We start from the raw sequence: 102,604 nt of genomic DNA, 5'->3' as shown, positions 1-102,604 counted from the left end.
TCAGAAAAAACAGAGAAAGTACATAGAATTTGAGTTAGGACACTCTCCCTCCCTTACACCTCCAAGATTAGCTTAACAGAAGCTCCATTCTAAGTGGATATGGCCAAGAATATGGGGGCTCCTCTTTCCTAAGTTCCCAGTCAAAGGTTAACTTATCTTACCGGGAGGACAGACCTCTAGCATTTCTCATCTCCTCCAACTCCAAGTCCAAGAGGAAAACTTCCTGGAGAGTGCAGCCAAGAGGCTGGGGCCTCCATTCCACCACTCAGCACACATCTATAGCAGAGAGACTCTACCCCAGATATGGCAAGCCAAGAACACTGGGACGCCAATTACCCTTGTTCCAGCTCACTCAAAAGGCAGTGATTCCATGCCAGGACAGGCAAGTCAAGATCACAGGTCACTGCCCCACTCAGCACTCAGAGTAATGCTTCAGAGATTTTCTTCTAGGGAGAGAAGTAATTCATATGGAAAGAGAGCTCCAAAGTTTTACCCAAAGTAACTGACTTTATTTGAAAAAAGTGTGCAGGAAAGTTCAAGCCTAGGTGCTCTAGGAAACAACAGCTCTCTTAATTAAGAGCAATAGTTAAACCACTGGCCAGCTAGTTCATCAGAGAGAATTAAGGAAAATGATGGCTAAGAAGGGTAGCCCTGGGGTCAGGAAAAAAAATCTGGCCTCAAAAACTGCTCCTGCCCGAATTTAAGTGGATCAGACTGAAGAACGATTGATACCCAGGGCATTGTTGAAAACAATAGAGGAATTATGCAGTAACTCATGGAGCCTAACAGTTGGATGTGATATCAAGTAAGGCTGACAGCTTAACAGAGACCAGGGAAAAGACAGTCAAAGAAAGCCCTGTTAAAACCACTGTCATCCCAACGTGACCGTGTGCACGTCGAGGCAGTGCCTTCCAAGAATTGATACCACACAGTGGGAGAAAACAGACTTCACTAAAGTAATTTAGCCAAGTTTCACACACACACCCAAATAACAACAAAAATAAGCCCCAGAGGAAGGGGAAGAGAATCGGTATTCATAGTACAACGTTCAAAATTCTTCAGGATAAAAGCAAATAAACCCAGATGAAAATTTGCATGCACATGAGAAAAACAAAGAGTGTATTGCAGTAAAAATGCATGTTTCTTCTTCTTTTTTCTCTGATTTGCAAAGCAATTATATAAAACAGTATGCAGGTATGTAATTGTGTTTGGCTTATCACATACAGAAATGTAATATATTTTGCAATAACAGTACAAATGAGGTGGGTTGGATCATAGTATTGGAGTAAAGAAATGACACCAGATGGTAAATCAAACCAACAGGAACTAATGAAGAATACCAAAATGGTAAACAAAAAGTTAAAAGTAACAAATGCTACACATAGATACTTTCTCTCCTTCCTTTTCTCAGCTTCTTTAATAGACATACAATTATAAATAATAATAATTATAACAATGTATTCTTGGGTTTGTAGCATATAAAGATTTAGTATGTATAACAATAATAGTACAAAAGAAGGGGGAAGGAGGAATGAAGTCACATTTCTATATCTCAATGGAATTAAGTTGGTATAAATCTGAAACTGATTTTGATATGTTAATATGTACACAGTGAGTTCTGGAGCAACCACTCAGAAAAACTCAAAGCCTATAGTGAAAAAAATAAGTAAGTAAGTTAAAATATTATGCTGGAAATGTTCACTTAATGGAAAAGAAAGCAGCAAAGGAGGAACAGAGAAATAAAAAAAGTCATGAGACATGGAAAACAAAAAATAAAATGACAAATCCAACTATATCACTAATAACATTAATGTGAATGATTAAACAACCTAGTCAAAAGGCAGAGATTGTCAGACTGGATAAAGTACAAGATTCAACTATATATCACCTACAGGATACACACTTTAGATTCAAAGACACGAGTAGGTTAAAGGTTAAAGTATGAGAAAATGTGTATCTTGTAGATAGCAACCATAAGAAAGCTGAAGTGGCTACATTAATATCAGATAAAACAGACTTTAAAACAAACAAAAAATACTAGAGAGACTTCCGGGAAGATGGCGGAAGTGTAAGACACGGAGATCACCTTCCTCCCCACAGATACACCAGAAATACATCTACAGGTGGAACAACTCCTACAGAACACTTACTGAACGCTGGCAGAAGACCTCAGACCTCCCAAAAGGCAAGAAACCCCCCACGTACCTGGTTAGGGCAAAAGAAAAAAATAAACAGAGACAACAGGATAGGGACGGGTCCTGCACCAGCGGGAGGGAGCTGTGAAGGAGGAAAAGTGTCCACACATTAGGAAGCCCCTCCGCGGGCGGAGACTGCGGGTGGAGGAGGGGGGAAGCTTCGGAGCCCCGGAGGAGAGCACAGCAACAGGGGTGCGGAGGGCAAAGTGGAGAGATTCCAGCACAGAGGATCAGGGCCGACCGGCACTCACCAGCCGAGACGCTTGTCTGCTCACCCGCCGGGGCGGGCGGGACTGGGAGCTGAGGCTCCGGCTTCAGTCGGAGCGCCGGGAGAGGACTGGGGTTGGCTGCGTGAACACAGCCTGCAGGGCGTTAGTGCACCGCGGCTAGCCGGGAGGGAGTCCGGGGAAAAGTCTGGACCTGCCAAAGAGGCAAGAGACTTTTTCTTCCCTCTTTATTTCCTGGTGCGCGAGGAGAGGGGATTAAGAACGCCGCTTAAAGGAGCTCTAGAGACGGGCGCGAGCCGCGGCTAAAAGTGCGGACCCCAGAGACAGACATGAGACGCTAAGGCCGCTGCTGCCGCCACCAAGAAGCCTGTGTGCGAACACAGGTCACTATCCACACCCCCCTTCCGGGGAACCTGTGCAGCCCGCCACTGCCAGGGTCCCGGGATCCAGGGACAACCCCCCCAGGAGAACTCACGGCGCGCGCCTCAAGCTGGTGCTACGTCATGCTGGCCTCTGCCGCCGCAGGCTCGCCCTGCACTCCATGTCCCTCCCTCCCTCCTCCCGGGCTGAGTAGCCAGAGCCTCCGAATCAGCGGCTCCTTTAACCCCGTCCTGTCTGAGCAAAGAACAGACGCCCTCCAGCGACCTACACGCACAGGCGGGGCCAAATCCAAAGCTGAGCCCCTGGGAGCTGTGAGAACAAAGAAGAGAAAGGGGAATCTCTCCCAGCAGCCTCAGAAGCAGCGGATTAAAGCTCCACAATCAACTTGATGAACCTGCATCTGTGGAATACATGAATAGACAATGAATCATCCCAAATTAAGGAGCCGTGTGGATGAAAGGCTCTTGGTGCTGCAGCCAGGAGTTAGTGCTGTGCCTCTGAGGTGCGAGAGCCAACTTCAGGACACTGGTCCACAAGAGGCCTCCCAGTTGCACATAATATCAAACGGCTAAAATCTCCCAGAGATCTCCATCTCAACGCCAGCACCCAGCTTCACTCAACGACCAGCAAGCTACAGTGCTGGACATCCTATGCTAAACAACTAGCAAGACAGGAACACAACCCCACCCATTAGCAGAGAGGCTGCCCAAAATCATAATAAGTCGACAGACACCCCAAAACACCACCAGACGTGGACCTGCCCACCAGAAAGACAAGATCCAGCCTCATCCACCAGAACACAGGCACTAGTCCCCTCCACCAGGAAGCCTACACAACCCACTGAACCAAACTTAGCCACTGGGGACAGACACTAAAAGCCAACAGAAACTACGAACCTTCAGCCTGCAAAAAGGAGACCCCAAACACAGTAAGATAAGCAAAATGAAAAGACAGAAAAACACACAGCAGATGAAGGAGCAAGATAAAAACCCACCAGACCTAACAAATGAAGAGGAAATAGGCAGTCTACCTGAAAAAGAATTCAGAATAATGATAGTAAAGATGATCCAAAATCGTGGAAATAGAATAGACAAAATGCAAGAAACATTTAACAAGGACCTAGAAGAACTAAAGATGAAACAAACAATGATGAACAACACAATAAATGAAATGAAAAATACTCTAGATGGGATCAATAGCAGAATAACTGAGGCAGAAGAACGGATAAGTGACCTGGAAGATAAAATAGTGGAAATAACTAATGCAGAGCAGAATAAAGAAAAAAGAATGAAAAGAACTGAGAACAGTCTCAGAGACCTCTGGGACAACATTAAACGCACCAACATTTGAATTATAGGGGTTCCAGAAGAAGAAGAGAAAAAGAAAGGGACTGAGAAAATATTTGAAGAGATTATAGTTGAAAACTTCCCTAATATGGGAAATGAAATAGTTAATCAAGTCCAGGAAGCACAGAGAGTCCCATACAGGATAAATCCAAGGAGAAATACGCCAAGACACATATTAATCAAACTGTCAAATACAAAGAAAGCATATTAAAAGCAGCAAGGGAAAAACAACAAATAACACACAAGGGAATCCCCATAAGGTTAACAGCTGATCTTTCAGCAGAAACTCTGCAAGCCAGAAGGGAGTGGCAGGACATATTTCAAGTGATGAAGGAGAAGAACCTGCAACCAAGATTACTCTACCCAGCAAGGATCTCATTCAGATTTGATGGAGAAATTAAAACCTTTACAGACAAGCAAAAGCTGAGAGAGTTCAGCACCACCAAACCAGCTCTACAACAACTGCTAAAGGAACTTCTCTAGGCAAGAAACACAAAAGAAGGAAAAGACCTACAATAACGAACCCAAAACAATTAAGAAAATGGGAATGGAAACATACATATCGATAATTACCTTAAATGTAAATGGACTAAATGCTCCCACCAAAAGACACAGATTGGCTGAATGGATACAAAAACAAGACACATATATTTGCTGTCTACAAGAGACTCACTTCAGACCTAGAGACACATACAGACTGAAAGTAAGGGGATGGAAAAAGGTATTTCATGCAAATGGAAACCAAAACAAAGCTGGAGTAGCAATTCTTGTATCAGACAAAATAGACTTTAAAATAAAGACTATTAGAAGAGACAAAGAAGGACACTACATCATGATCAAGGGATCGATCCAAGAAGAGATATAACAATTGTAAATATTTATGCACCCAACATAGGAGCATCTCAATACATAAGGCAAATACTAACAGCCATAAAAGGGGAAATCGACAGTAACATATTCATAGTAGGGGACTTTAACACCCCACTTTCACCAATGGACAGATCATCCAAAATGAAAATAAATAAGGAAACACAAGCTTTAAATGATACATTAAACAAGATGGACTTAATTGATATTTATAGGACATTCCATCCAAAAACAACAGAATACACATTTTTCTCAAGTGCTCATGGAACATTCTCCAGGATAGATCATATCTTGGGTCACAAATCAAGCCTTGGTAAATTTAAGAAAATTGAAATTGTATCAAGTATCTTTTCCGACCACAACGCTATGAGACTAGATAGCAATTACAGGAAAAGATCTGTAAAAAATACAAACACATGGAGGCTAAACAATACACTACTTAATAAGGAAGTGATCACTGAAGAAATCAAAGAGGAAATCAAAAAATACCTAGAAACAAATGACAATGGAGACACGACGACTCAAAATCTATGGGATGCAGCAAAAGCAGTTCTAAGAGGGAAGTTTATAGCAAAACAATCCTACCTTAAGAAACAGGAAACATCTCGAATAAACAACCTAACCTTGCACCTAAAGCAATTAGAGAAAGAAGAACAAAAGAACCCCAAAGTTAGCAAAAGGAAAGAAATCATAAAAATCAGATCAGAAATAAATGAAAAAGAAATGAAGGAAACAATAGCAAAGATCAATAAAACTAAAAGCTGGTTCTTTGAAAGGATAAACAAAATTGATAAACCATTAGCCAGACTCATCAAGAAAAAAAGGGAGAAGACTGAAATCAATAGAATTAGAAATGAAAAAGGAGAAGTAACAACTGACACTGCAGAAATACAAAAGATCATGAGAGATTACTACAAGCAACTCTATGCCAGTAAAATGGACAACCTGGAAGAAATGGACAAATTCTTAGAAAGGCACAACCTGCCAAGACTGAATCAGGAAGAAATAGAAAATATGAACAGACCAATCACAAGCACTGAAATTGAAACTGTGATTAAAAATCTTCCAACAAGCAAAAGCCCAGGACCAGATGGCTTCACAGGCGAATTCTATCAAACATTTAGAGAAGAGCTATCACCTATATTTCTCAAACTCTTCCAAAATATAGCAGAGGGAGGAACATTCCCCAGCTCATTCTACGAGGCTACCATCACCCTGATACCAAAACCAGACAAGGATGTCACAAAGAAAGAAAACTACAGGCCAATATCACTGATGAACATAGATGCAAAAATCCTCAAAAAAATACTAGCAAACAGAATCCAACAACACATTAAACGGATCATACACCATGATCAAGTGGGGTTTATTCCAGGAATGCAAGGATTCTTCAATATACGCAAATCAATCAACGTGATACACCATATTAACAAATTGAAGGAGAAAAACCATATGATCATCTCAATAGATGCAGAGAAAGCTTTTGACAAAATTCAACACCCATTTATGATAAAAACCCTGCAGAAAGTAGGCATAGAGGGAACTTTCCTCAACATAATAAAGGCCATATATGACAAACCCACAGCCAACATCGTCCTCAATGGTGAAAAACTGAAAGCATTTCCACTAAGATCAGGAACAAGACAAGGTTGCCCACTCTCACCACTCTTATTCAACATAGTTTTGGAAGTTTTAGCCACAGCAATCAGAGAAGAAAAGGAAATAAAAGGAATCCAAATCAGAAAAGAAGAAGTAAAGCTGTCACTCTTTGCAGATGACGTGATACTATACATAGAGAATCCTGAAGATGCTACCAGAAAACTACTAGAGCTAATCAATGAATTTGGTAAAGTAGCAGGATACAAAATTAATGCACAGAAATCTCTGGCATTCCTATACACTAAGGATGAAAAATCTGAAAGTGAAATCAAGAAAACACTCCCATTTACCATTGCAACAAAAAGAATAAAATATCTAGGAATCAACCTACCTAAGGAGACAAAAGACCTGTATGCAGACAATTATAAGACACTGATGAAAGAAATTAAAGATGATACAAATAGATGGAGAGATATACCATGTTCTTGGATTGGAAGAATCAACATTGTGAAAATGACTCTACTACCCAAAGCAATCTACAGATTCAACGCAATCCCTATCAAACTACCACTGGCATTTTTCACAGAACTAGAACAAAAAATTTCACAATTTGTATGGAAACACAAAAGACCCCGAATAGCCAAAGCAATCTTGAGAACGAAAAACAGAGCTGGAGGAATCAGGTTTCCTGACTTCAGACTATACTACAAAGCTACAGTAATCAAGACAGCATGGTACTGGCACAAAAACAGAAATATAGATCAATGGAACAGGATAGAAAGCCCAGAGATAAACCCACGCACATATGGTCACCTTATCTTTGATAAAGGAGGCAGGAATGTACAGTGGAGAAAGGACAGCCTCTTCCATAAGTGGTGCTGGGAAAACTGGACAGTTACATGTAAAAGTATGAGATTAGATCACTCCCTAACACCATACACAAAAATAAGCTCAAAATGGATTAAAGACCTAAATGTAAGGCCAGAAACTATCAAACTCTTAGAGGAAAACATAGGCAGGACACTCTATGACATAAATCACAGCAAGGTCCTTTTTGACCTACCTCCTAGAGAAATGGAAATAAAAACAAAAATAAACAAATGGGACCTAATGAAACTTAAAAGTTTTTGCGCAGCAAAGGAAACCATAAACAAGACCAAAAGACAACCCTCAGAATGGGAGAAAATATTTGCAAATGAAGCAACTGACAAAGGATTAATCTCCAAAATTTATAAGCAGCTCATGCAGCTTAATAACAAAAAAACAAACAACCCAATCCAAAAATGGGCAGAAGACCTAAATAGACATTTCTCCAAAGAAGATATACAGACTGCCAACAATCACATGAAAGAATGCTCAACATCACTAATCATTAGAGAAATGCAAATCAGAACTACAATGAGATGTCATCTCACACCGCTCAGAATGGCCATCATCAAAAAAATCTGGAAACAATAAATGCTGGAGAGGGTGTGGAGAAAAGGGAACCCTCTTACACTGTTGGTGGGAATGTAAATTGATACAGCCACTGTGGAGAACAGTATGGAGGTTCCTTAAAAAACTACAAACAGAACTACCATATGACCCAGCAATCCCACTACTGGGCATATACCCTGAGAAAACCATAATTCAAAAAGAGTCATGTACCAAAATGTTCATTGCAGCTCTGTTTACAATAGCACGGAGATGGAAACAACCTAAGTGTCCATCATCAGATGAATGGATAAAGAATATGTGGCACATATATACAATGGAATATTACTCAGCCATAAAAAGAAATGAAATTGAGCTATTTGTAATGAGGTGGATAGACCTAGAGTCTGTCATACAGAGTGAAGTAAGTCAGAAAGAGAGAGACAAATACCGTATGCTAACACATATATATGGAATTTAAGAAAAAAAATGTCATGAAAAACCTAGGGGTGAAACAGGAATAAAGACACAGACTTACTAGAGAATGGACTTGAGGCTATGGGGAGGGGGAAGGGTAAACTGTGACAAAGCGAGAGAGAGGCATGGACATATATACACTACCAAACGTAAGGTAGATAGCTAGTGGGAAGCAGCCGCATAGCACAGGAAGATCAGCTCGGTGCTTTGTGACCGCCTGGAGGGGTAGGATAGGGAGGGTAGGAGGGAGGGAGACGCAAGCGGGAAGAGATATGGGAACATATATATATATATAACTGATTCATTTTGTTGTGAAGCTGAAACTAACATACCATTGTATAGCAATTATACTCCAATAAAGATGTAAAAAAAAATACTAGAGATAAACAGGGACACTTTATAATAATAAGAGGATCAACCCATCAGGAAGCTATAACAATTATAAACATATATGCACATGATAACAGAACTCCCAAAATAGGTGAAGCAAAAACTAACAGAATTGAAAGAAGAAATATACAGTTCAACAATAATAGTTGAAGACTTCAACATCCCACTTTCAATAATGGATGGAACAGCTGGCAGCAGATCAACAAAAAAGTAGAAGACTTACACAATACTACACTTAAATTTGACTTAACACATATCTGTAAAATACTTCACCCAACAACAGTAGAAAATGCTTTCTTCTCAGGTGCACATGGAATAATCTCAAGGATAGGTCTTATGTTAGTGCATAAAACAAGCATAACATATTTGTTAATAACATAACAAATCCTATAGAAAGAATACTAGAGCTTTAACAAGTGGGCTTTACTCCAGGAACGCAATGTTGTTTTAACATTCAAAAATAAATTAATGTAATACACCATATTAATAGAATAAAGGACAAAAACTACATAATCATCTCATTAAATGTAGAAAAAGCATTTGACAGGGTGAAGGGGAATGGAGGAGATGTTGGTCGAAACACACATAATTTCACTTAAGCAAGATAAACAAGTCCTCAAGATCTACTGTACAGCATTGTGCATACAGTTGACAGTATTGTATACTTAAAAATTCATTAATAGGGTTGATCTTATGTGAAACATTCTTATATTTTAGAAAAAGACGGAGGAAGGAAACTTTTAGAAGTGATGGTTACGTTTTTGGCATTGTATATGGTGTCAGTTTCATGAGTATACATTTAACTTCAAAATCATCAAGATGTATACATTAAATATGTACAGGAGTTTTGTATGTTAATCATACCTCAGTAAATAAATAAGAAAGAATGTCCATGTCCCCCTCAGAAAAAGATAGAAAAAGCATTCGATAAAACCCAGTACATTTTCATGATAAAAAACACTCAACAAACTATGAATATTCTCAATCTGATAAAGAGTATGTATTAAAATCCCACAACTAGCATCAAAATAATGAAATACTGAAATTCAGAATGTGACCTTATTTACAAATAGGGTCTTTGCAGATGTAGTTAGTTAAGATGTCATATTGGATCAGGGTGGGCCCTAAATCTAATGTCCTTAAAAGAAGGTCATATGGGACTTCCCTGGTGGCGCAGTGGTTGGGAATCCGCCTGCCAATGCAGGGGACACGGGTTCGAGCCCTGGTCCGGGAAGATCCTACATGCCGCAGAGCAGCTAGGCCCGTGCGCCACAACTACTGAAGCCCCCCGCACGCCTAGAGCCCGTGCTCCGCAGCAAGAGAGGCCACCGCGGTGAGAAGCCCGCATACCCCGACAAAGAGCAGCCCCTGCTCGCCGCAGCTAGAGAAAGCCCGCGTGCCGCGATGAAGACCCAACGCAGCCAAAAATAAATAAATAAATTTTAAAAAAAGGTCATATGAAGATACACAGGGAAGAAGACTATATGATGACAGAGCCAGAGATTGAAGTAATGCAGCTAGAAGACAAGAAATGCCAAGGACTGCTTAGAGCCACCAGAAGTTTGGTGGAAGCAAGGAATGAGTCTCCTCTAGAGCATTCAAAGAGAGCATGGCCCTCCCAACATCTTAATTTCAGAACTTCATCCTCCAGAACTGTGAAAGAATAAACTTCTGCTGTTTTAAGCCACGCAATTTGTGATAATTTGTTAGAGTAGCCCTGAGGAACTAAAACAGATTTTGGTACCAGAAAGTGGGGTGCTGTCACAACAAATATCTAAAATTGTGGAAATGGCTTTGGAATTAAGTAATAGGTAGAGGCTGGAACAGTCTTGATGTACATGATTTTAAAAAAGCCTAGATTACCCAATCAAAAAGTGGGCAGAAGACCTAAATAGACATTTCTACAAAGAAGACATACAGATGGCCAATAGGAACATGAAAAGATGCTCAACACTGCTAATTATTAGAGAAATGCATATCAAAACTACAATGAAGTATCACTTCACACCAGTCAGAATGGCCATCATCAAAAAGTCTATAAATAATAAATGCTGGAGAGGGTGTAAAGAAAAGGGAACCCTCCTACGCTGTTGGTGGGGACGTAAATTGGGGCAGCCACTATGGAGAACAGTATGGCGGTTCCTTAAAAAATTAAAAATAGAATTACCACATGACCCAGCAATCCCACTCCTGGGCATATATCCGGAAAAGTCGAAAACTCTAATTCGAAAAGATACATGCATCCCAATGTTCATAGCAGCACTATTTACAATAGCCATGACAGGGAAGTGATCGAAGTGTCCATCAACAGAGGAATGGATAAAGAAGATGTGGTATACAAATTACTCAGCCATAAAAAAGAGTGAAATAATGCCATCTGCGGCAACACGGATGGACCTAGAGATTATCATACTAAGTGAAGTAAGTCAGACAAAGACAAATATCATATGATATCACTTATATGTGGAATCCAAAAAGTGATACAAATGAACTTATTTACAAAACAGAAAGAGATTCACAGAAATAGAAAACAAATTTATATTTACCAAAGGGGAAAGCGGGGGGAGGGATAAATTAGTAATTTGGGATTAACACACTACGATATATAAAATAGATAAACAACAAGGACCTACTCTGTAGCACAGGAAACTATATTCAATATCTTGTAATAACCTATAATAGAAAAGAATCTGAAAAAGAATATATATGTGTGTGTATATATATACACACATATATATAAAACTGAATCACTTTGCTGTACACCTGAAACATTGTAAATCAACTATACTTCAATTTTAAAAATTATTTTTTAAAAAAGAAAAGCCTAGATTGCCATCAGAGGGAATGCAATCCTGCTGACACGTTCATTTTGAACTCCAGAACTGTAAGACAATAAATTTCTATTGTTGTAAACCATATAATTGTGGTAATTTGTTACAGCAGCTCTATGAAATTAATACAACCTTGAATTGCTAGGATAAATTCTTGTTGATCTGCCTCATGGCTATATCCATTATCAAAAATGGGGTATTGAAGGCTCCAAGTATTATTGAGCTATCCATTTCTCCCTTCGATTCTGACAATTTTTGCTTCATATATTTTGGGGCTCTGTTGTTAGTGTGTGTTTATAATTGTTATATCTTCATGATGGATTGACCCTTCTATCATTATAAAATGCCTCTCTTTATCTCTAGTTACATTTTTTGTTTGTTTTAAAGTCTAATGATTTGATATTAGTATAACCATTCTGGCTGTCTTATGGTTGCTCTTTGCATAGTGCATCTTGGATCCTTTTATTTTTGATGTATGTGTGTCTGAATCTAAAGCATTTCTGATCTTTTTAACAAATCCAGTCTAACAATCTCTTTTTGATTGTTTAATCCATTCTCTAATCTGCTTAAATACATATACTGAGTTCTTAATTTCAGGTTTTGCATTTTTCAGTTCTAGAATTTTGAATAAAAAAGATTCTAGTTCTTATTAAATTCTCAATCTCGATTCATTAATCAGAGCTTTTTTTTTTTTTTTTTTTTTTTTTTTTTTTTTTTTTTGCGGTACGCGGGCCTCTCACTGTTGTGGCCTTTCCCGTTGCAGAGCACAGGCTCCGGACGCGCAGGCTCAGCGGCCATGGCTCATGGGCCCAGCTGCTCCACGGCATGTGGGATCTTCCCGGACCGGGGCACGAACCCGTGTTCCCTGCATCGGCAGGCGGACTCTCAACCACTGTGCCACCAGGGAAGCCCAATCAGGGCTGTTTTTAAATCCATATCAGATAACACTAATAACTGGGTCATCTGTGGATCTGCTTTTAATGTCTTTTTCCTCATGGTTCTACTCTTTGGTATTCTTCATAATTTTTGACTTAATGCTAGATATTGTATATGATACACCGTGCTGTCTCTGGAATGTTATTTTCATACAGGGAGGGATCACCCCATTCCCTGGTAGGAAGATAAGAGTGGTGGCAAGCAAATCACATTAATCCAATCTATAATTCAGTGGATGTGAAACTAGGTTATAATTTTTATAAGCTTTACTTTCTCCTGTTCCAATTTTTGTTTCTTACCTACAATGATGACATAGATAGATAGATAGATAGATAGATAGATAGATAGATAGATAGATAGATAGAAAAGACAGACAAATAGATATCTTTGCTTTGGCTTTCAGGTTTCTGCCTTTTTTTTTTTTTTTTTAATCTTTCAGTTCTGATCAGTCCCAGAATTCAGCAAATACTCAAGGGGAAAAGCAGCAGAGTATCAGGCTCACTTCTCTGAAACTTTCTGCCTTATTGGGACCTTAGGTCTTTCAAGTGTTGGATGGCTTGATGAACCTAAGCTTTTTGTCTTTCTAGTTCCTTGGAGTTGCTATAATTTGTTTGCTTCTCTGATTCTTAGCAGAAATTCTCTTCCTGGGCCTTCTACCCAGATTTGTGTCCCAAACTGGCAAATTCTATAAAGGAAAAAGTAGCTGCACAAGATTTGCTCACAAGTTCTCTGGTTACCTTCTGTGTTGAGAGTCCACAAGAAAACCCTCAAATTCAGTGATTTAGTAGAACGACTCACAGGACTCAGCATACAGTCATACTCATGGCTATGATGTATTACAGCAAAACAACGCAAAGCAATATCAACCAAGGGAAAAAGTGCATGGGGTGAAATCCATAGGAAACCAGGCACAAGCTTCCAAAAATTTTCCCCTGTGGAATCACACAAGATGTGCTTAATTCCACCAGTATTGAATTGTGACAACTTATGTGATATGTTATCTGCCAGGGACACTCTTTAGAGATCTACTGCCCAGGGTTTGTATTAGAAGCTGTTCATATAGGCACCTTCTGCCTAGCATGTATCATAATTACAGACGCCCAGAGGAAAGCAGATGTTCAGCATAAACCATGTTGTTTGTATAATCAGTTTATATATAGTAAACTACCTTATCAATTGGGAAATGGTGGGAACATTCCTGTAATCCAAATTCCCAGGTGCCAGCCAAAGGCCAACATTGCAAGCAGGGCTTTCTAAGGATAGTATGTCAGGCCTGCTCTGTAAACTCTTCTCTGCACACCTTCTTTCTGGGATTTTGGCTCTTGGAGTCCTGTTTGCTTAAAAGTTCTTCAATGGTTCCAAACAGAGGTTTTAAATTATTTTATCCAATGTCACTAGTTGTCCTCAGTGAGGGCTGCTCTGCTGTAGTAGTGTCTGGTTATTTCTTCTTCTCTGCTGAACATTTAATTTGAAAAATTATGGAACGTGGAACTTGAGATGTTTTTTCTTTCCTCAACAGAGTATTTGTTTGTTTGTTACCAGGCACCTAAGGGATTACTTCAATTCAATTTCAGGAATTGAGATGATTTGATGCTGCACTAAATTCCCCATGAATTTGGAGGGTGGGGGAGTGTACGTTCAACTCACTTTTCCTTCACTGGTGGAGCTTTTTGGGACCCCAAACGAAAGCATGGGAGTTTTCTAAGTCCCTCCCCATGAGATGGCATGCACTAGTATCCAATTTTTGTCCTCCTAGCCTTCTGGGGGTAGTAAAAGCACTGCTAATCCCCTTAAGCACTTCTTCTAGAATCAGCCGATACCTCCAGGTAAGAAGTGGCCGCAATGCTGGGCTTGCCTCTCTAGATTTTCGTATTTTAAAAAGAATTCGTTCAGATTATCTAGATGTCCATGGAAATCTTGATGTTATTACCCAGTCTGCCATTAATGGAAGTGGAATTCCCCCTCTACCTTGCTTCTTACACTATAAAGCAAGTTCCTTAGATGCAATATTTTGAGGAAAATCATGATGGTCAATAGGGCACTTAGTGTTGCACACAGAAGCATGACAGACAGGGAAGGCAAATCTAAATCCAGATTAACAGTGTCTACTCTATGAACAAATAGCTGCTTCTCCATGACAAAAGAGATTTGATATAATTGGTCTGCCACTAGGCAACTATTTGGTTGCCCTAGGGCATGAAATCTTAGGGTTTGTCACTCCTGCCGGCAGACTGAGCTCTTAGCAGTGGCAGTAATAAGGGTAGCCTTGACAAAAGGAGGGCCATATTGTTTGTCTGTTATTTTATACGTTTTAAAAAAAATAAATTTTTTCATTTTTGGCTGCACTGGGTCTTCGTTGCTGCGCACAGGCTTTCTCTAGTTACAGCGAGTGAGGGGTACTCTTTGTTGCGGTGTGCGGGCTTCTCATTGCGGTGGCTTCTCTTGTTGCGGAGCACAGGTTCTCAGCATGTGGGTTTCAGTAGTTGTGGCACGTGGGCTCAGTAGTTGCGGCTCACGGGCTTAGTTGCTCCGCGGCATGTGGGATCTTACCAGACCAGGGATTGAACCCGTGTCCCCTGCATTGGCAGGTGGATTCTTTTTTTTTTTTAACATCTTTATTGAAGTGTAATTGCTTTACAATTGTGTGTTAGTTTCTGCTTTATAACAAAGTGAATCAGCTATACATATATCTCCATATCTCCTCTCTCTTGCGTCTCCCTCCCACCCTCCCTATCCCACCCCTCTAGGTGGCCACAAAACACTAAGCTGATCTCCCTGTGCTATATGGCTGGCAGGCGGGTTCTTAACCACTGCGCCACCAGGGAAGTCCCAGGAGCGCCACATTGTTGAAGTCCATGTATAGCCCTTCTGCTTCCAGTATTGCCACTTTGTTCATTAGCTGATTGAACAAGGACTGGGATATGAAAGAAAGATCTACTGACATCCTCAGAATCACCCTGACCATCTGAGTACTTAGCATCTCCTTCAAATGGGGTCTTTATTTAGTATTTATGTAGAGAACAATTATTCTTACAATCTGAGCCCATTTTGAGAAGTCCAACCATATATTTAGTGCCTGAATTTTATCACTCATCCTCCAACCTTGTTACTTCCATGTCCTCTACCACCTGGCCAACTATGACTCATAAAATGGGGCAGATCTGTACCTTGGGATATCTTTACCTTCTGTGCAGAGCAGACAAGAAATACTGCTCAGATTTATTCTCACTGTAAAGAGTTCCTCTCCTAAGTGTCCTCCACCACCACTGCTGAGTGGGGTTGTAGTGCTACAGTTTACCTCTAACCACTTGCTTGTATAACACAGCTCAATTTTTTCCTGCTTGGCAAACTGTAATATTCTCTCCTATTATAAGTATAGTTCATGGGTTTGCTTGCTTGCTTGTTTTCTCCTTTCAAACATACCTTGCCTCATTAAATTCAACTTGGTGGATGTAAATGAATATTGAAATGAGATTCCACACTAGAGTAGAATTAGAATAGAAGAGGAAGTGGTGACATGTTGTTCCAGAGGGTTATATTTCAAGCAATTTGGAGAAGAAAATGTTAGTAAAAATTATATAGCACAGGGGGCAAGACAGAAGTAGAAGCATCTTGGCTAAGTGAAGAGAACACAAGTTTTAAGATAAATGCACTATAGGCCTTCACTAGGTAGTAATGGACCTGGGATACAAAAGTTAAACATACTTGTAGCTTCTATAAAAGGAAACAAGTGAAGCAAGAAGTGAAAATTTGTAGTGTTTAAGTCTTTCCTACTTTATTTGCTAAAGAGTCTAGATATCACTTATGTGCGCCACAGAAATATTGAAGAGAATATGATAGAAAAAGAAAGTCAAACATAAGCCCAGAAAAATCTTCATGTTATTCATTAAAGTAAAAAGAAACATGATGTATCATAATTTACTTCTCAAAAAACTTTTATGTTGATACTCGTTAAAGAACCAAAGTGGTAAAGTTTTACAACCTTCACCTTCATCTCTGTACTGATGTACATTAGAGAATCAAATGAGTTTCACAGATTTCTTTTGAATGGAAGAGGAGCAACACAGTGTTCCTAGTTGCCACTCATTTCCTGGATTGGATTTACATTCTATCTAGTAAAACAAATCTTTATTCACTATCATGTATTAGGTATTATACTAAACTCCCACAGGGCAATGGTCTAGTGCGGGAGACAGACATGTGAAAAGATAATCACAGTACAATGTGATGAGGATTATTATATTACAGCACTTTACAAGTATAAATCCAGTGTGATAAGGGTCAAGAAGCTTCAGAAGAAATCTCTGAGACCTTCTGTAGAACCCTAAGAAGTCATTAATGATGTATCAATATGCTGTATTTATAGTATTGACTTACAATCTTTGAATGCGGAGAGATAAACAGACTTGAAACTATCAAGTTTCAAACTATCAAGTTTGAAACTATCAAACTATGGCTTAGATAAAACTGTAGGCCCTCTATGTCAATATGAGATAGTTGTTCATTCCAGTAAACCTTTGCCCAGGAAAGATAAGATGGTAAACAAAACAAAACAAAACAAAAGACAAACAGGAACAATCTCTAATTTTTTGTTTGCATAAGGAAGTTCCTATAGGATGGAAACAATGACCTGCTGACCTGGGCAAACAGCTAGCTTATCAAACAACAGTTTACTTATCAAGATTCTTCAAGGTCCTTATTTGCTGTGTCCACCAATCCTAAACCATTTCTTAACTTTGCCAAATCCAATCAGTTCCCTGTCTTGACAGACATGTCTTAAACCATTTGGGCACAGGTCTCAAAACTCAACAAATAGCTAATTTTCTAGTTCTGAGAGACAGGTAAGCATATCAAGGTGGTGCACTGTCTTACTGTAGTTAACTTTTAGTACTTAATTTTGCTTTATTAGCAGGTCATCAGATGATATTTGAGAGAGTTAAACAACAGCAAAGGTTTTTTTTTAAGGATTGCTTATTTAATTGGCATATACTATAGAGTAGAATCATTTTTGTGTGTCAGGTCAATTTACCTTTCACCAACAGGTCTATGTTGATGATGTTAGTCAATGTTAATTGGCTTTATCTTAGGGAGAGCCTCATTTAGAACACAAGATCTGGTCAAGAAATTTGTCCTTTCTGAAACAATGTTAAGTGTCCATCAATAGATGAATGGATAAAGAAAATGTGGTACCACACACACACGAATATTATACAGCCATAAAAAAGAAGAAAATCTTGCCGTTTGTGATAACATGGATGGACGTTGGGGGGCATTATGCTAAGTGAAATAAGTCAGAGGCAGGGGTGGAAAGGTGAGCAAAATAGGTGAAGGGAGTCAAAAGGTACAAACTTTCAGTCATAAAATACGTAAGTCATGAGGATGTAATGTACAGCATGATCACTACAGTTAATAATACTGTATTGCTTATCTGAAAATGGCTAAGAGAGTAAATCTTAAAAGTTCTCATCACAAAAGAAAAAACATTTTGTAACTCTGTATGGTGATGGATATTAACTAGACTTACTGTGGTGATCATTTTGCAATATATGCAAATATTGAACCATTATGTTGTACATCTGAAACTAATATAACGTTATGTGTCAACTATACCTCAATTTAACAATTAATTTTAAAACACATTTGTCTTTCCTAACTACAAACCACTACCAGAGACATAAAGATAACCAATTCATTGCTGTCAGCTACTAAACCAAATGTTAAGTTTGTATAAGAATCAAATGAGAAACTTGTTAGAAATAAAGGTTTCCATGCTTCACTCAGTGATTCTGATTTAGAGGGATCAGCACAAGGCCTAGGAATCTCTATTTTAAAAAGCACCATTTTTTCCCTAATGCAGGCTGTCTTTAGATCATACTTAGAGAAATAATGCTTTCCTCCCCGCATACCAGCAAATATACATGTGCTGAACATACGTACATATATGAATATGTAAACATATATAAACACATATACACCCGTATTAAATGTTCTACCCAAGTCTTATAAAAATGGGATTGCTCTATGACATGTTTTTTTCAGGGAACATTCTATTAAATAATCTCTCTGAATCACCACATACACATCTGCGTTGTTTTCCACAGCTACATCATATTCCACTATATGTGTGCACCATAACTTATCCAGTCCTCTATTAACGGTCATTTAGATTGTTGCTTTTTTTTTTTTTTTTTTTTGCTATTGCAAGCAATGCTGCAATGAATACCTTTATACCTTATGCTAAAATTTCTGTAAAATATAGAGAGTGGAATAAACATGGAAGAGCAGGATTCTGCTAGGTCAGAAGGTGTATGCACTTTAAAGTTTGATAGATCCTGCTGAACTGCTCATCAATTTAGTTGTACCAATTTAAGTCCTGCCAATGGCCTCTTAAACTAATGATTTCCCCACACCTGTACTAATACTAGTATCAATCTTTTTAATCCTTATCTATCTGACAGGTAAAAAAATAAACAAAATCTTAATTATATTTTACTATGCTTTTAATATCAGAATAACTAGCATTCAGTTTACCACTGAAACACAATTACCTAAAGCTCTACAAAACGTATCATAATTTATTTTTGGAAAAATTTTATTTTGACCTTAAAACTTAACTCTGTCACCTATAAGACAGATGGAATGAGTGAATATCAAACACATGTCTGTTATGTAGTATTCACTTAGTATCTTCTTTTACCAAGTGATAGAAAAGTGAGAGTCACAGGACCTATGTTTAAGCTCTAGCTTTCCACCCAGCAGCTAAGTGACCTTGGGCAAGTCACCTGCCCTTTTGAGAGCTTCAGTTTCCTCTTTTGTAAAATGGAAATTCTAATCATTTTATAGGACTCTTTTGAAGATTAAATGAGATCATAATTTTAACTACAAATATTAGCTATCTACCACCACAATAACAATGCAAGGGAAATTACCAAGTGACTAGAATTATTTGTAAAAGCCTTTCTTAATAATTATAAAATAATTATATGCTGGTATTACAGATTCTATGAACTGAATCAACTATTTATTGGGATTGCTAAAGTCACTAGAAGAGTTTGTATTCCATAGGGCTAACATACTGCCTACAAAATCGCTTCTCTTGTTTTCTATGATTGCTCCTCTAATAGCAGTCAGAAAATATTTCCTAAATTACTTACTTCCTTAGATGAAATGGAATTATCCAAATATATAATCAACTATACAACAGGATTTTTTTCAAGCTTCTAAGAGGGTTTTGTTTCTAAGCACACACAGTAATCCTATTCAAGTAATGTCATGGAAATTTCCTAGAGTCAGTAAATGAAATTTTAAAATTTTACCGTAATACAATATGTTGGAGACCTTATCCTTGATTCTTTCCCCAAACTAACGTCAACCTAACTCACACATTCATTGAATGTCTCAATACCTACCATGTACAAAATCCTATACTAGGAACTAGGGGCATATAGTCTCTGCACTCAAGAGATAAAGACCCATATGAAAGATAAAAGGGCAAAGCACTGTTATCTAAATTTGTCTGTACTTCTGGTATGACAAATAATCAGTCACTGGTACATGACCCATGGAGCTCATCTTCTTTTGGATGGATACTAATGAACTTGTCACACTTCTCATCCATAGCCATGTAAAATGTAAAGCCAGGAATGAGATGTCACTGTCCTATGGCTTACTCCCCAAAGCTCTCAATGGCTCAACTCACCTAAGTCTTCCTCCTTTAATTTCTTCCTTCACATCATGACTTTTGCAAAATTTTATGACGATTTTTTAATTAGTAAAGTGATCTGGAAAAAGTATTTTTTCAGTTTTTATTTCATTAAAACAAGAGGCAACACTGCTCTATAAAGTATTGCATATGGAGAACATTTACACAAATATACAAAACTTCAAAAAACTAAACTCCAGTTTATTTCCATAGCCTTAAAAAGGTAGAGAGCACATAAAAATATCCAAAGTCGTAATTTATTCTTTAGGAATGTAAACTCTGGGAACACGATTAGAAACAAGTCAATTTACTATGAAAAGATTAGTATCACTACGTGATTAGAAATAAAGATAAGAGGTACACAATAAACTCCACATAAGAGAAAATAACAGTATGTGAAATAGGACCTTCAGTTTACTAGTAGAAACTTCATATCAAGACATAAGTACTCTAGAACTCTACTATTAAAAAACACAAAAGCATCTTCTAAAACGTTCACTGGTAATCTCTGTAGGTATGCACAAGTTACAAAATACAGAAGACAACATATTTCTGTTCTCTGATGAAGAATTTAACAATATTAAATATAAATGTGAATAACTCAAAGTATTGAGTATAATTTTACTAAGCAATTAATCTAAAAGTATAAATTCATGCTAATTAAAGGACTAGAGAGTTTATTTTTTATCCAAAGATTGGGAAGACACTATTATACATTAACTTCTATCTACAATGATTAATTTAAGTACCCATCAAATTATTCTTTTTTTAAATGGCTTTTTAAAAAATATTTTTTCAGGGGCTTCCCTAGTGGCTCAGTGGTTGAGAGTCCACCTGCCGACGCAGGGGACACGGGTTCGTGCCCCAGTCCGGGAGGATCCCACATGTCACGGAGCAGCTGGGCCCGTGGGCCATGGCCGCTGAGCCTGCGTGTCCGGAGCCTGTGCTCCACAACAGGAGAGGCCACAACAGTGAGAGGCCCGCATACCACAAAAAAAAAAAAAAAAATTTCAGTTACCTTATTTAACAGATATATTTCCTTGATGTGCTTCCCTTTAATAAAGTGTAGACTTATTGTGCCTATAGACTCAAACGTTAAATAGCCTTACTTTAATATCTGCTGAAAATTAGGTCTCAGGGTGTATTTTTCTTTACAATTTAAAGGTTTCAACACTTTAATTTTATTCTTCCAAAACAGACAAAATCCCTTAAAAATGGGATCATTTTTCATCCATTTTGGTTTAAAAATTTTATTTCCCTTTATTTTAACTTTTTATCTTTAAAAGTTAATAACTTTTATAATTATTATTGAATAATGTTTGCTAAGTAGTTACTTCATAATTGAAAAGAGCAATGAAATATTGCTTTTTCTAAACACACTGAAATCATTTAAGCACTGAGAATTTCTACTCTTCAAATCTACAGAGCTGCCTTTAAAAGTTCCATGGTGGTATAATAAGGGATTCCAGGGTGCTCACCTGCCCTGGGACACTCCCCTGAAGTCTTTGTCTCTCTCTCCACTTGGATTCTAAAACGGAAAAGCTGGCACCCAGCTTCACTAGAATATCCCAGGTAGTCGGATATCTGAAGAGTGAGAGGTTGGGTAATTTCAAGAATCTTTTAGAGGTTTAAAATGTGGAATGGGACTACAATGTCTGCACAGATCCTCTGAGCTATGAGGTGCGAGGCCCCAGTTTTGTGCAGAATCCTTCTTGTGGTAAAAGGTATTACTCTGGATATACACAAGGTCTGTGACCAAATGGTCACATCAGCATCTTCATAAGAAAATGACCTACAAAAGCCACTCCAACTTTCAAATTTGGAAAAGTGAGTGGGATAAGAAGAGCAGCGATAATTATCATTGTTACCACAGTTAGCATTACCCAGTATTAATAACTGCTATAAAAATTTTCAAATGTATAATCTTTATTTGAAATAGTATCAAAGGTACTACTAAAGAATTTGACTGTTACCATAACTCCACATTCTAGAAAATCAACTGGGACAAATTACTTGGAGCAAAAATTCAGAACCACTCCTTTGAGTAAGCCTTCAGGGTTTTTAAAAGAAAAAACACATGCAGATTTGTTGTGCATTGTGTAAAAGGGTGGTACCCCTTTCATACTTAAAATTGTAGGCATCTACAGCTCTGATTCCATTTTCAAATAACAGAAGAATATAAAATGTTAACATTTTTATTGTAAAAATAAATGAGATTCATTAAAAATTTAGAATTAGGGGACTTAAGTCAGTTGACACTTAAAAAATTAATTAGCTTTAAAAACAATGAAGATTATAATGATCTAGTATCCAACATATTTGATCTAGGGTTGTGAGAACACTGAGAATTCTAAATATTAGATAAGTGATTTGTTTGCACTTTGATACTGTCTTCTCAAACTTTAATGTACATAATAATCACCTGAGATCTTATTAAAAGGCAGATTATGATTCAGTAGATCTAAGGTGGCTCTGAAATTCTGCATTTTTAACAAGATGGCAGGTAATGCCAATGTTCCCTACTGGTCCTCAGACCACAATGATTTATAATAGCAATGATCTAGAATAGTAACAAAATGAGGTTCCATTACAACAGCTGAACATTAAAATCTGATCTCTTATTTGTGCCAGCTAATGTTTCCTCAAACTTATTCTATAATGTTTCCTAAGCACCTTAACTTGCCTCCAATGCCAATCTTTTAAATTAGTTCTTAAGACTATTATTAATATTGTTAGTAGCTATGCCTAGGGGAAATTCTTTGTTAAAGAATTACAAAAAAAAATAGGAAATTCACAGTAATTGTACACAGGATTTAAATTGTAGACAGGATTTCTATTAAATTAATACTTTATCAACTTTCACTGTCTGGTTGCTTTGCTTTTTTTTGTTTTTTCCTACAATGTATGCCAATAGATCTTATTCCATTTCTATCAGTGGTACTAAAAAAATCAAATTCACTTACATTAAAAACCATATTTTATTCAGGGTTACTGAATAAAAACTAGTTCATGCTTTTTGAAGAATTGGATTTAAAACGATAGCCAAAGCAGTTATGGTCAAAACTGCATTCATAGTGAAAATGCTTTAGCAGTCTTCAAGACATAACAAATTTTTCACATATTTGAGCTCTGCATAAGCAGGTACAAGAGGAAAACTAGCATTTTCTCTGTGTGACCACAGCTAAAGACTGTGAATAAGGAAACTACTGTGTACTAACCATTAACAAGGGGACAGCTCCCTACATCTTCCTCCCCAGTCAACTTAGTCTCTCATCCTCAACCCTGCTTTCTCTCTCTTACCCTAGATTATTACTTAAGTATACTTGATTTATAAGGAACCTCAACCATAGCTGAAATGACCACCACTAGCAAACATCAAATTTTTACATCCATCTGGATGTCACCTGACTCTCTATAGCTACATACAAGTTTGTTTAGCTTCTGCCATATTGCCTTTTTATTTTTATTTTTTGGTTGGGAGCAACTACATTCATTATTCTATCATAACAAGAACATTTCAAATAGGCCTGTTCACAAAACAAGAAACACATTTAATATTTTTCATACTTAAAATTTTAAATTTAAGAACACAAACATATATAACCCTAAATTAGTTAATATATAAATGTCCTTTGTCCATATTTCACTATTTTTATTTTCTTTCAATGATATTTTATAGATGAAAAATTTACCTAATTTCCTTCATTTGTAGACAAACAATTCAATATGGTAAACACTGGTATCTTGAGAGATGGGTTGCAAAATTCAGTCATTTCCAGGAAGTCTTCAATGATGTGTGCTCTGAATTGTGGGAATCCAAGCTAAGTAGGTTTTCCGAAGTCCAGCAGCAGGGTAAGTCAGTTTTATGGCCTATTACATCTTAGGAACTGAAAGGGATCTTCACCTGCTAAATCCAGATCAAACACTTCAAAGCAACACATCTACTAGCAATCTGATTTCTGATATAAAAATGTTCCAAAGATAACAATGGAAACCCCTCTTCCCATCCCCTGGAATCATATCATATTTTAGGTTACGGAGTTACCAGGCATTTTCCAGTGCTTTATATAAACTGTTCTACTAATCTTAAAGACGATCTGGTTACAAACATTTTTAGCAGGCACTTTTCATACACGTCATTTTTGTTTTTCACATGCCTGTTTTTCAGACTGGCTCGCTAAACAGCCAGCTGTAGAATTCCTGGAGTTGTACAGCAGCCTCATCCTTGAAAACACTGTTCTCATGCAAGGAGATTCCCTTTTACACTGAAGGCCAAACACACAGCTACCAAAATAGGAGTTATTAAAGAAAAAGACTCATAACCTCTCATGAGCTGTGACCAATCTGATCAGACAACCTGCCAAAATGTATTGTCACACTGACAATCTTACGGCAACAGAAACAAATAAGAAGGTAAGAAAAGAAAAAAAAGACTCAAGCCAAGGGGAAAACACACAACCAAGAAATAACAAAACCATATTTCAACTTACTGCAACCTAGACATTATTCCCTTCATAAAGTCAAGGTAGCCTTCAGAATTTAAGATATCAGGGCTCCTGTCAGGAACAGGGATGAAAGACGACCCTGGGAACTTTCATGAAGAAGCAAAGTCGTATTTTCTGATTCACTGGTTACGTGAGAAAACTCTTACAAATTAATCTGTGGACAAAGTAATGCTAATACTAGGAGGTCTCTGCTGACCTGTTTGATGCTTCATTGGAAGTTCAGTCCTTTCAGAAACGTAAATAAGCGTTTCTTCTTGCAGACTACAAGCAGAAAACCTATTGGTATCTGTCCCAGTCCCACAGCCAACAGCAGATGATGGGTTATATGGGACTGTGACACCACTAACTTGTTCAAAGGATTTACTGAATACGGTCGCAGCGGTCTTAGCCAAACCATGACTATTAGGTTTAGGCAGAGATTGGCTGGTTGTTAATGTAAGTCTCTTCAAGGAGAGAAGCTCGAGATTCTCACTTTGGGCTCTCTGGGTTTGTTTTCGAGCAAAGTGATCTTTGCAAGACTCCCCTGCAGTTTCTTTTTCTTTTCCTCCAGTTTTGTTTCCTCCTGACCGTCTCTGAGTCTTTCCTACACTTCCCTTGTTACTACAATTTTGACTATTGTTTGATAAACCCAACTGGCTAGTACTAGACGCAGCCCTGGAATAAAATCCCTCGTCAACTTCAGATATCTCCATCAGTTCTTCTTGACCTGTTAATTCTGTATTTCCTAAACAAAGAAATAACAAATATTAATTAACATTAAGCATTTTAAGTAATTGTTTTTTCATGATTCATACCAAATCAAGTATACTTTAAATACATTAAATTTTAGCAAAATATGTAAAGCAACAGATTATAGACCAAAATCAAAGGATAATCAAAACATTCTATAAAATGTCAACAATAGTTCATTATAATTAAATAAGAGTAATTTAGAGTGTATTAAACGAAAAGCATGCCATAAACCACACCCCACTGTGTTTTTAGAAAAAGTTCTCTTACTATTCATGCAAAAGATCAGAAACAATTAGGAAAAATACCACACAGTAAAACTAGAGGTAAACTCTCCCCCAGTAGCAAAGCAGTGTAAAATCAAAGACCATACCAAGGAACTTTTTAAAAAATAGTATTAAAATATTTCAAAGATTTTTTTAAAGGTTGCACTACACATTCTAGATTATTTTACTAAGAGAAAAATATACAGACCATAAGTATCACAAGCTCAAACTTGTTAAAATTCTTTATACATTCTCCTTCATATCAAAGATGGCAAAAATACAAAGATAAAAAAGTAATTTTAGATCTCAAAACATAAGCAGAAAATTATTTTGGAAGCAATTTTCTGCCTCATTTTCATAACTGTTTACTCAGAGAGCAGAGCTACGACCATTCCAAAGAGCATTAAGAGTCATTGAGAAACTGTGGTACATAATTCATGCATTTTGATTAGGTGACATGCAAAATTTTTGTGACTGTGCAACTGTTGCTTAAAACATGCAGCAGTGACCCTTTGCCATGAGATACCTTGGAGTGCAGCTATAAAGTGCTCTGCTAAAACTGCACTCTGCCAGGTGAGTTTATTCCATCCTCCATCATTTTTCTTACAGATTTTTGCCTCCTGATCTCTGGCAAGCCTTTGCTCTCAGTTCTAGGATCTGTGGTTGTTTCCTGTACACCCTGTATATGCTGAGCATCAATCTCTCCTAGTGTTCTGCCTTTTTCCCCATTCCCGGTCCTCTCTCCGGCCACATTTGTGACACTAATCTCAGGAATGACAAGGATGCCCAATTCAGTAGTATCATTATTGTTGTCAGGTTGCTCTAGAATTGAAGATGATAAGACAAAATGATGGCTGAAAACAAAACAAAATAAAAATGCAAAACAAGAAAAGCGAAAAGATCCAAAACAAAAATTGAACGAGTGAATGTTAGGTGTTAAGCCAAATATTTGCACTGTAGAAATTACCATAATTCACCATACTCTGACAGCACTGGAGACAATGGGGTCATGTTCTTTAATTTCAAATGACAATGACAAAACTCAGAGCATCAATTAATGTTCTGTATTTTTTCACACACATATTTGATGTGGACTATGAAACAGAAATTTTTTTATAGTTTAAAATAGAATTTCTATTATTTTTAAGATAATATTGTGACCACTTGAACTTATGTCAAGCTTTAGGCAAATTTTCAAGGATTTATAGCCAAAACTTTAGCTCTTCTTAACATGAGGAACCAAGCCACTTAGGAATTCCCCTTGCACAATTTTTTTATTAGATTACACTGAGACTGCCTTAATAAACCATGATACTGGAAAAATGCTTATGCACTTATATCATGATTAGTAATGCTACAGGTATAGTTTTTGTTTCACACACCAATCATCTTGTATATTAGTAAATATTAATGTGGCTGTGACATAATTAAACAGTCTATTCCTTCAGACTCATACTAATTCCATAAATTTAGGCTAATTTGTAACCGTTCATTACTAAACTGGAGAAAAATAAAAATGGATTTGGAAAAACAAATTGGCTATTGGTCCTTTATTCTGAAAATGGTCATTTGGAATCGAAACAAAGGAATGAAACTCCTAACGAGTTAACACTTGTAGACATTTTATTGTGTCTCAAATCACAAAGCCATGGTTTATTTAAAGTTGTCAAGGAAATATCCATAACAGATGGGAAAAAATAACATGAATATGTCTACCATGGACCAGTAATGAAAGTGAAAGTTCAAAACACCATAAGACTATGTAAAACAGTATATACTCTTTTAAAATGTAGAACACAAATCTGTGTGAGGGACATTACCCACTATTTTCAAATATTTTTCATTTCAAGGTCTCCTGAATGGTGCTACAACATGTGAACAGGCAAAACACTGGCGGCCAGAACCATATATTCCTGTGGGCGCCCACTTTGCTGTGCATCTTTAAGTACTACGAATGCCTGGCTCTCACCCTAGACATTCTGATTTAAATAGTATGAGGTATGACCTGGGCACTGGGATTTTTAAAACTTCCCACATGACCAATGTGCAGCAAAGTTTAGAACCACTGCTCTATTCTGATTCTTTCAAATTTTGAAAACTGAAAATGAAAGTTATTATGGATGCCCTGGGTACTCCACACCCAGCAGCAATATGCACCTCCAAAGGTCCTCAAAGCTTCATATTGCCCTGCGCTGGTAGGCCAATGCGCTGGTTAATTAATTTCCCAATTAGCTAGCGCTTCATAAACTTTTTTTTTTTTAATTGGGGTATAGTTGCTTTACAATGTTGTGTTAGTTTCTGCTGTACAACAAAGTGAATCAGCTCTATGTATACATATATTCCTTCTCTCTTGTACCTCCCCCCCACCACACACCCCCCATCCCACCCACCTAGGTCAAAACAGAGCACTGAGCGGAGCTCCCTGCACTATACATCAGGTTCCCAGTAGCTATCTGTTTTACACATGGCAGTGTGTATATGTCAATCTCAATCCCCCAGTTCATCCCATACCCTCTCCCCCACCGCATGTCCACACGTCCATTCTCTACATCTGTGTCTCTATTCCTGCCTTGCAAATAGGTTCATCTGTACCATTTTTCTAGATTCCACATATATGCATTAATATACAATATTTGTTTTTCTCTGACTTACTTCACTCTGTATGACAGACTCTAGGTCCATCCACGTCTTTTGACTGAATACACTCTAAATGAAATTTTTATTTCCTAGACAGACCAAAGCACGTTGGTGAGGTAGTATGACATTGCTACTTCTGCTTCCCTAATAGACGTTTAATGAGACTAAGAAGTTCCAAACAAGCCCATTCCCCATTGCTAATAGTTGTCTTCAATGTGAGGGCAAGTGACACAACATTGTAAAGCAACTATACTCCAACAAAAATTAATTTAAAAAAAACAAAATCAAAGTAAGGGCAAGTAAAATCTAACTGAGGTAAATGCCAGAGGCCACTGCAACTGAGAGTAAAATCAGCATGTCACTGTTGGTGACAACCAAGAATTGTCCATTTACGCTGTAGAAGCAGTTTCACAAAAGATCTATTAATGGGATCATTAGTGCAAAATCGTTATAAACTGTTGAAATTATCCAGACATAACAAAGCCAATGATTACTAAAATTTAACAAAATTTTAAAAGATAAGCATAAGTAGCCTAACAGAATAGAAAACAATCTACTACATTGATTGGCACTAAATAGTTTTCTTGAGAGTGTTCACATATATTATTCAATTATATTCTTAGAATAATGTGTTGGTGCACCTCTGAAGCAGGCAATTTGACTCCCATTTACAGACAAGGAAACTGAAGTTCAGAAAGAGTTAAAACAACTCTTGTATGGGGGATCTAAACAGTATAACATACTATAAATTCTAACTCTTCAATTCATTAAAGTCAATTTGAGTTAAATATTCTCTGATAGAGATTTTTCCATTATATTTAACTTACTTGCTTAGATTCCTGGCCATTTTCATAGAAAGCAAATAAATTACTTGGCTGAACACAGAGCAAGAGCAAATAAATCTCTAAGAAAACCTAAGTAAGTCATAACTCTCAAGGTTAATTTATTTTTTTAATTGGGTTTATTTTTTAAAAGATGTCAGTGAAAATTAAAATGGTGCTGCAACGTGAAAATTTAGAATTTTGCAGGAAAAACTAGAAAATGACAAGAATATTATATAAAATAGCAATAGGCAATTGGATTGCTAATCACATTCACTGGGATAATGGTAAAGATCTGCAACCCAAGAAAAAATAACATTAATTTTTTTAATCATGAAATTAACTGGCATGTGGAAAAACAAGATATGTTTTCCACAAGCAAAAATCTTTAATTCATTTATGTATGTTATCACTCAAAAATGGTAAAAATCACAAAACTTTTAAACTGCTTATTAAAGTAAATTCATAGAAAGAAAAACATGTAATTCTGCACAGAGCTAGAAAGAAAAGAAATATAATTCTCAGGAAAATTACAGGATAAAGAAAGATAATTACATAGCAAACATCTGTTATGTTATCTTGCTCCCTATTATTTCTCCAACTTCTTCCCCTATATAATTCTGTGACCCAATCCCCCTACACACAACTTCTTATTGGTCTTACTATTCTCTAGGCCTGGAATGCCCTTCCCCACATAGCTACGTGGCTCACCTCCTTACTTCCTTCAGGTCTTTTCTCAAAACCTTCTCAGTGAAGTCTTCCCTGATCATCCCATCAAGTTTCAATATTCCCCATATTTCATATGCCCTCTTCCCTACTTTGTTTCTTTTTCTTCTTAGCACTTCATTACTTTCTAACCTACAATTATTTATCTTGTCTACCAGATGTAAGTTCCATGAGGCCAGGGATTTTTATCTGGTTACTGCTATATACCTAGTTCCTAGGAAAGTAGATTGCATTAAGTACGTGCCTGATAAACATTTGTTTGATAAATTGAACGAATCTCCAGTTATGAGGTGAAATTATTAAAATAAATAACGTTGAAAGACCATAAAGAAGGAATGAGAAAGGTAAGCTGGGAATGTGTTACTTGACTTGATAAAATGAAAAAATAATGTATAGCATAAAAGAATTTTTAGGGACTTCCCTGGTGGTCGAGTGGTTAAAACTCTGCACTTTCAGTGCAGGGGGTGCAGGTTCAACCCCTGGTCGGGAAACTAAGATCCTACATGACGGGTTGCGTGGCCAAAATAAAAAGAATTTTTAGATGGCAAAGAAAAGCAAAGGATTTTTGTTTTAGAAAAGTGTAGTAGCTACCTCTAAATGTACGTTTAGTAAAATGCTTATTAACATCAGAAAGACTTTTTATTTTTAAATCTATAGTTCTTTTATTATGTTATCCAGAGGATAAGAAGAGAAAGTTATTCTTTCTTTAAAAAGACCATAAAGGAGATGTTTTAAGGGAATATAAATGCATAAGAAAATAGAATCTGCTTAAAAGCCCAGAACTTAAAATTTTATGCAAAATGTGTCATGATTGTTCTATACCTATAAAAAAACAGAACTTACATTTGACTTCAAATAATTTGAAAAGTTCAAAAAAGATCCAAAGAGAAACTTCTCAGAATATTTTATTTGTATAACCTCTATAAATACGTAATATTCTCTCCATGTACAGATATGAGGAGAGTTAAAGAATACTTTTAATAGACATTTCCAAATTGGTTCTCAAAGCCACTCAAATCATTTCTCCCTACAAAATTTCTTCTGGCTTTGAGGGAGAAAAAAAAAAAAAAGGTGAAACAAATTGCAAATATCATTAAAACTGATCATGAAAAGTTGTGATTTCTCTCATATGTAACTTTATAATCCCAAATATCTATTCCATTATGTCACTCATGAAACTCTTTATCCTAGCTTTAGCTTCTATTTTTTCACAGCTGCCCTACTTACTAAAAGTGACAATTTAAATAAAGGAGCAATTTATTATTCACAGAATTTACACAACTCTGTACTCTGACTGATTCATAAGTCTAAAGGAATCTGGAAAAAAAAAAAAAGACAATCAAGGTGAATCCAAAAAAACAACAAAAAAAGAAAGGAACCTGGTTATGACCTAAGACACTTGCAAATTCATTTGCAAAATCAATAAAATAAGCTGACATTAAAAAAAATTAATCTGTATCATACAATTTTGACATTAATTATGAAAAGTATTTTAGAGTAGACCCCAGAAGAAAGTCATACGTATTCCTTTACAATTTATAAGATATATTTTAAATGTCATAAAATACCTGAACAATTTCATATTACCCAGTTTGATGTTTACAATTCATTCTATTCAACGGAAGACAAATGTTTTCTATATTCATTAAGCTATTCATTGCAGTGTTATCCATAATAGCAAAAAGTTAGAAACAAATTATTTAGCATATTAAGGAAATGGTTAAGTAAATGCTGGAATATAAACTCAATGTGGTGTTATGTAGCCATTAAAATAATGGGACTTACTAGAAGAACTTGGGAAAATGTTTGACAGTGTTAACTCAACAAAAGCACAGTATGTAAAAAAAAATTAATTAGAGCGTAACTATGAAAAATACATATACGTATGGAAAAAAAACTGTAAAATGGTAATTGTTTAAGTACCGGGATTATAAGTGAATATTCCTCTACCCAGTTTACTATCATGTTGTTGCACTGCTTTTCAATAAAATAAGGAAAAAAGAAGCAAATTGCTCAGTCTATATTATAAATTTATCATTTATTCACTTATTCATGCATTCAACTATTTCTTGAGCACCTATTACGTGCTAGACATTGTTTTAGACTCTGGGGATACAATGGCCAACCAGACAGACAAAGACACTGCCCTCACAGAACTTACATTGTAGTATGGGAATTAAGTAAACAAGGGAATTTTAGATAGTGGAAAATGCAATGAAGAAAAGAATAATGGGAAAGAGTAAGCAGGGTAGTGGGGAGAAAGTCTACTTTCGATGGGTGGTCTGGGAAGACCTCTTTGAGGAAAGGATATTTGAACTGAGATCTGAATGATGAAAAAGCACTGGCTACACAACAATGTGGAGGAAGAGAGTTCAAGCTGGCACTTATTAATAATTCAAATCTCAGCTCAAATATCCCCAATTCCTAGTACAAAGATCCTAAGGCAGAAATGGCTTAGAACGTTGAAGGGTTAGAAGGAAAGATGAGAGTGGTCTTCAAATGAGGTCACAGTGGTAGGTAAGACATCACCAGGGCCACCTATGCCATAGTACAGAGCTCAGACTTTGTTCTGATTGCAATGGGCAGCCATTGACAAGTACACAGATAAATTATTTGGGTACTTTATTAGCATTCTTTATCAACAGAAGTCATATCTGTATAACACAAAATATTGAGCACGAAGTATGTCCTGGGTTAGAAAGAACAGCACTGTAACAGTCCACAGCCTGGGCCAGTAATTTGCAAGGCAGATTAGAGTGAAGTAAAGCTGCCATAGAAACACAGAATAAGGTCCTGGCAGTTAAGGGGCTGCACTCTGAGCAAGAACATGAATTACTAAGATTTAGTAATATTAATCCTGAAGCCAGAAGCAGAATTTCCAGGTAAGAAAAGAGCAGCCTGGGTCACAAAGAAAAAACACAGTCTGGACAAGAACAATTTATTTACGGACACACTGGTTAGGAAATATTACCAGATTCCTTAAGTAAGAACAGGCAAGTCTTTAACTTGTGTATATACTAAATGACACAATGCCCCTTAGCGAGGTAAATTCAATTACTTGCAATAACTTTTCATCTTTATTAATCTCAAGTATAAAAAAAATCTCTTTGAGAACTGCCAACACTGCTGCTGGATCAGGTGAATCCTCCATGATTAAAGATCCTCATGACCAGAGAGTCCAAAAACTGGTAAGCAACATCTACTAAAAAACTATCTATAAAAGCTTATTTCTTCCTCCGTGTGCATTGTACAACAAATGCTCCTTAAAAGGTTGGGGGAAGGGTAAAGCTCAATAATAAATAACAATAAATAATAAGTTCCTTAACTACAGCCAGAATTATATAAGGCATCCTTAGTAAAAAAAAAAAAAAAATGTAGAACACGGTCATTTACAAACAACCGTTTTTGCCTCATAAAACGAATAATTTTAACTATCTTGCTTCTCTGTAAAGAAAATTACTTTATTTTATCTAGAAATAAACTAAGATTTTTTGTTTGCTTCTAAAGTTGGCCAGAATTCTTAAGACTACTGTCTTCCTCTTTAAGCCTTATGTTCACATGTGTCAATTGTATTTTAGCTCTCTGGTCAATATGTCCTTTTTCTTTGTGTCACCCAATATTTTCTAATATATTATTTTGTCTTCCATGAGTAAAAGGTCAATATCAAAAATGTCAGTTAAAATTCATGCAATGCTAAGTTTGGTCAGAAGGAAATGCTTATTTTTGGTTCTAATGTTTTTTTATCATCTATATTGGGAAAAGAAAATTTGTTCCTCTAACAGCATTTTAGAATCTAAAAATAATGGAGCTTCTCAAAATGATTTTTTCTAAATTTCTTTAAAAAGTTTAAACAACTTTTAAAATAAAAACATAAGCATTATAAATTTCTAATTGTACATGTAGAATTCCAATAGCCAATTCTTTAAAGTTTGCTACTTTTGAGTTTAAAATTACCATTTCTTCATTTTTCAAAATGCTTTTATAACTATCAGCAATTTTGTTTTTCCTCAAATGCTTTACTTATAAAGTCATAAAATCTGATTAACAAAATAAATGTTCCGCGTCAAGATTTATGGCATTTACCTTCTGCAGTATCTAGAAAGACTAGCTTAAATGTTTTGAAATTTTTACAAATAATCTTTTTTTAATATTTAACTAAAATATACCTCTTATAATTATTCCAATTTGCTCAACAGTTAGAAAGTTATTAATGTTCTATTTATCAGTATATTATATGATAGAAATTATTAACATTTTCTAAATCAATATCCATTTTTTTAAATAATCAGTTTTAAATAAACTATTTTCCAACATGAATTGCATCTTTTTATTGTTCCATTTCTTATCTCATCTAATCAGTTAGTCCTAGATCACTGGGCAAACTGAAACAAGTCACATTTTTTGTCATTTTTTAAAAATATAATCACAGGTATCTTTGAATTTTATTATAATCGTTTAAATTTATTTAACTACCTTGGCATCCTTTAAATAGGAACTTAATGCTGAAAATGCAACAAACAGCTGTAACAACATGAAACTTCACTTTCTTTAGATTCACTCTATGTAAACTATATTTTGTTTCATTTTTCACTTAAACATTCCATATAATTAATTAAATACTCTAAAATTCTCAGGGTACTGATTTGGTAGTACTAAGTTAGAAGACTTAACAATATATATAGTACTTATTTTCCATTCTTTTTCACTGCTTAAAACTCTGTACTCTTGGATCTCCTAAGTCAAAATAATGATATGCAATATTATAAAAATAAACCATTTAACATATTCCAGGACCAAAAGCAGGGCAAAATTCAAAGAATCTAGATTACAAATATTGCTTTTATTGTTACACCTACCTGTTGCAAACAGTTGTAACCGTACATAAATGAGAATGTAAGTTCAATCTATTCTATTTACCTGTCAATTTGGGATTGAGACAACAAGTATTAAAACAACTTTCTAAAAAATCCTGACTGTAATGGTGTTATACATGTCAGATAATAAAGTACTATACCTCAGGGCTTTAGAAATGACAAAAAAATCATTAAACTGATCATTACTATTATATCACATATGTATACTTTTTTGTTTGATATAACACTCCAACTAAACATGTTTGTCTCAAATTGAGGAAAGCCAATGAAAGGGTTGATCAATCACAGGATGATCTGAATAGCAAGCTGGCTAAAAAAAGCTTATCAAGAATACAATTATTGAGCAGTTAATAAAACAAAGTAAATAGTTTTAAATTAATAAAAGTCAGCCTTTACAGAGTGCTTTAAAGCATACCAAAATGCTTTTCACTGACTTGTCTCATTATCTCACAAATACACAAGTGGAAAAAAGGTGGGCAGTAATAAAGAATTAGGATTTCACTAGATAAGACTTTTATCAGATAACTAGTTGGCAAAAATTATAAGCACTCATTATTTGCAACAATAACTTAATTAGAGGACTTTCATGGAATGGGTATTTCAACAACCATTTTAAAAGAAAGGAGGAAAGTTGTTACATTATTCCAAGTATAGATAATTTTTTAAAAAGTGGAAGAGTGAGTCATAATGGTGGCGGTGGTGAGGAAAGAGACAAAGAAAAAAAATAGCAATTAAATTTGCTCTGGGAGAGGAGAAGGAATGGAAAAGTATAAGGAAATAAATAAGTATAGATTGTATAATAGAATCTTGTAGAGAATCATTCAGGGATTTAAGAAAAAGGGCTCTCATAGCTGAAATGGTAGATAATGAAAATAGCTTTAGAAGCAACATTTAAGAATAACTATAGAACAGAAGCATAATTATAAAGAAATACCTTCTGTTTTCCTTTTAGTTCTGTTTATTTTTTAAACGTAATAAATATTTAAGAAAATAAAACTGCATTTTTATTATTAATTTAAAAAATTGATTATTTCACGTTTTATCTTATTTTTCTTATTGGAATTTTCATTTTGATTCTTGTGACGGTCATAATCTACTCACATTCTTCTCTTACCTTACTTAATGATTTTTAAAATCTTTATTCAATTATTATCTTTCTCTAATTGCATTTTACTTTCAAATTATGACTTCTAAATAGCCCTCAATCTGTAGGTGGCTCAAAAATCTAGATTTAAAAAATACACACTAAGTGAAACACAATATGCTTAAAATAATTAACAAATCTATATAAACAAATCTATATAAATATATATAAAGTTATTAATTCTGAAACTATGACCCTTGAAAGTCAAAAGCAGCAACTCTACATTGTAATTTTACTTTCCAAACATATGTATTGACATGGAATTATGAATTCATTAAACCTTTCTCAAAAATTTATACACAAAGTTTAAAAAGTCTGAAAACACAACATTAAGTTAAGCCATGCCAGTACAATATTAAAATAATTAAGTGAAAAGTGGGGAAAATCAGGCAAACACACTAGTTCTCAAACATGTCTCTCCAAAACAATACTTCAGCTGAAACCAACCTTTCTTTAAAAATCACCCTATTTAGTCACTGTCTGATCAGAATTAAAATTACAGGGCCTTGCGACATCTCCCTGGCTTGGGATGTTGATAGTCAGGGCGGATAAAGCATGCTGACAGAGGGCAGTGGTCAGAGGGTATATGGGAACTCTGTACTTTCCACTCAATTTTGTTGTGAGCCTAAAACTGCTCTTAAAAATAAAGTCTATTAATAATAATAATTTAAAAATTGAACCGTCCAAAATATAATTCTAGAAATTTGGGTTGGTATTTAACAATAATAAGATGATGGCAAGGGATATATGTTCTGAAATGTGTGGAAATGCTAAAGCTAAAGTAATTTTTTACCTTCCAAAAGGACATTTTCCATTAAAATATAAACTATAGATAAATTCTTAACTTTAAGAAAAGAATGGCAGATCTGTGAAGCTTCAGAGAATCCTGAAATATTGATACATTCTAAAAGAGGTCAGAAAAAAATGTTTGAATGCAAATGATTAAAATTGTTCCAAATTAATTTTCAAAAGACTAAACCATGAATTGGTTTTGGCTGTAAAGACAAAGAGATTTTTTCTGTTACAAATAATAAAAAGAATACATGTGATTAACTGCTCCAATTTAATGTATTTGTTTGCGTGTGCAATTTCTGGTGACTCAGATGTGCAAACACACTAATGGCTTAATTATCTACATTCCTTAATGAAAAAGGGAGATGGAAAGAAAAAAAGAAAGTTCTGCTTGGCTGCTTCTGTGGGACAACCTCATTTACTCCTGCCCCTCTTCTCCCCAGCTAGGATGGAAAATGGAGAAAAAAGTAGAGAGGCAATAAATAAAGACATAAATATGGAAGCAACCTAAATGTCCATCGACAAATGAATGAACAAGGAAAATGTGGTATATATACAATGGAATATTATTTATCCATAAAAGAAGGAACTCCTGTCACTTGTAGCAACATGGATGGACCTTGAGGGCATTATGCTAAGAAATAAGTCAGACAGAGAAAGACAAATACCATATGAGATTCCTTATATGTGGAATCTAAAAAAACTCCTAGATACAGATATCAGAGGTGGGAAGTGGGAGTGGGTGAAATGGGTGAAAGTGATTAACAGGTACAAACTTCCAGTTATAAAAACATAAGTCTTGGGGATGTAATGTACAGCATGGTGACTATAGTTAATAATAAGACTGTATGGTGTATTTGAAAGTTGCTTAGAGAGAAGATCTTACAAGTTTTCATCATGAGGGGAAAAAAGGGTAACTATGTGTGGAAATGCATGTTAACTAGACTTATTGTGATCACATTTCACAATATATCCATATATTGAATCATTATGTTGTAGACCTGAAACTAATGTTATATGTCAATTATACCTCAATTTTTTAAAAAGACACAAATAAAAGAAAAAGAGAAGAAAAAGGGAAGAGATCCAAGAAAAGAAAAAAAAAAAGGGCCAATTGCTTTCTTCTTTCCCAGCACTAGCAATAACAAGGAAAAAGACAAGGAGTAGAAAAAAAAAGAGTATTCCTTAAAGTTCATGTTTCTTGTCCCTTCTCCTTCCCCAACCCTCATCATCACTGCCTTAAAGTTGCATATTCCATATTCCTACCGTATGATACAGTTCAGGGTCTGGGAAGAAATCCCTCCTCCTGGGAGGGTTGGTGTGGGAAGGGAATGGTAGGGATAGAGGTGGAACACGAAACACATTTAGCATTCCATGAAACAAAGAAACTCTAAATGTGTTTTCACACAGTCATAAACTAAGCTTACATGCTACAGTGCTGTGCTTCAGAAACATTATAAGATCATAAGGTTTTTGTGGATCACCCTGGAATCCACATGCCCTTTAACATAGTTTCCGCAAAAATTAATGTATAAATAAAATTGTTATAATATATATATAATTCACATGTGAATGTAATATAATAAACATAATTTATATAAACAAATATAATTTAAAAATCCATTTACAACTTGAGAATGATCTATATATTTAAAAACTATAGTAAAGATACCTATCTTCCCCACAAGAAGCCAGTGTCAGCTAGAGTCCAGGACAATGATAAGGTGTTCAAATAGGAATCAGGACCATGGAGATGAAAAACAGAAAAGCTTTCAATTCAGCAAAACAGGGTAACAATGAAAAATACTGCTCTAGGAAGGAAAGCCAAGACTACTCTAAAAAGGGAGAATGCAACCTACCTGTAGAGATAAATAAGGACCCTGGACTAGGAATATTTTAGAGTCCACTGGATAAAGAGAATTCACACTGCAGAAGAGTGGTAAACAAGACTTAGCTACATTCTACATGCGCCTGACTTGCTTTTCACAATTCGTTCTCTTTAAATCCTCATCCTTGACTTTTTTTTTGTCATAAACAGGAGTTGCCCAAGTGCCAAGAGTTGTTAAGATTGAATAAGTGTAGGGAGACAGGTGACAAGTAAGGTTAAGGCTGTAGCCTTAAGACACTGTGCCAACCCTTCAAGTGGTAGCCAATATAAAATCTGGAAGATATGTAAGAATCTAGTATATACAATATATTGAAGTAGTCTTTTCTTGCTTTGGTAATTTACTGCTATACAATATTTCTGGAAAATTATTTCTATTTTATTGCACAGTACACATCTTATTCCATTAAATGCACTTATGGACACATACACAAATCTTCTTTCACACATACATATGTGCAAATACAATTAAACTTCAATATTTCACATTTTTAACTGCAGGACCTATATTTTTCCCCTAGTTCCCAATATGTCCACCTAAATAGAAAGAAGGGTAAGTGAAAAAGGAATTAAAATTCATTCTTGCATTTCCTGTAGTGGTAATTTTGGAGCAATTATGGCCACAACAGAGGCATACGATCTGGGTCATTGCCTCTGTGTATATTTTCACTTGCTAATGCTTAAACAGAAAACGGATCTCTAGGGGAACATGGTGATATCTAATTAAATGACTTTCTACCTGTAATCTAATCCCAAACTGTAGCATAATTTTCACTGAAGAAACTGATGTATGTTTAGACGCTGACTATATGTCTTAAACAGTAGCATAATTTGCCTTGATAATGGCCAATATTTACCACCTCTTTTGTGCCTTCCTAAAGGACTTTCGAGAATTGGTCACATTACTTTAAAAAAGGAAAAGATTGAAAATGATCATTGGTTAAGCTGGAAAATTTCATCATCATTTTTTTTTGGACATACTGTCTCCTAGATTCCCTGAGTAGAAACAATGGCAGCTGTTCTCATCATCAACTTTCTATTTCGTAGTGAATAATCTCACTCTTCTCACTTTTGCATTTTTACTATAGATATCATAGAGACAACTGGAACTATCAAATATACCAAAAGGAGCTACCATTTTCATTGCAGTTTGTAGCAAGGAGAAAACAGACAATCGATTTTGTTTTACTCCAATATATATGTTTGCTTGGAGCAAAGAAATGGCTTTTTGCTTCCCATTCTATGGTTAACTTCTAGGAAAGTGATAGTAATCTCCTTACACTGATTCTTGCCGACTACAACAACTTCTAGGTAGGAGGCGAGTTATAAAAAGAATAAGAAATTAAATAAAAAATAATAAGTTATAAGAGAACGGAGAGAGATGGAAAGCATTAAGAAGGTCATGGTAAATAAAATTCACTTCCAGTAGAATTTTTAAATAATAAAATGAAGCAGTCAAGAAGGGATACTAAAACAAACAATCTTACAAGAAAATTAACTTCTAGAAAATACAAATGCCTAGAGTTGTATCAATACCATGGGATTCTTTACCAAGATGTCCAAAAGAAAATGTTAAAGTCCCTATTGGTTGTTCCATTTCAATATGCAAGTTTACCTGCTAAAAAGTTGAAAAATCAGAAACATTAAGGAATATTTGCAAATAGTTGTGAATAGAAACCCAAAATGTATTAATAATTGAAAAATGCATTTCCTACTCTCCTACTGTGTTGAAATAAAATTTAAGAGCCAATACAATGTTTAAATAAATTTTCATCCGTATATGTAACACAAGGGGCTCTGTATTCTTATTGCCTGCCATTCATGGATAAGAAATGAAAAGTTAAAGGTGATCCAACAGCTCTTTATTCCATGCCACTATGATATTATTTACCAAATTTAGAAGTTACAGCACCTTAAGTACAGAGAAGAAGGGGACAGCAATAACAATCCTCTAATTTGAGGAGTGTTTTATTTCTTACCATGTCTTTTCCACCTATGACCTCTTATTGACATGCTGGTTACTGCATTTCTCGATATTCTAGAGGAAGTTGGTGTGATTTCAACTTGAATACACCTTGTACCCTCCTTACTAGATTTCATGGCACCATGAGGCAATGAAGCCTGTATTGCATTGGCAACCTAAAAAGGAAAAATATAGTTCAAGATTGGCATTAAACAGATGTATTATTATACCCTTAGATAAAACAAGATGTTAAATTCTTTTTTCAATTTGTTTATTGAAGTAGAGCTGATTGACAATGTTGTGCCAACCTCTGCTGTGCAGCAAACTCGCTCAGTTATCCACAGACAGATACATTCTTTATTTATAGTCTCTTCCATTATGGTTTATCCCAGGATATTGAGTATAGTTCCCTGTGTAAGACATTAGGACCATGTTGTTTATCCCAAGATGCTAAATTTTAACAGATTTTTAAAAAGAATAATTCCTTCAAGATCTTTCATAAGATCCTCTAAAATGAGGAGTAAGAACGCAGAAGGAAACATGGTTAAAAATATATGTGATGAAATTTAAAATTCCAAAATACTAAACTATATTTCCAAATGCCTAATGCTAATTAATAAATGCAGCTTGAGCATGTTAATGAGAATATTCTTAGAAGTGAAAATGACTATTCATATCAGGCTAAGACATTAGCCTAATGAAATTTTCAAATTATATATACCTTTTTCGAGTAACAAATTTTTCCACTATAACAGGAACATGAATCACTGAGTACTGATAATGTATTAATGCACTACAAATGGCTACTTCTCAATTTATAGTTCTAAATTGAGAAATTTTAAATTACAAAATTTACATAAATAAGTGAGACACCTACCAGCAATGGCTCTGGATATAATTCTAGCTGGGCTCTGTATATAATATCATCCAATGCTTTTTGAGCTAGATCCCATTCTCCATTATAACTATAAAATTAAATGAAGTATAATTACTTTAAATTAATTCTATATAACTGAACAAGATATAATGAGAAATTGTTTATCTTTAATAAAGAAAATAATAGATCGTATTAGCACATTGCTTAGCATTCCACCCTCATTAAATATATATTTCTAAATCTTTGAATTCCTTTCAACTGTATCTGAAAGCCTATTAATAGCAAAGAAAATTTTACAGATGTAATTTCTTCTCTAAAGAACATGTCTATTTATAGAACAGATAGCCAAAAAGCTAGGTAATCTCAAAGCACTTTACGCTTTCAAAACAAGTCAGAGCATAATAAATTATATACCTTAGAATAATGTTCAGAACACTGTATGGTCAAACTACTCTGTAACTCCCATGGTTTTTAACGAAAATCTACAACTACTGTGGCTTGCAGCATCCTAAGTAGTTACTTCTTTGCATTCACATAGTCATTTAGAAGTGTACGTGACATATGCTGCAAATATCACAGAGATATTGGGAAAAAAGTGCATGTGTATATTAGTTTTCAAAGACATGGCCAAACTCTTCCTAAAAATTGGCTAAATGATGGAACGGACAGAGAAATAACCACTTGCTCATCTGACAACAAAATAAAGAAGTGTGAATTACATCAAGCGTGCAAGTGAGGCCTAAAAAATGGAAGCAGCATTGCTCTCACCCTAAAAACAAGATAAAGCCAGGTAATCTACAAAATCATAACTTCTCATGAATCCAACAAGGAGCTAAGGTCACAGGGCAACCAAGTAGCCCGAAACCCAATGGCAGCCAGGTGCCCCTGAAGAGAGTGAGGCCACAATGCAGGTGGGTAAAAAGAACTCAGCTAAACTTTTCAACAAATTTCTAAAAGCCAGGTGTGGGCCAGTACAAAAACTCTGGAAGCAGATACAAGGGGACGTCACACCCACTCATAAGCTCTTCTCCACAAACCACCTTTAGGCACTCATAAGAAAAACTAAGCACAGGGCGGGGGACCAGAGAAAGCTGCTCTTGGTAGTGCAGGCCTGAAGGAGAAGAGTGGCCACCAGAGCAGGAAAGACACCAGACAGATCCAGCCAGACACTTTCAGTGGAATAAAAGTTTAAAGCCTTTGGGGAAAGAGCAGAAAAACCCTTTCACCCCGAGGGCGGAGGTGAAGACCAACTCACTCTCGCTGTGAGGGAGAGAAAAAGAAAAAAAGCCTCTGCATGTAGGGGAGGATCAGGAAATCATCCTATGCTGAGAAGAAGGAAGGCCAGAGGTCTCCTACCACTGGAGGAGGGGCAGGACCACTGAGGAACTCCCACCCAGATAAGCAGGGACATAGGGCCTGCTTAGAACTGAGGCTAGACCTAGACGAGGACAACAGAAAACACCACTTCTCCTCCCTCCCACCCCCAACCAGGCTAGTACACATCTAGAAACATGGAGCAGCACTCTACTGCTGGAGGAGGGGCAAGAACACGGAGAGAGACCCTCTCTGAGGTACAGACACACCCGGAAAGCTAAAAGCTGAGGACGGAGCAAGAGTATTGAGGAAAAACCCTCCAGCAATAAGTAGCAGGTAACATAAAAGGAATTTGGAGTAGGTGGTGCAATATAGGTAATCATAGCAGCAACGAATCCAGTCCCAGCTCACTCCTGCCTACAAAAACTCTACTAGCATCCTAGAAAAGAGGCATATCCATTTCCAGGCATAAATAATATTTATCTCAATCTTTACTGTCCTACCCATGAACAAAATAATGATCAATCAAATATTACAAAGCACACAAAAAGCAAGAAGAAAACAACCCACTATCAAGAGACAAAAACCAACCGAACCAAATTCAGAGATGACTCAGATGTTGTACTTACCTGGGAAATTAAAATAACTGAGATTAATATATTAAATGCTCTAGTGGAAAAGAGGGACAACATGTATGAACTGACGGGTAGTTTAGCAGAGAGATAGAAACTATAAGAAAAAGCCAAATGAAAAGGCTAGAAATAAACACAGTAACAGAGATGAAGAACCCCCTCAGTGGGCTCATTATTAGACTCAACATAGTCAAGGAAAGAATCAATGAACATGAAGATAGATCAACAGAACTTAAACAGAAACACAAAGCAAAAAGGAGAGAAAATAAAATAGATCAGAGCATCTAACAGCTGTGAGACAATACTAATGGTCTAACACAGGGGTCAAGAAACTGTTTTTTAAAGAGCCAGATAGTAAATATTTTGGGCTCGTGGGCCATACAGTCTCCTCTGCAACTAGTCAACTCTGTCACTGTAGCACAAAAGCAACCATAGACAATACATAAACAAACAGATATCACTGCTTTTCAATAAAACTTTTTAAAAACCAGGGAGCATGCCAGATTTGGCCCAAAGATCATAAATTCTGCCTTCAGTTATGAAGCTTATAATCTACCGGGGAAAATTAAGGTTATCAAGTGAATATAATATAACGTATAGTAAGATATGTGTAGTAAGAGAAGTACAAAGTAGTAAAAGAGTGCAAAGAAAAATACTAATATCTCAAGTATCAAGTAAGACTGAGCATCAATATTAGAAATTAATAGCAAATTCATAATAAACTTTGATGAAAGAGGCTCTAAGATGTTTCTCAAGAATTAAAATTTCTGGGGCTTCCCTGTGGCACAGTGGTTGGGAGTCCGCCTGCCGACGCAGGGGACGCGGGTTTGTGCCCCGGTCCGGGAAGATCCCACATGCCGCGGAGCGGCTGGGCCCGTAAGGCATAGCCGCTGAGCCTGCGCGTCTGGATGACTGTGCTCTGCAACTGGAGAGGCCACAACAGTGAAAGGCCCGCATACCGCAAAAAAAAAAAAAAAAAAAAAAAAAAAAAAAGAATTAAAATTTCTGGAAATGGAAAAGAGAAATTCATTAGGGAAAAAATGCTACTTGGAAATTACAGCAAAAAAAAAATTGAGTAATGAAGAAAGAAACTGTAAGTGTATTTAGGTGTCACTAATTTTCATTCTGTCCCTGAATTAAAGAAAGACGATGAAGTGTTTTAGTTGGTTACAAATTCTTTGGAATATTAAAAGATATGTTTTAAATAATAAAACTATTATCAAGATATTGATTCATATTTTTTTCACAAAAATATGCTGATTGTTTATTGAGATTATAATATAGCAACAATAAAATAACAGACTATAATTTTCCAAAGAGATCAAAGATTAACTTTGTATATGAAATAAACTTACAAGGCAAAATAAATTCCTGTTAACATTTGCACCATGAATCCTGAAGAAACCGGTACCCTGCTACTTATACCTTTGTATTTTCTTACATGTTGTCGAGGATATCCACAAACACAGATTCTAGAAAGACCAAAATAAATATATTTGTAAAATTAGTAAAAATTAAGGTAATTTATTTTTTAACATTTATAAGCCAACAATGTACGAGGTATGCTCTCATAACAAACCAAACAGCAATGAAACAAAGAATCTTTCAAAACAGAACGTTTGTCTGTAACATTTTACTGAGTAAGTTAGACTGGGAAAAAATGTAGAAAGCTGGGGGTATGTTAATATAAAGTAAGTGAACCAGATTATCAGAGTTGGTTCACTAATTTTGATCAATCATTATTACTGACCAAATTATTAATGATTTTTGGTTACCATAAAACCATAAAACATGAAGCTCAGCACTATTCATCATGAATAGATCAGTGGTATGATCCTCTATTCCCGATAAAGTTCTTGACACAAACTGCAGGCTCCAAAAAAGTATTCTAAAATTAGACTCAAACTTCATACAGTATATCTTAATAAATTTCAGATAGATTGAAAATTTTTATGTTAAAATACCATAAGAGGGGACTTCCCTGGTGGCGCAGTGGTTAAGAATCCGCCTGCCAATGCAGGGGATGTGGGTTCGATCCCTCGTCCAGGAAGATCCCACATGCTGCGGAGCAACTAAGCCCATGCGCCACAACTACTCAGCCTGCGCTCTAGAGCGCATGATCCACAACTACTGAGCCCGCGTGCCACAACCACTGAAGCCCGCGCGCCTGGAGCCCGTACTCTGCAATGAGAAGCCCACGCGCTGCAACAAAGTGTAGCCCCCGCTCACCACAACTAGAGAAAGCCCACGTGCAGCAACGAAGACCCAATGCAGCCAAAAAAAAAAAAAAAAAAGTAACATACTATCATTAGGGAGTGAAAAGGAAAGAATAAGAGGAATGTATAATTATCCCCACATTTATTGGGGGGTTTGGATAGCTGGCTGGCTGGTAGTGCCACTAAATCAATTAGGACAAGTAACACATACTGTTTTGGAAGGTGCTAAGTTTCAGATATGTTTATTTTTAGGTATACAATATAGGTATCAGTTTTGTCTGTCATGTCCTCTCTCCCACCCCCAACGTCTTCCATTAATAGTACCTCTATCCCTCTTACCTTTAGGAAGTAGTCACCCCCTATAAAATTAAGTATAACCATGTGATTATGGTGAGGCTGACAATAAAACTGCCTGTGACAAGAGATCGCTACTCTGAGATCTATTTTTCCCTTCTTCCTTTTAATAACATATATAAAGGCACACTCCCCTCCACACTCCCCAACCAATTTTAACTAGAACTATGGCCACCTGCTAGAGACCATATTTCCTAGGCTTCCTTGCATCTAAGTGTGACCATGTGACTAGTTCTAGACAGTGGTCTGTTAACTGAAGTCGTATGACTTCTAGGCTGTACCCTTAAAAGGCAGCTGCTTGCCTTCCACTCTCTCTTTCTCCCTGCTTTCAGGATACAAGGCAGATGTAATAGTAGTGATCCATCACCATACAGACAAGAGTAACACCAGGAATGGTAGAATCCCAAGAAAGAAGGAGCCTGAATACTTTAGAAACAGAGCCAATCTGCCCTCAGACCATCTATCAGCTTGGACTTTTATGTGAAAGAAAAATAACCACTTTATTTAAGTTACCATTATTTCTGTTAAAACAGCCAAACCAAAATTTAACCTGATACAGTACTCTTCCAATACTACTACTATGCAACTTGGCCCTATAGGGGTTTGTATAAGCTTCAGACGGCACAATCGAAACTTTTGCTGGATTGTTTTTCATAGTGAACCTGGGAGAGATGTTCTTTTTCCTGCGTTCACTAAAGGAAGACAATGTAAGCTTTTAGCTGCCTGTGGTCACTGCTCTTACCACATAGAAGAAGCCTATCTTCAGTAAAAAAAAAAAAGTACAATGCCAACAGATGAAAATGAGGTAAGAGAGAGAGAGGAGAGAATAGCCTGATAACAGTTGAGCCTCTGCATCTAGTTGACCCTGAGGCCAGTTCCATTCCTACTCTTCCCAAGTACTAACAGCCAAAAACTTTCCCTTTGATATTAGGTAGTTTTACGTAGGTATCAGTCAGTTGCAAGAGAAAGAGTTCTAACTCTTACAAGGTATCTATGGGACATCTGATGAAGATGTTTACTGAACTGGATACACAGGTTTAGAAATCAGGAAAGAAGTATAGGGTTTAAGAAAGAGAATATGGTCAGAAAAATAAGTTATTGCTGTTATTACACAACTTTTAAAAAACAACATTGCCATAGCTCTAGGATGGTCAATCAACTTTTAAATTTACTTTAGGTAAGAACTAGAGAGATAGTTCTCTCAATTCACAAAAGAAATAGGATTCCAGGTTCTCTTGTTTTCTCTGCTAACTACCTATAAGGAAATAAGCAGTTATCTGTTAGAGGCTGTATTTACTTCTTTATTCAGAAGTGCAAAGGGTTAGTGTCTTAGTCCGTCTGGGCTGTTATAACAAAATACAACAGACGGAGTAGTTTATAAACAACAAAAATTTATTTCTCATAGTTCTAGAGGCTGGAATCACAAGATCAGGGTATCAGCATGGTCGGGCGAGGGCCCTCTTCAAGGTTGGAGAGTTCTTGTTATATCTTCACATGGCAGAAGGGGAGAGGGAGATCTGGCTAAGAACACTAATCCCATTCTCAAAGGCCCCACCTCCTAATACCATCACATTGCGCATTAAGATTTCAACATAAGAATCTGGGGATGGGGGGAACACAAACATTCAGATCATAGCAGTTAGGGGGTTTTGTTTGTTTGTTTTTTTAGCAGTTAGTTTTTAATAACTACTAAAACTACCCAAACTGTAGCAAGTGACTTCAGGAATTTTTCATTTATCAATGAAAACTTTTTAAAAAATAAAAACTGAATTATTTCCTTTAATCATAATTTTACTTAATGGATCACAAATCTGAAGTGGAAGAGATCATCTATCATTCGTTCATTGAACAAACAGTTACTAAGTTTTTACTGTATGCCAGGCATTTCTCTTGAACTCTAAGGAGACAGCAGTGAAAAAAACACCAAAGTTCCTGACCTCATGATATTCCAGCAGTTGACAGGCTATACCAAGTGAACAAACAAGGTAATAACAGTGTTATAAGTGCTAAAAGGAAATAAACTGGGGTGGGAAGGTGCTACTATAGAAAAGATGATAATGGAAGATCTCTCCAAGGAGGTAACATTGAGCTGAGACCCAAAATAATCTAGTGCTAGCCAGCTGCAGCATAACTCATAATGGCAACTCTTTACCCTCTTTTCTCCAGTCCTTTTTTTTTTTTTTTAAATAATTAATTTTTGGCTGCTTTGGTTCTTCGTTGCTGTGCGCAGCTTTCTCTAGTTGCGGTGAGCGGGGGCTACTCTTCGTTGCGGTGCACGGGCTTCTCGTTGCGGTGGTTTCCCTTGTTGTGGAGCACGGGCTCTAGGTGCACGGGCTTCAATAGTTGCGGCACGTGAGCTCAGTAGTTATGGCTCGCGGGCTCTAGAGCACAGGCTCAGTAGTTGTGGTGCACGGGCTTAGTTGCTCCGCGGCATGTGGGATCTTCCCGCACCAGGGATCGAACCCGTGTTCCCTGCACTGGCAGGCAGATTCTTAACCACTGCGCCACAAGGGAAGCCCTCTCCAGTCCTTGCTTTTAATAATTAAGAATTCTGATTTACTCATCAGTACTCTGAATGCTCTCTTCAAAGATATTCTTTTCGCATAGATCCTTCACTGAATTTACATAAAACGCAGAACAAAGCAAAAACAATCAACAAAGCTACATGTCACATGAATGCCTGACTCCTCTGTTCATCAGAGGGTATCCTGAAGTTGCCTGACTTCCCTTTACAAATCCAAAACATAAGGACTCGACCTTACGAAAGAGCAGCTGAGTGGCCTAACCTCCACTGCTATATTAAACTTACTCTGCAGTCACATATAGGTATCTCCCAAATTCACAAACCATGATAAAATAAAATTCCTTTTAGAAGGCATATTTGTCAATACATTTCTGGAAGAAGTTCTAAGTATCAATTTGTAAGTGAGGGAAACTACTGCCATGATTCTCATTCTCTGTTGAGAGATACTATCTCTTTCTTAGACTGAGAGAAAACCTGTGAGATTGTTCTCAATATACTGAATTACAAACCACAAAATGATTAGAAAGCCCAATTCCAGTGGGGCTGACTTGAGGGAGTATTTATTTAGAACTTAAAGTAGAAAAGTAAATAGATTAACTACTATCATTAGATCATCAGACCAGTGAGTAGAAACTAGCTAGAAAAAAAGGGAAACAATGATTTTTCTATTTTTTAACTTGAGAAATATTTAAAATTTGGTCCAGTTCTATTTCGTATCCGTCTGGATAAAATACATAGACTATGAAATAAAACTAACCAATTTCAAAACCTCTTCCTTTTCTGCTCTGCTTTTTAAATAGTGAGGAGAGGGGAGGTGAGGAGAAGGCCAGGAGAGCAGAAAAAGTGGGGGAATAAGGGAGAAAAGAGAAAATGGAAGAAATTCCTACACAGTAATGAGCACTTTTCTGTTCTTATGCTTCTGCTCTTTGAAATTAGGAGCCTAATAAAGGCTGCATCTTCTATCACTTTCCTCAAGAGAATACCATATACAAAAATAGTGCTCAAGTTGCTGGAGAAGAGATTATCTCAGATGGGTTGTAAAGGAAGGATGGAGAAGATTTACAATGGTGGAAAGGTGTACAAAGTAAATAATAAGCAATGAAAAGTCAACTGTAGGTTCTTTCAACAAGGAATTTCCTAGTATAAGATATGCTCTAGAACAGCTGGCAACTGCAAACAGGTGGGAAAAAAGAAAGAGCAGCTGTGTATCTAGAGTGAACATGTGTGTTCATCATTGGGGTGCTAGCTGTCATTTATTGAATGATAACAAAGTGACATACACTGTGCTAAGAGCTTGTTCTCTCTCTCTCTCTCTCTCTCTCTCTCTCATTTTATCAGGCAGGAAAATTAATCCACAAGATGGTTTATTTGCACAAAGCTGTCCCTAATAGACAGAAAACAAGAAGAAATCTGTTCAGTGGTCAGGAAGGCTGATTTAGGAATCAAGAGTGGGTCAGTGTTTCATTACAGGTTCACAGGAACAAATACACTGATCAAGAATCCCTAGCAGTACATATTCAAGTCAGTCACCGAGGTGACTCACCAAGTGAACAAAATCAGGACAGTCCCTTAGACAATGGGGGAAAATTTAATTTACAGCTTAGTACAGTTTCATCTGTAATATTTATATTCTACATCAAAAGGCAAGATAAGCCATTTCTTAAACACAATTGTATTAAAAGAGATGCTCAAAAAAGAAAAAAAAAGAAAAAACTATTTCCCCAAATTTAGAGGACTTAGGAATATACTAATAAAACTTATTTGTAGTATTGTTGGGTATGTTGCTTTTAGGAGGGCCATATGTAATATTTAGTACTAGCAGAAAATAAAAACTTGTTGACTAAAACTCAGTCTACCTCTTGCCTCCTTTCAGATCTCTCTTCTAGTGGTCCATGCACATATGCAGGAGGAAAACACAGGCTATCAAGCTGGCCATCAGTCTGCTTACAGTTAACTGAAGCAAAGCTTATAGTTAACTGAACAGATTTTTGACCAGCAGAATAGATTTGTATGTATGCGTGGAGGGTGGGAAGTGTCCAGGATTGTTTTAATTCCACGATTCATTACAATCAGAAGGTTAAAAAAAGAACAGAACACATTTGTCACTGAACCTAGCTCAGGTATTCCACGAAATTTTTCTGGTTGTATTTATGTGTCCTTCCTCCTAGATAACCCAGTCTATCATTTTGGTATAATTATCATCAACAACCAAACTAATCAGCAATCTGAAACAACTGCCACATGGCCAAAACAACTTGATTAGCCATAACACAGTGTGATCACTTTATTTTATTCTTCAGGAAAACCTGCACCAGGACTAAGATCATGAGGAATCTCTTGTACTTTAACTATCATAATCATTTATAACTTACTTATCACCATAGTTCTATAACTAATTTTCCTTCCATAGCTCTGGACTAGGCTTTGCTTGATTAGATACTAGTGCTTTCTAGTTCTTTGCCATACATCTTTAAAGTGTACACCTTAATTAGAATATTTGATAAATGATTAAGGGAATCCAGAGTTAAGAGAAATAAATAACTAGATTTTAAACTATTGAGAATACAGTAATAGGGAATCTAAAACAAAAACAAAAGCAAACTAAAAAAGATGGAAACAATGAATTTGATGGAGTTCCTATTACATCATGGTTCTGTGGCTTAAGAGTTAGCATTATTAAATAGTTTAAGTCTTTTGAATTACATAGATCTCTTTCCTCCCTCATTTTCTTATAGCTAGTGAGTATACAAGAGTTTTTCTTGTGGCATAGAATTAATGTAATATGTTTCTACTAAAACCTTCCTCGGCCAAAATCCTATAGCTAGTTTTCAAGTAATCGGTGTTTCTATTTGTTTTCAAAACCAGCTCTTACTTGTGTTCTTAAAGGATAATCTAAGTCCCTGGTTAGTTAAATTGATATATTAGCAATTTTCTACCCAGAACATAAAAGTAATTATACTGAAGATAGTGCATTCGAGTTACACAGGACAGAAACCAGTGACACATGTTCTTTCCTAACTTTGCCATCAGTCATTTCAGGAAAACATCAACAGTGGTCCTTATTTAGGAAGTTGTGTTAGAACATTTGTATGTATTAGAACGTTAGAGCTTCAAGCATATTAGAATATTCCTGGGTCCTACCATCTAAAATACTGCTTTAAAGTAGTGTGTTTTAAGCTCTACAGGTGAAAAGTTCCTGCATCTAACTACTCCTTAAGCCAATGTTTCTGAAGTGTTGGTTCTTACACTCATTTGAGTGCATAACAACATTTTCACTGGACCATAATGAAATGAGAAACAAGGAATGCTAAACATCTCACTTTTGGCTTATAAACTGTTGTCCTTCCCTTCCATTCTACCCCTTTTGGGTGTTAAAATACTCTCCCCTTTCATTAAATAATGTTGATGGTAGATATTTATAATACAATGACTTGACAGAAGACAAAGTCGGCAACACCATGTAAATACCCACTTCAGCTTTCTTGAAATTTTACAGATCTGTGAAATTCAAAAACTCTGGGCACCTCTAAATTTAAAATATTTAAAACAAGAAACATATTAGAAAGAGTAAGTGAGAGAGATGGCACACTGGTACCATCTTCTAAGGTGCAGCAAATGTACTTGTGCTCCAATTCAGGAAATATCTGAATGACTCTCCACTTCTCTATCTTCTCTAATAAGCCCCCTGCCTTGTTACCTCCCTCTCCCTCTCCCTGGTCCTATGTGGTTTTCTATCTTATTCAATAGAATCAATTTAGGTTTTTTGTTTGTTTTGTTTTGACTTCATTTCTAAGTATTGCTCTATGCACCCTCCCTCTTACTAACTTTCCAAAGCTACATTTTCTAAATAAGTTTCCCAAATCTAAATTATTTTACAAGTTCCTTAATTCTATATTTTCCCTTATTTACTTGAATTACCAAAGGCATTTTCTCTGCCTTGTTTTTTTTGTTTTCTTTTGTTTTTGTTTTTTTAAAAAAAGGTAACAGGGACTTCCCTGGTGGTCCAGAGGTTAGGACTCCTTGTTTTCACTGCTGAGGGTGCAGTCCCTGGTTGGGGAACTAAGATCCCGCAAGCCATGCAGTGCGGACAAAAAAAAAAAAAGTAACATCTTCAACACAGAAAATGTAGAGAATGACAGAAAAATCACACAGGAAAAAAATTAAAATAAACTATAATTCCACCAAGTAGATATAACTATTGTTAATATTCTGGTCATCTTCAGTCAACGCTGGAATCACACCATATATACTATCATTAAGTACTCTTTTAAATCAGAATTCTTAAATATTTGCATAGTATACACAAGGATTACCATAATTTACTTAACCAAGCTCTTGGCTAAATTTTTTTTAACACGAAAAGTTTAAAAACCAGTATCTCTTACTTCCTTCTTGGTACCAAATTAGAGCACAAAGAAAATAACTACCTAGATAGATAGATAGATAGATAAACAGACAGATAAAAAAGCAAACAAAACAGAAGCCAACCACATGCCAAAAACTGAAAGGTCATAATAGTTCCATTCTTTTAATTATACAGTATGATCCTTTTCTAATTAAATATTCTATTGAAATGTTATTCAGCTTTACCCGCTTCACTGTGTTTTTTGTGACTTCATTGTGTTTTTAGGGAGCTTTCTGTATGTCAACTACGTGGAGCTTTATATTAACCTATTTAGTGTTTCAAGCAAATGATTAAACAAAACAAAAATAACTTAGATATGTAACAAACTAGCAATCCTAGATTCACATATTTCAATACTAAAAACATTTGAATTTTAATTTACCTTGAACAAATTTGACACAGTGATTGAAGAGAAACACTGGGCATATAAGTTAGGGCAGCATTGTAACACAACAAAAGGAATGTCAACACTTCAAACCTAAAGATAAACCAAAAGAATATTTACAAATCTTGAGAATTCTTAGAAGTCAACTGTAATTAAGCAAGCATTGGGGAGGGATATTATGTTACAAAACAGACCTGTACAGTATAATCACACCAATAAGAATACAAAACTGAAAGAAAAAAGTAACAGTCATATGAAAATTATCTTAAAAATTCAATGTTCCAGATGACATCTGAAGCAAAGTGTAAGTGACAAATCGGGAAGATGTGTTTTTCTCTTGTATAAAATGACTCAACATTTTAAAAATTGTTACATACAACTTATTAAACATTATTTATAAATCTACTGAAATAATTTCTTAAAAAATTAGCATGGTACAATAGCAGGTTATGTCTCCACAGTATACCTATTCTGTGCTGTCAGCATCTCCCTTTGGGGGTGAGGTCCGCTGTACACAACTTTTGACAAGCCATGCTGGGATAGGGCGCTCTCGGTCAGAGCCATGGACCCAATGCTGGAAGGCTAAAGAAAAGACATGTGAATAAAGAAAAAACCATTCTGTTGAAGATGTGGTATTTAGAATATATACACCAGTAAGAATGACTGCCATGAACATCATACATCTTGGAAATATTCAGACTGTCTACTAAGTATTCTGCTCAAAGATTTAACAAATAATTAAAAACAAACTACAAATAGAAATACAAAATAGTTTAACTTTAAAAATTCTACCCCAGAAATACATAATTGCCACACATAAAAAATCTAATCTTATCTGTCAGGAGAAGGGGAGAACATTTCAAAATGAACACTTTTAATAGATCTTTTAAAATCAGGTTTTAGTTTAATGATTTTGATTGCCCATTTTTACTTTGGGAATAGCCAATACTTTGTGTGGTGTTTTATACTTTTTAAGGCACTAATAAACTGATAAAATTTTTTGTCTCAATAACCAGACCCTAATTTATAGCAACTTCAAATCTTAGGACCAATAAACTTACTTTGATAAAAATGTCACTTACCTCATGATATACAGATGGTTTGGATAAAGATGGAATCGTAAAACTCAATACTTTGCTATGTCCCTGTTTGTCAACTATTTCCTACAAAAATGAAAGAAAATATCTTACAATATTTATTTTTTACACATAAATTTAAAAGCTGAATTTAAACTGTTAGTCTAAAAAAAAAAAAGACCCGAGAAGAAAGGAATTTTAAATTCAGCTAAAATCTTAAACTATGATAATCGATTATTCACAAATACTAGGAGTTAACCTTCTCCTTAAAATGTAAGTAACATAGTTTTAAGGATGAAATACAGACGCAGTGTGGTAATAATCATTGATTTTTTTCTCATGTAAGAAGTTCTACTTTCTAAATCAATTAACATAGTTATGAAATACATTATGAAATGACCCTTAAATTTTTTTTTCCACTTTAAAAAGTACAAACCTTAAGTATGTATCTAGAATATTGTACTATTTAATATACAAACACTATTAGTAATGCAAACTATATATTTTAAATGAATGGTGTGAAGTCTGGAGACAGTCCAGATTTTACAGAATTATTATTGGTAGATATTAGACTAGATCTTTTCTCCCAAACTGTCTGTGAAGGTCACAATAGACAATTTATAGACAGTGGATTTTAAGTTTAAAAAATTTAAAACTCAACACTGGTATTTTCGGATACCTCCATAAAATCATCTAAATGGACTGATTCTTAGTCTCCAATCAATCAAAAAATGTATATTTACATAATTGTATGTATGCCCATATAGTCTTCAACCTCCAGAAAGTTATTTTTGGGAGAATGAGCTACGAGTCATTTGATGTATTAAAAATAAATATTAGCTTTACTAAAATGAAAAATAGTTGCCATTATGCATTCATTTTTGTTGAAAGGGTTATATGCTTGGCTTTTGTCAGAAAACATTTTAACTATATTAAATACAAACCAAATTGTAAACCCCTAGGAGAAGAGCTTCAATGCATCCACTGCTATGCACATTTCTGCTGGCTGAGACGGCAAGGTAGCACCAAATCAGTTCTGGAAGAAACTGCAGTGTAAATCGAAGCAACTGCTCCTCTCCGCTGCGATAGAATTCAAAGAGCTGGTGACAGACAGGTTCTAGCAACTGCAAGAAAGACAAAATATTCATTCACGGACTGGACTGTATTTGAATGACACTGATGTATTAAATATAAAAGGTTTTCCCTGATTGGTAATTACTGAAATATACAAATGTTTCCATTTTTTGGAAACACAAAACTATTCACAGCTAAGTTATTTAGTAATGAACTCTAGTGGAAGGCCAAACTGCAAACTAAGTGTATACTGAAGCACTTTATAAACTCTAAAACATTCTGTAACTCGAAGGTAGTATTGTTATTAAAACCGTATCTTTTAAAATTCCTAAAATAGATAGGTTGTGAGAAGTTCCTTCCTGAATGTCCTTGCTTCCAGATAAAACATGTCAATATAAATGATTGGCTACAGGGTTGGAGAAATTGAAATGGGAGTCCTAGGGAGTTACTGTCTCATTGCCCTCCTGAGTTATAACTAGGCAGCATGGGACAGCAATGACCAGTATGTGGAGGGAGAAGCTGAATAATATAAAGCCCCTAGGTCTAGTTTCTTACTGTAACCATGGTTAATTCCCCTGGATGATCTAAACGTTGCTATCATTTTATTTTAAACTTGATTTGGACTTACTGATAGCCTTTTTTTCCCCCCACCACACTCCCCCAGCTACCCAGTTAACAGAGCTGACTGTATCTTTATAACAGACATTTTTTTAAAAAATCAGAAAGTCAAGATAAGAGACTCTTATAGGTAAGTATTATCTTAAAGCATATATAATCACACACGTCATTAACGAATATGTCAGGGCTACTTTTCAAACAAGCAGGCTACTATTATATTTTAAGCGAATGGGAGTTCATTCACTTTACTAACTTAGGCAATAGATTGACGTCAATTTACGAAACAGATTTTCTACTGCCAATAATTGGAATGAACAGGAACTAAAGTGGATGTTTCGATTTCAAAAAAGTTCAATATGTAAAGCAAACCGGGTATAATTAAAGTCAGTATTACAGAAAAAGTTATACTTTAATAAATATTGATTAAATCAAACTGGTCTTTCCTATTGAAAAACTATCTTCTGACAGTTAAGGAACATTTTTCCACTCTCAGAATGGTCATCAGAGTGCAACAGGTGTCCACTGTGGCATGGCAAAGGCAAAAGGAAACTGCAGGGTCAGAGGCAAAGTAACCCCATTCACAGATAGCAAGGAAAGTTTTTAGGGTAGGAATTTGGAAGAATGGAGAGGGGGATGGTGGAAGAAAGACTGGTAGGGGAATGTTTAGCTTTCAGGATGGAGTTTTAAAATTTCTTTGTGGACCAGGGTCGATAATCTTGTACTGTGGTGTAATATCGGTCTTCTCTAAATACCACGGAAAGCTTTGATTAAATTAATTAATATAGTCTAAAAATTATCTGCAAGCTTGTGAAACTTTATGCTGAAAATTTATTCAATAGGCTGCATGAACACACAATCAATTTTAATCAAAACACTCCAAAAGGCCTTTTAAACTGGTTTAAAATCTAAAATTAAATGGAGTTTTGGTTTATGAAAGCAGAACCAAATGAAGACAGATTCAAAAGGGATGCAGAAGTTATATATTGCAATGAGATTAGATGAAATTATGCATATCAAAACACTAGAGGTAAATACCAGTATCTGTGCAGGATTTTACAGCTTGCAAAGTACGTTCACATATATGAACCCATTTAATTCCCACAATATTATATGGTACAATGTCATTACCCTCATGTATACTTTCTACATAAGGAAATTGAGACAAAGAAGCTATCAACTGAAATCAAAAACATCACACAGCCCATGTCTGACTGAAGGCAAGGCTTTCTAACTCCTTTATAAACATACCTGAAAAATGTCGGAAAAGAATAAAACAATATACAATGTGGGAAACACAAGCAGTGTCTGACTTATCTAACCTGAATATATATATATATATATATTTTTTTTTTTTTCGATATGCGGCCTCTCACTGTTGCGGCCTCTCCCACTGCAAAGCACAGGCTGCGGACGCGCAGGCTCAGCGGCCATGGCTCACGGGCCCAGCCGCTCCGCGGCACGTGGGATCCTCCCGGACTGGGGCACGAACCCGCGTCCCCTGCATTGGCAGGCGGACTCTCAACCACTGCGCCACCAGGGAAGCCCTAACCTGAATATATTTGAGACAAGCAATGGAGCATTAGAACATGCTGTATTCCTAGTGTCTTGCTTGAACTTTTGAATTATTTTCTCATGAAAACATTGTTATACTCGGTGGGTAGGTTTCATAATACTGTTAAGAGAGAACTGCACCTCAAGTATATTTTGATGTGCTAAATGGCCTTTTTATGGTCTAAACATCATGTACCTTCTTTCCATTCTAAAATACATTCTGAATTCTGAAACAACTGAGTTACAAATGAACTTTTACAACAATCTATTCATAAGTAAGAAGCTGTATCTTAAGAGAGAATTTTAATGGTAACAGAAATGTATCATAAAAATGCCTTTAAATGACTAAAGCAGGGATAGAAGATGGAAAAGAGCTAAGTTTGGGTAAATTCACAAGAGAATCTTCCAAACTTTTCTTGAATTGAACAGTTACTGAGAATACAGGTAGGAAACAGACACAGAAAAGTTGGAGGGCACTACTCTTCATGTGCCAGTAGCCAATGAACTGACCTCCTCTCACTCTGGGATTGCTATGCCTAGAAGATTTTATGCGTTTTTTTCAAAAAAAACAGCTGGTTTCATAACAGACTTGAGCATTGTTAGCCTCTAATCCTATGCCTATCTTAGTCAATTAAAAGCACTGGTTAAGGAAATTTCATTGTATCCATAAACTGCCTCTTTACAGTTTCTTGAGCCTGCCACACATACCTGCCTCAGGGCCTTTGCACTTACTATTCCCTCTCTGGAAAGCTCTTGCCCCAGTTTAGTTTTCTTCCTCTAATTCATTCAGACCTTAATTCAACCATCACCTCCTCAGTCCCAACACATACTTCCCCTACTCTGCTTTATTTATCTTCACAGTTTTATCACTGACATTTTATTATACATTTAGGTATTTGTTTAATGTTTCTTTCACCTACCAGAATACAAGTTCTAATCTATAAGAAAAAGAATTTGTTCTGTTTTGTTCACTGCTACATTTCTAAGTGATTTCTGGCACACTATATGTCTTCAATAAATATTTATCAAATCAATTTAACTGAATAATGAAAAAGTACTACTTGTAAAATCCAAATACCAAATTTCCCAGACTTCAAATAACCGCAGAATCAACGTTCCAAATTTCAAAAATGCCAAAAGACAATGACGGCAACTTTTTGGGAATATCTCCACTTTAAGACACAAAATGTTCTAAAGAGCAAAAGGAAGGTTATGATGTTAAAGTAGACACTGCTATATTTTAGAAGCACTTCTAAGTACATTTTTAAAGACTGAGTTGTCTTTTTAAGAATACAGAATACACACTGTCTTTACCACATTCATCAGGCTAAAAACATAAAACAAACTTACATGCAAAACCTCCTAAACCAGTGCTTCTGAAAGTGTGGTCCATGGACTGAAGACCATCTACAAACTGTTACCAGTCCTCAACAACATAAATACAGAAATTGAGAGGAAATATTTAAAAACTTTTATAGCAACTTGATATGGCTGCAATAACCAAGAGGGTGATCAGCAGACTTATTGAACAGAGTATGGATCAGTTAGGGGTTATCAAATTTATGTGGCACCTCGCATGTGATGTGAGTTGCATACTTGTCATACACATTAGGTACACATATTGGTCTGTGAGAGACTGGAAAAAAAATATTAAACTGATACTTCACCACAAATAGTTTGAGCTATACTGCTCTGAGCCATCAGAGCTCACTGTCATCTGAATGAAAGAAATGTTATGAACCAAACTAGCCTACCAGAAATTTACCTCTATCCAAAGCAGCCTGGTTAAAACACACTTCATTAGAGAAATAATTTTTAAGTCTTTCAAAATACTGATCAGTAAATGATAAATAAGACTTAATTTGTTAAAAAAATAATAATAAAGCACACAGCTATACTTGATCCATTTGGTAAAATAATTCTCAAATAAACATGGAAAACTGTAAGACAGCTTCTACCCAAATACTTCAAAAACTAAAACCCTTCAAGAAAACAAGCTACTATACAAATTAAGTAGCTTTGGGAAGGAGGAAGGTTGCTCTATTTAGTTATTCCAGTTAAAGTTTTTGTCTTGTCAATATAAACCCTAGTCTTTTTTTCAGCACCTAAAATTCATAATCTTTATAATCTTCTTTATGGAATAATCAGTAGAAGCTGGGTTATTCTAGACACCCTCCAAAAGAGGTTACCTACTCAAATAACAAAAGACTCTAGTTTTGATAGTTTCATCCCAAAGGCATATAGGTCCACATAGGACTAGACGCCAGCGTGTAAGTTGTTTTACCCCTAGATAATAGGACTAGTGGTCTTAGAGCCTATCGTTTCACCTACCAAACTCAAGTATAAAAAGAAGGCATACCTCATACTCCTCCTCTCTACTCCACCTCTTTCCATTCCCACTGACACTGCCCTAGTTCAGGTTCTCAACAGCCCTCCTACACTGTTGTCATAGCCTCCTAGTCTTCTTGCTTTCATTTTTTCCATTCTCCAATCTGTCCTCCACATAGCCACCTTCCTAAAACAATCAACTGGTCAAGTCATCAGCACAAAAAAAGTCTAACCTGCTTATGATGGAATTCTAGGCCCGCCATGGTTACAACCTAAACCTACCTTTCCAGCTTCAGTTCCCAACAGTCTTTCATCTCTTGTTAACTACTGCATTAGCCTATTTGCTTTTATCTGAATGCCAAGCCTTTTGATTTTCCTCACTATTTCCAATCCTTACCTATTATATTTCTACTATGAATGGTGGGATTTATAAGCACCAGAATCTGGAGTATAGATCATTTTGTCACCTTCAAAGTAAACTTGCTATCTAAAAAAGAAAAGGAAATGTGGGGTGGGGTGGAGGGGCACGCAGAGAAAAGAAGAAAGGACTGGGAAAAACACCAGCAGGACCAAACTACTTGCTACTCTTCAAATTCCGCATATTTTCTCAGGCCTCCATATACTATCCCTACAGCTTGGAATGTCCTTTTACTTTCCACACCTGGAAAACATGTGCAAATCCATCTAGACTCAGTTAGGCATTGCCTTGAAAGCATGTATTTACACATTTCCTCCCTTTCCTCTTACGGGATAAAGACCATGTGCTACTCATCTTTGATTTTCTGTTGCCTAGCACTGCAGCTGGCTCATAATGGGCACACAAATATTTGCTGAATGAATAAATGAATGCAGTGACCCAGACTTTCCAAGGCTATCTCCAGCAAGATAGATATATAGATAGATAGACAGACAGATACCTACATACATAATGCATAGGTAGATGAGCAGGAACATGTTCAGAGGTGGCTTTGGAATATGGTAATAATTCTATTTCTTGGTCTGGGTGATGGTACACTGGAGCTCATTTTATTATAATTTTTTTTATTCTGCCATTTTTCTGCACATAAAGTATTCTTCTCTTATCCCTCTATCCACTTCTCAAAAGTAATCAGCTAAACACTCCAGAATATATATTACAAATCTTTAAACTATACTTTTCTTACCCTTTTTAATATATGTGTTATTTTTCACAGTAACAAATTAAAAAATCAATCAAATGAATACTACTAGCACAATAAACTGTTAGAGTACTTACCTCACTTTGTGGCTCCTGGATAACTTTATAGAGAGATGAAACTAAAGAACTCTTGTCTTTCAAATTTGTAGCATAATTTGGTAAAGATGTTTCTGGTAGTGTCTAAACAAATTTTAAAAAATACATTTTATTTTTATGAAATGTCCAGAACAGACAAATCCAAATACAGAAAGCAGACTAGTTGTTGCCAGAGATTGGGGGACAGGGAATTGGGAGAAGGAAGAATTCTTTTGGAGGTGATGGAAATGTCCTAGGATTAGATGCTTGTGTTATTGGCACAACACTGTAAAACCACTAAAAACCACTGTATTTTCATCTTAAAATAGTGAATTTTTCATTATGTGAATTATATCTCAACAAAAAAGTTGTAAAAATAAAATAAAAGATATATTTAATCCTCAACATCAACAGGGACATAAGTTAACATTCAGCACTTCATCTTTGATCACAGTTTGGGGTTAGAAATAAGAATACAAATCATTTGTAAAGCCAGAGATACATTTTTTGTAGCATTATACAGGTTATCAATCTTATTAGCAGTATTTTATCCTGTTTCTTAATAAACATGTTATATAAGGATCTAATGTTTCAAACCTTAAAGCCACAGCTCATCTATCAAAGTAACTCCTGAGTTACATGTTGTGACTGTTAAGTAAGACTGTTTTACTTTACAGAATTGGGGGGAAATTTTTTACTTCTCAGAACTGGAGAAAAAGATAGTCATACTACCAACAAACTAGTGTTCTTAATTCCATTTAAAATAGCAGCAACTAATCACAGAGCCACCCTTTCAGAAAGGACACTATGACCAGAGAGGAATGGGAAGAGATAAAACTCCAGTAGTAAGTCAGACGGTTTAGGATAAAAGTAGTAGGGAAATCTGAAGAAAAACAAAAAAACAAAAACCCACTTCATCATAACAAATGATAAAAACCTATCCTTCTAGAGTATACCCCTTCCTTAACAACTTCTGTCTCCCAAGTCATTATTTTTTCCCATGAAAATTATTTCTATCAATCAACCAATTAATCAACAATGTTAATCCTGCAGTAGATATAATGTCTCAAGATACTGCTAACAGTCATGCCAAGATATACACTATTTCTTACATGTCCCACATCCTAGTATTTCATGATTTAAAATGGGTTATGGTTAGTGTATATAGGTGGGTGTGTGCATAAATAGACACAGAAAATTAAACAGCATTAATTTTTATAATAAGGACATTTGGTTCATTTTTACCCTACTGTGTACTCCTGGAGGGCAAGAACTATCTTATCTCTCCATCTACAGCATACAGCACAAAGCCTCGTACTCAAATCTTTGCTGAAGACATTTATATAGATGAACAAAATAAGAAATAAATACTGTCACTGTTTACTCTTCAGTAGATTCTTTAAAAATAGGTCACATTTCACCTTAGGATATATGAGTGAATAGCTTCTTTTTTTAATTTATTAAGATAGTTTTGTTTACCAGAATGGTAAGTAAATGTGAACTATCTGGGAACCTTCCACAATTCTTCCAGGGTTGGGGGGGACGGAAGCTGGGAGTTTCACTGCAGCTGCTTACACAAAGAGGAGATTAGGGCTTTCTTCAGTATTTCAAAAGCATGTAGCAAAAGATCTCCAGGCAACATTCCATTTCCGTTATTTGATCAAGAGTAAACCTAATATTGATGGAATTTATATAAAAGGGAATAATAGTCAAATAAACAACAGATTTCCAATCACCTGAATGATAACAAACCTAAGTATACATGTAAAACACATTAATATATGTGTGTGTATGTGCACATGTGCACACGCGTGTCTAAACATAAAATTTTAAACCAAGTGAATTGAAAAATAAATCTTAAAAAATGATTAGTGAATTGAAACATTATTACATACACTATCTAGGCTAAAACTGGAAGAGTCATTAAAAATGTGAACTACAATTTTCAGTTTATGTACCAATTAACCCTCATGAGGTAAAATATCTTTTGTGAAACAGCCAAAAGCAAAAGGACAGCTCTTTTCTGAAAAGACAAGTTCTAGAAAATATCCTGGGCCTAGGCTACTACTGCTAAATGAGAGGAAGGATCTCCCAAAAATTAGGGTAGTGAACTATTATATTTTATCACAATTCTGTCATTATTTCATTTTGTGAATGTGGGAAAAGTTACTTTTGTCTATAGAAGGAGAGAAAATACAATTGCTGTGTTTATGAACAGTGCTTTGAAAACCTTAAGATCTAAAAGAGCCTATGGATTTAAATACTATGACAGCAAACCTTTAAATTTTCTTACACTGTACTAGTTCAAAGGTACTTGCCTTCTTAAATACCAGCTAAGCTTTCTCACTTTTCAGAAGGCAGAACTGGAGACAAAAGAAGTTATAATGGGACATTATGGTAGGAAATTAGTCTTGGCAAAATTTGAAGAAGACAGATGCTTCATACTAAAGTATCATTTGGCAGATGGCTTTTATAAAATATAAGGAAGTGATATGGGTTGGGTGGAAGAGAATTAATGAAGATGGACAGATGGGTGGAGAACCAATAAATAAAACAATTCTGACCAACAACATTACACATAAGACTAGATTTTGAGTCACATATTGCGATTCAGTGACTACCAGAAAATCAAAAATTTGGCGGATAAATCTATATATAACATTAAGAAAAACACAATACAATCTGAAAAAGATAATATTTTACAAATAAATATTTGTAAAGACAGAGATTGAACTAACTATTCATGAAACCTTAAAATAATGAAGTCTGAGTCTAATTCTCTTTGTTGGTATACTAAGAGAATATTAATGAGGGCCCATAGCTAGAGTAAATACTAGTTTTTCCAAAGGCAAAGAAGAAAAAAGAAATAAAAATTGCCCAAAGCAAACTGCATTGTCTTTGTGCATTTGAGAGAATGTTGAGTGATGTTATGAGGTTGGGAGTTCAGACTGTACCCATGGAACAGTGCACAGCTAAAATCATCTTCAAAGACCACCTATTTCAGGTTTTCTGGTGAGGATACTGAGACCCAAAGAAGTTATGTGATTTGTCCAACATCGTAAAACCACCTAGAGGAAAAATTATGATTAGACCAAAGGGTGTCTGACTTCTCAGCCCCATGTACTCTGTACCACTTACTTTATTAATCATGATGACCTTGGCCTTATTAGCACGACGGTTATTAGATTAAACAACCAAGCAGAGGCATAGATAGATGACAGATAGATAGATAGATAGGTAGATAGATAGATGATCCCTAAACTTTATTTCTTAAATATTTTCACCAAAATACATAATTAACATCACAAATCATTTCAAAAGACAATATATTCAATTATAAAAGTATACTTGGGAGATTTGTTCTCATGCACTTTCCTATCTTCTATCACTTTTACTATGCTGCTGATTTTGTCTGGTAACCTTAATCTCTTCATCAAATATAAACAGAGCTGAATTCAACACACATTAACACAATTCAAAATAATTTTCAGAAATGCCTACCAAATTAACCAAGGAATAGGAAATATCTTCCCTTATACTTGACAATAATTTAAATCATTTGTTATGTCAAATTGATTGAAAATTGGGTAAATTTAATTTTGGCGCGTTAGGGGAAAGTTAAATAACCTTTTATTTCATGGGGCCCAGGATCTTACTCCCCTCCTCTCAAGGAAAAGTTTCCTTCGCAGGAAGGGAAAGAAATAAACAAAAAGATGGGAAGGGAAGAGAATTAGTCATGATTTTCAGTTATTTGCCTTAATAGTTGATCCTCCCCTAAGCCTCACATCCTTTATCGAGCCTTCTTGACACAACTCCCATAGTAAAGAACGGCTAACTGGCTCTAATTGCTTTTGCAAATTTTACTTCATCATTAATATAAGGATGCCCTAGAAGTAGTATTCAACTGTTAAACTTGACAATTTTAATCAACTTGCCAAAAAAAAAAAATCATGGTAATGAACCATATTAAACACTCTTGAAGCAGGAAAAAAGCTTAAAAACACAAAGACAACATATGTAAGAAAAAAAGGCACATACCAGATTTAATCAAACTATTAAAATATGTATACTATATACAGTGCCCTTTTATAAGTGCATGTATAACTACATCACTTTATGATGAGTTACGGGATCCATAGAAAGATATTCAATTCATGACTATAAAAGCTGAGAAAATGAAAACCTTTGTCATTCATCAGGATGAGAAAACGACAGGTAAGGCCAGCTACAAAATTAACAGGAAACATTGCTTCTCTCAAGGACATACTGCAGTTAAAAAGTGTCATAACCTCCATTTTTGAATGACTACTGTATTCTTACTTAGTGAGAAGCCTTGTAATCTAAAATCATAGATATCAAGAACTTTGTCATTTAAACATATATCGGTTAAGAATGAAACATCCCACTCTTGGCAGGAGGATCTAAGTCACCTAGACACAGAGAAGCAGGCTTCAGATAAGGGGTTTCTGAACCGAACATTCCACACAGATGTTAACTTTGTAGTTCCCAAGACAACATGACCCTGGGTCCACTTCACAGTCCAGGTCAGATTTTAACCCCATTACACATAGCTCTGCTTTGTTTTGAGTCTATCAAAATACTGTTTCGTTTAAATTTCACCTTTTCTGAAAATCCTATAACAATTTTATTTTTTCCTTTGTTTGGTGAGATGCCTACAGGGTACCTATTGTATAGTCTGCCTCACTGAAACAAGCCAATAAGTCTGACTTTTGTCCGAGGCCTTGGGCTAACTTGGCTGGACAAAAAATGACAATTTCAGCCCAAACCCTTCCTTCCTGTGGTTCATGATCAGGAAGCTCACATAACTATGTGTAACAACAAGACCCAGGGGACAAAAAGAAGTTACTTAACTGGTTAAAGGAACACTATTTTAACTATCATAAAGAAGAGTTCATGAGACAAGAAAACAGAGTTTTATTTTTCTTCATCAACTAACCAAGAGTTATATACCGCTTATATAGGCACTGGGTTAGCCAACTAGAGAAAGATGCACTGATAGAAAGTTGGGCAAATATCTTCCCATCTCCTCCTCATCGTTGATCTGCCCACTCCCAGTGCCCCCCAAATTGGGAGAAACATTTCAACAGTGAATCTTTCATGCTGGTTGGAGAGAATGACATCAACTTTCAGAGACTTTAACCATTCTTTGTGGTGTTGCCATAAAAGGGAGAAAACAAACTAAACTACTTGGTGAAAAAAGGAGTCAATTTCCTAGGAAAGATTACTATGTGTAAATAATCCCCTAATAAGATTTTTTGGAACATTGTTTTGCTTCCACAGATATTTAGCTTTTTAGCCATTAAAAAAAAAAAGTCACTGGAATTTAAACCACAGACACAACTTCTCTGGAATATAACTATTATATTAAAACAGTAAATATTACCTTAAACTCTGACAACCATTCCTCCACAACCCCTTTCTCTGAAGTGAACATCTTTCCACATCTGTTCTAAACCTTCAACCTGAAAATTAACATAGAAAAATGTTAAAATTTTGAATATATTTTCTTTATAGTCAGATTACCAAGAATAGAAGTAATCCTATAAAATTTAGCTACTTTGTTACTTGTGAAATTAAAGCAGTTTCAAACATAAATTACTGGGTTCATTTCAAAACCAATGTGCACAAACAAGCATTAAAATGCAACAATTTGGGCTTCCCTGGTGGCGCAGTGGTTGAGAGTCCACCTGCCGATGCAGGGGACACAGGTTCGTGCCCTGGTCCGGGAAGATCCCACATGCCGCGGAGCGGCTGGGCCCATGAGCCACGGCCGCTGAGCCTGCGCGTCCAGAGCTTGTGCTCCACAACGGGAGAGGCCACAACAGTGAGAGGCCCGCATACCACAAAAAAAAAAAAAAAAAAGCAACAATTTTGACAAAAGTATAAATATCATAACATGATGAAATTGGCTCTGCAATTTTTCATTCAGCTTTTAGTAATACCAGCTGCAAAACATACTGGACATTTTCCCCTAGTTTCAATTAAATAATTCCAAGTAGATAATGCATCTTAAGAAAACTGTAGAGGGACTTCCCTCATGCTGCAGTGGTTAAGAATCTGCTTGCCAATGCAGGGGACACGGGTTCGATCCCTGACCCAGGAAGATCACACATACCGCGGAGCGACTAAGCCCTTGTGCCACAACTACTGCGTGCCCCAACTACTGAAGCCCCCGCGCCTAGAGCGCGTGCTCCGCAATGAGAGAAGCCACCGCAATGAGAAGCCCGCGCACCGCAAGGAAGAGTAGCCCCCACTCGCCGCAACCAGAGAAAGCCTGCACACAGCAGCGAAGACCCAACACAGCCAAAAATAAATAAGTTAATACATAAATTCATTAAAAAAAAGAAAACTGCGAAAAACATTTTAAAACTGAAAATATAAGAAGACGTGCATCCAAAACTAACTTTATAGAAAGCATTAATTTAATCTGCTTATATTTCAGTTCTTTACTACAGTAACAATCTATCTAGGCAAGCCACTTGGTTCCCTGAAAGCTTAATAGTCATAAAACAGAAGTAAAAGTGGTAATATCCAAGATAATGACCTTAGTCTTAACAATAGTTATTCATAAGATTGGAATTTACTTAAGTATAAATAAGAAAAAAGGAAGCTAAAGGAAATGCAAAACAAATTTATCTCAAGCAAAACTTCTGTCAAAGTACAATGTAGTTTTCTTCACCCATCCATCTATAGGAGAATGAACTTAAAAACTGTTTCTTGAGGGGAAACTTTATTAGCTCTAGCTGAATTTCCTAACCTGCATTAGCCTAAGTCAGGCACAAACCCTGCATTAGCCTTCTTAATTTTAATCAGCATTATCATGTAGTAGAAACCGGGACAGAATTGACAGAAACTGAATCCTGATTCTATTCTTACTTATAGTATAACCTTGGGCAGGTTATTTGCCTTACTTTTTTCATTCACGAAATAGGGCTAACCACAGTACCTACTTTCAATGGATTATTGTGAGAATTAAATGAAAAAATGTAAATAAAAGCACTTATTACAGTACCTTGCAATAAAAGTGTTATTACTATGCAATATTATTATCAAAGAATATCAACTTGTATAGCCTCTACTCAGCTGTCTATCAAAGTATACAGATACTTCATAATGAACAACACAGGTTCTTGCAAAGAATACATTCTAATGTTTCTGTTGTCTAATTTCCATTTAAAAAAATGGTTAAGAAAAAAATATATATTCACTAATTCATTTATTCATACATGAAGAATTACTTGAGAGATATGCATTTTATTTTTTCAGGATAAAAAATAGCCCTTTTTGGGCTTCCCTGGTCACACAGTGGTTGAGAGTCCGCCTGCCGATGCAGGGGATACGGGTTCGAGCCCTGGTCCAGGAAGATCCCACATGCCAAGGAGCAATAAGCCCGTGCGCCACAACTACTGAGCCTGCAGTCTAAAGCCCGTGAGCCACAACTACAGAGCCCACGTGCCACAACTACTGAAGCCTGTGAGCCTAGAGCCCATGCTCCGCAACAAAGAGAAGCCACTGCAATGAAAAGTAGCCCCCGCTTGCTGCAACTAGAGAAAACCCACGTGCAGCAACAAAGATCCAACACAGCCGAAAATAAATTAATTTTAAATATATATATATATCTTACAGAAATGTGAATGTATGTCTCTGAAAGATATGTTCAGGAACATTCACAGCAGCAGTTTTTGTAAACAGTCAAAAACTAGAAAGAGACCAAGTGTACATCAAGAGTAGGATGGATAAATTATAGTATATCATACATGGAGTTCTACACAACGACAATAAGCAAACTATAACTACATCAATGTCACAATATTGGGAAAAGGAAGGCAAACAAGAGTACTGCTATACAATTGCATTTATATAAACTTCCAGAACAGGCAAAATTAATCAATTTTGTTAAAAATCAGAAGAGTGGTTGCTCTTGAGGCAGTTAATTCTTGGGTTCTGGTAATATTATGTTTCTTGATCGAAGTGCTGGTTACACAGGTGTGTTCATTTAGTGAAAATTCATCAAGCTGAACACTTATGTTTTGTGCAGTTTTCTGTGTATATACTATACATTAGTAACACCAGACAGCTCCAGGCCTCTTATCATTCACTTGATAGAGATCAAATAGAAGCCCTCAATTGCATAACTGAGTTCACATGAATACTCAGTAAAATTGTCCCTCTCCATACTTCTTTGCCTTCCTCTGCAGAGCTCAAAAGGGAGACCTCAAAACAGCACCCCCCAGAAACTTTCACAGCCTCACCACCACTACCTGCCTCCACCAGGACTAAAGTCATTTTCCCTTCCCCGCTGTTGATGTCAGGAACCACAAGAAACTACAGCTCCCAGGTTACACTCAGCCCTTGCACACTGATCTTCGTAACTCTTTGCAGGCCCTCTATTTTACCTTCATCTCCTATTCCACCCTAATACTGGAAGGAGGTTCTCTTTCACTGTGCCTTCTGGAATTGACAATCTGTTACCAGCAAAATCCTCTATATCTTCAACAGTTCTCTCACTATCACTTTCTTCTTGTTCTAACAAGAAGCCTGACTCTTCTCTGAAGACACTGCTTTCCCTGCAATCTTCTCAAAGAGGACTGCTTTTCCTCTCATAGCCCTGGAAGAAACCACTGGCCCTAGAGGTAATATTACCATTTCAGATCATTCTCCCTCTCTCCCCTCGAACCATCCACCCAACGCTGTTCCGAAACTCATGAAGCTGTCATCTATCATTCAATTCCTCCCTTTCATTTCTAGATGATTTTAGCTCTGGCTCACTGTCATGTTTTGAAACTACTCTTCCTTCTCACTCCCTGAACTCTGAATTCCTAAAAATCTCCTACAACAATACTGTCTTCTTCCCTGCCTCAGCAACTCAATCCTATTACCATGAACTAGACCAAACATTTACACTTTTAAATATTGAGCCAACCTGAAAGAACACCCAATGGTCAAAGTTGGAACAATTTGAGCAACAGAACAAATAACGTAGTAGTGAATTATTACCCAAAGTATAAAATAAATATACATGAGTCCATATTGATATAAATAAAATGACTAAACAAATAAATAAATGTTAGAGAATAAGAGACAAATCTTTTTTTCAGAAGAATTCCAAATAATATATATAGGTATTTCCCCCTCTAGGAGGAGTTTAGTCTCTGCCGCCTCCCCAGTGAGAATGGGCTGGACATAGTGATTTCCTTCCTAAGAAGAGAGTATGGAAAGAGGAAAACAGTAACTTTATAGTGTAGAAATCTGATAAACACTGCCTTGATCAAGGTTAACATCACCCATGATGTCATGTGAATATCATGTACCCTTGATATGATGAGAAGGGCACCTTACCTCTAAAAAGCCATAAACCCAGTATAATCATGATACAAACATTAGAAGAAACTCAATTTGAGGAATGTTTTACAAAATATCTGACCTATATTCCTCAAAACTAAAAGGTCATGAAAAATTTAAAATGCTGAGAGACTCGCAGACCAGAGAGACTAAGGTGACATAACAACTAAATGCAATATGGTCTCCTGGATTGGATCCTAGAAAAGAAAAGAGATAGTAATAAAAAAAAAAGTCTGAAATTTAGTTAATAGCAAAGTAATAGTAATGACAAATGTACAATGGTAATATAAGATGACATTAGGAGAAACTGAAACTGGGTTTGGGGTATACAGGAATTCTTTGTACTATCTTTGAAAATTTTCTATAAATCTAAAATTGTTTAAAACATTATTGAGGCTCTGATGTATTTCTGTTCTAGGATCTAATCCAATTGACATTTACTGTATTCAAAAACAAAACAAAATTTAAAAGCACAAGAACACATGAGCACATATTTCATTAGTCATCACTTATCATGTAGCCACAGTCTACTCATATTTTCATTATTATGAAAATAGTTTTGAGCTTGCAGACACCATGAAAGGGTCTTCAGGACCCCGAGAGGTCTCAAGATGATACTTGGAGAACCATTACCCTAGTCCTTGTCATTACCCACTCTGATTGTTCCTCTTATCTTTTCGGCACACACTTTTATGTACTCAGACCCCAAAACGTTTTGACCATACATGAATCTAATGTCACCTTCCAACCTTCTCCTTTCTCTCCTTACCCATTTCAAATTCTTTAGTCAATTATAATCACCATTTTAAATATGCTCCCTCAACTCCTTTGCTCTTACTAGTTTTACTCCTTTAGCAAAAATATAATTTTGGTAAAATCCAACTCTCCACCTAGTCCATGTGAGCACCCATGCAGCTGAACAAGGTGGAGAAAACAACTAAAACAACACCTAAAACTTATGACCAGGAACCTGACTCGAGTTCTTACTGCCGCCTGGTAATCATGCAGTGTCCTCCTCCCCATAGTCCATTCACTTTGCTACTGTCCTATTTAATTGTTTCGTGCATTCTACCTGATCCTCAAAACTCCAAAACCATCTCCCCATTCCTACTCTCAGCTGATGATTTTAATTCCTACTTCACTGACCAATCAGAAGAGAACTTCCACAAACTCCCAAATGTCTACCAATCTTAAAGCATCTGTATCTTTATACTCCATCTTCCCTTCTGTTAACTATAAATGAACTGTCCATGATCCTATCTGCAGTCAATCCTTTGAATTACACACCACAACCAACCTTTCTTGTCTACCTAAAGAAATTGCTCCAACGAGCCTCCTTCTCTCCCTAATTAAATTTCTCCCTCTCTACTAACTCACTCCCCCTAAAAAACTCTCAACCTTATTTCCTCTTCAGCTATTTCCACATTTCTCTGCTTTTGTTTTATACTCAAACTTCTCAAAAGAGTTGTATGCTTGTTTTTAATTCCTACCTCCCCTCACAACATTTTTTTTTTAGTTTTTAGAAATCAACTTTGAGGTATAATTTATACACAATAAAATGTACACATTTTAAGTGTACAGTTCTACACATACATCTATGCATATATCATTTTTTATGTTTTTTCCCTGTAATTCATTTCTAATCTCATAGCATTGTGGTCAGAAAAGATGCTTGATATGATTTCAGTTTTCTTAAATTTACTGAGGCTTGATTTGTGACCCAAGATGTGATCTATCCTGGAGAATGTTCCCTGCGCACTTGAGAAGAAAGTGTAATCTACTGTTTTTGGATGGAATGTCCTATAAATATCAATTAAATCTAGCTGGTCTATTGTGTCATTTAAAGCTTCTGTTTCCTTATTTATTTTCATTTTGGATGATCTGTCCATTGGTGTAAGTGAGGTGTTAAAGTCCCCCACTATTATTGTGTTACTGTCAATTTCCTCTTTTATAGCTGTTAGCAGTTGCCCTATGTATTGAGGTGCTCCTATGTTGGGTTCATATATATTTATAATTGTTATATCTTCTTCTTGGATTGATCCCTTGATCATTATGCAGTGTCCTTCCTTGTCTCTTGTAACATTCTTTATTTTAAAAACTATTTTATCTGATATGAGTATTGCTACTCCAGCTTTCTTTTGATTTCCATTTGCATGGAATATGTTTTTCCATCCCCTCACTTTCAGTCTGTATGTGTCCCTAGGTCTGAAGTGGGTCACTTGTAGACAGCATGTACATGGGTCTTGTTTTTGTATCCATTCAGCCAGCCTGTGTCTTTTGGTTGGAGCATTTAATCCATTCACGTTTAAGGTAATTATCAATATGTATGTTCCTATGACCATTTTCTTAATTGTTTTGGGTTTGTTTTTGTAGGTCCTTTTCTTCCCTTGTGCTTCCCACTAAGAGAAGTTCCTTTAGCATTTGTTGTAGAGCTGGTTTGGTAGTGCTGAATTCTCTTAGCTTTTGTCTGTAAAGCTTTTGATTTCTCCGCCTAATCTGAATGAGATCATTGCCAGGTACAGTAATCTTGGTCGTAGGTTCTTCCCTTTCAACACTTTAAGTAGATCATGCCACTCCCTTCTGGTTTGTAGAGTTTCTGCTGAGAAATCAGCTGTTAACCTTATGGGAGTTCCCTTGTATGTTATTTGTCGTTTTTCCCTTGCTGCTTTCAATAGTTTTTCTTTGTCTTTAATTTTTGCCAATTTGATTACTATGTGTCTCAGCGTGTTTCTCCTTGGGTTTATCCTGTATGGGACTCTCTGCACTTCCTGGACTTGGGTGGCTATTTCCTTTCCCATGTTAGGGAAGTTTTCGACTATAATCTCTTCAAATATTTTCTCTGGTCCTTTCTCTCTCTCTTCTCCTTCTGGGACCCCTATAATGCAAATGTTCGTGTGTTTAATGTTGTCCCAGAGGTCTCTTAGGCTGTCTTCATTTCTTTTCATTCTTTTTCCTTTATTCTTTTCCACAGCAGTGAATTCCACCATTCTGTCTTCCAGGTCACTTATCCGTTCTTCTGCCTCAATTATTCTGCTATTGATTCCTTCTAGTGTAGTTTTCATTTCAGTTATCATATTGTTCACTTCTGTTTGTTTGTTCTTTAATTCTTCTAGGTCTTTGTTAAACATTTCTTGCATCTTCTCGATCTTTGCCTCCATTCTTTTTCCGAGGTCCTGGATCATCTTCATTATCATTATTCTGAATTCTTTTTCTGGAAGGTTGCCTATCTCCACTTCATTTAGTTGTTTTTCTGGGGTTTAATCTTGTTCCTTCATCTGGTACATAGCCCTCTGCCTTTTCATCTTGTCTCTCTTTCTGTGGATGTGGTTTTTGTTCCACAGGCTGCAGGATTGTAGTTCTTCTTGCTTCTGCTGTCTGCCCTCTGGTGGATGAGGCTATCTAAGAGGCTTGTGCAAGTTTCCTGATGGGAGGGACTGGTGGTGGGTAGAGCTGGGTGTTGCTCTGGTGGGCAGAGCTCAGTGAAACTTTAATCCGCTTAACTGCTCATGGGTGGGGCTGGGTTCCCTCCCTGTTGTTTGTTTGGCCTGAGGCAACCCAACACTGGAGCCTACCTGGGCTCTTTCGTGAGCCTAATGGCGGACTCTCGGAGGGCTCACAGCAAGGAGTACTTCCCAGAACTTCGGCTGCCAGTGTCTTTGTCCCCACAGTTAGCCACAGCCACCTCCCACCTCTGCAGGAGACCCTCCAACACTAGCAGGTAGGTCTGGTTCAGTGTCCTATGGGGTCACTGCTCCTTCCCCTGGGTCCCGAGGTGCACACTACTTTGTGTGTGCCCTCCAAGAGTGGAATCTCTGTTTCCCCCAGTCCTGTCGACAACCTGCAATCAAATCCCACTAGGCTTCAAAGTCTGATTCTTTAGGAATTCCTCCTCCCGTTGCTGAACCCCCAGGTTGGGAAGCCTGACGTGGGTCTCAGAACCTTCACTCCAGTGGGTGGACTTCTGTGGTGTAAGTGTTCTCCACTCTGTGAGTCACCAACCCAGCAGTTATGGGATTTGATTTTACTGTGATTGCACCCCTCCTACCATCTCATTGTGGCTTCTCCTTTGTCTTTGGATGTGGGGTATCATTTCTGGTGAGTTCCAACGTCCTCCTGTCGATGACCGTCCAGCAGCTAGTTGTGATTCTGGTGTTCTCGCAAGAGGGAGTGAGAGCACATACTTCTACTTCACCATCTTGGTTCCTTAATGGTATTTTTTAAATAACAGAAGGGTTTAATTTTGATGAAGTCCAATTTACCATTTTTTCTTTCATGATTAGTATTTTCTGTGCCCCATTGAAGAAATGATTGCCTACCCAAAGAATTCAATTTCTCTAATAGATGTAGAGCTATTAAAATTCTTCTATTTCTTTTTATGTCAGCTTCAGTGAGTTGGTCAGCAATACTTTGCGTGTGTTGCTGCAGTTCACTTCAGGAGAAGAAGTGTGTCCCATGTGATCGCTATGAGGGAGGACTTTGAAAGCTTGTGCCTGGTTTCCTCCTGACTCTACCTGATGCATCTTTTTCCTTTACTGATTCAGCTTTACATGCTTTCAGTGTAATAAAGCATTGTGAGTGTTAACTGCCTGAATCCTGTGAGCTCTTCTAGTGAATCATCTAATGTATGCGTGCCATGAGGTATCTGAAATAAGCTTATATGACGCCTAAATCTTCTTATATGAAGCTTTCTCTTCATTTTTGGTTTTCAGCAGCCTATGATAAATCTAGGTGTGTTTTTCTTTGAATTTATCCTGCTTAGGGTTAGTTGAGTTTCTTGTATCAGTAAATCAAGTCTCACAGAAAGAGCTCATATTACGCTTGGAGTCAGCTAAATCCAAAAACTTTTCTCATACAAATTGCTTCCAAACCAGGTTACTCCTATCTTGTACTTATTATCTAATCTATTCTTTAAAATCTAAGTTACAATTTCGCCTTTTTAAATTGACTCACACTTAATAGATACATAAACATTTGCTCAGTGAATGAAAAAGTTAGCAAACCTTTGAACCTTTGCTAGCTTGGGCCCTGAATTACATTCTCTGTGTTTAATATAACATTTACCTTGTTAATTAGCCCTCCATGGTAGCTGACATCATAGCATGCAATAAAAGTGATCCTGAAAGCAAGGAATTTTGTACTAGAGAAAAAGTAAGGAATCAGAGCTAGAGATATGTTGTAAAACTATCCATGAATAAGCAATAATGTAGAAAGACACCAGCCACTGTGGAGAGCAGATCTGAAATGAAAATTAGTACATTTCTAATTTTTAAACGTAAATTTATTTTCCCATATATAAAGTAACGTAGTATATTATCTGCCACAAGTGTAATCTGAAAGCACCTTCCAACAGTGGGATTAAGATCACTTCAAAGATATTCATGTCTTTTGATAACATTCTATACCATTCTTCATTAAAGCTTCGATTTCAGTAACTTTCATAATACTTGATTACACAAGGGCTTCTTAACCCTAAGGGGCAAATTCTTTTCCATTATAACTTATTCTCTGCACTAAACTGAGGTGACAAAGAGACTAATTTATAAAGAGATTTCTTATCTAGTTGTTGTTGTAAGTTAAAAAAGGAAAATAATTACAGTACTGAATTATAAACATGAATGAAAATTCAAATCATTAGTTAACTTATCATTAGTTGTGTTTTCTTTAAGAACAGTAATATACTCAAGCATTTTAGTTGTCTTTACATGGAGTCAAAAATCTTCAGTACAATGTAGAAATATTTTTAATTACATGTGTAATTTCACAGAAATATTAAACTATACCATAAAATTACAAAAAGTGAAAATTTCAACTGGCATTCATGTAATTTTAAATTACCAAGTCAAGCCAGTTCAAAACAAATCTAAATATGGTAAAACTTAAAAATTCCCTCAGATGACAAGTTTTTATAAATTTCAAAAAAGGAAAAGTATCTTAAGAAAAATAGAAAATGTACAAAGATTAAAAATGGGACCTGAAATATTAATGCATTATATGAGGAAGAGGTTAATGGAATTTTATAAAATGTAGTATAAGTAGCTAGAGAAATAGAAGATGAAAAACCAATAGTGTGTGTCAGTTTACAGAAGTTTTTCTTTGTCCTTACCACACACTGTGACCCTGTAAAAAAATTTTCTTTCCATTAGACCTGGGTTCCATGGTGAATAAGTTATGACTATAGGTACCACTAAAGACTAGGGAGGACAAGAAGCAAAATGACCACAAAATTGAAACCGTGATTTAAAACCTTTTTCTCTCCACCAGCGCTCAGCAAGAGACTCTCTACAGTTGCTGTCCCACCCCCACATTTCATATCTAATATGTAATCTGTTAACATTTATGGCAAAGTCTTGATTACATAACTTTAAAGCTTTATAAACCTAATTAGATCTCTCAAGCAATATTCAACATATACTCTCACATTAAAAAAAATCTTTATTCTTCTCATAGGCAAAAGGAACAAAATTAAAATAGGTATTTCCTGCTGTGTATCTAACTTCCTATTTTTCTCAAATATATCTTGGAACAGAGTACTTAAAATTATATTAGAAAGCTCTCTAGGATTCTATGCAGTATTTCACAAGCAGAGTTAGTAATGTGTGAAATTAATTTTTTATATTTTCAGTATGTCATAAAACCTTTCTAAATCTAATGTCTTTTTCTTCAGTCCCCCACATTATATTTTAATTTTAACCCTAATAATGATTCCTGAATTCCTCAAGCTTTCCAGAAAGCATATCATAAAAATGTTGTCACAAAAAACATATAACTTATAAATGTTTTACTCTTATCCAATTAAGGAAGAACATAAAAAGAAATAAATGTACTTATAACTTTCACTGTAAAACTCTAAAAAATATTTTCACTATTATTTCACATCATCCCTTGCATCATGAAGTATTAACTATAAATCACTTCTGAATCTTTTAAAACCATTTGCTTTATATGTCATGAAAATCAAGTTTCTATAAATCTAAAGAACAAACAAATTTCTATAAATGGATTGTGACACATCACAAAGTTTTAAACTTCTGTCCTACAAAATGGGGCCATTGCAGTAAATTAAGTGCCACCAGAAGATTACCAAGATTCCTAGCTGAATTTCAGGAAAACAGAGCAGAAGGAAATGTTCAGATTATGTTACAGAATAAAATTAATTTAATCTTAGTGATTTTACTGCTTAGAAAATGACCACTCAACTGGAGAGCCCTATGAAACAGGAGGGTACCTGTGCTGGTGCTTGAAAAGAAGTGCTACTGATTGCCTCATTGCCTACTTGAGTCCTCAAATGAATAAAGTTTCCTCTCAGGGCACAGGGAGAAGGAATATAATTTATAAGTCAGTAGAAGAGGTGTGAGAAATCTTTCCAAAGACCCATAACTTAGGCCTATTTTCCCCATAAGTCACAAACAAGTGTCTGGTTATTAAAAATAGAGCAGAGATTTTTACTATGTGAAATGTTTTTTGCATTCAATATCTTTTGCCTACCCCAAGGACAAATAAAATCATGTTGAGATACCAATGTATTACGGCAACCAGGCCAGTGTGTTCCTTTTGGAAAAGGGAGGACAATTAGAAGAAAGGTAGCAATCCCTCTTCTCATTTCTCATTTCTATCTTTCTATTCTTTTCAAATCCTCCAGGACTTCAAAAGAACCTTTTGTCCAGGGAAAGGATATCTGATTTGAATTTAAATAATACAAGTGAGGAAAAAAACACTTTGATATCTGGACTAGCCCCACGTGCTGCTTTCACCAAAAGAATGCAGTGAACACAATGCAGTGAAACTTCGGAGGCCAGGCCTTAGGAAATCTGCAGCTTCCACTTTCATGTGTTTAGAATCCTAACACCATACTGTAAGAAGCCCACACCATCATGAAAGGTTGCATGGAAAAGAACTGAGGGCCCTGCTGAGCTACCAGCTAAGAGTCAGTACCAAGTACCAGCCACAAGACTGAGCCATTTTGGATATTCCAACCAAGCCAAGCCTCCAGATGACTGTAGCTTCAGCTGACAACATGAAGTAGAAGATCTGCCATGCTAAATCTAGTCAGCCTCAGATTTGTGAGAGATCAAAAATATTTGCTGTTTGAAGCCACTAAGTTTGGGGATGGTTTGTTAGGCATCAACAGATAACCATAACACCTATCTTAATCAAACATGTAGGACATAACTTTTTAGTGCAAGGCAGTGTGCTAACTCCTATCAGAGAATATTAGATTTTTCAAGACATGATCCCTGCCATCAAGGAATTAGATTTTTCTCTGAAAACTTGTAGTTAAACCTATTATTAATAGGATATAATCTATGAATGTCTAATAAATGTGTTTACATTCTGCTGATATATATATTTTTTGCCTGATCCTACTGTTAATAATGGCAGACATTGTGATACGGTTGGCTACAATTCAAAGTTTGGAGAAGTCCATAGCTACAAAGCAAAACAAAACTCACTGACTAATAATCATCCTATCTTAAATGCTATGTTTAATCAACGGAGCCAACTTATCACAGTAACCTTCACAGTTCTTACTATATTATATAAAAGTTGCTTTTAATAGCACAGGGAGATCAGCTTGTGCTTTGTGACCACCTAGAGGGGTGGGATAGAGGGTGGGAGACGCAAGAGGGAGGGGATATGGGGATGTATGTATACATATAGCTGATTCACTTTGTTATATAGCAGCAACTAACACAACAATGTAAACAATTATACTCCAATAAAGATGTTTAAGAAAAAAAGTTGTTTTTATTCATTAGGTATAAACAATCTTAGTTTGTACATATCCTGAGGCCAGCACCTCAGAATTTTCCTGAGATGTCAAATGCTTTCATTTAAATTTTCAGTTTAAAAAAATGAAGTTTCACCTTGATATTCTTCTTTATAGTATAGATCTTTGCAATTTTGACACTAATAAAAAATTTCAATTTAAATGATACAATAAGGGATTCAGGTTTGATAAAATAATTAATAACCCTTATTATTGGAAACCTCAATATAAAATAGGCTACTGAGAGAAAACATACAATTTCCAAACTTCTTTAAGATTATGATAGATTTTTCATCTGTCCAGGATTTTATAAGTAATATCTCATGAAAATTGATAGATAATCTAGAAAACTCTTAAAATCCCTGCTCATCCTGCATCCATATATAAAAATTAATTATTCAAAAGAAAGTTTAGTAAACTGTTACAACAATGTACCATCTTAATGTTACAGAAAGGGATATATGCAAAAGACCACAAAAGCCATATGTCCAATTCCCACATCTCAAAGCATAGGATGAATATAGGTTGCTTTCATAGTGTTGATGTTCCATTCTTCATTTGCTGAATGCCTTTCTAACTTACTCATCCTGCCTATGTCCCATTATGGTTATTCTAGTCCTAATTATCACGACCTTTCTGCTCCAGACACACACTCTCCTCTGCACCAAATCTGCATTTCTCAATTTCCCAAATCTAAATTCTTCAAATAAATCTGATTGTACCAGTTCCTTATTTTGATCATGACAACAACTCAACTAGCCACCCTGGAAATTGGCCAGCCTGAAGACTACCCATTCTTTGGACAGATATCTCCCCTTGGTCCTACAGTTGAAATCAAAGATACAGACGAATATAGATGCAGGTTTATTTCAAAGGGGCTTTGCATGAGCAGGAATGGTAAACATATCTAGTATCTACTATAGATATAATATCCCAGGAGAAATCTAACAAGCTGAATACAAGGACACAACATTTCAATCAGGGAAACCTAAATTTTTTTTTTACTTTCCTTTGTAATCAAGTCTCACAGAAAGAGATATTATGCTTGCAGTCAGCTAAACCCCAAGACTTTTTTCATACAAACTGCTTCCAAACTAGGTCACTCCTATCTTATACTTATCCAATCAATTCTTAAAAATCTAAGTTACAATTTAGCCTTTTTAAACTGACTCACACTTAATAGATACATAAACATTTGCTCAGTGAATGAAAAAGTGAGCAAACCTTTGAATCTTTGCTAGCTTGGGCCCTGAATTACATTCTGTGTGTTTAATATAACATTTACCTTGTTAATTAGCCCTCCATGGTAGCTGACATCATAGCATGCAATAAAAGTGATCCTGAAAGCAAGAAATTTGGACTAGAGAAAAAGTAAGGAAACAAAGCTAGAGATGTGTCGTAAGCTATCCATGTATAAGCAATTATTAGTGTAATGACAATAAAAGACTTTCCCCAAAGTGGACACAGGTTAAGTACAGGAGGCCCCAAACTAAGTAAATATCCATGATAATAATCCATTTTCAATGTTTATTTTTTTAACATCTTTATTGGAGTATAACTGCTTTACAATGTTGTGTTAGTTTCTGCTGTATAACAAAGTGAATCAGCTATATGTATACATATATCCCCATATCTCCTCCCTCTTGTGTCTCCCTCCCACCCTCTCTATCCCACCCCTCTAGGTGGTCACAAAGCACTGAGCTGATCTCCCTGTGCTATGCAACTGCTTCCCACTAGCTATCTATTTTACATGTGGTAGTGTATATATGTCAGTGCCACTCTCTCACTTCGTCCCAGCTTACCCTTCCCCCTCCCTGTGTCCTCAAGCCCATTCTCTACGTCTGCGTCTTTATTCCTGTCCTGCCCCTAAGTTCTTCAGAACCATTTTTTTTTTAGATTCCATACATATGTGTTAGCATACAGTATTTGTTTTTCTCTTTCTGACTTACTTCACTTTGTATGACAGACTCCAGGTCCATCTACCTCACTAAAAATAACTCAATTTCGTTTCTTTTTATGGCTGAGTAATATTCCATTGTATATATGTGCCACATCTTCTTTATCCATTCATCTGTCAATGGACACTTATGTTGCTTCCATGTCCTGGCTATTGTAAATAGTGCTGCAATGCACATTGTGGTACACGTCTCTTTCTGAATTATGGTTTTCTCAGGGTATATGTCCAGTAATGGTATTGCTGGGCATTTTCAATGTTTAGAATGAAGAAAGAATAGGGGCCTATGCTGAGGAAGGTTCCAGATCAGCCAATGAAATAGAAATCTTGGAAATAGATAACAGGAGAAATATAAAGGAAAAAATTAATAAAAGTATACAAGAATTACAACAATGAATCTTATGACTGTCCAGGAAGACAACACAGAAAGCAAAATATTAGTTCCAACAGAATGAAAGCATTAAAAGCCAGGGCTTTCATTGGGATCTAATAGGGAAAAAAAAAAAGCAATGCTATAGGCAGTATACTTACAGTTATGACAGTAAGAAGAAAAAATTACTTTGCTCGTTGTCAATGAAGACAATACCATTAAAATTGAAATTTTCCAGTCTTTCTCATCAACACACTAAGGTATAAATTATTTATAACATGAAGATTCACCTCCGTTGCCTCACTCTGCCCTCATACTTATATTCCAATATGCAAACTATTATGTGTTATCAACATAATTTAAGGAAAATCTTTATCTTATAAGAATGATTAATGTGGCTCTTTGAGTGGATTCATACCTACTTTTGTTATTGGCTTTAACCAGAGAAAATGACCTCGAAATCAAAGTACTTTTCAGTTTGTTTTAAACCAACAACCTATTTTAAGCATTGCTTGATGTAGAAATCATACTAACAAGATGCTAAAAGTGATAGCTGGCATTATAAGACTGCAATGAAAAGACTTTTTTATGCACTAGAACATTCTTTTTTTTTTTTTGGGTGGGGGGCGCACTGCTTGGCTTGTGGGATCTTAGTTCCCCGACCAGGAACTGAACCTCTTGAACCCGGGCCCTCAAAAGTGAGAGCTCGGAGTCCTAACCACTGGACCACCAGGGAATTCCATGCACTAGAACATTCTTAATTGTTCACAAATATAAATGCAAGCTTTCTTAAAAAATAAAGCCCTCTGTTTAAGAACTTCCACTTGCTTGCCAGAGGATTTCTTATATGTATAATTAAGTAGCTGGTTTCAATTTGTTAATCAAATAAAGTACAAATTATTTTGGAAGATTAAGAAGTGTTTACTCTTCATTTTAGAAAGATCTAGATTAACTATTTTTAAAATTACAAATCACCAGAAAAGAGAATAGTAAGAACTTCACCACCAGTGTACATAATTTTAAAGCTTAAAATTGTAATTATAGGCCAAGTTCAGTCCAGATATTAGAAGCATAAATATATACAGTCAAGTATTTAATAAATATTTGTTGAGTAAAAGAATAAATTTCATTCTTCATAATGCCTGTCAAATTTGCCATCTGCTCTCCATCTCTATAGCTACACCCTCAGTCTGGGTCTTTATTGCCTCTGCAGGCTCAGTTCACACAGCCTTCCTGCTTCTGTTTCTTCTCCAGGACACCATATGCATTACTGCCAAACTAATCTTCCTGAAACACTGATTTTCTCCTGAAACATACTATGACACTTTTCCACATCATACATATCAGATCTTCTACCTCAAGCTCCCCTTATAATACAGCCATAATTTACCTATCTAAATTTTACTTACTGCTATTCTCCAAAATGCATCATGCCACTCCAACCTCCAAGTCTGTATGCTTTTCTTCTCTACTATATCTTCCTTTTACTCCTGTTTTTTACAACCTACCCAGGAAAAACTCAGAGCCTAGGCTGATGAAGTATATGGGTAGCAAGGAAAACTGTCAGGAGAGAACTATGGCACTGCATCTATAAGCCACAACAGCATCGCCTGATTGATTGGTTTAAAGATTGATTGATTGACCTTGACTTAGAAAATATTACTAGAATTTTACAAGAATTCTAAAGAGTCGACTAAGTTATGCATTTCTTTAAAAACAGAAGTATCAGAAATTGAGTTATTTCAAATTTAATATTGGGTATAAATCTACAAGAGCAATTATTGGCTGAAATAAGATTTTCCAAAATGTTTGTAGCGTCTTTTATAAAATATAATTACAGTATATGCTGAATGATTCAAGTATTACTTCAGTAAATCAAAGTCCATGAAACCATGATGACTAAGACACAAATTGTAAAGTTTATGTTGACAGATTATAAAAGTTTCAAACTACAAAAATTACCTCAATACCATTCATTGACATGATTATTGTATAAGTAATAAGTAAGTAGTATAGTGATCAGTACTGCTTTTTACATATTCACTAGACCAGGAACTCAAGTTGATACAAATTAGTTACACATCCCCTGTCTAGTTCATACAATTTACCCAGACTGTAGGGCAGGCAGGGTCAGAGTCGGAACAAAAAAGAACAGGACTAGGCAAAAACAGACATAGGATGAGAATCGATCATGTGTATAACTCACTTAATATTTTTATACGTGCAAAAAATCAATATTACTATATATTCAAATTGCAACGTTAATAATTCAACAAGCCCTTGAGTGCCTACTGAGTATAATACAAAGTGTTTCTATTACTTTGAAAAGAACAGTAAAATATGATCTGTGTTCACAGGAGGCTGTAATCCAGATGACAAAGGAAGGGAGAAGCATAGCTGAGGGGGAAAATGAATCAAGACAGCACCCTATATTTTCTACAGGAATAATTACAAGTACTAGAATCATGATAAAATTAGGCAAAATACACAAAATCAACAATGTAGAGTGTAAAACACAGTTCTGCTTATTATAAAACTATAAAAAAATTACAAGATTTCCTTTAAGAAAATAAACCAAAAAAGTATAAACACTTTCATAGAACATTAATCTCCCACCTCCACTAATATTTTTCTTTACTGGAGTTTTCTTTCATTGCTACACTTAAATCTTTTCCACATAATTAAAAGAAATGTTCATCCATCTCACTGTTGCTATCTCACTCTTCAAAGGAAAGCACTGTTGTACTATTTTGTATTATTTCAAATTTTTTTCTATGCATATACTATCAATATATAATCAGCAGTTCTCAAAACTCCTTATTCTTAAAAATTATTGAGAACCCCAAAGAGGTCTTGTTTATGGTGGATATATTTACTGACATTTCAATCATATTTGAAATTTTTAATGATAAAATTTTAAATTTTATTACAATAATAAACCTATTATATATCAACATATTCTTATTTTTAATAATCCCTAAACAAAAAAATTATTGAGAAGAGTGGTTCTGTTTCACATTTTTGCAAATTTCTTTAATGTCTTGGCTGAATAGAACACAGTTGGATCTTTATAACTGCTTCTGCATTCCAACTGATATGATATGATGGTCAATTTGTGTTTTGATTTCCCCTCTCCCCCCTAAAATGCAATCACTCTACACAGAGACTTGATCTTTCTCCATCTACTATATCCTGGACATTTTTCTTCACGTGAGGTAGACTATTACTATTATATTTATGGCCTTCAACAAACAACCCTTCCTACCATTTACACCTTTGTGTAGTCCTCTCCCACACTGATGCTGGGCTCGGCAATGTGACCTGTTTTGACCAGTGGCCTTTACCAAACGTGATGCCAGCAGAGGCTTAATAGAAGTTTGCATCTCAGGCATGTCCTCTTGAAATACCCTTTTAGAAGGTAGCCACCATGCTGTAAAAGCTCAGGGATAGACATGTGAATGAGAAGCCATGTGAAGAAAGGCCTTGGAGGATGAGAGGCCATCTTGGGGATTTCAGACACAGCCAAGCTCCCACATGAATGCAGCTGCACAGTGATTTCAGCTAGACTGCTTTTAGCCATGCAAAGGCAAAACTGCCAGCTGAACCCAGTCAACCCATAAAATCATGAGAAAAATACATCTTTGTTATTTTTAAGCCACTTGGTTTTGGGGTAATTTGTTACACAGTAACAGATAACTAAAACACCATAGGACACATTCAGAGAAATCAGGTTTTTGTGGGGAAAAAAAACACTGACTATTACAATTTTAGCTAAATCTATTAAGTTACACGTATTTCCCTTTTTTGAAATTTTTCCAGCCCTTTAAAACGTTTTTTTCCAATTTTTCTATTTGAACAATGCTGTGACAAATTTTCTTGTATTTCTGCAAGTACTTCTATAGGACAGATTCAAGAAAGAACATTGCTGGGTCTAAGGTTACTTGTGCATTTTGTTATCTAATAGGGTTTAATTTATACTGCTATTATAAATGAGCTCTTTTTATTACACTTTACGTTTTTTTCTTTTTAATTGTAACTGCTTATTTCAAGTATTTAGGAAAGCCATTGTTTTCCTATGCATTTGGTTTATTTCATTTCTAATAATCCTACTGAAATATTTATCCAAAGTTCCAATAGTTCTTCAGTCTATTATCTGAAATACTCTAGACAGACAATCATATTAATTATAAATAACTGTCCCACATGACAGTTAATTTTTTTATTCTACCTCAACATTAATTCCCAATTTAATTTTACCTATACGAATTTTGCCATTCAGTAGGCAAATCATATTTTACATTTCAAACATTTCAAACGTGCAAGTATTAAAGTTTGCTGCTATGGATACGATATGAAGAGATGTTGGCAATGCAGGTGAAATGAAAAAAGTTTCATAAAATGTTATTTTATGAAAAGATTATGAAATGTTATTTTATGAAAAGATTCCTTAAGGAGGAATCTTTTCATAAAATAAAATCTTTTCATAAAATAAAATCTTTTAAGGAAAAGATTCCTTAAAATTCCTGTGCAATTTTAAAATGAATTTTTTTTAACTTTCCCTTTCTGATATTTCATTGTTAGTGTAAAGAAATGCAACAGATTTCTGTATGTTAAAAATGATCTCTATTTGAGGATAGATTTTATTATTTTTTATTTAAGTTAGGCTACAAACATCAGAATGTGACAAAGTAATCTAAATTAAGTATGTTAAAAAAAAAAAGAAACCCAAACCTCAACTTCTTAACCATGTACAGAATTTGAACTTGTCAAGGAATTATTTTTAACCAGATTTCTCAAAGCTTCTGTAGGTTTGTTAGTGACTATTTCTATAATGAATTTGATATCAGGGACTTGATCAGGAACATAGCTCCTATTCCTATAACTTATTTGCAAGGCTGGTTGTATGACAGTTGGTACTAAGGCTGAAAAAAAGTCAAATCTAACAAGCAAGTTATTTCAATGACAAATCTTTCATATAACCAGCTGTTTACAGTCATTTTCCTCATTTATTTTGTTACTTTTAAAAGGCACATATACAGGCTAAATACAAGATCACTCTCCTAGGTAGTTAACAGAAATTCTACTAGAATCCCAAACTCCTGGCTCCTTCCAACTATACATCATATTGTTATTGTAGAGTACAAATAACTGGGGAAAATAAAAAGATCACTATCCTTATTAATTCACTAAACCAGGTAAACACAGTATAAATAGTTTAGGCAGTGCTTCCTAAACTATTGTTAGAACTGTTCTACGACTTCCCTGGTGGTGCAGTGGTTAAGAATCCACCTGCCAATGCAGGGGACACAGGTTCGATCCCTGGTCCAGGAAGATCCCACATGCAGTGGAGCCACTAAGCCCGTGCACCACAACTACTGAAGCCCGTGCACCTAGAGCCCATGCTCTGCAACAAAAGGCACCACAATGAGAAGCCCACGCACCTCAATGATGAGTAGCCCCCGCTCGCCGCAACTAGAGAAAGCTGCGCGCAGCAACGAAGACCCAACACAGACAAAAAAAAAAAAAAAACCAAACAAACAAAAACAAACCGTTCTAAAAGATATTAACAGTTGTACCAAAGAAGAAAAGGCTTTCCCTATTAAAATTTAACTATTCAAGAAAGTTAGAGTTTTCTTTCTTTTTAATCAAAGGACTCGTCAGAGCCTTTTTTTTTTTTTTTTTTTTTGCGACACACGAACCTCTCACTGTTGTGGCTTCTCCCGTTGAGGAGCACAGGCTCCGGACGCGCAGGCTCAGTGGCCATGGCTCACAGGCCCAGCCTCTCCGCGGCATGTGGGATCTTCCCGGACCGGGGCACGAACCCGTGTCCCCTGCATCGGCAGGCCGACTCTCAACCACTGCGCCACCAGGGAAGCCCCTCGTCAAAGCCTTTTAATATGCTATATCTGTGTTAATGAGTCTCCAAGAAAGCTATCTAGAATGAGATATTTTCCCAAGTGTATTTGCCCATTAGATCCTTTATGGTCCAGACACAACTGGCATCACTGGGAATACAGTCTAGAAAACAGTGTGAGTCAAATGTGTCAACAATAGACGTCCAGGGATGATATTGTTATAACGATTAACATTTCTCAAGCATTTATGCGTCTGGCACTTCGTTAAGTGCTTTATGGGAATTTTCATTTAATCCTCACAGACTTCCTAAATGGTAAATTAATATAATCTCCATTTCACAAAAAAAAGGAAGTTGAAGCTTAAAGAAATAACTTGTCCAATGTCACACACTAGCAAGTAAGTGAGTTAGATTTAGAATCCAAGCAGCCCAACTCTAGAGTCCCCATTCTCAATCACTCTTCATGCTATCAACAATCCCTACCCGCAGCACACAACAGTTCAAAGTTTATAGCATACTGTTTCATGAATAATTTACTCTTTTATTCTTTCCTTCTTAATATTTTCATTCTAAACAGAAAACTAGAATATTTTCATCTCAAAATAAACTGGTAGGGGAAAATAAATTACATGGGTGATTCTGTTTGGCAGCCAGGTTGAGAACTACAGGGCCGTAGTAAAACATGGTAGGGTAACAGAGCAAAAGTCTTCCATTTACAATGAGACCCAGCTCTGCCACTTGTTAGCAAGTGACTTTGAGAAAATTCTTGGTTTCAGTATTTTTCTCAACAACTGGAATGAAGGAAAAGAAAGGGGATGAGAAAGTGTATCACTGGTATTTACCACAGTAACTACAAGCTGTTAACAAGGGTGCTCTAGACTGTGTGGATGTGACTGAAGCTTAAATGCCAAAATTAGGTTAAAATTCTTACTTGCCCATAAATTGCAGGGTTTTGTTGTTTGTTTTGTTTTGCTTTATGGCAAACAATTTTTTTTTTTAACTCCAGGACTGAGAGCTTTATTCAGTTTGCTAGTTAATTTAGTTTACCCTATTCTCAGTACTCTGGTAAACTACTTCCAAATGATGATAGAGCAAGTGTTCTTGTTTTGTACACGTCCAAAATCTTCTCTTTCAACTAAGTGTCACAAAACACTATAAAAGACACAATGCTCTGCCCTGTTGATTATAACACAGGCAAAGTAATGTTGCTGAGATTATGCGCAAGCAATTAGTTCAAATTAACATCACAATAACTATTTTATTCAGTCTTCCTCTTCCATCTCCATACTTTGAAAAAGCAACCAGGTTTCGCGGCAGCTCTTGAACACTTAAACACAAATAACTCATAAACACTTCCTCCGTGCCAAGCCAAACAAATTCAGTTGAACTAGAGAATAAGCTAGCTGCTTGCCATTGACTGTATGGGTAGGAAGGTGAAAGGAGACAAATAGTTATTGTTTATTTTTATTTATTTATTTATTTATTTGAGATGTATAGTTATTACTTTCTCCCTTAAGCCACACAAATGTCTCTTTCCCATGCCTTGCCTGGGGGAAGAGTAAAAAGTTCTAAGGTTTTGACATAGAGGGTAGCAAATTGTTCCTTGGAGATAGGCAAATTAAGGGTATCAAATTTTGCTACAGCCGAGCATACAAGCCAGCTGTATTAGTTTATTAGGGTTGCTGTAACAGAGTACCACAGAATGGGTGGCTTAAACAATAGACATTATTTTCTCACAGTTCCAGAGGTTAGAAGTCTAATAATCAAGGTGTCAGCAGGGTTGATTCCTGCTGAGAGCCGTTAAGGAAAGGTTCTGTTCCAGGCCTTTCTCCTTGGTTTGCAGCCATCTTCTCCTTGTGCCTTCACATTATCTTCCATCTGTAAAGTCATATCCAAATTTCCTCTTCTTAAAAGGACACCAGTCACGCTGGATTAGAAGCTACCCTAATTACTTCATTTTAACTTAATTTGTACCTCTATAAAGACCCTATCTCCAAATATGGTTACATTCTGAGGTACTGGGGATTAGGAACGGGGTGGGGGAACAGACACAACTCAGTCCATGAACGCCATCAAAGCTGCATGCAATTAACTAGGATTGCAGCGATTAACCTCTCTTCTCTTGTACTAGAGGCGCTTAAATATCATCCATTTAGTTATGAACTATTAAATATCTTCTATGTCCTAGGTGATAGATTTACAAAAATGAGTATGACATAGTCGCTGACTTGAGGGATTCACAGTCTATTAGGGGAAACAAGTAAACCTAAAACACAGCAGAAGTGAGTGTCCTTTAATCCCTTTTGAAACAAATCAAGGCAAATCAGGGTATAAGCAAATAAAAACAAATGCTATGAGGAAAATGAGGAGGAATGTTGAAGAAAGTCCAATGTAAATATTATCTTGCAATCATTTTGCTATCATTCACCTCTCTTTCCTCTCTCTTTCCCCAAAATGATAGCATATAGAAATACACTTTTTAAAGCACAGCTCTATTTTAATTCCTTTAAAGTTTTTTGCATTCTTAAGCGGCAGTTTTCCCTTCTCTAATGTTGGAGACAAAAGAAGAGAGAAATGTTAGGAGAACCAAATTCCAAGTGACTCATGGGTTGGGTTGATGTCTTAGGGTGACTCACTGCCCTTTCAAAACTTGGAATGAGATGCTCAACCATTAATGACATCTGCCAACAGAAGTTCAGATGTTCAATTAGAAAATGTGCAGACAAAGGGAGGGTACAATGAAAAAATGCAAGTAAACAGTTAATGGTGGTAATGTAATAAAGCCAAAATATACAGCCATAATAATAAAAGAGCCATAATAACAAAAGCAACAAATCTTAACTACACTACAAAATTCTATTTGGTTTGTCTCAATCAGAAACTCAGTGGATCTTATTAACACAGTTGTTTTTCTTGGTTTAAAAAATTATAGTAACCAAAGATGAAATAAATAGTTCCATATGATCATGTTTTTTGTTTTGTTTTGTTTTTTTATTTATTTATTTTTGGCTGCACTGGGTCTTTGTTGCTGTGCGTGGGCTTGCGGAGAGCAGGGGCTACTCTCTGTTGTGGTGCGCAGGTTTCTCATTATGGTGGCTTCTCTTGCTGTGCAGCAAGGACTCTAGGCATGCGGGCTTCAGTAATTGCAGCACATGGGCTCAGTAGTTGTAGCTCATGGGCTGTGGAGAGCACGTTCAGTAGCTGTGGCGCATGGGCTTAGTTGCTCCGCGGCATGTGGGAATCTTCCCAGACCAGGAATCGAACCCACGTCCCCTGCATCGGCAGGCGGACTCTCAACCACTGTGCCACCAGGGAAGCCCTGGCAGGCAGATTCTTAACCACTGTGCCACCAGGGAGGTCCCAGTATGATCATGTTGATTCATACTAACTGGAGTCACAGTCAATTTGTTTTAGCAGAGGCTGAATTATAAAATTACTTTTTAAATAAAGTTTTGTTTTGTTTTTTTTGGCTGCGTTGGGTCTTCGTTGCTGTGCGCAGGCTTTCTCTAGTTGTGGCAAACAGGGGCTACTCTTCGTTGCGGTGCTTGGGCTTCTCATTGTGGTGGCTTCTCTTGCTGTGGAGCACAGGCTCTAGGCGCGCAGGCTTCAATAGTTGTGGCTTACAGGCTCTAGAGCTCAGGCTCAGTAGTTGTGGTGCATGGGCTTAGTTGCTCCACAGCATGTGGGATCTTCCCGGACCAGGGATCGAACCTGTGTCCCCTGCATTGGCAGGTGGATTCTTAACCACTGTGCCACCAGGGAAATCCTCTAAATAAAGTTTTTAATAATATTAAGTCTTATACTAGTATAGCAAAATGTAACTTAGATGTTGCTTTGCAGCTGAATGTGAAACTAAAATTAGTACAGCAAAAATTTCTATGTTGGTTCCTCTCAAAGTACTTGAAAGTCCTGTGAGGATGTTTAATACCTAAAGTAGTTTAAGTATTTCTTTTCAGTTATGCATTCCTTCCAAAGAAAGGGTTTATAACAGAAAATTAAACATCTGTTTGGACTCTGTCACCAATAACCTATTCCTGACTGATGGAATCCAAATTCAATAAATCACATTATACTACAATAAACTCTGAAGCTTTATAATCTGGTGTCATGAAAAATATCTGCCCTGATTACCATCTTGTGACAAGCTCAGTATGATTTCCATGAAGAAGCTAAACTTTCTGAGGTGCTACCGAAAATTGTATAACATACTTGTAGCTCTCACAGTGAAAAGAACAATTCATACACTGCCTTTTTTTTTTTCTTTCTCCCTTTGGCTGTGCCGCACAACTTGTGGGATCTTCGTTCCCCGACCAGAGACTGAACCTGCACCCTCGGCAGTGACAGAGTTGAGTCTTAACCTCTGGAATGCCAGGGAATTCCCATATCCTGACTTTTCTAGACATCATCTTTCTTGGATTGTACTTCCTTTCCCCTCAACCAATCATTATCACGGATAAAAAGAACATTTCATCTCTAGATAAAATTTAAGTATTATACATATGGTAGAGGAGCTTATTGAAAGGAATCCTTTTATAAAACATTTTAAATAGAAAATATAGTTAACACAAATTACAGCAAACATAACTAAAATTTCTCTTCCACTCCTTTCTATAAGGAGAGGAATCATACCTTATATTCCTTTTACAACCACTCCTTCCCCAAGTGTTTTTTTTAAATTAATTTTATAGGAATATAGTTGCTTTACAATGTTCCCAAGTGTTTTAACACAGCTCAATAAACAGAAGAAGAAGCATGGCATAATGAAGAGTCAAAAAAAACCATGCCCACTTTCCAGCAAATTACTTAAACTTTCTCACTTTCGTCCACTGTGAAAAGTAGGTGATAACATCTGTATTACAGGAATGTTCTAGGGATTAAAAATAATACAACTAAAGCACTGCCACACCACAGATGCTCAATGATAGTTCAAATTATCACTAACAAAATATTTTCAATTGGACAATTTGCACTTCATTCAGTTGGACAAAATGCTTTTCAGGATCTGTGGGGAGGGGGTGGGGGGAGGGATAGAACAGGGAGAGAAGCTTCATTAGCTTCTAATGCCCTCCAGTTACTTTCATCCTTATTTATTCTTCACTGATTAGCTTTCTGATTTAGTAGCTTTATCTACTGCCACTGCCTCCAATTATTTCACCACCAATTTATTCCTTAACCCTTTACAGTATACATTTGGTTCTCATCATATACTCTCCATGACCTCAAAAATGACAATTCTATTGGTTCTCTCTCAATACTCATTCCTTCTCTTTAACCTTGCCACAAGCATCTTCCTTTCTGAAACTCTACTGAGAAGACTTCACTGACTTCAATATTCTGCTTCTATCACCCATGTAACCCATTCTTCTGATTTTCCATACTTCTCTAACAGTCTATTCGATTTGCACATTTCTACCTTTCATACTTAGTTGATGCATCTCCCCCCACCCATTTCTAAAATACTTTCACCTTCCTCTACATTCCTTTATCCAGACCCACTCAAAGTTTCATAATTTCCCAAAACAGTCTCTCCCTCTTCTCAACTACTAAAGTGTGCACTGCTTTGAGGACTGTGTGGTCACTCCGTCCACCACAATAATATCTATGGATTAACAAATCAACAGGGACTTTGACATTTAGATCCAAAGAGCATGTTATGTGCCAGGTCAGACTGGCAGCTTCTTCTGCCCCCCATTAGTGGAGGTGGGGAGTACAGTCTGTGTATGTTGATTAGAACCAATACCCTAATTGAATTAATTAAATGTTACTTACATCTAAAGGGGGAAAAAAATAACAGAGGAGCTCAAAAAGATAGAAACAGAGTTTACAATTGCTTGCCCAGCTTAAGCACTTTTAAGGCTTACATTATTCTCTTTAATTTCCAAGCCTGTAAGTTCCTCTACAGAAGAGGACGTATATCTTCCAATACCTGAAACCTCAAATAATTTTCATTGCACAGTTTAAGAGCTCACATATAATGTTTTCACTAGGTCTAGTGCAAATAACTGAATGAATGCTTATGCATTTATATGAGAAAGCAACTAATGTTCATCCTCTAATCAAAAGACTCTTTGTTCCAGAAAGCACACACCAAACAAATATCATTTAACATTTACTACTAAAAGGCTACCCTGATGCAAGCTTCAACAGTGACAAATGTTTAAACTAGAATGGAAAAGTACTATTTCCAAAGCTCCTTGATGTGTTGCGCTTAATATTCCTTACAACGTAAAACAGGATTCAGGAACGCAAGTTGATCTTGAACACCTGACAAATTAAAACATGAATTATATAAAGTGCATTAAATAACTATCATCCCATTCCCATTCCAGTATCTTCTGTCATAACCATACTGGGCTGTATTTGTTAAAACAGCTGAAGATACGATTGCAAAACAGAACAAACCAGTAATAGTTAAGATAGGGTTACCAAAAACTGAAATTAATTGGACAAAGAGGAAAACACTTAATAAGACACTCAAATAAAATAATTAAGTTTACTTCTCAGTAAGAGAGAATAAGGAAAGAGTCCTGATTAGGAAAAAATTAGGGTACTGATTAAAAATCATGAATCATGGCATCAGATAGGAATTGAGTTTAAACTCTCTCTACCACTAACTAGCTGTTGCTCTTGTACAAGTATCTTAATCTCTCTGAGTCTCAGTTTCTTTATCTGTAGAATAAGGATAATAACACTTATCTTGCAAAGCTGTGCACAGTTAAATGAAATTAATTATGCAAAGTACTTAGAAAGTAGCAGGTATTAAAATCTCAACAAGTTGTATTTAATCCAAAAAGACCTAGACATTTTTATAGCTAAACTATTTCAGACCATCAAAGAAGAGATTGCCAGAGCTTATAAAAAGATGGAACACTTCTCTCTCTATCTCTCTCTCTCTCTATTTTACAAAGCTAGCATATTCAGAAACCAAAACCTCAAAAAGGTAATACAAAAAGAACATTAGAGATCTTACAGAGCAACCAAATGTAGCTTTAAAGAGGTATGCTATTATCAAGTTGCCTTTATTCCAAAGAGACAAAATTGGTGAAATCCGCTAGGAAATCTTCTAATATAATTCATCAACCAATAGGTAAAAGAAGAAAACCCATATAATTATCTCAATATACATTATGAGAGTATGTGATCAAATTTAATATATTTTTCCAATTTAACCTCAACTCCAAAAAAGGGGAATAGAAGACCATTTCCTTAACATACTAAAAAAAATTGTCAAAAAGAATACACAACTGTGAAACCGTAAAGGCAGTCATTCAAATGAGAAATGAGCCAAAGATGCTCACTATTCACTACTATAATTTAACAGTCTTCTAGACATTCTGATCAGTGTAATTTTTTTAAAAAGAAAGGGTTAAATACTGGCAAGAAAACAAAATTATCATCATTTACAAAGGCTATAACTGCCTTATTACAAAATCCAATAAAAAACTATTAGAATTAAGAATTTTGTAAAATAACCAGTTAGGAAACAGTATACACAAGTCACCAACTTTTCTATGTTCCACGAGAAAGATGCAATCCTCTTTAAAATACATTGAAAAACTACTCCACTCACAATAGCAACAACAAGCTTTAAAATACCAAAAATCAACTTTAAAAATAGGCAGAACCACATGAAAACTACAAAACACTGAGTCATAAAAGATGACTTGAAGAAATGATGAAAATATTGTAAAGATATCACAGCTATCTCTAAAAAATTAGTTTAGAAATTCCAATTGGGTTCTTTCAGGGTCTTAATAAATTGAATTAGAGGCAATCTGAAAAAAATATATAAGAAACGCTGAAAATGTTTTGAAAAAGATAATAGGAATTCACACAACCTTATAGTAAGATACATTAAAAAGTTATTAATAATTAGAACTGTTTGGAGTTACTGGAGCAAAAAATATAGCCCAATGAAGCAGAATAGAAAACCTAGAAAAAAATCATGAATTGGTATATTAAAAAGACAGCATTTAAAACCTCTGGGGAAAGATAATTATTCAGTAAATAGTATTAAAATAATTGACTTGCCACTCTACCTCAAAATACATTCCAAATAGATTAAAGATGTAAATGTTTTTTAAAACTCTGAAAGTAATATAAGGAAATAGAGGTAATTACTTATATAATTTGGGAATGCAAGAAGGCTTTCCTAAGCAGGCAGATGCCATAAAAGAAAAATTTGACAGATTTAACTACACTAAATGTTAAAAATCTGTTTAAAAAGAAAAAATTCACACCAAAAACAAAATTAGGATGCAAATGACAAACTGGAGAAATTATTTTCATCGTAATTTGACCAACGTCTAATAGTTTTATACACAAAGAGCTCTCATAACTCAGTTTTTAAAAGTCTCCATATCATATCTTTATATCATAATAAACAAAGTACAGTAATAGATAATTCACAAAAAATACAAATATTTTAAATAACTAATAACCAATGAAACAAAAAAATTTATAGAAGATACAACTCTTCATATCAAAATGGCAGATTTTTAATATGGAGAGGTTGCTGGCATTCTCAAGCACAATTAACAAAAATGAATATTAATTAAAACTTTCTGGAAGGCAGTCTATTAATATCAAAAATAATTAAAATGATACCTTTTGATTTCAGAATTTGTCTTAAGTAAATAAAGATATGGGCAATGATTAATCCATCAAGAAGCTAACTGCTACATGATTCATTCAAAATTATTGGAAAGAGTTTAAATTTTTAACAATTGAAATGCTGGTTAAATAATAATGGTAAATCCATATGCTGGAATATTAGTCACACATTTAAAATGATGTTATGTTGTAAAAAAATAATGTTTTATTGACTCGGGTAAGTATTCATTCAATTATGTAAAAGTAAGCTAGAAACAGAACAGCATGAACAATAACAACAGAAAAAGAGTATTTACAACATGGGGGCGTTTTTTGTTAAAAAAAAAAAAAGAGTAAATCCCATTAAAAAGGACCTATAAGGATATTCACCAAAGTATTAATAATGATTATCAATGGGTGAAGGTATTATGTTATTTATCATTTATGCTTTCCTAAATTTTCCAAATTTCCTACAATTATTATGTATTACATTAGTAATTAAGAAAATACAGAATGTTTACAATATTGCTTTGAATATAGTAACAATAGTATCCAAAATCATGTTAACATTGATAGTCCCACTCTTTTAGGCTGCACCAAAACTAGGGATGCCTACCCTCTCTAGGTCTAATCATACTTTTATACTTTAATGACAATGAAAGAAATTTTCAGAACTCTAGGAAATAATCAGACAAAAAATTTCACCCCACCTTTATTTATGCTCAAGTGCAATGTCAAATAATATTTAGATATTAACCATTTGCTTTCAGCCCCCTGCCAAAGGTAAGAAACAAGAGTGAAGAACAAACCCTGGACCTCAGAACCAGTGGGGCTCAGCTTTTGCCTACATCCAAAACCTGAGCCAGAAATTTAAAAAAAAAGAAAAAGAAAAAGTGGAATGGGAGAGTGGGGTAGGATGGGGGGGTAGAATTACCTTTCTCAGGATACAAAGTGTGGGCCTTTTTTTTTTTTTTTTTAATATTTATTTATTTGGTTGCACCAGGTCTTAGTTGTGGCGGGTAGGCTCCTTAGCTGAGGCTCACCAGCTCCTTAGTTGCAGCACGTGGGCTCCTTAGTTGTGGCATGAGAACTCTGAGTTGCGGCATGCATGTGGGATCTAGTTCCCTGACCAGGGATCAAACCCGGGCCCCCTGCATTGCGAGTATGGAGTCTTACCCACTGTGCCACCAGGGAAGTCCCAAAGTGTGGGCCTTTGACAACTTCTAATCACAACTCTTCTCTGTCTCATTTGGGACGCAGAAGGATTTTCTTCTCCAATGTATTTAAAAGGCATATGTCCAAAGGGCAAGCAAGCAAGATTTCTTCTGAACAAAAATACTTTAAACAGGAGATTTGTAAATGTTAAATGTTCTCTTTCCACAGTGCAGATATGCAGCCTAACTCTGAGAGGGCCAAAAAGATTCTAGTAGTACTTGGCTCTTAACAATAAGCAATAGTCAAACTGTTAATTCCATCTGCTCCCCTCCAAAAAAATGACAAAGCATTACATGGTGGTGCCAGGGGTCTCAGGTTGCATTTAAGGGGTTTTTCTGAGGGGCATTCATTTTAATAATATTAAGATGCTAATTGTTTTTGAGTACTTCAGAGAACTAATCTTGATATTACGTGATGACAACTTTGATGCTGATAACAATAACAAAAAAAAATACTATCTTTAATATCATATTCTTTGTTAGAGATGTTGCTTCCAGAATTGTCTTCCTTTCTTACCAGTCAAAGCTCTAAATTCCATCGACTTCTATCTCCTCAGGGACTTAGTTCCAACAGATATCTTTCCTAATCTCTTCTCACTTTCCTTAAGCATATAAAAAAATCAAGCATAATATCTCTTCAACCCATATCCCTCCGCAGCAGTTTCAACTATGGCTATAGAATTATCTAGGGAGCTTTAAAATATCTATGCAACTAATCTATAGTAACAAAAAGTGTATCAGTGGTTTCAGGGGATAAGAGAGAGAGATTACAAAGGGGCACTAGGAAACTTTTGGAGGTGATTTTGATTGCGGTGATGGTTTAATGAGTATAAACACATGTTAAACACTGAACTGCACACTTTAACTATGTGTAGTTTATTATTTGCCAATTATACTTCAATAAAGCTATTGAAATAAATACGGATGTCTGCGTCCTGTCCCACTCCCCAAATTGGTACAAGAGTTCCCCCTTGAAATCGGGATTCTTAAAAGCTCCCCCAGAAGATTGTAAATGTGTAGGTAAGATTGAGAACCACTGCTTTATAGCTGTCATTCTCTCCCTTCCTCGGTTTTTTAAAATGCCTCAGGCAAGCATGTCTACTTTATCATCATCCATTCTTTCTCAATCTTCTGAAGACTAGTTTCTGAACCACCACTCAGCTACATCTGTACTTGTCAAAGTCACCTATGGACTCCTGACAAATTTACTGTTCCCTGAAGTCTCTCCTTATTTGACACCTCTTTAAAGAATTTGAAATTGTTGACCCATTCCCTCTCTATTTGAAAATTTCTCCTCCCTTGGCATCCCTCTTGACGTTCTTCCTACCTTTCTAACTACTACTCTTCTCTCTTTCACACTATGCTTCCACCTATCTGCTTTTTATTTGTCTGTTCACTGACTGCTGCTTTCATTATGCTAAAGACTTCCAATGTGAGTCATTCCAACATACCCAAGTCAACGCAGCTTCTTCAATTCAACCTCCACTCTTCCCTCTATTCCTGATTTCCTTTACAAGTTTCACATCCTAGATCCAAACATCTATCTACAGCTTCACCTGAACATTCCACAGCTTTCTCAAATTCAAAAATATCCAAAATAGAATTTATCATCTTCCCTCCATCTATGTGTTCCTCATTTCCAATCAATGGAACCAAATCAAATCCTCAGTCTTGATTCCTCCTCCTTTCTTTCCCGAGGTGACAGCATCTATCAAATTCTACCTCACTCTGCCAGAGTGAGGATCCAAAACACAGATCCATTAAGCGGTTTCTTACCCATCATTTTCAACGCAACCCCCTTAGCCAAGGATACAAGGCCCTGGTCTGGCCCTCTACCACTCTCGCTGTTCTCATCTTCCACCATTTCCCCATCTCACCCCTGCATTCAAGTCACATCAACATTGCTGACTTCGTAATTGTCACTGACAATGACTTCTCTAAACTACCAGGGTTTCTCATGCCTCCTTGCTTTCTCACTGACTATATTTATATTCTCTTCTTGGAAAGTTATTCACTTACATCCTGCACTTGGCAAAATTATGTCACACTTTAAAACTCTACTGTGTGCCCCCGACTTTATATACATCCAAGCTGAGTTAGCCATCTCCTACTCTGTTCCCTTACTATACTAGGCATATCTCTATTCACACTTAACAGAGGGTATTATAATTGTTACTTTACTTATCTGTCTTGTATATTACACAGTAAATTCCTTGATGACAAGAGTTATGATATTCATTTCTGTATCCCTAGCACCTATTCAGCCTGGAATAGTGCAAATTTTATGTTTGACATAATTTCCATTATTTACAAAATGTAAACTTGATACCCCCCAAAATGGTCTTGATACTAATATTTTTTAAAGAGTTCTTAATATTCATTATAAAATAAATATCAGGCAACAGGATCCTGAGTAAAATAGTTGACTACGACATATATTTAAACTCTGACTGTCAAAACAACACCACTCTAAAAATGCAACCAAGAGCAGATTTCATAAAATAGGAATACAACAAAGAAAGGAAGCATAGCAGGGGTAACACACTGACCTAGCCAATGCCTCATCTGGCTATCCACATCCTGTTAATGCTGATAACTAAGAGGGTTTATAATCCCTCTATGGTTATAACTATAGTAAATCAAAAAAGGATAAATACACCAAATCCAGAGTTTATTTTCTAAAACAGGTGATGATTTTCTCCCTTGCCACTTTGTTGAAATGAATTATTAGAATAACTGACTGACTTTGAAGCTACTATTGGCCAACCAAGCATATCCTACAGATTTTTTTCTTCCTTTCTTGCCTGCACTTCAAAAATATGGTGCTTTGGACTTAAAATGTATTAACCTAAAGAAAAAAATGCTTAGAAATTGGGGTCCGGCGGCGGGGCGGTGATCTATGGATGTTAGGAGAATATTCTTATGGAAAACAAGCCTCCCAGGACTATCACATTGACTCAAGGTTAGACCAATATTTATGATTTTATGCAGATAAGATTTTAAAAGCTGAAAATTTCAAACTGTAAAATGATACACGAACCAAAGAGGTGTCATACCTGCCCCCCAAACTACTGGGTGACCCAAAGGACAAATAATTTGCCAAAGGACAGCCTGGCCCGACTGCCGGTAGTACGTCTCTGAGATAAGTAGAAGCTGCGAGCGGAATAAACTCCCCCTACCTGAAGAGCCGAGCGGCTGCCAGGCGTGTGATAGTGTATTTATCAGAGAACCGATTCTGCAGAGTACGAAAGCACCAGGGCAAAATTAAAAATTATCAGGACTGTCTAAACTCTGAGGGTACAACGCACACATGTGCACACCGAAGGGCGGATACCCAGTTTTGCCAAAGCATGCAAACTTCGACGGGTCTTTCAATGCAACAATTTTCAGACAAAACCCTGACGATTCTCGAGTATGTCAGAATCATCCTAAGGAGAGGGCTAACTCTTAGTAAGAAGAGGGCAAGGGCTGAAGAAGAGATCTCCGGTGTAAATAACCAAGGAAGGAATCGTGGCTGCTTTGTGAATCTGTCCGACCTGGGGGGGGGGGGGGGGGGAACCGAGGCGAATGCAGCTTTCAAAGACGAGGGGGGCGACAGTGACCGTTTTGGCCATTAGACTGAACGGATAGCGGCAGCCTCGCTGAAGTGGCAAGCCGGAGTAGGAGGGGTGGGAGGGGTAGGAGAGGTCAGGCCGGAGCATCTGCCGCGGCGGGGGTGGCGGGGTCCCACCCCAGGCCAACCCCGCCGAGGGGCGGCGGGTCGGGCCGAGGCGGCTACACCCCGGTCACGCCCGGAGGTCGGAGGGCTCCTGGCCGGGGAAGGAGAAAGACCCGAGTCCGCGCGCACAAAGCTGCCGCCGCCGCCCAGGCAGCAGGCGGGCTGCGCCCAACTTCTGGGCGAGAAGCCGCCGGCCGCAGCCCACCATCCGGTCCCGCTCCCCAGACCTCCGGACGCCCCAGGCGCCCAGCACCGTCTCGCGCCCAACCGCGGCGCCTCGCGCGGGAGCCGTTACCTCCAACGAAGCCGCCGCTCCGGGGACAAAGTCCCGGTGCCCTCCCCGCCGCCGCCTCGCCCCGGCTCCTCCCTGACAAAAAAGTTATCGGTCGCCGGCCGCCCTGGGGGCCCGGCGCGGTTCGCTCGGCCGGACTCACCAGAGCGGCTCTCCAAGCTCCACCTCCAGAATCTCGACTTGTCTGGCTCGCAGCGACAGCGACGGCGGCTGCTCTGCTTTCTCCCGAGTAAGTAGCACCACCTGCCCACCTTCTTCCTAGCAGAACGGGTCCCCGCGAGCCATCTTCCCCCTCCGCTCACTGACTGACAACCCACCCCCGAGAGCCGCCACTGCCGCCAGCTACCCTGACGGGCAACACCAGGGACCCGTCCCCAGGCAGCCAACCGCCACCGCCCCACGCCAGCTCGGCCTATCGCCGCCCGCCGGGCGGGACCAGAGCAACTTCTCCACCAGTGAGAATCTTCCTTTGCTAGGCCTGGGGCGGAGCCATGAGGTGGGAGGGAGGGCTACTTGGTGGGCGAGGTCTGAGCAATAGGCGTGGTCGGGGCACCCAAGGGGAGATGATTGACTGTTAAGATTGCGGCAACAACTAGGCGATAGTGATCAGAGAAGGTCTCTTGGACTCAGCCATTAGGATTTACAGCCCTCCCAGAAGAAAATAAGCCTTTCGGAATGCTGTTGACCGTAATCACAGAAGAGAAACTAATTGATATCTTAATTTCTTGGTCAGGAGGATTTACTTCCCAGTAATTCGAGTCACCAGAATTTATCAAAATTTTATCAAATCCTCTGAGGGGAGAAAAAAATGTACGTTTTGCAAAATGGTAATAAAAACTCTTCTCACCTTATATCATTGCTTTTGGCCTTAGTCGGGAAAAAGTCAAACAATTCCACAATATCCGTTCCATGAGCTGTTTCGTTTTGTTTTGTTTTTCTTCATCTTCCCTCCCTACTCTTCTCCCAAATACACACTAAATATTTTATGTAACGACTGGAACCTGAGCACATCTGAACTATTTCCTACATATAGTTCCTCTGTTTCGACCTTGTTGATTCCTCCTACCACATCCCTCGCAAGTCCAATCAGAATTGATTAGAAGAAAAATGAACCTTCAACCTGGAAGACAGGAAGCCACTTTAGTTTTATAAGAAAGGGGAAGGACTT

At 36.4% G+C, this 102,604-nt stretch overlaps 1 protein-coding gene across 4 annotated transcripts; it reads right to left on the bottom strand.

The window, feature by feature from the left end:
- Positions 1-20,381: 20,381 nt before the first annotated feature.
- HYCC1 (hyccin PI4KA lipid kinase complex subunit 1) lies at positions 20,382-101,806 on the bottom strand. Of its 4 annotated transcripts, none has more exons than XR_013829716.1 (12): positions 101,579-101,806; positions 66,717-66,795; positions 61,316-61,417; positions 55,434-55,613; positions 54,496-54,576; positions 53,880-53,995; positions 53,411-53,506; positions 44,885-45,001; positions 41,584-41,671; positions 40,723-40,882; positions 21,843-25,593; positions 20,382-20,443 (listed from the first exon to the last, which is right to left on the bottom strand). XR_013829716.1 is itself a non-coding variant. In XM_079931366.1 (12 exons), the coding sequence occupies exons 2-11, from the start codon at positions 66,765-66,767 to the stop codon at positions 26,418-26,420; spliced, it is 1,260 nt and encodes a 419-aa protein (XP_079787492.1). In that variant the 5' UTR covers positions 66,768-66,795; positions 101,579-101,806; the 3' UTR covers positions 25,462-25,593; positions 26,391-26,417. The 4 variants fall into 4 exon arrangements, 2 of the variants coding, with proteins under 2 accessions (XP_079787491.1, XP_079787492.1); XR_013829717.1 differs by lacking the exon at positions 20,382-20,443 and having other exon boundaries at positions 20,468-21,948; positions 24,057-25,593; XM_079931366.1 differs by lacking the exon at positions 20,382-20,443 and adding an exon at positions 26,391-26,686 and having other exon boundaries at positions 25,462-25,593.
- Positions 101,807-102,604: the final 798 nt, after the last annotated feature.

Source organism: Stenella coeruleoalba (genome assembly GCF_951394435.1).
Source record: "Stenella coeruleoalba genome assembly, chromosome: 9".
Lineage (NCBI taxonomy): Eukaryota > Metazoa > Chordata > Mammalia > Artiodactyla > Delphinidae > Stenella > Stenella coeruleoalba.
This window is presented reverse-complemented; position numbering and strand designations above follow the sequence as displayed.

Excerpts from the sequence above, each read along its gene's own strand:
- HYCC1 (XM_079931365.1), bottom strand. The coding sequence starts at position 66,767 with ATGTTCACTTCAGAGAAAGGGGTTGTGGAGGAATGGTTGTCAGAGTTT. Across the intron at positions 61,418-66,716 it reads AATGGTTGTCAGAGTTTAAG|ACACTACCAGAAACATCTTT; the intron begins GTAATATTTACT and ends AAATTTGTTTAG. Across the intron at positions 53,996-54,495 it reads AACCATCTGTATATCATGAG|CCTTCCAGCATTGGGTCCAT; the intron begins GTAAGTGACATT and ends TCTTTTCTTTAG.